The 111,924-nt window shown below is 46.1% G+C and overlaps 1 non-coding gene and 1 pseudogene across 1 annotated transcript; one reads left to right on the forward strand and one right to left on the reverse strand.

Moving 5' to 3' along the window:
- Positions 1–23,270: 23,270 nt before the first annotated feature.
- On the reverse strand, positions 23,271–75,784 carry LOC122891119 (annotated as a pseudogene).
- A 32,323-nt stretch (positions 75,785–108,107) lies between these two features.
- LOC122892716 lies at positions 108,108–108,321 on the forward strand. Its single transcript, XR_006381451.1, has one exon. It is a non-coding gene; the product is annotated as a small nucleolar RNA U3 (small nucleolar RNA).
- Positions 108,322–111,924: the final 3,603 nt, after the last annotated feature.

Raw genomic sequence — 111,924 nt, forward strand, 5'->3', positions numbered from 1 at the left:
AAGTCATGATCTCAGGATCCTGGGATTTGGGCCCTGAGAGGGTTCCGTGCTCAGCAGGGAATCTGCTCAACATGCTTTCTCCCTCTCCCTTCCTACCCTTCTCATGCTCTCTGTCTCTCAAATAAATAAATAAATAAATAAAATATATTTTTTAAAAAAGGAAATCAATTAATTACTCTGCAGAGTAATGGGATTTTTTCATTTGAAAGATGGCTCCAAGATCATGGCGATCCGTAGCGGTAAGGAGTAAGAATTAAATGGCTGAAAATGATGAAGTGGGAAATATGTAGAAAAGCAAGTTAGAAAAGAGGAAAAACTGTTTCATTTTTTCAAAAGGCAACAGGAGGGGAGAGGAAAAGGGAAGAGGGCTGCAACTAAGGGTAAAAATGAAAAGTTGGAACTACTTCTTGAGAAGCTAGCTGGTGCCAGATTGTTAAAAGCCTTCAATTGCACATAAATGAATTGCCTGAGGTAGAGTGAGTCAACAGCACAGTGGGAACCAGACATCGTTCTAGAAAACCACATTGCCTCTATAAAAAAACAGAGTTTTTATCCCAACCACTTTCACTATGAAATGATACCTTGTGATATTAAACAGAGTATACAACTCTTTTGCTAGCATCTGTAATTCTCGTACGCTATCCACCCAATACCTGGGGTAATATGTGTTTTAAATAAGTAATTAAATATTTACTTCCCAAATAGAAAACAGTTTACAGTTCAGTTTCAGAGAAAACTTAGGGGAAAATAGCCAGGCTGGCAGTATCATTGCAAACATTGTAAGAGAAAACAAATACCGTTACATGCTTGGCTACATTTGGTGTTCTGTATGAAACAAGGAATGTTTCTCAAACTTATTGTTATTCCTTTGAATTGTTAAATGCCCATGGTCTCATCCAGCTGACATTTTGATACGGTAACAGGAAAACGTCATATTCTTGTTTTCTGAAAACCAACAAAGCCTGAATTTTGCAAGTTGTTGAGCTCTAACATGCTCCACTTCAGTGATGCTTTGGTTGAGTTGCAGATCTTGAGCGATAATCCACCCCCAAGGAACACAGCCCATAAAGAGATGGAGAATTTGGGAAAGCATTTTCTGTTTGTGACAATGAGCAGTTCTGGCCCCTGCTCGATGCGCCTGGAACGTCTGCAAGCGCCTGGCTTGCAAGGCTTATATGTTAGAAGCGAATTCTTGTGTTGCAGTAACTAAATTGCCGAGTGAGCCCAGTGAAACAGTTTTTCCTTTTTTCTAACTTGCTTTTCTATGGATTTCTCATTCCATCTTTTTCAGTCACTTAACTCTAACTCCTTGCTGCAACAGATCTCCATGATCTTGGAGCCATCTTTCAAAGCTTTGGTCAATCCTTCCTTGGCATCTTTGTTTGTCTAAGGTTTGGGTATGGAGGTTTAATTATTGATTAGAATTCTTCAGCTCTATTAATATCCTACATCCCTGGTTATGGCCTCATGGTGAACCTACTCTATTTCTCTGCTTGAATTTGGGCCTGGCCATGAGATTTGTTTTAGTCAATGGGATGTCAGCAGAAGTGATGCAAGCAGAGGCTTGAAATCTGCATATGTGGTTAGGTTTGCCTTTGGCTACTCATGTCAATGCCATGAGGAGAATGCGTGCCAGCTGGCCCCTCTGGACTGGGGAGAATGAATGGGACAGTCCTGGACCCAACCTGCACTTGATCGGAGTGAAGCCCGATCAAACTCAGCTCCCATCGGCTGATGCCAGGTGGCCTGCACATGTGCATGTGACTGCTGTTTTAAGCCCCTGAGTTTATGGTGTTTTATTTCTCAGCATTGTGCTAAGCTCTGGCTGCTACCATCGGCAATGCCAGGATGTATAGGAGAGGAGGCAAGAGACGATAGCAAGAAAGGACAGACTATCTGCAACATCTGCTCTCTCCCTTCCATTGGCAGGATGTTTTTATCATGAAGTCAGGCAGCGGCTGACTGGTGATTGAACACAGCATTCCACCCATGGTCTAACCACTTATGACTTTGGACTAGAATTTTCTAATCTGGAAAGTGAAGAGAATAGGGAGTATCTCTTCAGACTCATGGGGGCATATAAACAATGTGAAGCTCCTGGGTTCCTCACCATCCTACTCCTCCCTAGCGGCTGTAGCAGCAACAGAAGCAAGAGCAACACAGAAGTCATCTTTGATGGTGTCCTACCTTCCAGCTCTGCCAGCTCTGCCTACCTTCCCTCTGCCAGAGACCCATCTGCCTTTTTCTCATGGGGTGCTTGTAACTTCGGTGGAAGAATACTGTGATCAAGGAAGTTACTCCTGGAATAGTTGTTTGAGATTGTCTCTGAAATTTAAGATTAGTTTTCTTTTATCTTAGTCCTAGCCTATGTTTCTATTTGCCTTGAGGTTAGGTAAAAAAGAAAGATAGGAGAAGCTCTGGCAAGGTTCCTCCTTATCCACAGCGGAGAGATTTGGAATCACATATCCCAGACTAATGAAGGTCTGGCGGGTGGTGAACAAAGTGGGAGAAAATTAATAAAGACAGTGTGGTGTAGTGAGAGAAGGATTTAGATCTGTGTTCACTGACTCTCTGGGGAAATAAGTGGCAATCATATAAGCATACTGTTTAATATGTAATACTATTAATAATACTATAATAATAAAATAATATTACATTATTATATTGTATATGTAATATAAAGTATATATTATATAATGTAAAATAATGAAATAATACTATTACTACTATGATACTATTAATATAATACTGATATAATCATAAAACCATACTGTTTATCTTTAAAAGTATAGGGAAACATTGTCTTTCCTTGTTTCCCCAATATTAGTAGTGGTAAAAAGTCAAGGGAAAGCTCCTCCAGAGTTGAGGGGCTGAGGGAGTATGTGGTTTCTGTGGTGAGTGCACAGCACACTGCCCAGGACTGGGGCTTCTCCTGGACTAGGTAATATCTGCATGGTAGGAGGTATGACTCCTTTTCTCTACTTCTCTTCTACCCTCCTTTTTCACCAAGGAGCTTGGCCCAGACCTTAACAGCACTCACCAAGGAATTAGAATATGAGAGATTGTAGTCACTTCTTCTGACACTGTTTCACTTGGGAAAGAATTTGGTTTCTAAACTACAAACTTAGAGGCTTCTTACTTATCTTTACCACAATTCTTTGAAAATGGGGAGCTGTCAAGTACTTAGAGGGAGTTTGGCTTGGAAAGGCCAAGAAAAAGCTGCAGGCTGTCCTTCTATCAAGGGAAAATCTTCCCTCTTGTATAAAGCTATGTTCACCAGGAGTTGGGTTCAGACATGTGAGGTCTGTCTAGAAAAATATTTTTCTTTCTCTCTTTCTTTTTTTTGAGGAACTAAAAAACACCCTAGGAGTGAATTTACCCCTTAGTACCTCTAGCTTGGCCTAGAAAGGCAGAAGTGAACGGTATTTCCAAACACTTTGTTTTTCCTCAGCTCGTCCTTAGCCCAATCCTTATAGACTGAGTGGGATACAGTGATGATATTATGTCATCAGTAAAATCTGAAAGAGCTATTTTATAAAAAGTCTGCCAGACCCTAGGGGACCAGAATCAATGTCTTGGTACTTCATATCATTTTCCCAAATCAGCTTTAGCACCGAAGGGGTTCCCCTGTGACACTGGTGGGGGATAGTGCCTAGAGGCTCTGGCAGCCGTAGCTGGTGGGAGACTGTGGTACCTGGAGGACACTAGGAGGTGACGGGGTAGGTTGTCAGGGGGTTACAGCAGGGGGAGAAACTGGGCAATTTCAGGGCAGCCAAGTGGCCAGTGCACTCCATTTGTTTGTGGCAGGATGGATTCTTTGAGAGGCTGGAGTCCCCCATGGGGAGGCAGGAAAAGAGCAAGTAAAAATTTAATACATTCGAGAGCCACGCACTTTAGATTATGTCATTTCATCCTCACAGCCTTATGAATTGCATTCTAATTTGTCCCCATTTTCCAGATAAGACTCTCTTTCTTTCTCTTTTTAAAAGATTTTATTTATTTATTTGTCAGAGAGAGAGAATCAGTGCACAAGCAGGGGGAGCAGCAGGCAGAGGGAGAGGGAGAAGCAGGCTCCCCACTGAGCAGGGGGCTGGATGTGGGACTCTATCCCAGGACCCTGAAATCATGACCTGAACCAAAGGCGGATGCTTCACCAACTGAGCCACCCAGGTGTCCCCCAGGTAAGACTGTTGAGGAAGATGTAATTTCAGTACATTGTCCAAGGTCACTTGGCCAGCAAGTGAAGAATGGAGGTTTGAAACTCCAGCATTCAGACTCTAGAGCCCTTGCTTTTCAAGTCATCCTCTCAGCTGTGCCCTCGTAGTTGCGAGGACTGGAAGAACTCAGGGCAATACTCTGTTAACACCGTCTGCTTGCTCTGATACAGCTTCCAAGACTGGAAGTCTCCAGTTTCACATTAGAGCTCTGAGGTGGAATCAAGAATGCTTCCAGCAAAATGCACACATGTTTTAGTAGTAACTACCACTGACAGTATTATAATTATATAACATATAATTATAAATATCCTGTGGTGTTTATCCTACTTTTGTAAGGTGGTGCCATCTACCTTAAGAAGGCTGAAACAGAAATATGACCTATTAAACTTAATTTATATATTCTCTTTCTTCTGAAGAATTAAAAATGGCTTCATAGATTTCTCATCATCACATATTGTTTTGAAATATAGCTATCCCTTCATTTCCATTTTTAGTCAGTAAACATTTTTGAATGCCCATGTTATGTTGAGAGTCACTGGCTAATTAGAAGTCAAAATACACCATCACTGACACCTGGCACAGGGTATAATTGATGTACAGTCATCTCTAGGGATGAGGACATGAGTATGTAAGGAGGAAGAAAGTGGTGCTTAAGGATGGAACTCCTTTTTTGAATGCTGCAGGGTTCACAAAGTTAGCCAAGCAAAGGAGAGGTGTGGGAGTCAGTAGTCCTTCGAGGCACAGCCCATGGAGACCACTGAAGCAAAGGGGGAGGCGATGGGGGTGGGGGTTGAGGGATGGGTTGTGGCCGGGCATCAGCCTCCGACTTTTCAGGCCGCTGGGGCGCTGAAAGTTGGGGATGGCCTCAGTGGGGGTACGAAGGTTTCTCTCGCTCTGAGGCTTTTCTGCAGCTCTAAAAGTCACCGTTTCCACCTGGTGGCAGGTGGACTCGTGGTGTGGGACTCAGTGTTCCCCAATTGGAGGGCTGGAGGGACAGGACCCTGGAAAAGGAAGATTGAAAAACCAGGTGAGGGTTAGGACCCAGGCCTAGGGGCATGGCAGGCCCCATCTGCCAGCGCCAGGGAGGGTTCCCTCAGAGGTTGAGGAGCAGGAGGCATTGGCCTCACCTGCACCTGACTCATGGAGGGCTTTCTGGCAGTGTTAGAGCAGCGACAACTTGGGATCCTGGGCCAGGCCCAGGGGGCGGCCCTACAGACATGCGGTGCATGAAGCAAGTTCGCTGGGGGTTTTCTGGCCGATTCTCACGAGCTTTCTGCCCAAATCAGTATTGATACTGATTTGGGCAGAAAGCTCGTGAGAATCGGCGGGTGTTGGGCGGCCCTTTGGACTGCCCTGTCCCCTGTGGCCTAGAGCACTAAACGCACCAAGAGGACATGGCCCACTCAGGGGCCCCAGCGCAGGGGAGCTTTCCCAGAGCAGAGTTGAGGGAGGGGTTGTGGCCAGGCATCAGCCTCCGACTGTTTGGCCCGATGTAGCGCCAAATGTTGAGGAGGCCTCAGTTTGGGTATGAATGTTTCTGTTACTCTGAGGGTTTTGCACAGTTCCGAAAGGCACCATAGGGTTAGGGTTAGGGCCTAGGGGCACGACAGACCCAATCTGCTGGTGCTGAGGTGGGTTGCCTTATGGGCTGTCGATAATGGGGGAATCAAGCGGCACTTCAAGCTCTGGGTTTTGTTGTTGTGTGGGCCATCTGTGGTGAGGGTGGCCTCAGGAATGCATGCGAGTCTATTGTGGTCTGAGGGTTCTGGGCAGCTCTGAACCGAAGAGTTTCCTCCTAGATGGTAGGCAGAGTCCTTAGGAGTGGCCAAGGGGTTCCCAATCTGGAGGGCTTGTTGGCCAGATCTCTAGGTACAGAAGCCTGAAAACACAAACTAGGGTTTGGGTTACGGCTTAGGAGTATCCAGGCCCGATCTGCTGGCGTTGAGGCGAGAACCCTGGGGGCTGAGTCAAGCACAGGGGTCAGGAAGCACGTCAGGCTGTGAGTTTGTGACTGGGGGGTGTCCATTGAGGTTGGGGTGTCCTCAGGGAGGCATTCAAGTTGTTCCATTTCTAGGTTTCTACATAGCTTCAAATGGCACGGTTTCCTCCTGGGTGGCAGGCGGACTCGTGGGGTGTGGCCTAGAGGTCCCAATCTGAAGGGACAGTGCCAGTGTGGCTGCAGACCTGTGGAGGGTTTGGGAGCTGCATTAGGAGTCTGTGGAAGGCCCGGCAGTGCCAATTCACGCCACTGGAGGGCGTGGTGAGTTGTGGTGAGAGAGAGCATGGTAGGGGTGGCAATGCAGCTTGCCACCACTGGAGGCAGTGGCGAGCTGCAGTGGGAAACACACCAGCCAAGGAGTCAGTGCAGCCTGCTGGCTCTGAGGGCAGTGAGGAGGTGCTGGGTGAGAGACCCTGAAACGTGAGGGACTGCAGCTTGTTTTTACAGGACGGAGTGTTGAGCTGAAGACTCTCTGTTTCCCCAGGCTCAAGAGTGGTGATAACAACTGCTGGAGCCAAGCCCCCACTCAGCACTGTGCCCCGTTGCCCCAGGTTTGATGGGAATGTGCTGTCAGGATGGTTCAGGAGGGTCCTCCTGGTGGGGGTCTGGGGCCGGGGGACCCAAACTCGACCCATGGTGCCTTTGGAACCGAGAAGTTGAGTGTTTGTTTGGAAGAGTCTATTTGCTTCTCCAAAAAGGACAAGGGCATTGGCCGGCTTGAGAAGGAAGTGAATGACCACTTCAGAAACAAGCATGAGTCTCTCCTTCACCCAGGAATCAGAGCAGGTGTGCAGGCTTTAGGTGGGAGCTGCCTGCTTATGCCCACATGACAACCCTTCTTCGCTCTGGCTCCACGAGACCTGAAGTTTGGAAATCAGCGTCTGAGTCCATCATGCAGCTTGTCCCAGGACGTCAGCATTCAGAGAAAACAGCAGACCCGTGGGGCACAGTGGCACATCCATACCAGCATGGGAGGTAAAACTTCTCTTTCACCCCAAACATCCTGGCTTTTCTCTCTTCTCCAGTGGAGACCCAAAATCACACGGATGCAGCTGTCAGCAATGGAGAGGGGGTGCTAGAGTTCCCGAGTTCCCCTGCAGGGGGCACCTGGCAGAAGATCTCATTTTCTCTGTTTATTTCTGGCTCACAAAGGTATTGGAACATCTCTTTCCTAGGTAATCCCTGGGATTTGCAAGGGAAGATGAGATGGACTCAGTGTGTGTTTGGAAACTAGAATGTGTTCCTTCATCTAACAGTGTTTATTCCATAGGTTCTAGGCTGTGGTGGAATGGCTGGCCTCTAGAGCTAGGTGGCTGTTTATGGTCAGATAGAGGCTTGGATGATGGCTTCTCCTTTGTCCAAGGTGATGTATCCGAATGGATTCATCTTTTTTATCCAAAGAGTCCGATGAGGGCAGAGGGAACATTCAAAATGATTCCAAGGAGCCTTGGACAATTGAAAAGGGAAGCTTGACTTTGTAGTTTCACGCAGTGGACCATCTAGAGAGTTGGACATGTCAGCCTTTCTCTGCAGTTTCATGGGTGGTGAAGTCAGAAGGAGAGTCTTTGGGAATTCCCCTGGATAGAGGCATTCTGATGGCTTCCCAGGGCATGGGGTCAGAAATCCTGGGGTGAATTTCTGGGGCTGCTTGCTGGATGCTGGGTGAGTCATGTTATCCCCAGGTTTTCTGTTTCCTCCTTAGGAAATTGCTGGCAGGGAATGTTCTGCTTCCAGCTGGAACACTTCCAGCGGAGCACTGTTGGTGGGCAAGCGGGTTGTAGCAGCCACTCTGGAAAAGCATGGTGGGTCCTCCAAAAGCTAAGAACTGAACAACCCTAGGATCCAGCAGTTGCCCTCCTAAGTATTTCCCTCAAGGGCACAAAAGTGCACATTCAATGGGGTACAAGCACTGTGATATTGACACCAGCATTATCAACCATAGTGAAATGATGGAGGGAGCCCCAATGTCCATTTGCTGATGAGTGATATATATATATATATATATATATATATATATATATGAATGTAGATATCTAATCTCCCACATATTCTTAAGGACTAGGAGCCATGTACAGAACAAATGAAATCTTATCATTTGCAAGGATGTGGATGGATCTAGAGTGGTTTTAGGTAAGCAAAATCAGTAAGAAAAGACCAATAGCCTATAATTTGACTTCGATGGAATTTCAGAAAGAAAACATGAACATAGCAAGGGCAGAAAGTTAGGTTAATGAGGAAAGACTCAAACTTAGATCACCAACAGAGGGTGGCTAGAGAGCAGGGGTGTGGAGGGGAAGAATTTAATGGGTGACGGCTCTTAGAGAGGGTACTAGTGAAGAGCTCTGGGTGTTTTATGCAGGCGAGGATTCATGAAATCCTACCCCTGAAGCAAAGGAATGAATACTGCATGGAAACAAATTGGAATCGAAGTCAAGGAAGGAAAGAAGACCATGTTCTACTTCATGAAGAGTGAGGTAAAAATGGAGTGATTTTCACTCTCCTGTTCTGTTGATGATCATTTTCAAACACACTGTGGTAGGATACACTAGTTTCTGTTTGCATAAGGAGCCCTCAGAAAGCTGCCAGGAAAGATTCTGATGTCAGAGCATGTCCATGGTCCACTGGTATGTTCCTTCCAGTTTGCCCCAGTACAAAGGTAAGTGGAGAGAAATAGGGCAGAAGAGAAAAGGAGGTGTTCTGCATTCAGGAGGTAGCCTTCCCCCTTTCACATGAAAGCCTTGGGCTAATGTAAATTGAGAAGAAGGAGAGGGGATTCCAGAGTTTTGCGGCAGGCAGGGCATTTCAAGGTCTGCCTAGAGCTTATAGGGGCCCCTGTAAGGAGAGATGAGCTAGGGGTGTGGCAGCCCCAAACTGTTGGTCCGGAGGTGGGTTCCCCGAGGAGCAGAGTTGAGGATGGGTGTCAGGCAGCACACCAGGGTCTGGGTGGCTGCAGAACATGGAGGAGTATTCATGGGGACAAGCAGATTTCTCTGGCTCTGACGGCTTCGTGCAGCTCCAAATAGACTAATTTCCTGTGGGGTGGCAGGTGGATTCCTATGGTGTGACTCTAGGGTTCCCAAGCCAGAGGGCTTGCGAGCCAGGCCCCTGTAGCATGAAGCCGAAAAACACAATGTAGGGCTGGGTTATGGCCTTGGGGTATGGCAGCACCAATCTGCTGCCGCTGATGCGGGCTCCCATTGGGGTTGGGTTGAGGGAATGCGTCCTGCAATGGGGCAGAATCAAGGTTTATGGCCAGGAGGAAATCTGATGACGGGGATGGTTTAGAAGGGTGCGCAGCTTTCTTCCTCTTTAAAATTGATACCGATTTGGGCAGAAAGCTCCTGAGAATTGGCCGACATTGGGCGGCTCTTCCACTGACCTGACACCGTGGCCCAGACAGCTTTCTTGCTTGAGGCATGTCAAGGCCACCCAGAAAAAGCGCCAAGACGACAAGGACCACCTGGGGACTTGGCGAAGGGAAGCATTCCCGGAGCAGAGTTGAGGGATGGGTGGCAGCCGGGCGTCCGCCTCCAACTTTTCTGGCTGCTGAGGTGCCCAAGGACAGGGGTGACCTCCGTGGAGCACGCAGGTTTCTCTCGCTCTGAGGCTCATCCGAAGCGCCAAAAGGCACCGTTGGTGTCGAAATGGGAGGGGGAGGCGTGGCGCGGGACTCACGGTTCCCCATTGGTGGCCCCCAAGGGAAAGGACCCTGAACGAAGAAGGCTGGGGAAGCAGGCGAGGGTTCCAGCCCAGGCCTCGGGGCGGGCCTGGACCCATGGGAGAGCGCCAGGGAGGGGACCCCCGCAGGCCGAGGAGCAGGAGGCGTCAGCCTCGCCGCAGCCTGCATCGCAAAGGGCTCCCTACAGGGTTCGTGCACGAGAGTTCTCCATGCCGGGCCAGGCCGGGGTGGGGGGGGGGGTGGGGGGGGGGTGGGGGGGGGTGGTGGTTGGGGGCGCGTCTATGTAGATGTGCTGCGCCCGAAGCGAGTTCACCCGGCCTTTTCCGGACAATTCTCACCAGCGTTCTGCCCAAACCGGAATCGGTTTGGGCAGAACGGCTGGTGAGAATTGGCCGGCGTTGGGCTGACCTGCGGACCGCCCTGCTCCCCGTGGTCCAGGGCTCTTTCTCGCCTGGGGCATGGGGCGGCCGCCTGGAAAACGCGCGGAGACAACGGGGCCCACCCGGGGGCCCGGCGCAGGGGAGCGCTCCCGGAGCAGAGCTGAGGGCCGGGTGGCAGCCGGGCGTGCGCCTCCGAATTTTCCGGCGGCTGGGGCGCCCAATGATGGGGCTGACCTCCGTTGGGGCACGCAGGTTTCTGTCGCTCCGAGGCTTCTCCGAAACGCCAAAAGGCACCGTGGGCGCCGGGGTGGGACGGGGAGGCGTGGCCGCGGGACTCAGGGTTCCCCAGATAGAGGCCCCGAGGGACGTGACCCCGAAAACGGTAGTCTGGGGAGGCAGGCGAGGGTTCGAACTCAGGCCTCGGGACAGGCCCGGCCTCATGGGACAGCGCCTGGGAGGGGACCCACGCAGGCCGAGGAGCAGGAGGCGTCGGCCTCACTGCAGCCTGCCTCGCGGAGGGCTTTCTGGCAGGGTTCGTGCGCGAGAGCTCGCGATGTCGGGCCAGGTGCTGGGGCGCGGCCGTGCAGATGTGCGGCGCCCGAAGCGAGTTCGCCCCGCGTTTTCCCGCCAATTCTCTTCTGCCCAAACCGGGATCGGTTTGGGAAAAACGTTCGTGAGAATGGCCGGCGTCGGGCAGACCTGCGGATCGTCCTGCTCCCCGTGGCCCAGGGCCCTTTCTCGCCCGGGGCATGGGGCGGCCACACGGAGAACGCGCCGAGACGACACGGCGGACCCGGGAGCCCCGGCGCAGGGGAGCATTCCGGAGCAGAGATGAGGGAAGGGTGGCGGCCGGGGGCGTGCGCCTCCCACTTTTCGGGCGGCTGGGGCGCCCAAGAATGGAGCTGACCGCGGTTGGGGCACGCAGGTTTCTGTCGCTCCGAGGCTACTCCGAAGCGACAAAAGGCACCGTGGGCGTCGGGGTGGGACGGGGAGGCGTGCCCACGGGACTCAGGGTTCCCCTGATGGAGGCCCCGAGAGACAGGACCCCGGAAGCGGAAGGCTGGAGAAGCAAGGGACCCGGTCCCATGGGACAGCGCAAGGAAGGGGACCCCGGGAGGCTGAGGAGCAGGAGGCTTGGGCCTTGCTGGAGCCTGCCTCCTGAAGCGTTTTCTGGTGGGTTCGAACGCGAGCGCTGACGATGCCGGGCAGGCCCACGGGGCAACCCTTCCTAATTATATCATGTTCTTCATTGCTTGAAACACTTCTTGCCTTAGTCTGTTTTATCTGATATTAGTATAGCCAACCCTGTCTTTTGGTTACTAATTGCATTGAATATCTTTTTCTATCTTTTTACTTCCAAATGCATGTTTGTGTCCTTACATCTAAAATGAATATGTTTTAGATGGAATAAAGTTGGATCCTGGGTTTTTTGTTTTGTTTTGTTTATTTGTTTTAGTTTTTTTGATATCATTTCACCAATACAGGCCTTTTGATTGGGAAACATAATTCACTTACATTTAACGTGGTTACTGGTAGGATGGCCTATTATTGACAGTTTGTTATTTGTTGTCTTTATGTCTTAAATGTTTTGATCCTCCTTTATTGTTTTCTTTTATATTTAATTTTTTAACTCATTTTGGTTTATACATTTTGATTTAACTTTCTTTCCTTTTCTTTAAATTCTATAAATATTATCCTTGTGATTTCTATGGGGATTGCATATAATATCTAAAAGTCATAATAATCATTTTTTAAGTTTTTTTTAAAAGATTTTATTTATTTATTTGAGAGGGAGAGACAGTGAGAGAGAGCATGAGCGAGGAGAAGGTCAGAGAGAGAAGTAGACTCCCCATGGAGCTGGGATCCCGATGGGGGACTCCATCCCAGGACTCCAGGATCCCGACCTGAGTGGAAGGCAGTTGTCCAACCAACTGAGCCACCCAGGCGTCCCTATAATAATCTGTTTTTACCTGATATTTACTTTATTGCATACAAACTCCCTTCTTTTAGATCTTCTACCCACACCTTATTATTTATGTATTTATTTATTCACCCAAACTTTACCTTATTGATGTCACAAATTACTTCATTATATATTTTGTACTTAGTAACATAGATTTTTAATTATTATATATATTTAAATATATATTCATGGCTATTTGTTGTGAATCTTGTAGAAGAATAAAAAGTGGAGTTATGTATGTCAGTAATTTCTCAATAAAAGTGGAAAGGAGTAACAATTAAAAATTACATTAATACTTTGTTAGTTTTTTATATTTGTCCATATACTTGTCTCTCCTGTAGAATCTGATATCTTCATATGGCTTGAGTTGCCATCTAGCATCATTAATTCCAACTCGATAGACTCTCTTTAGCATTTCTTAAATGCCAGGTCTAGTGGTAATGGACATTCTCAGTTTCTGTTGTTGGTCTCAGAATGTCTTTCTTTCTCCCTCATTTTTGCAGGACATTTGCCTAATGTTGAATTCTCCCTGACCTGCCTTTTTGCCTGAGGAACCCAGTGATAGTTTTATAGAGGCTGCCCTGTATGTGATGAGTCACTCTTCTTTTGGTGTGGGTCTGTTTATTTTTATCCTACTTGCCATTTGTTAAGCTTATATTGCTATATCCATGACACTTTTCAGACTTGTGAAATGTGTGGCCTTTATTTCTCACAGTAACTTCTCTGCCTTTTTCTCTGTCATTTCTCCCCTGCATGCCCCATAATGTCTATATTGGTCAGCTTGATATTTTCCCTTCATAAGTCTCTCAGGCTCTGTTCAGTGTTCTTCCTTTTTTTTTTTTTTTAAAGATTTTATTTATTTATTCGACAGAGAGAAATCACAAGTAGACGGAGAGGCAGGCAGAGAGAGAGAGAGGGAAGCAGGCTCCCCGCTGAGCAGAGAGCCCGATGCGGGACTTGATCCCAGGACCCTGAGATCATGACCTGAGCCGAAGGCAGCGGCTTAACCCACTGAGCCACCCAGGCGCCCCAGTGTTCTTCCTTTAATTCTCATTTTACTCTTCAGTCTCCATAGTTTCCAAGGACCTGTATTCAAGTTTGCTGCGCCTTTATTTCTGTTTGCCTCTGCTATTGAACCCTTCAAATGATTGTTTTTTCCAATTCAGTTTTGTATTTTTCATCTCCAAAATTTCCATTTTATTGTTTCTTTTTTTTAAAGATTTTATTTATTTGACAGACTGAGATCACAAGTAGGCAGAAAGACAGGCGGGGGTGGGGGGGGAAGCAGGCTCCCTGCTGAGCAGAGAGCCTGATGCATGGCTCGATTCCAGGACCCTGGGATCATGACCTGATCTGAAGGCAGAAGCATTAACCCACTGAGCCACCCAGGCACCTCTCCAATTGATTGTTTCTAATAATTCCAAATTCTTTGTAGATATTCTCATTTTGCTCATATATTTTCTTGATTTCCTTTATTTCTTTTGTCTATGTCTTCCTTTAGCCTTTAGAGCATATTTAAGCAATTGTTTTCAAGCCTTTCTCTAGTAGGTGCAAAGCCAATGTTTCTTTAGGGATGGTTTCTGGAGATGTATTTTCTTCCTTTGAATGAGCCACATTTTACTTCTTCTTTGTATGGCTTGTGATGTTTTATTGAAAACTGGATATAAAACAGCTCCATCTGCCAAGCTTTGCATGCTGGCTTCATGCAGGGGAGACCCTTTCTAATCAGCCTGGCATGCACTTTTCTCATGCATGTGTTGTCCTTACATCTGTGCACGTGCTCTCTTCCCAGGTCCACCATTGGTATGGCTGCTTTTAATGTCTTCCTCTCTGTAAGGCTCACACCCTTGCTCATTTTAGGGATGTTAGCTGTTCTATTGTATTCCTCAATCAGCAATCACTTGTCCCAGATGTCTGTGTCTGTATTTACCTTTAGGATGGTTTTCACAAGTCGTAGCTGCTGCTTCCAGTGATTTCCCCCCTTCTGAGCTGTGAGCCACTTTTGGTTGTCTGAACTCTGTCCTGGGTATCCCAAGACCAGTCCCTCAGGTATCTGCTAGACAGGTTAGAAACCAAAGGGTCACAGATTAGTCCCCTCTGCTCTCTCTGGTTTGCAAAGGGAACTAGCTTGTGGTGATTACTCTGCTCAAGCAGTTCTGCCCAGCACGGTCATGGGATTTCCTGCCCTGCCACATGTGGCTCATTCTTGACTGGGCACTCACTTGGTTGCTGTCACTTTTTTGCTGTTCCCACAGTTCCCATATGTTATTTTAGTCAGTCTCTAGTTGTGTATTTGGTGTTTCTGTGGAGGGAACAGGCCTGAAGTTTTCTTGTGTGTCATCTTGCTGACATCACTCTCCTGAATTTTTAAGCAAGTTTTTAAAATATTCAGTCTATTTCAAAATGTGCTGGTGCATAAATGTTCGTGTTCTGTTATTCTCGTCTCCCAGTTTCCATATTTTTAAAATGAAAACAGTGTGAGTGGGTTCCAGTCACTGCTGGAAGAAGTCTTTACCCTGCCAGCCTGATATGTGTGATGCCTAAGAGGACCTTTAAACCGAGTGACTGTGTGTGAGTAAAGAGGCTCCTCCTTGCACACAGATGTGCTTCCTGCACTGAGGGCTGGTATCCATCTCTCCAGATGCTGCTGGAAACACCACGTGTCTGGACACTCATGGCATGAAAGGGCACTGCCAAGGCTCCCGGGTACCAGGGACCATCCCACTGGTGCTCAGGCCATGATAGTGACTGTAATAACACGCCGGTGACCAAAACAGCCTTCTCTCCTGAGGGGAGGTTTGTGGGCAGACTATGACACTGACAGAGAGCTGGAACCCACATCTGGGACGCTCCTCACCTCTTCCTGTGTGCCTCTGTCGCTGGCTCTGCAAAACCCCTCCGCCTTTCCCTCCTCCAGCCCATTCTCAGGCATCCGCACTTCACATTTCCTTTCAGATGTTTCCTGAGGGCCAGCTGGATGTAACAGTCACCCGGGGAAAGCAGTGCCATCTCCAGGACTCAATAATTGACCACTTCTGTAAGGCACATCATCACAGCCCAGGGACCTCAACAAGCGCAGCAGGGAGGCAACTGACAAAGAAGGGATAGGTCCGCAGGCCCCCTTTCAGGGCCCTCTCCAGGGCACCCCCTCCAGAGGAAGGAGGGACAGTCCTCTCTCTGACCTCAGGCTGTGGAGGCTCGAGGACTCGGGATCCACGCAAGTCTCTCAGGGTCCTGGCCCTCCTCCTTGGGAGCCCTGGGTGAGCCGCATCCACATGCGAAGATGGGGACCCTGCTTCCTGTGGCCCCCACCCAGGCCCAGCTAGTCACTGGAACTCTGTCGGTCACTGACTTCACTGCAGGTGTTGGAAAAGAAGGGAAACCCAATCACAACAAAAGCCAGGCTGGGCACCAGGAGGCAAACCACCTTGCAACTTTCCAAGAACTGGTCTCACTGCATTTTATTCAGTCCTGATCACTAATTAGCTCCATTTCAGATAGTCTGTAAAGATAGATTCCCAGCCCAGGTTCGCAGCAGCCCCCCTCGCCTCCCCCACTCCAGGCCCTGCAGGGTTGTCCCACTGGAGCAGGTGCGGATCTGCACCCCGAAGCCTCCCTGGGTGCCTCTTACCTGGGGACCACGTCACCCTTCCTGGCTTGGTCACTCAGGACTCCTCACAGTGTGGCATCCTGAACCAGTTTGCAGGCTTGTCCCCTGGCCAGCCCGTGTGCTAAACGTCCTCCCGTGTCCTGGGGGAGGCCTGCCAGCACTCCCCATGGCCTCCTTCCAGCTTGGTTTCTTCCCTGCAGGTGTGCCCTGCCCCAGACGTCCCTGCTCTGGTGGCCTCTGCCTAAACTCCATGCTATGAAAACCCCGCATCCACTGCCTCCTCCTCCTCCAGGGAGCACCCCCTGACTTCTGGATGAACACACCTACTGCATTTCACCATGGACCCTGGGCTCTGTGGCTACCAATCTGGTGGTGCTGGCTCCTGGCCTGTAGTCCCAGCCTGTGCAATCCTGAGAGCCTGGCTGTGACCCATTGCACTCAGTGTCCGGTGTGTTTTCTCACCCGTCATTCATTGCAATCTTGTAAGGAAAGTTTTTACAGTATTTTCAGGTGAAAGCAGCTGTCATATCATAGAAAATAATCTCTTTACATGATTCTCTGTATATAGAGCATATCATAGTTCTGTCACTGGTGGATGGGCAGGGCTGATGTAAAATATTTTACAGGATTCCTAGTGCCCAATCACCAGAGTGATGATAAAGGGCAAGGACAGCTATGACAGCTTCTACAGAATAATTTTGAATTCACAAAACCCATTCATTGTAAGACTGAAAAGTCATGTATGACATAAGCCTATGGTGACAACATCCACAAACACATTGTTCCGGGTCCCCTGCCCTTAGATTCTCTCTGCATGGGTTAGACTTTCAGCTGCATTCAGGACTTTTGACTTGCTCATGTTACAATATCCCATAGCTTTATGGCTCATCTCATTTAGTAAAATGAGGCTTAAAAATCACACTTGAATAAATACTGAGCAAAGGTCAAACTAACTCTTTTCGTAATCATAAAAAGATAATATCAGGAACTCTGATTGTCCTTTCTGTAAAGCATTCTAATATTATATACGTTGAATTACGTTTACTTAGCACACACTGTCTTCTTAAAATCAGTAATAGATTGTGAGTGATCTGAGGGACTGGCCTGCTCAGACGGAGCTGCATAGCCTCCTATGCTAAACGTCCTGACATCTTCTGATTCATGTTTTAAGAAGTTTTGTAGTGCTTTAAGAGATTGTGGTAGAAGTATGACTTCTTCTGTCTCAATCATTTGTCATGCAAGGTCCTCCTTCAGTGTATTTTACACAATTGGATTTGACTAGTCATAAGCCATGGCTGATGCTCATGAGAACAGGGTCAGTCATGAGCAGAGAAGCAAGGATTTAGGGAGGAGAGGAACTGAGCTGTTGTGATCCACTGTGCAGGAAAAGGGCACTCTGAGTTCATCAGGCATCTAGGATGCAGCACACCTTCTACAAGTCTGGTTTAGTAAGTCACTTAGCTTTCCCGAACCACATGCATTTGTAATGAAGATTCTGTTTTCTGCCAATACCACTGTGTTGTGAGTGGGGGAGGTTGGTCCCCCTTGTGGGGTCTTTAAGGAACATTCCAGATTGGTTGTGGAAGACACGCACGTGCACGAAAGCTAAGAAATGACCAGATTTGTTATGCTCACGGGTGCTAGGGCGGGAGGCACAACCGGCTCTCCTTGCTGGTGGCAGCACAGCACACGGGCCCAGGAAGTGACCGTATCCAGTAAGTGCAGACCTGAACCACTGAGAATCCCTGGGCAGATCTCTATATTTCGGGTTGGGATGGCCACAAAGCCTTGAGAGGATTTCACTGTTACGTTTGGAGTCCCTGGGTCACAGACAGTGGAGGGCGAGATGGGGACCTTGTGACAGGAGCCAGCGTGACCACCCTGGTGGGCCCAGGAGGGCGCTCACAGCCTCTGCCTGGTGATGTTGACTCGTCAGGGAGAGAGGAGGTGCTAACAATTTACGATCCATCTTCACCCTTTATTCTCATTTTCAAACTTATTTTCCTTCTCAGGTAAGAGAACCAAGACTCTGGTACAGCCCGGGACAGTTCCAAAATATATAAACAGTCTTTCATCACCCAACGGACAGGAAACATTTCTGTTCACTAATGGTGATGTGGAACTGAGATTTGTGCATTCTGATGAGGCTCAGGGGTCCATGGTGTCCGCAGGGCCCTGGACCTCAGCTCCCGGCCACCTTTCAGACTCCTCAGTGCATCTGTTACTGTCTGAAAGAAAAGGACACTGCGCCTTTTGTTCCTTCTTTTACTTCTTTCTTCCTACCTGGCCTGGTTCTAGAAATCATCAGCCATGGGATTCCTGTGCTTTCTCTCAGTCTATAAATCATAAGCACCTCTTCCCTCCTCCATGGTGGGGGCTAGCCAGGGCATCACTGTACCCTCAATTTTGCATGGAAAGAGTGGAAGTCCATGAAGAGTCAAAGACTTATGCACAGATGCTGCAGGACAGTCAGGAACTCTGCATTAGAGCTACTTAACAGATACTGTTTTATTCTCTGGTCCGTCACTGCCTTACTAAGATTACATGTATGTCACATGTGGGCAGAAGGCTCTTATTACCCTAGTTTGTAGCAGCCACCACTGTGTCCTGGGAGTGGGTAGCCAGGAGCTGAGGTGGAGTGCTGCCTCCAGCGAGAGGGGCAGGGAGCCCAGGGGAAGCAGTGCTAAGCATTCTCACTGCCCTTGATCTTCCCTGTTACTACCCTGGGCTGTGGTAGGGCTCTGTGGGCAGATCATGTGGTCTCCAGGGTTCTCCCAGTGGATCCAGCTGAGAAGTCAGGATCCCAGGACACAGACCCCCAGTAGTCCTGTAAACTGTTGGCCGCACAGAGCGGGGCAGATAAGCCCAGTGATGGGAAAGGCAGAGCCCGCACAGAAGCAGCAGAACATGTCAGTGGCTCCTCTGGGCTGAAGTGAACCTTCGAGAAACAGGCATCGAATGGAAAACACCACCCTTGTATCAGGACACCCAGCACACTTAGGTCACTTTCAATGTACAGCGTTCTCAAAAACACAAACTAAAAGGCTTCAAGGCACGAGAACAGAATGGGAAAATTATATCTTTAATATTTCCATAATATTTGAAGTGGGTTTGTAGAGTGAAAAAAAGTAGTCAAAATATTTTTTTTTTCTAAATCACTGCTTAAGCAGCTGTAAACATTAAGAAAAATAGCCCAGGATGGAAATATAATAGAAACTGCAGGGGCGCCTGGGTGGCTCAGTGGGTTAAGCCACTGCCTTCGGCTCAGGTCATGATCTCAGGGTCCTGGGATCGAGCCCCGCATCGGGCTCTCTGCTCAGTAGGGAGCCTGCTTCCCTCTCTCTCTCTCTGCCTGTCTCTCCATCTACTTGTGATTTCTCTCTGTCAAATTAAAAAAAAAAAAAAATCTTAAAAAAAAAAAAAAAAAGAAACTGCACACATTCATGAATCTGTCTGACCCCTAACAAGCTTAGCTTGGGAAGCATGGAGCATTTCTTACGTTAGAAGCAGAATTATAAATCGCTAAAATGCACACTTGATCACAGTACACAACATTTTTGTGGCTTCACTTGAATGCTGACTTAAGAATTTTCTCTGAAGTGTACTCAGAACAGAGACAGTTAAACAATAAAAGTGAGGTATTGTAAGACCATAATACTAACTTAGGAATAGTGGGGTAGAAACCACTTCCTCTGGCTCAGTCTTTCCTCATGTTTTGTTTGTTTTTCGGGTGGCAAGTTTTGAATGAAGGAAGGATGGTCTTTCCATGCTTACAAGAAAGAGTGCCAGAATTTTCTGCCTTTCTTTCCATGCAAAGCAGGCCTGTGAGGGGCTAAACTGTACCTTTCTCCTCCAGATGTCCCTGGCTTCTTCTGATGGGGAATCTTGACTCTCTCTGCTCTCCTTTAAACTCCTGGGCATTGGTGAAATCTTGTCATGGGATCTTTCATTTAGTCAGAGTTTGTAGGGCTTTGAGCCCATCCAGCTGAACCCTCCGAGTGCTGATGGGGTAGTTGAAGGCATGAGACAGATGAAGGATTGACTAAAGACAGTCACTCAGCACCCTAGTCTCAATGTTTCTTTCTTGGCGTGTCCCCTGAGAATTCCTACGCAGTGTTTCCATCACTCAGCAGTCCTATTTGGTAGGAAAATCGAGGAGTATGTGTAGATAAAACCTCCCATTAGTAAGTGGATTCCTCCCAGCGTGTGCCCTAGTGTGGGGGACATTATTCCAGAAACCTCCCACGCTCAGTCTCAGGGGCAGGCCTCTCGGGAGGTGACCCCTGACCAAACAACTTTCCTGACCCCAACCTCTGTTTTTCTTTCTTTCCATAAAAAGCAGCCTAATTAACCTTAATACACAGGGTCATGGCATGGATTTATTGAGATTCTGCTTATGAAAAACATCACGTTTAGTGTCCTGGAAACAGATCTCAGCCCAGAAAAGCCCCTTTTCTTCAGATGTCTGTCTGTCTGGTTCAAGTCAGCATAGAGGCTGATGGGGGTGTCCTCTTCCAGGCTCCATGCCAAGCCTAGCTGTTCGACAAATACTTTTGGATGAACAAATGAAGGAGAGAAAGTGACTTAAAAGAATGACACAAAGGGGTAGTTCCATTTCAGAAAGGGACTTCTCCAGATTGAAAAGCTTTTATGACTCATGGTAAATCAAAAGTTTGAGGCCTCAATGGCCCCTTGGATTCTGTGGGAAAGAATAGGAGGGATTTCTTGACAGTGACCACTTCTAGGATTTTTCAAATCCCACATCATAGTTTGCCCTATGATTGCAAAGTCATCGTTACTCATGTGTATCATCCTTCTCTATAGTTGATCTGCTGCAGGTCTCTGCTGGTCTGCTTAAGCCTCAGGGGTGAGGTTTCAATCACTAATTCACTATCTTGCTTTCTTAGTATTTACATGAATGAGATAAATCTTTGCTTTTATTCATTTGTAGAAAATATTATGTACTACATTGGCATTTCTGAAATGTTTGTAGGAAATGTTTGTGATAAAATGTGGGAGGATCCAATCTCCTGATGAGGGAGAACTTTCTTCTAAAGCGTTGTCTAATGTCTGAAATAATCCAGAAGAGAAGTGGCAAAAATCAACCTTGCTTTACAAAGCAGACAGCAGCAACAAACTTTCCTGCCCTTCATCACTTACATGGATTGATTCCTGTGTGTGTGGGAGCTGTCAGGGGGGCAGTTAGGGGAGTGGTTAGAGAAGGGGTTAGAGGAGGGTTTAGGGAGAGGTTAGGGTTGTGAGCAAGGTGCTCTAAGCCAAGGTCCTGATTTAGGGCTTCATGCAGAGGAAACCCTCCACAAGCACAGAACATCACCGTCATTACCATTTTGTTAATACTTCAGTTTTTTTTTTATTTTCTTCTCTCTTGCGTACTTCGAAAGTTAGTTAAAAAATGTCAGGGGCACCGGCTGGCTCAGTCGATTAAGGCATTTCCTCTCGGTTTCAATTCAGGTCATGATCTCAGGTCCTGAGATCCAGCAGTCTGGGCTCACCACTCAGTGGGGAGTCTTGCTTGTCCTTCTCCTTTCTTGCATCCCTTCTCCTTTCCTCCTTTGCTCCTCCCCCTCTGTCCCTACCCTCCAATAGATAGAGTCTAAGAAAGAAAATTTTTAGTTAACGTAAATTCCATGAAATTTTAGAAACCGATGTTCAGTTACATAAGTGACCAAACACCATCAGAAATGGATTGCGAGGATGCATAGCAAAGCTCCTCTGTCAGAGGGGGAAGCGTGGTCCATAGTGATGTGCAAACAAGCTTCTGGAGGAGATCCTCCTCGTAGGAATCAGCAGTGCAGGATGCCTGCCCTCAGGGCGCCCTCCCCACTCCCCATTCACACCGTGGCGCTCATGGCCCCTGCCATGGTGTTTATCACAGCCCAACAGCAACAGCTGCCGGGCATCTCTCAGTATGGGATGGGCTTGGTCTCCGAGTGTTTCTGAGAAAGCCTTGCTATCTACAAAGTGGATGATAATAAGTAATGGTAACATGATCTCCGTGTAGGGTCGTGCTGAGGGGTCTCTGTGGAGTCTCTGTGTACATCTCTGTAGAGGTCTCTGTGCACCGTCTCTGTGTGGGTCTCTGTCAGATGTCTCTGCATATGGTCTCTGTCAACGGTCGCTGTGTGGGGTCTCTGCATGAGTCTCCATCAGAGCAATGTCCCTGGAGAATGATGTTGGGCTGGCAGCGGGGCATGCAGCGGAACGGCCCTCCTAGACTCCACCCTCCTTCTGGACATGTCCCTTCCAGCCAGGGGTGGGACAAGCCCCATCCGTGGGCCCTCTGCCCCTCCAGACTCTGGGGTAACCAAAACCGGAAGCCAGGCCAGTCCCATGGCCTCTGAGTCCCCACCAGTCCCCTGGGAGGGTCCTTGGGCCATATGTGTACGTAAAGAGCACAAACCACAAGTCCGTCCCGGGCCCTCAGTCCTACAAGTTTATCAAATTGTGTAGAAGTTAACTTCTCTGCCTGAAGGCCTTGCTGCCTCTGGGCAACTGACCATCCATGTGGGAGCTCAGGTGGCTTCTGTACAACGCCCCCCCCCCACTCCCGCCACCTCCCCACCCCTGGGCTTGGCACCCGGAGTGGGGCTGAGACCCTGTGGGGACAGGCCTAGGGCCTCTAATGTCTCCCCTCTGGGCCCTTGGGTGGCAGTGGAACACCAAGGGTCCTTGGTCATCACACCAGGCATGGGCACACCCTGTCACTTGGCCTCCTTCCTGGACTCCCACCCTAAGCGCAGGGTCCCCACGTCCACAGCCACACCCCCTGCGTTCCCCAGAAGGGGAAGGGACCTGCTGGTGAGCAGGCCCCTTTACTGCCCTGGGGCTGGGCAGGATGGTCCCTGGTGGGTCTCTGTGGCACACCACACACACCCTTAAAGTCAGGTGTGAGGTGGTCCCTTGCTGCTCCGAGTGTGAGAAGACGGGCTGCATTGAGCTAAGATGGGATTCCCTGGGGAGAGAAGGCTCCTGGGGTAGCTGTCTTGTAGTCCCCGCAGGAGCGGGGGCAGGATTTCTCACCTCTCCCGCAAGGCCAGCCTTCTGCCTCCCAGCTGCGGACCCCACTCTGACCTAGGTCTCCGTCTTCCTGGAGACTGAGCAGGATTTCTGCCTTGGCAGACCCTCCCTGTTACAGCCACACAAATCCCAGGTGGAGGGAAAGCAGGAGGATGGGCAGAGCAAGGTCCTGGTCTGGGTCTTGTTCACCTTGTTGTGGAAAGCAAAGGAGAGCGAGGAAGGGGCAGATGTGGACCCCTAGGTCACCCATCCTCCAAGGCCCCCTTTATTCTGGAAGCCAAAGCAGGGGAGAGCAGACTCGGATCCTTCCCTCCCACTCCAGCAGGGCACACACAGAGACCAGCAACCTCAGGAGGAAAAACAACAACAACACACACACACACATTTTACGGAAGCAAAATAATTGTGTCATGGAGAAGCCATTAGCCCATAGAGAATGTGCTGTGAGAAAAAAAGAGTTTTTCTTTGCATCGTTTGCATTTTTCTTTGGAGAAAAGTTGTCCTCCCAAGAAAGGTGTGAGAAGCACACACTGGCTGGCCAGATGAGATGTATCTTTGAAGGAGGCAGTGCCTGGGCAGTGGGAGTGCTGGGTACAGCCTGAAGGGCTCAGCAGCAGGGACCTGTACTGGCAGGGACTGCCTGGGCACTCCAGCACACTGGTGGGGAAGGGCCACCCGATTCACTTGGTCTTGTTGGCATAGCTGCGGCTCCTGGGGATGCCCTGTGTCCTGGCTGTCTCCCTCATCACTCTTCTCTTCTATTGGTAGGAGAGGACCCTGTGGTAGCAGACATTGGGGTCTGCCAAAGCCTGGAGATCGTTTTTGCACCAGCTGAATACTGGGGCCCTGAGACCCTGGTGAGGCACCATTTTCTCCTCTAGGATGGGCCCCACAGCGGTCACAACCACGAGTCTCAGCAGATGTCTATGGCTGACCTGCACAGGACTTGTCCCTGGCCCTGGGATGATGAAGCCTTGCCCTTTTGAAGGGAATCTTCCAGTCTTTTCCTCTACTGAGAAAGAACCACTGTAGCAAGTGTTTCATCCTTCTCCTGAAGTAGTTTTCTGGAGGAGCCTCCTCCTTCTTCAGCAAGATCTCACAGACCTTGCTTCCTGAGGCCTCTGCTGACTCCTTGCTCTGGATGCGTTGTCTCACCTCACTGATCTGGAGGACCATCAGTTCTGACAACTCTTTTGCAGGCTCTCTCAAGGGGGACCTCCTGGAACTAACTCTCTCCTCTCTGGGCGGGGGGGATGCATGACCTGCTCAGGCTCTTACACTGGTGCCGCAGTCCCAGGGGTCCTGGCTGCCTGTGGGGGCTCTGGCCATAGGATCTTTGGCCATGCAGCACCTGGGAAATAGATGTGTTTTCATTGGACCCGCTCTGGAAGCCAGACAGATTCCTGAGAAGCCAAGACGTTGGCAGCAAGGAACACGTTGGACTGATAGTCTTGAAGGAGACTCTCAGTGGCAGAGTCCTGAAGAAGGACCTCAGTTTCAGTCTTGAAGGAGCACATGGTGAGGGTGGCATCACGAGGCCAATTCTCTGACCCCATCAACTTCCAGGGCTCCAATCCCCTATGCCGTGCCTCAAGCAGTAGCTCTTCTGGGTCTCGGGTGAACAACTCTATAAGCTGCAGGGGGTTGTCGCTTTTCCCTGAAGACCCTGATCTCAGCTCACCATGGAGGCCTTGGTTGTTGGCCACCACACAGGGTTATAAGGTGACTCCCCAGGCAGGGGTCTCCTCAACCTCCCCAGCCTCCCAGGCTCTTTGGCACTCAAATCCTGGGACGTTAAGTTGAGCTCTAGCACTGTCATGTCCCATGAGACCCGACCCCTGTTAACTCTCCCTGACTCCTTCGTCAGGACTTGGACTTGACGCCAAGGTGCTGTTTGTAAGAGTCCTCGAGGCAGTCTCACTGTGCCAGATTCTGCCCACAAAGCTGTATGTGAAAGTTCAAGAAGGTGGTCTGCCCCCCTGTCCAGTTGGAGGGCTACCACCAGGTGAGTTCCCTGCCAGAGCCTGATGGATTTCCTCACACGTAGGCTGGGAGCATCAAGGGGAGCCCCCCTGCCAAGTGGGATAAGACTCTTCATCACCCCTCCTTGATAGAAAGGAGGATTTCCCCCAAACTTAGGCCCAAAGTCGGCATTGGATACACAGATGGCTGAGCAGGGAGGGGAGGACCGGGAGAGGAAGAAGCCCTTCTTCAACTTGAAGAGGTTTATAGGCTTGAGAACCTTGAGGAGGAGGCCCCGCCAATGCTTCACCCCAAGCCTTATGATATGTGCTTCTAGCATCCACTGAGTGTATGGGCTGAGGATGGAAAAATCGTGGGAGGTGGTCATGCAGGGTTCCCAACCCTTGGAAAGTGCTGGCTTTCCAGGTTTCCGGGAAGGTACAAGAAGTGGTGGGCAGTGAGCTGGGAAGGATGAACATCCAAAGGGATCCAACCCTCTCTGAACTGCCCCAACTTCCTGAAATGAACTCTCAGATCCCTCTCTAGGCGATTCTCATCTGCGCTGCTTGTGGAGGGCTTCAGGTCTGTGTCTGACTTCTCAGGATTTATTCCTGGAGACTTCCCTGGAGAGATCATTGTGCCCGGGTAGATCTTTCCGGATCCTCCCTGCACGGGATCTTAAATCCTTGCCCAGGCTTTTTCCTGGCATGATCCTTGAACCCAGTCTTCTGTGTGGCCTGGCAGCTTCCATCCATAGACTCAGACTCAGACGTGGGACTGTGCCAGCCGTGTGCCTGAGGCACCTTCTGGAACTTGTGGTGAGGCTGTGTCTTCAGGGATAGCTGGATCCTGTGAGGCAGGCCCCTTTCTTGCTTCATGAACCTCTTCCAAAGGTGCCACTCCAGTTGCTCCCAGAGTGCAGAATCCATCAAGTCCCCAGGAGGCACAGAGACGGACCCTTGGCCTTCAGGGGCGTGGCCACCCTGGGGAAGGTCTGGAGGACCTGGGCTAAAGACCTCCTGAGATTCTTTTCACCAGAGCAGGCACCTTGCTGCTTTCTGGTTTCTTCTTTAGAAAGTGACATTCCAGGTTTTGAATGGCAGTTGACATGTAAAGACTGTATCTTCTGGGCTACAGGGCAAGACACCTCACAAGTTCCCATCTCCAGTGGCAGAGAAGGCTACAGAGACAGAGGATGCAAGGCGAGCCTGGGAAGGGACTGAGCTAGAGGCCAGAGCTGGGCCTGGTCCAGAGGGAGTGGCCGGGGCTGATGGGGGAGGGGGCGGGCAGGGGCTGGGGCCTAGCCAGACACAGGGACTGGGACAGGGACAAGCTCAGAGTCAAGGATTGGGGTGGGGCCGAAGTGTCAGGTATGTCTTGGGTCAGTGAGAGGCGGGGAACCACAATGGCCTGAATCTGGAGCAGCAAAGCATGAGAGAGCTCACTGAATATGATGGACAGGAACTCCAATTGAGTATCAGTTACCCTGACAGTAGCCACCAGAGACTCGCTGTGCAGAAAGGGGAGACCCCAGAAGAGCTGGCTGCATTTCTGCTCCAAATTGTCCCCTGGAATCTTGGGATGTGGGGGTTTCTCAGGACCAAGCAGCTGTTTTGCTTTGTCCCTCATGCTCCAGAAGGATGGCAAACCATGGTGCCCTGCCTGTCACCTGGGGACTTCCAACATTCTCCCAAAAGAGGTCAGCTGGTAGTTTGACCTTTCCTTCTTTTCCTTCTCCTTCCAAAACTTCAGTTGTGTTCTCTTGGCATAAGTATCTCCAAATACTTCTGGAAGTCTGGGCTGATGGGGGTGGGTGGGAATCTAGTCTCTCCCTGAGTCTCCCTAGCCCAGAAGACACAGTCTTACATGTAAACTACCATTCAAAACCTGTGTGTGTCTGTGTGGGGTCTCCCCAGAACAAGGCCTCTGGTGGGCCATGGGACAGAGGCGCTTGATGGGACTCCAAGCGTGTTGAGGTGCACAGGCTCCAGGCTTTCGCAGCCACTTGCCACCAGGACAGGGACAAGATGGGGCAGTGTGAGCGGCCCAGACCCAAGATGGCTGGAACAGGAGAAGCTGTCCTGTCAGCTGGCCAAGGCGTGTGCGGAGCCAAGCTCTGTGGGATACGGCACGGAGGGGCTGCCCTTGAGTCACACTGAGGGAGAGTCAAAGGAGAGTCCGGCTGCTCTGGGACCAAGGAGGCTGTCAGAGGCCAAGGGGAGGCCTCCGAAGAACGGAGACATGGCGGGGAAGGGGTAAGACCAAGTGGCTGGTGTGAAAGCCATCCAGGCGGAGGAAAGGCTCTGCTAGCCTGGAATTACTCAGGGAGGAGTGTAAACCAACAGAAATTGAGGTCATTGGTCCTGCTGGCAGGATGGAGGCAGGAGGCCAAGAGGGCCCCATCGGTGGAGCATGGGCAGGTGATGTGGCCATGGCGGGAGAAGCATCTTCCACAGGCTTCCTGCATGGCTGACGGGCTCCAACTGACAGTCCTCAGCACACCTGTCCAGGGGCTGCTTGCCATAAGAACTGAAGCCCCTGGGTCAGAGAGCCTTGCCAGGTGGCTGCAAGAGACAGGATGTGAGCTGCTACTGCAGCAGCCAGGGCCAGGAGCGGTCCCCACAATCCTACACCCCCCCAACCCCACACCTACGTCACAATGCTCCTGCTGTCCCTCAGCCCAGGGCTTTGGTTACAGTCTGTTGCCACAGCTCCTCCCAGCCCCCATGAACAGCCCCAGAGGTCATTCCCTTGCTGCCCAGGGGTCACACCATAGACTCTGGGGACTCTACCCAGGGGAGAAGGGGACAGATTCTTTACCTTTGCAGAAGGGAGAACAGGTCATGAACCTCTTCCAAATCTTGCAGGAACTCTCTGAAAACTGGAAACAGGAGACCAGGTCACAGCGGAAGGCAGGGCCCAGGTGTCTTACAGGAGGCTGGGTACAATGTCCCTTTAGGGGAGACTTTAGGGGATTGGACTCAGTAGCCCCAAACAGCACTGTCCAAGGCCACGTGCCCACACGGTGATTACAGGATTCATGGTGGGAATCACTTTGTCTTTTCCAAAGTACCTCCTCGTTCAGGACATTGCTGGGCAAGGAAGGACCACGTGGCCTCAGAGAGGAAGGTGAGCAGAGTTGAACAGCTTGTCCACAATGGGAGCAGGAGGTCCCACCCCAAGTCCAGGCCTTGGGGCCCCTGCTGGGCGACACCCATTTCCAGCCCCTCTGGGCTTTGTTGTGGCCCAGAATCTGGGAAGCCTCCAGGTTCCCCTCTTCCTCCTGGGAGACCCCCACCTCCCACGCAGTGCTGTTTTCTGAGGGAGGAGCTCAGGTCCTCATGTCCTAGAGAGAGTGGGGTTGAGCCCTAGGAGTGGGAGTTCAGTGTAACTGGGCACACAGGGGTGAGTGGCAGATGCTCACCTTCCAGAGTCTGGTTTTTCTTCCTTTTCTTGTTCCTTCTCCGTAGCTTCCCTTGGTACTGAGATAAGAGAACACAGGGAGGCTGGGACCCCCGCCCCCATAGCAGGAGACCCAGTGCTCAGGGGCCTGACCACCACTAGAGGGGCAGCTCTTAACCTCCAGTCCTCGGCCACCGGTCACTGTGTTTGGGATGCTGTCCTGGACCCCTCCACCACACCTGGACTCAGGCCTAAGATCTTCAGGGAGAAATCCTCATGTCCTTATAACCCCTCCCTGGTCTGGCTTGTCCTGGATAGATGGTGGTCTACTCACTCCTGAGAATACACGTTCTATTCTTTCCCACCTCAGAAGTCTCTCCATTGACTCAGAAAAGTGGAAATAATAATAGAAAAGAAGATAGAATCACACTCTGCTAGGTCTGGACCAAGGGTTTCTTATCTTCCTGCTCCTCCTGTATTTCTTGCATGGTGGTGAGGACATATCAGGCTGCAAATAGGGAAGTAATAGAAGAAGCGCCCCAGTCCACATATGAAGGCAAGAATGGCTTTAATTGGGCACCTGGGTGGCTCAGTGGGTTAAACTGCTGCCTTTGGCTTGGGTCATGATCTCGGGGTCCCGGGATCGAGTCCCGCATCAGGCTCTCTGCTCAGCAGGGAGCCTGTTTCCTCCTATCTCTCTCTCTGCCTGCCTCTCTGCCTATTTGTGATCTCTGTAAAATAAATAAATAAAATCTTTAAAAAAAACAATTAAAAAAAAAGAAAAAAAAAGAATGGCTTTAATTTGCCCAGGAAGTGGGACTGGAGCTCAGCCAACCATCTGTAAATAATTTCTGAGGAAAGAGATAACTCTCCATCTCTTTCCTCTGTAAAGCATCAGTGTAGGATCGCACTGCTGCCCTCAGGCAACTGAGCCCTGGGTGTGGAGGTGCAGACACAAGCCCCATGCCCACATCACAGAGCTGTGATGAAGTCACAAAGGGCCCTTGAGGGCAGGTAAGGGACACAAGTAGATGGACCACATCCCCTCTCCACCACCAGCCCTGTAGCTCCGTCATCCCTCCACCCTCCCAGGCCCAACATTCCTACCTGCTCACCCTGCATAGACAGTGCTTTGTCAATTGGCCTTTCATCCTGCGTGGAGATCAGAGAATATCTGTTCCCCTTGAGATCTCCAGTTGTGCTCCATGAGCTTCATAGGTTTTAAACATCTGGAGTTGTCCTTGGAATTTTGGTTAATTCCCAGGAACTTTTGTCCTCTGTCTGCAGCTCCAGTCTCTCCAGATACTATGTTCTTGCCTTGCATCACCCTAGTACAAAGGAAGCTCAAGTTTCTTTTGTGCTTCTTTACCCATATGCATTTTGAAAACATCTTAAGATGTTTTATTTCAATTAATCTTCACTAACTTCAGCTAGAGAGACTTAGAAAATTAATGATTATTCAGAATTTACCAAGCTAAGGAAGTACAAAACAAAGTGAAATAATTAATCCTCCCACGTATGTTTCTCAGCCCTTTGTAGTGTTTTTCCTCCTGAGATGAGCAGAGAGTAAACTGCAGAAACACTTTCATGACATTCTGTATAGGCACACATGCACATGCTCATGAAAATTCCTTAACAAATCCAGCATTTTCAAATCTTGAAATCATGTTTTTATTTTGTTTTGATTTTGCTTTTTTTCGGTTCAAAGCTTTCCTTTAGTAATTCTTGTTAAGTTTGTGTATCTGGGAATATGTTTATTTTGCCTTCATTTTTGAAAGACAGATTTGCTAGGTATGGAATTCTGGGTTGACAATTTTTTAAAAAAGATTTACTTATTTGAGAGAGAGAGAGAGAGTGTGTGTGTGCATGATCAGGGGGAGGAGTAGAGGGATAGGGAAGGAGACCCCCCCCACTGAGCAGGGCGCTTGACATGGGGCTTGATCCCAGGACCCTGAGATCATGACCTGAGCTGAAATGAAGAGTCAGATGCCCAACAGAATGAGCCACCCAGACACCTGGACAAGTTTTTCTCTTTCAGCTTTTTTACTAGTGTCATTTCAGGGCCTTTCCCCCACTGGTTCTGATTGGAAGTCGGTGGTTAATCTAATGTGGTCCTCTGTATATGAAGGGATGTTTTTGTCTTGCAATTTCAAAATTTCTCCCTTGTTTTTCCATGGTGTGACTGTAATGTATGTAAGAGCAGATTTGCTTGTTTTTATTTTACTGCAGGTAAATACTGATTCTATAATTAAGGGTTTCCATCAAATTTGATAAGATTTCAGCCATTATTTCTACAAATATTCTGTCTTCCTCCCCATTTCTCCTTTCTTTCTGATAACACTTCTTTAAATAGGTAAGAACTTCCAAATGAGTTCACATTTCTCCCAGGCTTGCAGCGAACTGCTACCCGAGAGCCCAAGTTTCTCAACATTCACATCAGTGTCTAGAAAGTAGCTTCAGTTGTGCGAATGTCTTGGATATGGGGTGTTTTGCTGACATCATGGAAAGCTGCCTGTGTGATAATGTCATGCCTGTGCCCATGGGCTCTGACTGTGGCGGGGCTGTGAGTTAGAGCCATTGCATTGGAAAATGCTTCACCATGACCTGGTCTAGGCTGAAGAGAGCAGGCCTTTACAAAGAGTGACTCTGCTGCTATAGCTAGAGAAAACCTGCCATTTTGTAGAAATAAAAAACGGGGACCAACCCAGTCCCATCGAGTGGAAGGTATGTGCTCTGCAGTATCATGCTCAAGTTACAGTGAACTATAGCAAAACACTGTAAGTGTAAACTACGTAGACATGCTACTGAGGAAGAAATAAAAGCGACTTGCAGAAAAATTGTGCAGGATGGTTGTGTTTGTTCCAGTTTCAAAACTATACAAAATCAAATATGATTTAGTGATGCATTTACTTCGGTAAAAATATAAAGAAAACACAGAGAATAGCGAACAAGACCGATGGACAGGGAGAGGGATGTACACATGACTCCAAAGATGTAGATGATACCGCATTTCTTAGAAAGGTTGGGATGTGTATGGGTTTCTTTTCCTTATTCCTTACATCTTCTATATAATTCGTGTCAGCTTGTAGCTTTTAAAAACTAAGATACACGAAAATGTAAAGAACCACTTTGGTGGTTCATAGATAGCAAAAATAAAACAGCCAACAGGAAGGGAGAAGAAAAACCAATTGTAAGATGCTTTGTGCCCCGCAGGGATCTTTGTTGCCAAGACTGTAAAAATCCCAGTGTGACTTTCAGTTTTGAAACCTCCCCACTGCCCTGTTTATGACAGCTGAGTCCAACTAAGATCACTTTCTGATGGTTCCCAAACCTAAAAGAACAAAATGCAGACCTGTGATTCTTAGCGGATGGCACTTGTTTCCTCCTGGCTGGAGGTTTTCAGCAGTAAATGAAGGTATTGGGCTGTGGCTGTTAGCAGGCTGCATTCTGACTGTGCCAGGCAGCAGGACCTGAGTCTGGTTGGCCCACGTGGAGCAAGGTGACCGTGACTCCACAGAAAACAGATCAGACCAGGCCTCACACTTGTGGATGGATTTTATTAAAGCAAAGAAGAGGTGGTGAAAATGTATTTGAATTTAGGCCAGGGACCTGCAGGCTATCAAGCCCTGAGCTTGCCAAGTGACGGAGAAAAAGGAGCTTTTCATAAATAAAACATGGGGAAAAGTAAACATTTGAGATATATAGCGGCTTTTGAAGAAATTTAGATGGAGCTTTCAGGTTTGGTGCATTTTGCTTGTTTAGTTATAAACACTGATCTACATATTTATGTGTAATATGTATCTTTTTGAAAGAAAAGCACAATGTTTCCATGTATTTATGCTGGGCAGACATCTGAAGTGCACTATTACATGCCTGTAATGACACTGATGCTCACAGAGATGGATTGCACTCCTGTTTTCCTCTTCCTTGTGCTTCATCTGATACATTATAAAATCTCCAATGATAGAACACAGGGTGTACCACCCTGCCTTTTCTGTAATGAATGCCAAGGTTTGAGAAACGTTTTACTTGGGAGTGCTCACCAACAGCCCAGATTGTAGCACTAAGCACATTTGTGCCTCTGTGTCATTTATTCAAATCCAGGAAGGTCAGCTGAGGACCTGCCCAAACTCTGGACAGGACAGACACAAGCCCCAGATTATAGAACATTCCCTGAAATGGGTAAGAACTTCCAAATGGTTCTGTATTTCTCCCAGGCTTACAGTGAAACCTTCTTAATATTTATGTTAGTATCTAGAGAAGGAGTTTAAGTTCCAATATAAATATTTTGGTAAATAAAGCCAGTTCAGTGAGACCTGAAGGATTTTTGTGGTCCCTTTCACTACACAGAGGATACTTCTGCTGCATATGATCTCTAGCCTTTTAGCTTGCTAGGATTAGTTAAGTTGCAATCACTTTGCTGACTACCTGAGTCTTCCAGCGACAGAGCAAACTGAACACACTGGAGGATATGAAAATGCATTTCAATCATCAGATTGGCTAAGCTAAAAAATGATGCTGGGGAAGGAGCAGGATTACAGGTGCTCTCATATGGGCTGGTGAGGTGTGAGTGGTGGTCATCCACTCCAGAATATTCCAGGAGGAGCTACTGAATTTTAAAAATGGGCTTACATGCATGTTCTCAGAGCACTGAAAAGTATGGTGCACAGAAAAGGAAACCATCAACATGATGAAGACAACCTACCAAATTATCCCAGAATCAAAGTGGGATATGCACAAAAGTTTCAACAATTTGGGTTATTGTCGTCTTTAATTGACAAAGAAGTGACAGTCCCTCCCTAGATATGATGTTGGGAGATTTTTTTTTAAGATTTTATTTATTCAGATTCTGATAGATTTCTGTCTCACGTTGAGGTCTTTTATCCATTTTGAGTTGATCTTTGTGTACGGTGTAAGAGAATGGTCGAGTTTCATTCTTCTACATATAGCTGTCCAGTTTTCCCAGCACCATTTATTGAAGAGACTGTCTTTTTTCCACTGTATATTTTTTCCTGTTTTGTCGAAGATTAATTGACCATAGAGTTGAGGGTCCATATCAGGGCTCTCTACTCTGTTCCACTGGTCTATGTGTCTGTTTTTATGCCAGTACCATGCTGTCTTGGTGATCACAGCTTTGTAATAAAGCTTGAAATCAGGTAAGGTGATGCTGCCAGCTTTATTTTTGTTTTTCAACATTTCCTTAGCGATTCGGGGTCTCTTCTGATTCCATACAAATTTTAGGATTATTTGCTCCAGCTCTTTGAAGAATGCCGGTGGAATTTTGATCGGAATGGCATTAAAAGTATAGATTGCTCTAGGCAGTATAGACATTTTAACAATGTTTATTCTTCCGATCCAAGAGCATGGAATGGTCTTCCATCTTTTTGTGTCTTCTTCAATTTCTTTCATGAGTGTTCTATAGTTCCTCAAGTATAGATCCTTTACCTCTTTAGTTAGGTTTATTCCCAGGTATCTTATGGTTCTTGGTGCTATAGTAAATGGAATCGATTCTCTAATTTCCCTTTCTGTATTTTCATTGTTAGTGTATAAGAAAGCCACTGATTTCTGCACATTGACTTTGTATCCTGCCACGCTACTGAATTGCTGTATGAGTTCTAGTAGTTTGGGGGTGGAGTCTTTTGGGTTTTCCATATAAAGAATCATGTCATCTGCGAAGAGAGAGAGTTTGACTTCTTCATTACCAATTTGGATACCTTTTATTTCTCTCTGTTGTCTGATTGCTGTTGCTAGGACTTCTAATACTATGTTGAACAAGAGTGGTGAAAGTGGGCATCCTTGTCTTGTTCCTGATCTCAATCTATCAGAATCTTAGAGGAGAACATAGGCAGTAATCTCTTTGATATCAGCCACAGCAACTTCTTTCAAGATACGTCTCCAAAGGCAAAGGAAACAAAAGCGAAAATAAACTTCTGGGACTTCATCAAAATCAAAAGCTTCTGCACAGCAAAGGAAACAGTCAAAAAAACAAAGAGGCAACCCACGGAATGGGAGAAGATATTTGCAAATGACAGTACAGACAAAAGGTTGATATCCAGGATCTATAATGAACTCCTCAAACTCAACCCACACGAAACAGACAAACACATCAAAAAATGGGCAGAAGATATGAACAGACACTTCTCCAATCAAGACATACAAATGGCTATCAGACACATGAAAAAATGCTCATCATCATTAGCCCTCAGGGAGATTCAAATTAAAACCACATTGAGATATCACCTTACACCAGTTAGAATGGCCAAAATTAACAAAACAGGAAACAACATGTGTTGGAGAGGATGTGGAGAAAGGGGAACCCTCTTACACTGTTGGTGGGAATGCAAGTTGGTGCAGCCTCTTTGGAGAACAGTGTGGAGATTCCTCAAGAAATTAAAAATAGAGCTTCCCTATGACCCTGCAATTGCACTCCTGGGTATTTACCCCAAAGATACAGATGTCGTGAAAAGAAGGGCCATCTGTACCCCAATGTTTATAGCAGCAATGGCCACAGTCGCCAAACTATGGAAAGAACCAAGATGCCCTTCAACGGATGAATGGATAAGGAAGATGTGGTCCATATACACCACTATGGAGTATTATGCCTCCATCAGAAAGGACGAATACCCAACTTTTGTAGCAACATGGACGGGACTGGAAGAGATTATGCTGAGTGAAATAAGTCAAGCAGAGAGAGTCAATTATCATATGGTTTCACTCATTTGTGGAGCATAACCAATAGCATGGAGGACAAGGGGCGTTAGAGAGGAGTAGGGAATTTGGGTAAATTGGAAGGGGAGGTGAACCATGAGAGACTATGGACTCTGAAAAACAGTCTGAGGGGTTTGAAGTGGCGGGGGGGTGGGAGGTTGAGGTACCAGGTGGTGGGTATTATAGAGGGCACAGCGTGCATGGAGCACTGGGTGTGGTGAAAAAATAATGAATACTGTTTTTCTGAAAATAAATAAATTGGGAAAAAAAGATTTTATTTATTCAATTGAGAGAGAGAGAGAGACAGAGAGAGAGAGTACAAACGGGGGGGACAGGTGGGGGGGACAGGTAGATGGGGAGGGAGAAACAGACTTCCCACTGAGCTGGGATCCCAACACAGGGCTGGGTTGGGATCTGAAGATCAGACAGAGGCAGACACTTAACCACCTGAGCCCTGACCCCCCATTAGGGAATTTTTATGAAATGGTACTAATTAGCTTCTTGGATCCTCAGAAATCCAAGCAAGTTCAAGTGAACCTGAAGTAGGCTTTACTAGGACATTGGATCATGGTCAATGTCAAGCTGGTAAGACCTGTTCTATTACCCCAAGGCAGTTGTAGATTCTGATTCTGCCATTTACGAGAAAACAAATGATGCATGGCTCTTCTTGACAGTGAGACAGTCACTGGTATTTGTAGGGGGCAGGAGTAGAAAGTCGCCAGGGCTCCTCCCTCTGCTGATGTTTATACCTCATTACAGCAAGTTTCCTTTAAAATGCACTTCCGTGGGCAGACTTGACTAACTCCCTGGTCCCAGTGACCCCAGCTACAGTCACTTGCCCGACTGGCTGGCCACGTGTGTTTCCACCTGCGCCATTTGTTACATGGAAGTATGGGAATGCTGTGTGGTCACGCTTTGTGGATCACAGTGGTGCCCGTCCTTCTCTGGAGAACACAGAATGCAGAGTGTGAGTTTTCCCAGGGCTGGTGTGGAAATGGATAAATCCGTGCTGTGGCTACATTGCCTCTACCCCTTTTTAAAAATGGGAAATGTGAGCCAGAAAGGGACTGAAACTGGTTCCTAATATAGTTTCACTTAAAAAATTATTTTGAGCAAATGTGTGCTTCACTGTAGCTCCTAGAGGTTCTTGCAGCTTTATTCAACAGCATAAACCCATGGGTCACCCTGAGGTTTCCCACGATGCTAAGTGCTGACTGTCCCTTCAGGTGGTACATAACATCCGAAATGGAAAATAGTATTTAAACTCTTCAAAAATTATTGCTTTAATAAAAATGTACAATTTACTTAACAATTCTGAGCTCTCGCCCTCTCTCTAAACAGACCCAGGAAGATAAGCCATAGTCCATGTCTTGGCCCCTGAATCGTGTCCATTAGTAGACAGCACCCCACAGACACCATCACGGTCACAGCCAAATTGACATCTAGCCCTGTTGCCCAGAAATCCTGAAGCACCAGACATTGCCTTACCAACACATTCTCTGATGCCAGGTTCATTCCTCCTGCCTGTTATCATGTTCATGCTCTATGTAACAGCATTCACTCCATACCCGTGCCATAAATATTCAGAAGAAACCCAATGAGTGGGTAAGAGAAGATGTCCTTGGAAATACTTTCCAAGGGAACATTTTTTAAAGGCGACAGATTCCCCTCCCCACCCCGAGTTTGGCATATTTTGGAGAATGAGTTGTTCTCCACATTCTTCATTATCATTTTGAAATCTGAGATGTCATGATGACTCACTGGTCTTTCACTTTGCTTAACTCTGAAGCCTCTCATCATTATTTTTTAAAAAAAATTATATATTTATTTGGGAGACTGATAGAAAGCACAAGAGGGGGGAGGAGCAGAGAGAGAGAGAGAGAGAGAGAATCTGCAGCCAACTCCCTGCTAAGTGCTGGTTAGCCCAGCTAACCCTGAGATCCTGACCTGAGCTGAAATCAGGAGTCAGGCCCTTAACCCACTGAGCCATCCAGGTTGAGTATCAGGCAGCCACGAGTGTCCATGTTTATTTCTTTGTTATGCATCTCCACCCTGCTCAATCTGACCCACTTCTTACGCTGATCAGGGAGCTAGTCAGATCTCCCAATCCGTCCCAGGAACAGCTGACCCCAGAGCCATGTGCCCTGGAGCCGGTGTGAATTCCAACGTGAGTCGCCTGGCTTCTGAGCTTCCTAATCAGGCTCTTCTCCGAGAGATACTGCGCTAGCTTGGGGGTGAGAGTCATTCTTAAGAATCATAATTGTGGCTGACGCTGCTCTTCTTTATGCTCAGGCTTATGCTGAGTGTGTGACAGATGATCTATCAGCAACTCCCCGAAAGAAAGAAAACCATGGCTGAGCTCTTTGGCGGGTAGCTCTCTGCTGGAAGACCAAACCCAGACGGGCTTGCTCAGAGTTTGGAGAAACTGGCTCCACTGCCACCAGGAGAAGCAAATCCTATGCTCATGTTTTGTTGATGTCTGGTTATATATCCCTTCTTAGTTGCAGTTGTGTATGTTTCTTATTTGATTAATTTTATTCTTATGATCACTTTGCCTACTACTTCATGCAGGTACTGGATTTTCATTTTTTTCCCCCTGGGTTTTGGTATATAGCCTAGTGCTTTTCTATACTTTCTTTGAAGGGGCTTGTTGAGAATTTACTAGAGACTTCTGTTAGAATTTTTATAATTAATAACCAAGGCACATGCCAATAATTTGAGTAAAAAAATTTCTTCCATTCTTTATTCATCATTTTCTTAATTACAAATGTGAAGTACTTTCTGTAGTAGGGTTCTAGAATGTGTGTTTACTGAGAGAGAAAAAGAGAGAGACAGAGACAAAGAAAGAGAGATTTATTTAAAAGAAATTTGCTGTGAAAGCTGGCATGTGTGAATTCTGCAGATTGGTGGCAGACCAAGCTGATGTGGCAATTTAAGTCTGAATCCTGCCTGGAGGCAGAACTCCTTCACACTTGCAGGACCTCAGTCTTTTCTTTTAAGATTTAAGGCCTTCAACTGATTAGATGAGGCCCACCCACATTATGGAGCATAATCTTTTTTCAAAATTTAAGTGAAAATCACATATAAAAAAATACCTTTGCTGTTACATCCAGACATGTATTTGATCAACTCTCTGGGTCCTCTGGCCTACACAATTTGTCACATATAATTAACCATCACAATTAACTCTTCTCAATTTAGGACCTGTACACGTCTCTTTAAGTCACGCTTAATCTCCAAAAAGCACAATAACAAGGTTATACTTCTGTCTATCATGACACAATTATCTTACATACAACTTAGAATGCACTAATACATTCCCTAGCAGAGGATACAAAGTCCTTGGAGATGTTCCTTCTTCTCCCTGATAACCTGTAACTTCAATACTATGGTGCAAACTCCATATGTCATATGTTCTCTGATAAGAGACCAAGAGAAGAAAGAAAACAGATGGACCAACACAAAAATACTCATAACAAAATAAGGAAGAAATACTCATAAGAATTAGAGTCCTGGAATGCCCGGGTGGCTAAGTTGGTCTTGCATCCGACTCTTGGTTTTGGCCCGGTCATGATGTCAGGGTCATGGGATTGAGCCCCACATGGGGCTCTGTGCTCAGCATGGAATCCGCTGGAGATTCTCTCTCTCCCTCTGCCTCTGTCCCACCCCCCACTTGCACTCTGAACAAAGAAACGAACAAAATCTTATGAAAAAAAGAATTAAGAGTCCTTATTTCTATAACGGTCACATAGTCATAGCTGGTTTTCTAACTGCTACTTTGGCTGCTCATGTTATATTACATTTGCTGTGAACAAGCACCTCAGCTGGTCATGATTCTTTTTCTGGTGGAGGGACCCAACCCTTCATTCCTGAGTTTTCTGGACTACCAGTAGACCTGCCTGGACTGGGCAGTTGTTTTTCATTGACTTTCGTCCCAGGGCTTAGTGGTTCTAAGGAATCTCTTGTATTGCAGACATGCCCTCCATTTCCTCCACGGTGGATTAACAGTCTCATCTTTCTGCATAGTCAGGATCATTAAACACCTTACCTCTCATCTTTATGTGTTTATTCAAAGGCATGAGGAGCCCAAGGTAGCCGAGTAGCCATCTTAAGTTCCACTTTAATGGAACCACAGTATGTCTCCTGGTGGTAGCATTCTTCCCTTTGAATGAGGGTCTCTAGATCTGCAGGGCATGAGGTCACAGAAACAAGGAGCAAAGATTTCCTAGTGACGTCACTAGGGTAATACAGGTGTCCCTCCACTTCTAGCCCTAGCTTCCTGGACCTGTGAATCCTGACTATGGGAGAAAGAGCATCACATATGGACACATTGATTCAGAGCATACCCAGCCTCCTAAAGAATGTTGCCCCAGGACAAATTTTGCCTGCAAGTGATTGCCACCCAGCCAGCTCTGTAACTGAGTCTTCAAAAGGCCATTCTGTTGTTCTAGCAAGCCAGTTGCTTTGGATTGTGGAAAGCAAGGTATGACCATGAATTCTACCATCATGGGTTCATTACTGCCCTTCATCTGCTATGAAACACATTCCTTGACCAGGGGCAACACGGTGTGGGACACCATGCCAATGGGTAAAGCATTCCATAAGTCCAAAGAGAGTAGATTTAGCGAAGGCACTGTTTGCAGGGAAGGAAACTACGTATCCAAAGCAGGTGTCTATTACTGACATGGAACTGAGATTTGTGCGTTCTAGTGAGGCTCAGGGGTCCACGGTGTCCGCTGGGCCCTGGACCCCAGCTCCTGGCCACCTTTCAGACTCCTCAATACATGTGTTACTATCTGAAAGAAAAGGACACCTCACCTTTCTGTTTTCATTCCTTCTTTTACTTCTTTCTTCCTACCTGGCCTGGTTCCACAAATCATCAGCCTTGGGATTTCTGTGCTTTCAGTCTATAAATCACAAGCACCCCTTCCCTCCTCCATGGTGGGGGCTAGCCAGAGCATCACTGTACCCTCAATTTTGCATGGAAAGAGTGGAAGTCCATGAAGAGTTAAAGATTTACGCACAGACACTGCAGGACAGTCAGGAACTCTGCATTAGAGCTACTTAACAGATACTGTTTTCTTCCCTGGTCCATCACTGCCTCACTAAGATTACATGTATGTCACATGTGGGCAGAAGGCTCTTATAACCCTAGTTTGTAGCAGCCACCACTGTGTCCTGGGAGTGGGTAGCCAGGAGCTGAGGTGGGGTGCTGCCTCCAGCGAGGGGGGCAGGGAGCCCAGGGGAAGCAGTGCTAAGCGTTCTCACTGCCCTTAATCTTCCCTGTTACTACCCTGGGCCGTGGCAGGACTCTATGGCCACATCATGTGGTCTCCAGGGCTCTCCCAGTGGGACCAGTTGAGCAGCCAGGATCCCAGAAGACAGATCCCCAGTGGTCCCGTAAACTGTTGGCCACACAGAGGGGGGCAGGTAAGCCCAGTGATGGGACAGGCAGAGCCTGCACAGAAGCAGCAGAACATGTCAGTAGCTCCTCTGGACTAAAGTGAACCTTTGAGAAACAGGCATTGAATGGAAAACACCACCCTTGTATCAGGACGCCCAGCAAACGTAGGTCACTTTCAATGCATAGCATTCTCAAAAACACAAACTTGAAAGGCTTCGAGGCACAAGAATGGAACGAGAAAATTACACCTTTTAATATTTCCACAATATTTGAAATGGGTTTGTAGATTGAAAATAAGTAGTCAAAGTATTTTTATAGTTGTATATTTATCTGTAGGTTTTCTTATTATTCATGTTACTTTTTTGTTAACACAGCGCGAGGCTGAACACATGAATGCTTGCATCCAGCTTTCTCCCCTCTCCAATGTTGACCTGATTTACCCCGAAAATCTATGAATGTGATCAGTTTTCACGAATGAATTAAAGTATAGTAATTATCAACCACTAAAATTTCAGTAGATTTTTATTAACAATAGATAAGCTAATCTGGGGAAAAGTCTATCTTTTCAATACTGTTTCCATCCATTAATATGTATGGAACATTTTATGAGTGAGAAATTTTCTGAAAATCATGTTTTAGAAAGTTTTTAATAGTATTATGACAATAAAGGTGCACAAATACACAGACCAGTGAAACAAAACAGAAATCCCAAAGTCAAACCCTAATCTGTATCCTGTCATCTTTACATACTCAGTGCTAATATGTATCTGACCTGTCCCTTACACTCTGTATTTCGTTTCACGGCTTTGTTGCATTATCTGTCCATTGGTACTGCTCTCCCACTGCTGCAGTGCTAACCACACAATGCTGCTATCTTTTGGCCACTGTCACCCCGATATGCTTCTATCAGCCTTTGGCGTGAAAACAGGAAAAGGAAAACGGATACATCTCTTCCAGGATATTTAAAGATGTATTTAGATTTCCTCAAGAAACAGTGAAAAACTTTAAAAACAAGATATGAAACCCTTATTCTGAATCCCCATTCAACTGACGGACTCAGATTCCAGTTTCACTGGCTGAATGCAAACACAGTAGGATAATCTCTACTCTGTTAATAGGATGAAGGAAAACCACATGTTCAACTCATCAACTGATGCAGAAAAAGCACCTGAAAGAATCCAAACCTATCATGGTATAAACACACAACACATTAGGACGAGGGGGAACTTCCTCAACCTGATAAAGGGCACTTCTGGAAAACACGCAGCTAATATCATACTCAGTGAACGTAGCCTGAAAAGCTTCCCCTCTCGCCACTCCTAGTCAACACTGTGTGGGAGGTTCCAGCCGGGACAGTCAGGCAAGAGAAATAAAATAAAAGACATCCAAAATGGAAAGGAAAAGGTAACACTATCTCTACTTATAGATTACAGGAGCTTACCTACAAAATATTCCATGATACAAGATCGAAACACAAAATCCAGGGGTGCCTGGCTGGCTCAGTTGGCAGAATCCAACTGTTGTGAGTTTGAGACCCATGCTGGGTATAGTGAATACATTAAAAATAAAAAATACATTAAAAATTAAAAAAATAATAACAATGAAATAAAAAATAAAAAACCCTATGAAATCAGTTATATTTCTATAAACTAGCAGTTAATAATCCCTAAAACAAGTCAATTTATAACAGCATCAAAATGAATAAAATACTTAGGAATAAATTTAACCAAAGAGATGTCAGACCTGATAGTAAAAAAAACAAAACACTACTGGAAGAAACTAAAGAAGATCTAAATAAATGAAAATATTTCTGTGTTCATGGATTCAAGGACTTAATATCATTAAGATGGAAATACCTCCTAAAGCAATCCACAGATTTAATACAATCCTGATTCAGTACAATCCCTATCCAAATTTCAATGGCACTTTCTTTTTTTACAGAACTGGAAAAGCTGATCCTAAACTTCAAAAGGAATCTTCAGGGACTGCAAATAACCAAAAACAATCTCGAAGTTGGAGAACTCACATGCCTTGATTTCAAAATTTACTATAAAGCAAAGGAATTGAGATGCTGTGATACTAGCAAAAGGCTAGACATACAGACAACGGAACATACAGGAGAGTCCTGAAAGCTAGAGAGCTCGTCTCTCTACGGCCAAAAGACCAGGACTACCCAATGGAAGACAACAGTTCCTTCAGCAGATGGTCCAGGGACAACTGGAAACTACATGCAGAAGAACGAAACTGGACACACACAAAAATTAAGTCCAAATGGATCAGACGGGGCGCCTGTGGTGCTCAGTCGGTTACACGTCTGCCTTTGGCTCAGGTCATGATCCCAGGGTTCTGGGATCAAGCCCTGCATTGGGCTCCCTGCTTGTGGGAAGTCGGCTTCTGCCTCTCCCTCTGGGCTCTCTTTCTCTTTCTCTCAAATAAATAAATAAAATCTATAAAAACAAAAACAAACAAAAAACCAAGATGGATCAGGGAGGGCCCTACAACAAAGCTAGAACTACAAAACTCTCAGAAGAAAACACAGGGGTATATCTTCATACTCTGGATTTGACAACAAATTTCTCAGCTAGGAGACCAGAAGCACAAGCAACAAAAAACCAGACAAACTGGCCTTCATCAAAATTAAAGACTTCAGCGCATCAAAGGACACAAATCAAAGAAATGACAAGACAACCTACAGAACTGTGGGGAAAATACTTGCAAGTCATGTATCTGGTAAGGGTCTAGTACCCAGAACATAGAAAGAACTCTTATAACTTCACAATAAAAAGACAAACAACCCAATTTGAAAATGGGCAAAAGACTTCTAAAGTCTCTTCCCCAAATACACAAATAGCCAAAAAAAACAAGAAAAGAGGCTCAACATCATTGGTCTTCCGGGAAATGCAAATCAAAACCACGTGTTCACACCTACCGGTGTGGCAAAATTGAAAACAACTGAGTGTTGGTGAGGCTGTGGGGAAACCGGCACCCTGCCCCACTGCTGGCGGGGCAGGGGGTGTCAAATGGTGCAGTCACTGGGGAAAACCGTCTGGCAGGTGCTCAGTAAGTTAAGCATAGAATCACCATTTGATCCAGCAACTATACGGACAAGAATACACACAAAGGACTGAAAACAGGGATTCAAACAAGTGCTTGTACACGAGCTCATGGCCGCCCTCCCAGCAGTCGGAGAGCAGCAGCGATCCGCCCCCATCAGCACTGGAGCCATGCAGCACGTCTACACAATGGGCTGCGACTCGGCGCTACGAGGGAAGGAAGGAGTGGTGCATGCTGCAAACCAGAGGAACTACGGAAACAGGGAAGTGGAGGAAGTCAGACACAAAAGGTCATAGATGGTATGATACCGTTTATCAGAAATCTCCAGAATGGGTGAATCCACAGAGACAGAAAGCGGACTGGTGGTTGCTAGGGGCTACAGGCAGGGGAAAATGGGGAGTGACTGCTTAGTGGCAGGGGCCTACTGGGAGAAAACTAGACAGCTGATGGTCAGGTAACACATTGCCTATGCCAAACGCCAGGACTGTACTCTCTAAAACAGCTAATTTTATCTTGTGTAAGCTTCACCTCAGTGAATGAGAAATCTCAGCAGTAATGCTTTCTAAAAAAGAGTATATTGCTTTTCCTGTTAAGGAGCTGTTTTGAGGCACCTGGGTGGCTTGGTTGGTTAAGCATCTGCCTTCAGTTCAGGTCATGATCTTGGGGTCCTTGAACTGAGCCCCACGTTGGGCTCCCTACTTCACCCTCCCTCTCTGACCCTCCCCACAGCTTGTGCTTTCTTTTGTTCTCAAAATAAAGTAAATAAAAGTCTTTAAACAAAAAAACTGTATGCTTATAAGTCAATTACACCTCAATACAGTAGATATTAAAAAGCTGAGTCTTGATTATTGCCTAAAGACCAGGGTGGGCACATAATGCTCATCTGCTTCCTGGGTATGTTAGAGCCTGTTATGCAAGCAGGGCAGGCATTAGACATGAGAAGTGCACATAAACAAACCGCCTCCGTCCGAGTACTGCAATGCTTGGTGAGCATGGTGGCTTACCAGTTCTGGGAGAGGACAGAGAGCCCCAGTTTTCATATATAGCTCTTCCATGACGATGAAACGTCGGGTGACCCGAGCCTTGCAAGGATTCTTTAAAAGGAAGAAAAAAAAAAGACATTTTAAATCTCAGTAACTCCAAATGCAAAATCTGTTAGATGCTTCCTAGCACTCCACCTGACAAAATCTATTCATCTGAATAAGTAAACCAATAGACAGTCTGGGTGAGTTTCAAGTTCAAGGTTTTATACCCTGTTATTTTGAGACAACAGTGCTGTCTTTTCTCATGTTTTCCAGTTCATTCAATCCATGAGGTGATTGCACACATGCATGCACACAAGCAATTTAGTGCTCTGAGAATGCCAAAGCACAAATAAAACTCCCCAAACCCAGAATGACCGAGATAGCCCAAGGAAAATTTCTGGGGAGATGGGCACATTTTAAGTCACAACGGGGCCATGATACCTGGATTATTCACTGGTCAAAATGTATGGCCAGGATTTGTTCACTTCAACATCTACCAGGTTTGCCTAAAACAGAGCTACAATGATGATGGCAATCATCACAGATGGGGCAGGAGTTTGACAGAGGCTCTGATGACACAAGAAGGGCAGAATGTTGATAGGAGAAGGGCACGAGGTTTTTTATACTACTGTATTTCCTTTGAATATGCCCGAGATTTTCCATAATAAAAAGTTGAACAGACAAACCCTGTTCTCCTTCATCTACCAAATAGTAGATAAAATCCTTCCTAACCACCAGTTCAAGTAAAACTCAACCATGACCTCATCCAGGCACGTCTGAGGCTGTAGCGGAGGCTACTTCAGACAACACAGAACCTTCCTGCACCCCACTGATGGCAGGTCACTTATAATAAGCCACCCACCCTGGGGAATTTGTAGGTGCTTCAGGTGTGCAAGGTTGAAAAAATACTGAGATCCTTGGGTAGAACTGAGAACATCTTCCTGTGCAAAGGTTTCTTGCCTCTAAGCTTCTAACGAGGGATATGCCAGAACCCATGGCTATAACACTCAGAGCATGCGGAATACACACCCCTGAGTTGGCTCAACCACATTCACTCCACTCTTGACTCAGACCCGAACGCCATGGGTTTGCTGGGAGTCACGGGGGAGGACAGGAAGAGAGGCGAGCCTCCCCCACCTTTCCAAAACGAAGTATTTTTATTACGACTTAAAAAATACTCAATGTAGGAATCTTGGGAAATGAGAAAGTGCACAAAATTTTTAACAGATCAGGTAGTTACAAGACCCATTGATAGTGACTGTCCTTCTTATAAACTCTGTTCAAATCAGAATTTTACTGCCATAGTGTTAGAACCTGAGTTTAAAAAAATTATTTTAATTAATAATTACTGAAAACATGATTTCAATGGAGATACACTACTCTGCTGTGGATACATCATATAGTAACTATTGCACCAGTGCTGGGTGTAGGTGGTTTCCCTTCTCTTGCTTTTACACATCACACTGTGACCATCTCTGAATCTCTAAACCACGTCTGATTCTCTTCTGAAGACAGCACCCCAGATACAGGTATAAGCACTAGTGCGTTCTGGCTTTATTTCTGTAAACTGGGGAGTACACTCCCGCTCCCCAACAAGCATGCTACCCTCCTCTTCTAGAAAGCTGCCCGCGTTATCTTCCCCTAAAGCTGCCGTAAGTAATTATGGCGACGATGAGGCAATTACAGTCAGACCTGCCTCTGCAACACAGAGTGCGTTTAATAAGCAGGAATGCCCTCATTTCATACCCAAAAGTGATCCACAGGCAAGTTTTCATGACAAATTATCATTTCATATATAATTTAGCTGGTTAGCAAGCACAAAGAACTGTATAATTTTCTTCAAAAGAATCATAGCTTTTGATCTTCCATCTCTTGTTCCTTCAGCAGGTACCCCAGGTCGGCCATGTCATTATGCTTAAATAACTTACTGTCACTCCATGATGCCTGCAATCCTTTCTGGATGGCAAAGCAGGCAGCTCTGTCTCTGCAAGGAAGAGAGACCCTGGGGTTTTAAAACCCACAAATTGGGGTTTTAAAAGGTCTTGTCAACATTCTCGGAAAAGGAATGCTTGCTTTCTGTAGCTGCTCAACGAACACGCACTTGTTAACACGCAGATCAGTAAGAACATCTAATGGCTTACACGCCACTGTTTGCCTCACTCTGCACGTCTTTTTCAGAGTGACCACACTCACTCCTCTGCACGGAGCACACCCCTGCCTCATTTTACTCTCTCAGAAGTCAGTGTGCACATCTGTTCACCCACAGCAATTTTTTCTTTCTAAGAAACACACACGACGCTGGTGATCTCACCCTCGGTGGCATCTCGGTTTTGACCGGCACAGACTCTGCCCTTATTTTGCTATGAGAAGTGATACCAACTGCTGACTGGTTTTGCAGCTGAAACTCCAGTAAGATTTTCTAAACTGAGTTAGTTAGGGAGGGAGGGTGTCTCTGACATTAAGCTGCATTATTTTAAAGTATATGCAAGGCTTCTGCCACAAAGATGGAATAGTCCTATTTTCCCTGTTTTTCTAAGTACAAGCCCAAACCCCAGACACTACATATAAAACAAACATAAAAAGACTCTGAAGAGTGCAGAAAAATGACAGGCCAGCTGAAGACCTATGAAACGACGTCTTGTGGGCTTCCCTGACTTGGAGCTGACAAAGCTGACCAACTCCAAGTGCCAAGGGGCATGGGCAAAAAAGCTCACAGAAGCCTGCCCTCTGTGGCCAAAGGGACAGGAAAGGGGCAGTTCAGCAAGCAGAAATGACTCGACTGCAGCCAAACCACAGAAAAACCTGGGCTCATCCACACCAGCGAGGGCTGAGGGGCCCAGATTTGGACCACTGCAAAGCTAAGAGGCACACCAACAGCCGCCCAAGTGGCCTCAGAGAAGGGAGTCAGGACTGGACCCTGCAAGCCAGTAACAAGGGCCCTCACAGTGGCATCAGTGAAGACCACATGGAGAGCCCCAGCCTGTGTTCCCCTGCAGGGAGGGACAGCCTCCTCTTCTTGGCTTGGGCTGTGCCAGAGGAGGCTCAGGGGAGAGTCGACTCTCATTAACACTGACGGAAATGAAAACACCCCCACCCAGGTGTCAGTGGAGGTGGAAGGGGGACCCTGGCCTTGTACCTCCACCTGGTAGTAATGAGGCAGTAGTGAATGCCCCCCACCCCTAATGGAAGAGTGACAGAGAAAGCCGACTAAAACCCAAGGTTTAAATAAAAGCATAAACTCTGGTAGCAGAATATGAAAATGTCCCGATTTTGAATATCACTTGTCATATCAAGAATCAAAAGATATCAAAGAGAATGAAAGAAAATAATCAATAAATACCAATGTTGAGTTGACAGATGTCCAGATTATCTGAGAGTCCTTTTAGAGCAGTGACGATAAAATACTTCAGTGAGCACTTATGAACATGCTTGGAACAAGGGAAAAACAGAAAGTCCCAGGAAGGAAATAGAAGACAAAGAATCCCATGGGGAAGCTAGAACTGAAAAATACAATGGCCAAAAGGGCGAAAAAAAAAAAAAAAAGAAAGAAAAAAAGAAAAAGTACAGTGGATGGGCTCAGCAGCAGGCTGGGTGGGATAGAGAAAAGAATGGGAGAAGCAACAGACCTAACAGAAGCTAGGCAATGGAAACCAGAGAAAATCAAAGAACAGAGCCTTAGGGACCTGCGGAACTACAGCGAAAGCTGCCACACTGGCCTCAGTGGAGTGCTGGAGGACGGAGAGATAGCAGGGCTGAAAAGTACTCGAAGAAATAAGGATGGAAGATGCCTCCAGTTTGGTAAGAGGCGGAGCGAAATTCATACAAGTAAACCCAAACAAATAAATGCCAAAATCATAGTAAAGCTTCTGAAAACTAATGATGATGAGGAAATCTTGAAAGCAGCCCTAAAATGACACCTTACACAGAAGAGAAAAATAATTTGAGAGACCAATCAGAAACCATGGAGATCAGGAAAAAGTGTTATATCCCAAATACATGGAAGAAAAGAACTCTCAAACAAGAATTCTATAACAAGCAGAAAGATCCTTTAGGGACAGGGGAAATGAAGGCAAATGAAGGAAAACCAAGAGAAGATGACCCCAGCAGACCTGGGGAAAGGAATGGCTAAAGGAAGCTCTCCACATAGAAAAAAATAAGTAAAGAAAACGAAAGAATCTCAGATTATCAGAGAGGAAGAAAGAACATAGTAAGTAAAATTATGAACAAACACACTAGGCTTTTCTTACCTTCCCAAGCTTTCTAAATTATTTTGGATGATTTAAGTAAAAATTGTGACACTGCCTGATGTGGTTTTCAATGTATGTGCAAGAAGTACTGAAAACAATTATAAACAAGGAGAGTAGAGAAGTGTAAGGAAGGTAAAGGTTTCTCTACTTGAAATGGTAAAATGACGAGACCAGCAGAAGGTGATAACTTACGTGTATACGTAATGTCATACTGAAAGCAATGACTAAAAACAAAAACAGAATTATGCAATGAGAAACACTCAAAAACAGCATGGATAAGTAAAAATAGAATCCCAAAACATGTTCACTTAACCCCCCAAAAGGCAGGAAAAAGAAAACAGAAAAACAAAAAGAGATAACAAATATGAAACAAAAAATAAAGGGCCCTCACATGTCCAGTAATTACTTTAAATGTAAATGGCCAAAATACACAATTTAAAGACAAAGACTGGCAGAATGGATCAAACAATATCCTGCCTATGAGAAAATATACAACAAGGTATATAATAACGTGGTAGTGGCTGTGTGTATGATACACACAGAAAATACAGCATGCAAACATTCATCAGGAGAAAGCAGAATACCTACGCTGTTATCTGATGAAGTAGACTTTGGAGCAAAGAAAATTACCAGAGACAGAGAAGAACATTATACAGTGATAACTAGGATCAATTAACCAAGAAAACATGCACCAAACGACAGAGCTACAAAAGGCTGAGAAGAAAAACTGAGGTAAGAGAAAGGAACACAGACAAATCACAACTATAGTAACTGTAGAACTACCAGATGGAAAATCAGCAAGGCCAGACCAGACCTCAACACCATCATAAACTAAGAAGATCTAAGTGTCACCTATGAAACACATCCCTGAGCAATGGCCAAATACTCTTCTTTAATTGACCAGAGAACATATTCTCACATAGACTACATCATGAACCATGACACAAACTGCAACAAATTTAAAATCTCCCAACACTTGGAAATTAAACACACTTCTAAGTAATTTGTGGGTCAAAGAGAGTCTAAACGAAAATAAAATATACCAAACTAAATGAAAAGAAACAGACCAAGGTGTATGGGACAAGGCTAGAGGAGCACATAAGTAGTGCACAGCACTAACACATTAGAAAAAAGGAAAAGTCTCAAATCAATAATCAAAACTCCCAACTAAAGAATCTAGAAAAAGAAAAGCAAAAAGAAGCCAAAAAAGAGCAGAAGGCAAAAAACAATAGCAGAAAACGATAGAATTGGAAACAAAAATACAATGGAGAACAATCATTGAAACAAACAGCTGATTCTTTGCAAAGATAAATAAAATTAACAACTGGAGCAAAACTGACTAGAAAGAGAGGAGACAGAATACCAGACAGGAATGAAATGTGTTATCACCTCAGGCTCTGCAAATATTTAGAAGAAAAAGGAAATATTAAAAAGAACACAACCTAAGTTTGACAACTGAGAAGAACGAATTCCTTGAAAAACATAAACCATCTTAATTCATCAATAGGACACTGATAATCTGACCGGCCTTCTAAGTACTAAGGAAATTGAATTCAGAATTAAAATTCTTTCAAAAAATAAATCTCCAGGCCTGGTTGGCTTTACTGGAGAAAACTACCAAACATTTAAGGAGTTAACATTAATTTTATACTATTTCTTCAGAAAACTCAAGAAGGAATCCCAGGGGATTTTATGGACTAGTCGACTGATGTCAAGACCAAAGTCCAAAAAATGCAAACATCATTAGCCATCAGGGGAATATAAATTAGAATTACAATAAAATCTCTCTATACACTTATCAGAATGGCTAAAATTAAAAAAAAAATGACAATACCAACTGCTTCTGAGGATGTTGAGAAACTGTATTACTTAAATACTATTTATGGGAATGCAAAATGGTACAGCCGCTCTGGAAAACAGGCAATTTCTTAAACAACTATGCAATGCTATGTAACCCAGCAGCTGCACCCCTTGGCCTACACCTACAGATATGAAAACCTAGCTTTAGAGAAAACCTGTGCATAAATGCTCACAGCAGCCTTCTTTGTTCTAGCCCCAGTCAGGAAAGAGCTCAGACATCCTCTGTCAGTGAGTGGTTCAACCAACTGTATTGCCTCCGGACCGTGAAGTACGACTCAGTAATCACGAGGAATGAATTCGCAATCCATACAACACAGGTGTACCTGCAGAGAATTAATGCCGAGGGAAAAAGCGACGCCCCAAACACTATTTAGTGTACGACCACACTTGTATTAACAATCTTGAAATGACAACATTACAAAAAGGGAGACTTGAGGTGGCTGCCAGGGGATAAGGAGTAGGCAGGGTGGGAGGACCGCGGGTACGGCAACGTGAGGGATCCTTGTGGTGCAACGTGAGGGATCCTCGTGGCGACGGAAATGTTCTGGATCTTGACTTCATCCATGTCCATATCCCAGCTATGAAGCAAGCACTGGTGGAGACAGGGCAAAGGGCCCACAGAATCTCCATACTATTTGTTGTGAACAGGGGCAGACCTAGCACGTGAGCAAGCACTCCACCGAGATTACTGCTGGCAAAGCTCTCCCACCATTTACTGAAAGTCAGAGACTAAGCCCTGCACATAACTGTCCAGGCCTAATGAATTCATCCAATAATTTACTGAACCCCAGCATCACCTCTAGTGCTCCCACCTCCGGATGAGTTCTGGGAGGAATGTTTAAAGTGATGTGTCAGAGCACAGCAAGTGGGAGCGAGCGCAGCCCAGGCCTCCCGGCCGGTACCACAGAAAACACAATCCTGCACTCGGGACCTGATGAGGATGCACACGAGCTCTGCGCAGCCATATGCTGGCGCTCCGGGCTGCTGGGGGCTAGAGGAGCAGGACGGGATGCACACCCCCAGCCCTGGCCCCACGAAGCCCAATGGGGCCAGTGCTATGGCGTGTGACCAAGCTTGCCGCGCTGGCAGGAGCCCACCGGGGAGAAGCGAGAGGCTGGTGTGGGGGCCATGGGAAGCTGGGCTCTGAGTCTTGGCACTTGGACCCCTCTTCTAAGTGCCAGTCTCTGTTCATTTATCGACCGAGCTGGTGTTTTCTGAGCACAACTGAGAGGAAATGCGCTCCCAGGCAATGAACTAGTAAGAACTGACGGAAGTGCCGCAGAAGCAGAGCCCAGTGAGCGTGAGACGGGACGAGCAGGGGACAGGGGCCGTGTGCGTGTGTGCGCCCATGCACATGTGGGAGGCCTGACAGGCAGGGGACTGTGACAGGCAGTGTGAGCACCTGTGTGATCTTGGATTCCCAAGGAGACCAAACCCCTCTGGCTGTGAGACTTTCCCCACATGTGGCAGGGGTCTCAGCTTGGTCCGTGAGGTGAGGGAGGGTGGCCCTGTAGAAGCACTACCGTGTGGGGTGAGCAGCACGAGCCAGCATCAAAGAGGGGTGAAGACTATTCTAGGCACAGGGACTGGTGTGTTCAAAGGGCCAAAAGTGAGAGGAAACTAGCATATAGTGCCAATGAGTCTATAGCATGAGTACCTGAAGGAAAAGGGGGCAAAATGAGCCTGGAAAGGTAGTCTGGAATGCAGAAGATTGTAGTAAGAACTTGGATCTTTATTTCAGGAACGATGGAAGCTCTTAAGCATGACATAATCAGATGAGCATTTTTAAAAAAGATTATTCTGGCTATGGTGTTAAAAGGAAAAGAGGAAACAAAAGTAAATCTGAGACCTAAAACTCAAAGTCACTTAATGATCCACTCAAAGGAGAGCAGAGGCTTGGGCCAGAGGGTGGTGCCCGCAGTGGGAACAGCTGGCTGCCTAGCTGGGCCAGCCCCAGCCCACGGCTCTCCGCTCTTCCTCTTCACAAAAGAGGAGACGCCACACAGCCAGGGCACGTGTGCTCGAGTACGCAGATTTGCTCGTGGCTTCTATGATCCTAGCAAGCCATGAAGCAAGGTCAGCAGAGAGCAGGACTCGGGGCAGGGTGGTGGGCAATGGAGGACTCCATTGAGCGACTGCATGGGTGGCGACCATGGACCTTCAAGGGCACTACACTGCCACAGAGCTACAGAGGGAAGTAAGTTTGGCTTTCCCGACATCAATAAATAAAACCAATCAATTAAAAAAAAATGCTTTCGGCATCCTTCTAGTGATGGTCTCATCAATGCTGCACCAATTACTTCATGGAAATTCCTCTTTAAACAGAAAAAGTCATTATTACCTAAGGCAGATAACCTCTAACAAAGGAGTTCTCCAGGAAGATCACCATTATCTCCAGAGGAACTCTGACTGGCAACACAGGTCAAGTTACTCACACAAACATAATGTCGCCTCTCTTGGAGTAAGTGGGATTGCACTGGCTATGGTGGCAAACCCGTGGGAGCAGATGATGGCTTCTTCTGTCTTCATGAATTTTGCCAGGCGGTCTTCCAAATCCAAGTGCACATCTACAATAAGATGTTAAGTGGTTAAAACATCTTCTAATTCTTTTTCTTAAAGTACAGAATAAAGAAAATAATGTAAGCAGTTTGGTTAGCAATACTATCACTTTATGACCAAAATGAAACCGTTGTAAATTATATGAGATCTACTGAGATGACTCTCAGCCGAAACGATTCCCCAAGCCCGTGAACGACATCAGCTACTCCTCTGCCCCTACAAGGTATTAGTAGGGCCACTCCAATTCTGGCTCTTGCTTCGCTACCAAACTAGCTCAACGGCATAAGGCCCAGCGACTTCACCCGCTTTGACTTCCCTCAACCAACCATATGGAGGCTTTACTAACGTGTGACACGGTATTAAAGCCTTTTCCCATTTAGCAGAAGGTACCACACCAGACATGAAGACAGCTGGAAACCAACTTTAAAAGGACAAGAAAAGATGAATAGAAGAGCCCGCGCCCTGCAGATGACAGCGGCGCCAGCACGCAGCATGCACCTGCTCCCGCTCCGCAGCAACTGCTCTCCCGTCCCACTCTCCACGTAAGCGTACAGGGACTTCGGATGTGTGGTACAAAGAGAAATACAGTAATTTACAAAAGCTGCTCATGAAGAACACTGGTGTAACAGCAGGAACGGACTGTGTCCATTAACCTGGGACCACCTATCGTGGCCGCTCACTGCCGCTCACCTTCCCAGTCTCAGGCACCGGGCTACACTCCCCAGCAGGCAGGCTACACGCCCCTCCCGTGACTAGAATAAACAGTGCATGGACCAGCTTTGAACCTGAAAACTTCAAAGTGGTCCTAAAACGAGACACTACCCAGGAGAGAAGAGGACTTTAAAAATTCCTCTAGCTCTTTTCACTATAGTAGGACCCACACTCGGACAACCATCAGAGTTCTGCCACACTCCGTCAAGGGTCAGGGAAGCAGACGCCTGAAGCGAGCTCTAGCTTACTTGCTAGCTTGCCAAGCTCTAGCTTACTTGCTAGCTGCTCAGTTTTCGTGCTCCTCACTGCAGGTCTCTTGCCATCAAACTGGGGTTTAGCTCAGGGCACCTGCCTACTGCTGTCTGCCACTCGGCAGCGAGTTCCCACCTGCGCCCTCCGTTCACCTGCAAGAGCGCTCAGTCTCCGGTCAGGAGACACGGTGCACGTATCTGAGAGCAGAGGGACCGAGGTGCTTCAGGCAGGTAGGCCGCAGGCGTGACCTGGCCCCTTGTCTCTTCCTACAGGCTTGGAGTTTTGGAGTTTTCCTATGCCAGCTGCTTCCTGCCTTTCAGTCATGCCCCTCTGTCAGGTGGCACAAACCCAGTCCCCCTCCCTGACCCTATGCTTACCAGACTACCTGGCTTTACCTGAAAGCCACTGCACGTCTGATTAACAAATGAACTCAGAACATTACTGGACTTCCCTCATCTAAACACTTTTTAAAATATATTTTTAAAAAGTCCATTCTTTTATTATAACCTGATTGGAATGGGATAAATAGTTCATCTTCACAATTCCTCCAAGACATGCGTACGCGAAAGACCAAACATGCCTCTTCCTGTTGGCAGTTAAAATGTACACCAACATAGCCTATTACGAAAAGCACATGAAGTGCCATTTGATTTCCATTCCCGAGAGGTCACGGTCACTGCACAGATGACATCAACATTAGCTAAGTGTGGGACTTCATAGTAACAAAGTTAATGACTGTATCCCATGTGATCCAAATGGTATCAAACAGGTGCTTAGGTCTTGAGCATCAGACCTGTGACATCACCAACACAGAGAACATGACCCTGACCCTGATGGCCCGTCCTCTGCCACTTGCCAGTGAAAGTTTTCAGGGAAAAACGGACGAGAACAAGGGAAGCAGCCACATGCTAGAGTACCGGGCATCCCCCACACTGAGCAAGAAGCTCCTGCCTCCTCCTCAGAGTGCTCTCTACACGATGCCTACAGGCAAGCCCTCATCACCCCCACTTCTGATCAGAATGAGGGCAAGTCCCCCTCTGCACATGACAATGTGGCCTCTAAAATCAGGACTATCTACCCCAAATCTCCATGATTTAGTTAGCAGATGAGCCCCAGAACTGCTCTCATCCAGTATCTCCATTTTCAAAAACAAAACACCTGCTATGGACACAAACTATTTTTGCTAAATACAATGAAGATTTTAAATCATTCTGTAGACTCTGCTTTACATGACTCATTTTTTTCATTGATGAGCGATGAGAAAGCCAAACAACTTGGCTTAATTTCAGGGCTTTAGCATTAGCTACGCAGTGGACAAAAACTACATGTTAGAAACGTTCCCACCGTCATAAATACTCGTAACTGCTTTTACATCACTTCCAAAAAGTGGTTAAGAAGAATCTACAGTAAGTCAATGACTTACTGATTCTTGCCTTTCCCAAAAGTCTAACAAAGACTGGCCTCTTTCTCCTCATACCTGAAGACACTGGGCTTTAGCTGACGGCAGCCTTGCAGAGCAGGTTTTGTGACAGGCGGGTGCAGAGTGCTGCATGACTTCTGATGTGTGACAGCTACTCTGTGCAATGAATACACTTTCAGCCCAAGGGAGGGGGAGGCAGCAAGCAGGGAAAGCGCCAGGCTGTGCTCTCCTGCTTTTGATTTCGGTCTTCTGTGCAGACAAACTGTTCGACCAACTGTTCCACGGATTTGCACAGAATGCAGGTAGAGCACTACACCCTCAGATTCACCACTAGGAACACACACTGTAGGACAGAGGCCACAGAGGGAGGTGCCCAGAAAGCTGTGTCCCTCCCAGCACTCACTGCCTTTCTTGTACCTGTTCCCTAACTAGAACCTAACAAAAGGGATTTGAGGCCTGTACAGGATGTCTGGCACCCAAGGCAGGGCCTGGCCACGGCAGTCATCTCAGGGGGTTCCAGATCTGGCCCCCCGCCTCACCAGATGTGGACCAGGGCAGGCCTGAAACAGCTCCGTGCCTCTCAGGTCCTTCCTCTGTCAAAGAGGTAACAGTCAGACCCACCTCAAAGGACTGTTACCAGAACCATGAGTCAATGCCCATGAAACACACTCACAATAACACCTGGCATGGAAAAACCAATACACCGTTTAAGTGTTTGTACAGGTAAATCAATAATTGTAGGATAAAAGGCTTTCTTTTAAAAGGAAAAAAAAACAGTTACACCATTTTCTAATTAAGTTGTCCAAACCCCACGTATTTAAGAACCTCATATTATAGTTATTTTTCCATTTGCCTTCCCTTTTACTTTTTTTAAATTGTATTTATTTATTTGAGAGAGAGATCACAAGTAGGCAGAGAGGCAGGGGGAAACAGGCTCCCTGTTGAGCAGAGAGCCCGATGGGGCTCGATCCCAGGACCCTGAGATCATGACCCAAGCCGAAGGCAGTGGCTTAACCCACTGAGCCATCCAGGTGCCCCCTGCCTTCCCTTTTATATATCTCCTCTTTTACTCTGCTAAGAGGTATTTCGGCTTTCTTGGTTGTCTTCCAAAGGAAAGACTACAAAATAGTCAACTTCAGAACAGTTTAGAAACAACCAACTACATTTTTTCTTAAGGCTTCTATATTTTGTGTTACATACTGTTTTTTTTTTTTTCCTATCCCTGGAGACAAGGACAACTTTTCTTAAAAGTACAAATAATACACTTATGCACTCATTAGAACATAAATATAGGGCTGAGTGTTTTCCAAAACACTCAGTTTTTCCGTGCAGCATCTTATGTGATTCTTTCCAAAACGTTCTAAGCTGTGCAAACAAGGAGCATCCCCACCTATCCTGCAACAGCAACCCTGTGACCAGTTAGCAGAAAGAAGTGGCAGGTCTAGGAATGTTATGACCAAATGTTCCTCCTAATAAAACACGCAGGCATGACTCAGTTGACTGCTCTGAATTAAAGAAAGAATATATTCTGAAAAATAAACTGAACAATTTAAGTGTTCACTAATGGCTCCTGAACACAATTAAATGCCACTATCCTTCACCATGAAATCCTGTCACTGACTGCATTTTGAGTTAGTTTAAAAACAAAGAGTCAAGCAGGCACTGTGTATGCAAAGCAGATACTGGGAAACCAGTGATAACCTCCAGCAAAAGAGATCTGAATGTATTCAAGGAAAACCGAGAAGCTGAATAAGAGAAATTGTCCAAACGCGCAGCCCAAGCCCTAGAGGAGAGACCTCTCTAGGGCCTGACAAATCCTCTTCATGCCGTTCTCAAACACATGCTCTGACAATAAAATAAGAAGCTGGAAAACTCCTAATCACATGGTCCTGATGAGAGGACCAGAGATATTGAGTTCTACTTGCCAAAGGCAGAACATTCAGCCCAAGAAACTAGACGAATTTTTAACTTAACCGTCATTTGACTTTTTTTCCTGTATTAATCATCTAATGTCATCTAATACATTACTATGAAATAATAAAAAGGAAAACATTTTAATAAAGAAATTGATTTTTACTAGTGATTTACATTCATTTTTGAAAAGCTGAAAAAAGAGCTAAACAAAGAAGTCTCTTCATCTTTGAAAGTGGATGCCTGAATATGTTACTCCCAGGGGAAAAAATAAAGAAGACATTAAAAAAATAACTTGGGGGGGGGCCTGCGTGGCTCAGTTGGTTGAATATCCAACTTCTGATTTTGGCTCAGGTCATGAACTCAGGGTTGAGACTGAGTCTCGTGTCAGGGTCTGCGCTTAGCAGACTGCTTAGGACCCCTAAAAATTCAAACCCAATTTAAATTTCAAACTCACTCCAACAGCAAGGTACAGAATACACGCAGGCTATGCTGCCATTTTTGTAAAAATAGCGTGAAAACGTATGAACAGGAAGTAGTTTGCATTTGTTAAAAAATGTCCCTGGAGGAATTAATAAGGAACTACTCGTAGTAGTAGTTTCTTAGTAGCTGCCTTTTGTGGGGGTGGGGGGTGCTGGCTGCGATAACGGTAGGAGAGGGGACAACTTTCACTCTCTGTGAACCTTCTGAAGCTCACATCATGGGCTGAATTATTCAATCAAATATACTTAGAAATCATGAACTTGGGGCACCTGTGTGGCTCAGTCATTAAGTGTCTGCCTTCGGTTCAGGTCATGATCCCAGAGTCTTGGGACTGAGCCCCTCATTGGGCTCCCTGCTCGGCGGGAAGTCTGCTTCTCCCTCTCCCACTCCCCCTGCTTGTGTTCCCCCTCTTGCTATCTCTCACTGTCAAAGGAATAAATAAAAATCTTAAAAAAAATGAAAGAAAAGAAAAGAAAACAAACCATGAGCTAAACATCCTGCATCTGGAAGTACATGACAAGCCGCTACTGCATACTTCAATCCGGGGGAGCCACACACAAAGCTGACTGGGCTATTTTACCAACTCTGGGAAAACTGGTTTCGAAGAGTTGAAACCTTTCTTTTTCATGACTTGATTCAGCAATAAATCTATTTTCTCAAATTAACTCCCAATCAGAAGCCAAGGCCACACACGCAAATAAAATTCCCTAGAAAGAAATGCTTTCAAGAAAGTAATTTTTTTAACCCCAACAAGCAAATTATAGAAATTCTTCTTGATCAGATTACAACAAACAACCCAAAAAAATGTCTTGCCTAGCTAATACTACTTATCTAGGAAATAATTCCTTACCAGTAACAACCAAGCAGACAACCCGTGTCTGCACTAGACTAAAGAGGGGAAATGACCGGCACTCTGTAAGTCTTTGGTCCTGCCATCAAGAGTACTTGGCTCCTCCTTATAAGGCTGAAATTAATGAGCTGTGTGACTGTGAAGAAGTCACATAACCTCTCTCAACTTTCTACACCACTTCTGAAGGACTGGGATGCTGGAACACAAGATATTTCAGACCCACTCTAACTTAAAATATTGGGACACCTACTCTGTTGTCTGTTTCCAATACCAATAATTTAATACTAAGCTAGCTACAGAATAAAGAAAGGTTATCCCTTCAATAAAAACACCTTCACTATTTAAGACAGACAGACAGACACACACACACACACACACACACACACAGGCTTAGACATGGAAACTCGGACAGAAGACAGAAGAGATTTCCCAGGCTCTATTTTCCCCACATGCTGCCATGTGGAGGCCAGAATGTTACGTCCCCTACAATATTCACGTGAACAATCATTTAACAACATTTCCCCTGAGGACTCTGAGTTGGGGACTATGAGTTGGGAACCACACTCATCCTAAGACACAGCTGGTCATCAATGACCCTCTTCATTCCAGAAAGAGCCACATCATCAATCCTTCACCACCTCCCACCCCATCTGTCCTGTCTCCCTTCCTGTAGGAGGTGGCTGCCCAGCTGGAGCCATCCCCCAGCCCACTCACAGCAAGGCTCGAGCCAGGTTCTGGGCTCCCCAGCAGAAGGTGGGCAGAGCCATGTGCAACATCCCGTGCCTGCTTCAAGGGTTACTGCAGCAGCACAGCCTGCTCCTCCACACCGGCCCTCAGCTGCACCCTCGCGGACAAGCACAAGGATGGTAGGCTCGACACTGGAGGAAGGGGACAGGGAAGAAGTTGGTTCCTGCATGACTGTGAAGAGCAGGGCCATCTGCAGCAGGACCCGTCCCCCTCCAACAGGCAAGCACAACAGAAACAAACCAGGTCTCCTCGTGCCACGGTCCTTGGGGCACCTACAAGAGCAGCTCAGGCTCTGCTGGGCTGACGAGCTGGCCCTGGGCAGCAGGTCCTTTCCTCCACGAGGACCAGGGCCCCTCACGCACACAGATTCAACCACTCAACGCCACAGTTAATCACGGATCTCTTTTCCGAGGAGTTCTGAAATGAAACTGAGTCTGTCGTTAGACACAGGTGAGTAGTATGAAGGAGACAGCGGTACATACCAAACGTGCCATAGAATCCTCTAGGTCCGCTAGTCCCCACGCCATACTTTAGAGATGCCAAAGCTGCCACCTTTGTGGGAGAAAAGTCAGGTCTTAATGCTTTATCTTCAGGGTTCAAAACCGACGTTTCCTACTCTTTAGCCCTCCTCCCAGGGCGCCCCGTTGCCAACTACGTTCCTTTCTTTCTTAGAAGTGTGGCAATTCTGACTGGACATGAAGAGGAGATACATGCAAACACGTAAGGACAGAACTTAAAACATGGAAAAGCGGTGTTAGTCTGATAATCCAAACATGGTTAACTCAAGACCTTTATGATTTTTGGCATTTCTGGGCAGAAGTCTTTCCTCCAAACGGCTCACTGTCCTCCCAGGACACAGAGCCATTTCCGAGGCACAACTCCGACTGTGACCTGGGGGCTGGCTCACAGGGCTCCCTGAATGTCACGGCCCCCAAGCCACACCACACACCCTGACTGCCCACCCTCTCTCGAACCCAGGTCACAACACAGCTCTACCAAAAAAGAGCGATGGCCAATGGCCAGCAGAGGGGGCCCCTTCCCATGTTCTACGTTGGTCTCCTCTCCTGCCCAGTTTTCTAAGTAACCTGTGATTATGCACAAGATCTACTTACCTTGACCCGAGCGTTATCCAACAATCCCAGGAAATTAAAGGAGGCAAAGTTGACACATTTCTTTCCATTCACCACATGTTGTGGCTGGGGGTCTGAGGAAAGAGAGGACAGAAGCAGATTTGAGCAGATATTCACATTCCAGGGCACGTGCTGTCACAACACTCTGGGGCCATATGAGACACAGAACTGATGTCACTCAACTACCCTGGCTGCACACCAGTCTCCTAGCTCTCTGCTCAAACTAACTGATTTCAGATTTATTGATTTCTAGAGAGAGTGTGAGTACACATACGGGAACGGGGGAGAGGCAGAGGGAGAGAGAGAATCCCAAGCAGACTCAGAGCTGAGTGTGGAACTTAATGCAGAGCTTGATCTCATGACCCTAAAACCATGACCTGAGCCTTAATCAAGAGTCAGCTGCTTCACTGACAGTTCCACCCAGGTGCCTTCTTCTTATTATTTTTGAAGTGTAAAATTAGGAAGTGGTATTTATGAATCAGCCACTAGTTTTATTATCAGGCTAATTTGTAGTACTTAAAAAAACAACAACAACAAAGTGGGCTATAATTCCAACACAGATAAATGGCAAACCTTTATTTGATTTTAAAACTCATTAAGAAAGAAGTAGCTAGGGGCTCCTGGGTGGCTCAGTGGGTTAAAGCCTCTGCTTTCGGATCAGGTCGTGATCCCAGGATCCTGGGATCAAGCCCCGCGTCGGGCTCTCTGCTCAGCAGGGAGCCTGCTTTCCTTCCTCTCTCTCTGCCTGACTTGTGATCTCTGTCTGTCAAATAAATTTAAAAAAAAAAAAAAAGAAAGAAGTAGCTAAATGAAATGAAGTACCTTGGGAGAAAATTTGGAATAAGACAAAAATGAAGGAAATATAAAAACATCAAAATCAAAAGCAAGAATGGGCAGAAAAGGTTTGGCTTTATAGTTAAATAGTTTGAAAATACACGTTAACTACAGAAAGAGACAACAGCAGTCAGTGGGCTAGGTTTCCCAGTTCTACAGTTAGTGCTAGAATAATGTGTAAGAAGGATCCTGCCCCAGCCCCGGGGAGAAATAAAGCAACAGGGTGTCCAGTAGCCTGGGAGCCCAGGTCTCAGCTAGGCTGGGACCGCCGACAGGCTCTTGAGATGACCACAAGTGCTCTGCTAATGATACTTTCACAGGAAGACCAGAAAACCCTGCTCTCGGGCTAGATTCAAAGAACTGGTTTTCGAGGAGAGAAACAGACGATTCTGGGCAACCTGGGAAGGAAGAGAATGACCACCAGAAGCAAGTGGACCTGTACAGAAGGCAGGAGGCCTCTGGGAAAAGAACATGGGGCGCACCTGCATTCCAGCTCCTCCTGGCTTCTGAAGCTCGGGGAAGCTTCCTAGACCAGTGAGTCTCTGCTCCTTCATCCATGAAGTCGGGAGAAAACCCACCTCTCCGGAGTACAGCTCTAAGTGCTTGGTCCATAAGAGGTGCTCTCTAAATATTCCTTCCTTCTTCCCTACGGCCTCAAGGGCTTCTCCTTCCAACCACCTGCTCTGACTCTGAACCCACCATGTCATTCAGTGGCCTTCTTAGGTTTCCCGCGTCTGCTGGCATGGAGTCGCTGGCGCTCGGAAAGAGAAAAGATGGAGCCACTATGGAGACAAGTCTGTAGTAAAGGCTGCTGCTGGGAAAGTCAAGGCTGTTCTACAAAAACTAATAAGCAAAAACAAAACAAAATGAAACAAAACCACTAACAGAGAAATCAAACCATCCAGGAAAAGTACACCCCAAACCGCTGAGCACAGCTGATAAGCTGTCAGGAGGCAGCATGATGTAGGAATCCGGGACCTAGTTCCTGTCGGCACCTGGAGCAGGGAAAGGGCAGCTGCGGGCAGAAATGGAAGGATCCCACCCGTGCTCTGCGCAGCTTTGCAGGGATGTCACACTCGGCCTTTACCACGGAACACCAGAGAACGGGACCCTTCAGGATCTCTCGCAGATGCAAATACAGCCAAGCTAGAAAGACAGTTTCACAATGAAGGCATCAGAGGACAGAAGGTGGGAAAATAAAACCCTTCCCAACCAAAAGCCACAACCTCACTATTAGTGAGAGTCAGTAATTAGAAAGTGAACTTAAGTGTTTTAACAGAAGGAGACTAGGATTCCAGAACTGCACGAACAATGGGTTGGGTAGCAGTGTGAGAGCAGCTCCCTAGAGCAACGAAAGACTCCAGAGTCCAAGAGAACTGTGTGCATACAAACACCTGGCAAATAACGGCTGATGCACCACAAACTGCCAAATCGCACACATTTCTTTTTCTATGGAGCAAAATAAAGTTGGATAAACATGCACAAAGGTGAATTCTAGGCATATTAAAAACCGAGAAGATATTTTGGAAGAGGTAACAAAAGAAAATGTGGAGGAATGTCCTCGCGACGCTGGGGAGTATGGGAGGATTTCTGCACAAGTCCTCCCACACACTAAGAGTGAGACCAAAATGGATGAATCAGAGTCAAAATTAAGAATTTAATTGGGGATCCTGGGGGGCTCAGTCAGTTAGGCATCCAACCCTTGATCTCAGCTAAGATCTTGGTCTCAGAGTCGTGAGTTTAGGCCCTGAGTTGGGCTCTGCTGTGCATGGAGCCTACTTTAAAAAAAAGAGAGAGGGAGAGAATTTGGTTCAGTGATGACACCACAGACAAAGCTCACAGATGGGCAACACTTACCGAATACTTCACCAAACCGAAGATGCTATGGCCATTTTTAAAGGAAGGAAAACTGTGATGAAAACAGGAGGATGTTTTCTTGTGATCTTACAATTTTTGAGTTTACACCGAATGAGAAGTTCTATTAGGTATCTCAGACACAGCTTTCTGTCACACTACGTCTGCACAACTAAGCGAGAAAACATAACAGAAATCCATCAACACATCCCTAACAGCTCCACTGGAGCCCCGGCTGTTTGCTCCACGCCTCCAAGTCACAGACCGCATGGGTGCACTGACAAGACCCCTCTCTGCTGTCAGGAGCACCTCGTGTTGTGCAGGGTGCTCCCTCATCATCGCCAAGCTTGCCCAACAGGTTAGCGTCTCCCACACCTCAAATTCTGATGCTGAACTCTCTCCCTGGACTGAATTCATCTTTCCCCCAGTGGAATTGCATTTCTAAAAGCCAGCTGCAACCACCCACAGGCAGGAATCTGATGGAGGGAGGCTCAAGCTTCAGTCACTGCAGCCTCTGCTCACTGGCTGGGAGGAGTCTGGACCTCTCCCCGACCAGCCGCTGGTTTCCCTGCCAGCAGCGCTCACAGCTCTATGGAGGAGTCAGCGGTAAGTGCAGCCAGGACCAGTTTACAGTGACAGAGACAAGGATGTCCCTGCTGACAACAACTCTCAGGGCCCCTAAGATTCATCCCAGTTCAGAGATCTGACGATAGGAAGAACATGAATGTGTGTCTTGAAACTGACATACAGAGTACTACACTGAAAACGGACCACAGAAGAAAAGTCTACAAGGCACATGGGATTCGGGCTAATCAAGACACGCACTAGGAATGCAGTGAGACGAGGTGAAGACATGAAAAGGCATTCACAGAATGGGAAAACCCCAGCAGCTCCTAAGCAGATGAAATGATACTCAAAGGCCCAAATAATCAGAAAATTACAAAATAAAACAATGTTGCCCAGCAGGGCTGTGGGAAGCTGGGCCTCCATATCCCAACTCAGGGGAGCAGAGATGGATGCATCACCAGGTAGGGAAGCCCCACAGAGAAATGAGACAGGCGTGTGTCAGGACCTACTGCTGGCTCCAGAGACTCACACAGATGCACAAGGGACCAGTAATCACCAGATTTTGTGTGGCAGCGGGGAGTGGGCGCAGCTGAGGGACCCAACATGAGCAAAGCGGCTAAGTACACAATGGAGGCCTACACAGCAGGAGGAAGGAAAGAGCGAGAAGCACATCCAGCCCTCCCCATCCAGTCTGCGCTGAGTGAAATCTCTTCACTATCCCTTAACGCCAGCTAACGTTCTATTTCACTGTTGGTTTGTCTGCCCCAGAAGACCTACAATTTTGATTCACTGTATGTGCTCAGCACATTCCTGGGACACAATGAGCACCCAAACATATGTTAAAAAAAATGAGTGTGAATAAATAAGAATCAGAAAGAAGTTGGAGCACAAAATTAAAAACATACTTCATAAAACATTAAGAGGTATTCCAAAGGTAGTGTGACAATGAACACTGGGAAACTGCATGAAGCAGACTTGGGGTGCTGGAGGGGAGGTTGCGGGGAAGGCTGGAGGGGAAGCTGAGGGGAAGCCTGGAGGGGGAGCAGCATGGTTCAGTGCCAGTCACAAGAAGAACTAGGGATTCCAGGCCCCTCCCAGAGGAAGCAATCTTCAACTACAGCCCCTAAACGGGAGAGAGGGGCACAGCATCTCCTATAAGAGACCCACCAGCCCTGCAGCTCAGCCAGCGAGAAGCCCTCATGGGCCTGGACTCTAGCTTGCCTCCAATAAACTTTCATTAAAACAACCCCTCTCGGGGTGCCTGGGTGGCTCAGTGGGTTAAAGTCTCTGCCTTCGGCTCAGGTCATGATCCCAGGTCCTGGGATTAAGCCCCGCATTGGGCTCTCTGCTCAGTGGGAAGCCTGCTTCCTCCTCTCTCTCTGCCTGCCTTTCTGCCTATTGTGATCTCTGTCTGTCAAATAAACAGATAAAATCTTAAAAAACAACAACAACAAAAAAACCCTCTCAACAGCCTCCTCCCTCAGAAAATGACATTCCTCTCCCTTGTTTGTTGGACTTACCCATGGTTTAGCCCTAACTTGCTGGTCCCAAATTGTCATTTTTATTCCCAAATGAATCCATTTTTATTGGTAAAAATAACTATTTTTAAGGTTAACAATACATGCATAATAAAAATAAAATGCATCATTTTAGTAATTCAGACATATAGGACATCAAGTGATGACTGAAAGTTCAGTGGAAGTATTTCAGGGGGCGGTCAAGTGGGGGCCTGGGGAGAGGACGAAAGGAGACAAGGTGTAAAACAACAGCGCTGCCCGGTGCGGGCGCCGACCAGAGTGGAACGGAGGACAGGGTCAGCACTTGTGTCCTCAAGGCCCCACGTGGAGAAACTAAGACGGAGCATCCACCGAGACAGAAGACAAGACTTTGGTAGAACTGAGTGAGAAGCGGGACCCAAGCAAACACTGCCTGCGGGGGAAACACAACCCCACACGTGCACCATCATACACGTCTGTACTAAAGGCATTTGGTCCACGCTACCCGAGAAACTGCTTCAGGCCAATTCACTCAGAAACGGTAAGAAGAAATGAACAATTACTAACGAACAATAACCAAAACTCACTCAGTTTGAAGAACTCACTGAAGACAGGGAGTTTGGGACTAAAAATCTAGGCTCAACACAACAAACAGTGCGACGAATGCAGACATGTTAGAGGGAGGTGGAGGGTCAGTAACGCGTCCTCCAGCTGAGCAGCCCCTCCACGACTGAAAGCTGAAGCCGGCCCCCATCGTGCCGACAGAGCTGTGGGGTAACTTAACAATGGGGAATTGAGGTAGGCAGGCAAGCAGGGCAGTGAGCATGAAGCCGCTCTGTGCCCAGTCCAGGCGAGCCTTGCCCTGGCTCTTCGGTAGCACAGGGCATGGGGGCACAGTCACAGGGTAGTCATCTAAACTGGGGTCTTCTGCAGGCCAGTGATCCTGACCAGTTACCTACGGTGTCTTCTTTAGGGAAGATCGGAACAAGCCCCCGCCCTTCTGGTCAGGGCATACGTTAACCTCCATGGGGCCCAGACCACAGAGCCCTGGCGAGGTCACTGCATGGGCATGAAATTGGAGGGCCAGAGATGGAGTCAGTGTTGTCAGCATGCCTACCACACAATTACTAAGAGGAAGGCAAGGCCGATTATATCTGATACCTGAACTGGACCAGCAACAGGAAGGGAAAAGAAGAAACAAAACTCATATTTCAACATGCAGGTCAAGAATCCCAAACATTAACAAAACAAACTAGCAACGTATTAAAAACTAATCAAACAGCCTTATTCCAGGTATTTAAGAATTATTTATGAATAGGAAGACCTACCAGTGGCCTCTGGTAAAATGAACAAAACCCATCAGCCTGCGGTCCCTTCTAATGGAACATAAGATGCCTCCAAGGTCTAACTATCTGATGCTACTAAGACCAGGATGCAGGGAGGGACAACTCCTGGCAAATGGACAGGTTGTATATGAGAAGTCAGAGACCAGAAAGAAAGCTGCACATGAGCCAGCAGTGAGCAGCTCAGCCGCTGCTCCTGGAAAATGACCCCCTCCCACCCCGTGGAACAGTTCCCTGTGAGCACGAGGGCAGCTGGAAATCTGGTAAGCAGCAGCCACTCGCTCAGATCCCCTTCCTACTCTGCAGAAATACAGCAGAACTTCCTCCCTGGAAAAGCCTGAGTATAACTTTAAGTCCTACAGACAGCTGCGGGATGGCACTGTGCTAAAAACAGGAATCGAGTACAAACCCACATGATGAAAAATGGGACGCCGAGCCCTCCTCCTGGAAACAAAGAAGGAAACCTGCATAATCTCAAATCAGGGAAGGATTGTAAAACCAATAAAAAAGCACAAGCAACAAAAGAACAAAAAAGAACTCTAGACTTCATTAAAATTAGAAACATTTGTGCTTCAAAGCACACTGTCAGAGAAGCAACAAACCCACAGAATGGGGGAAAATATCTGCATGTCGTATTTTTTTTTTTAAAGATTTTATTTATTTATTTGACAGATAGAGATCACAAGTAGGCAGAGAGGCAGACAGAGAGAGAGAGGAGGAAGCAGGCTCCCTGCCGGGCAGAGAGTCCGATGCGGGACTCGATCCCAGGACCCTGAGATCATGACCTGAGCCGAAGGCAGCGGCTTAACCCACTGAGCCACCCAGGCGCCCCTGCATGTCGTATTTTTGATAAGGAACTAGTATCCAAAATATACAAAGTGTTCTTATAACTCAATGATAAAAAGACAAATAACCCAATTAGAAAATGGGCAAATGACTTAAGTAGGTTATTCTCCAGAAAAGACGCTCAGCATGAAAAGATGCTCAGCGTCATTAATCATTGGGAAATGTAAATCCCAACCATGGAGGGTACCACTCCCCACCTAGCAGGATGGTCACAATGAAAGACAGCGTTGGCCAAGACAGGGAGAAATGACAACTCTCACGCATTGCTGGGGAGAATGGAAAATGATTCAGCCACTTTGGAAAACAGACTGGTGGGTCCTCAAAGCAAGTTCCCACAAACCTCAACAATTTCATTCTCAGGTGTATATTCAGGAGAAATAAAAACATATGTCAGCAGAGGAAATGTGTACATGGAGGCGCCAGGGTGGCTCAGTCGGTTAACTGTCTGCTTTTGGCTCAGGTCTTGATCCCGGGGTCCTGGGACTAAGCGCCTGCAGCTAAGCTTCCTGCTCAGTGTGGAGCTGCTTTTCTGCCTCCCTCTGCCCCTCCCCTGCTTGTGCATGCACACTCTCTAATAAAATCTTAAAAAAAAGTGAAATTAAAAAAAAAGTACACAAATATTCATGGGAGTTTATGCACACATATAATTTTTCTCCTTTCATATACTACAGTGGAAACAACCCTTAATGCCCATCAACTGAAGAATGTACAAAGTATGATATATTCAGAGTGAAATACTGTATTATTCAGACACAAACCTGACACAAGCTACTTTGACATGGACAAACCTTGGAAATGTGATGCTAAATGAAAGAAATCAGACACAAAGAGCCACATACTGCATGATTCCTTTAAAGTCCAAAACAGGCCAACACACAGAATAAGTAGGTTAGTACGTGTCACGGGAAAGTAGATGGGGAATGGGGGGCACGGGGGGTGAGTGTGTGTGGGTGTGCAATTTCTTTCTGGGGTGATAAAAATATTCTGTGGGTGCCTGGGTGGCTCAGTGGGTTAAGCCTCTGCCTTCGGCTTAGTTCATGATCTCAAGGTCCTGGGATGGAGCCCCACATCGGGCTCTCTGCTCAGCGGGGAGCCTGCTTCCTCCTCTCTCTCTGCCTGCCTCTCTGCCTACTTGTGATCTCTGTCTGTCAAATAAATAAATAAAATCTTTAAAAAAAATTCTGAAATGAGACAGTGGCAATGGTTGCACAAGTCTGTGAACATACTAAAACCCACTCAATTGTGGTGAAATAAAAGACTGAATTTCATGGTCTGAGGATTATGTCAATAAGGCTATTATTGAAAGAAAAAAACTCTCCAAGTTAAGTAAATTCACTTACTCTTGTGTTAACCCAGTACTGAATGAACAGCACTAGTGCGTTCACTGAAAAGTAGCTACATTTTTTTCCTACAGATTTTATTTATTTATTTGATGGACAGAGATCACAAATAGGCAGAGAAGCAGGCAGAGAGAGAGGGGGAAGCAGGCTCTCCGCTGAGCAGAGAGCCGAATATAGAACTCGATCCCAGGACCGTGAGATCATGACCTGAGCCAAAGGCAGAGGCTTTGACCCACTGAGCCACCCAGGCGCCCCAAGACAAGCAGTCTTTATGAAGAAAATTACATAGCTTTACTGTAGGACATGAAAGACCAGAGTGACACACCAGGCACATGGTAGTTTTCCCATGAATCCACATCAGCACACTGCCAGTCACAACCCGACCTCATTTGTTGGTCAAATGTGTAAGTTAAACAAGCTCACACTGAGGAACAGAACTGCAAAGAGCCACGCAGTTCGGAAGGACAAGGAGGTGAAGGGCTTGCTCTAGTCAAGGCCTATTCTTACACTGTGCTATTTATGTGAAGTTCTGGCACCAGGAGAGACAGACATGCCGGCAGAGGAGAAACAAAGCCAAAAACAGAGCTGTCAGAAGGGCAGGCACTATACAGAAAAATGGAAACTTCTACTCAGTAGGTAAACAATGGACAAGTCAATGCAAGCTGGGACAGCTGATCACCGTACTGACACAGGCACATTTGACCTCGGGGGGCAGGGAAGGACTTCTTAACCACGGCACTGATGATGAGTAAGTCCGAGTTCAGAACGCATAAAAATTCTGGATGACCACAGCAACACACGGAGTGAAGAATGCAAACCTCCCTTCCATCAGTGCAGGAGATGAAGGACACACTCAAGAGAAATATGCTGCATCACATTTTTAGACAAAATACTCAATAATTTCATAGCGTCAAGGATACGTGTTAAAAGTATAAATAGAGGAACACCTGGCTGGCTCAGTTGGTCAGGTGTCCGACTCTTGACTTTGGCTCCTGATCACTGGGTCTTGAGTTCAAGTCCTACATCACACTGTGTGCTCAGCGTGGAACCCGTTGAAGGTTCTGTCTCCCTCTGTCCCTCTCTGTTCTTGGGCACGCTCTCTCTCTCTCTCTCTCTCTCCCTCTCTAAACTAAAGAAATAAAATCTTTTTTAAAAAGGTTTAAATGTTAAGTGAAAGACATCCACCAACTTCATGAAAATGGTTGTTCTTTGTGGGTGAGAAGAGTAAGTGGTAAATTGGAAGGTGTTTCTTAGCTATAACCGGAACGTTTTATTTCTTTCTTAAGGTAGATTTGAAATAAAGATAGCAAAATGTTAATGCCTATTTATCCTGCATGGTGGCTTTACATGGGTCAGATATTTCCTACAAACTTAAAATACTTCTTAATTTAAGAAAGCATACATGGTAAAGTAAAGACAAGCAACAGAAGAACTAAACACAAAGACAGATCACACCTTGCAACAAGCAGGGAGAGAGGCAGCACAAGGAAGGTCAAGTTTCAGAACTCGAACTGTCAAAGTCAAATGCTGCTGTCTATAGCTACCTCACTAAGCAGAAGTGTGAGCACACTATTCATATCTGGTTATGAAGGTAACCTACAACAGATCTAAAATCAGAAACAATGAAGCTGAGAAAAAGCAGGAGCACTGCTTTTCATTTCAAGTCTGTCTCACTATTTTTTTCCCCCAATTTATTTATTTTCAGAAAAACAGTATTCATTATTTTTTCACCACACCCAGTGCTCCATGCAAGCTGTGCCCTCTATAATACCCACCACCTGGTACCCCAACCTCCCACCCCCCCGCTATTTGAAGTATTACCAGGAGCATGTATAATTTCACAAAACAAGGTTTTTGTTTTTTGTTTTTTTTTATGGAAGAAAGGGACAAACTGCAATGCCCAAACTAGAGACCATAAAACTGTCCATACATCCTTAACAGAGTCATATATTCGGCACTAAAAAACAGTTTCTGAGCTTCCGAGATTTCTCACTGTTTGATTTCTGCTAGAAATACTACATAAGCCTCTGTATGCTTTGGCAAGTATACCTACAGGAGAGCAAATACACATCCTTCGAGAAGCAAACCACTTTACCCTGAAACGACGTTGTAGTTGAGAGCAGGATGGTCTTTCGAGATGGGAGGAACAAGAGGTTCTGGCTGCCACTCTTCAATCAATTCTTCCTTTTCCTACGGGAGAGAAGGAAACAAAATACAGCAGGGTGCTGGTCACTGTTTTGTTCCCACACTTCTGTTAAAAGCAACCAGTAGGTTCCTTATCTGTTCCTGAACAGCAGCCCGCGAGGCCACGTCACGCACACTGCCCACCTGTGACCTGGGGCCAGATGTCAGAAGCATCTCAGGATCCCCTTGTATTCAAGAGACTGCAGATCTGTAAAACCAAAGGACACCGCATCTATGTTGCCAGAAATAAAACTTTAAAAACAGGTTTTTTTTCTTCCACAGGTTTTAGGGTAAGGTGTCCACGATTACTAAATCTTGCTAAGTTCAGCTTTCAGAGGACAACTCTGAAGTTATGTCTAATCATTCTCTTAAAAAATATAGGTATGTGTGGACTGCCAGCTTTATAAACAAAAATTCAAAATACCAGGAATGACGAACCTCTTACAAAGCTGAGCTAGAAACCAGCCACCTGATCATTCATAAGGAGTTCTGAAATGCCAAGAGAAAAAGATGAGACAGGACCTTTGCCCCAGATGGCCCAATCTTACTGCAATACTATCCAGAGTGTTCCACGACATGCTAATCTCACAAGGCAGTCAGAACAAAACGGTGGAGAAGAATCTGTGGCCAAGGTGAGGGCATCTCTCCAAACAGAGGTTCAACTATCCACTAGCCTAGTAAAGCCTACGTGAAATCATATGATAAGACATGCCCTACTCTGCATTAAGCAGATTTCCCAAATATATTTGCCCTAAGAACCGTATGCTTCATGTCCTTTGGGGGACACTGCCTGACTGTCCTACAAGGAATATGAACGATCAGGACGGCGGCAGCCAGTCAGCACAGCATGGGAAGTGATCACCACGCTGCTGCCTTAATTCTGCCCCATCTCCATGTTTCACCCAGTGCCGCCTTGTGAACCAGAGGTGTAGAGATTTTCATGGAAAAACCTTTCTCACAGTCATGGGTCTCCCTTAACATCCTGGCCCAATGATACAGGGGCTGGACAGGGAAAGGGCCCGAGGGACGGAAACCACGGTGTGGTCAGAACTGCTCTTCCCTCCTGCACTGGAGTGCCATTCCTAGGTGCTCCCACTGAAGTGAGAGGACAAGCTTCTTTTCCACAAGCCTCCCCAACCTTCAGGTGAACGGGACGCCACGTGGGCAGTGCCACAGTCCCCTAGACACTTCTTCTTCCTAAGGTTTGCCTGGCTTGGGCTTGGGCTGGGTCCCTTACCACAGAGAAATTCAGTTTGGGGTGGGGAGGTGGGAGAATTGTTTCCTACTCGGAATTTCCTTCATGAAGAACCCAGGGAAATTTTTGTTTAGGTTTCAGAACCAGTGGTGTTCTTCCTGAGCAGCTCACATCACTCTGCACGTAGATCATCGAAATCCTGTCACTGTCCAGGCTTTCCTCCTACCATCTGTCCCTAACTCTGCTGCTTCCCTAACACAGTGCAGCGTTCTGTGGCAGGGTGCCCCTCTGGGTGGCTACTTTACCCCTGGCTTCTCCACGTTCTGCTTCCCTGATATTTCCTTTCCCTTGATTGTTTACGTGACAGAAAATATTTTAACATATATAGATGAGCCACCACAAGTACTTTTTGGAAGGGTGTACGAACTGCAATCATACAGTGAGTAATAAAAGATTTAATTTCTAACCTTGACTATAAGATCAGATCGTTCTTGTAATCTGTACATTTTAGAGAACAGAAGTCTGATTATCCAGAGAATTAGAATGCCTTCCAAAATAAGGCAGTAAGCAGGAGCCTAAGAATGAATCAAAAACCAAAAAAGAAATGAAGTAAACACTTATAAAATCTGCACATAAATTGTGATGCACTCATATATTGCCTCCCATTACCTTAAAGCTATTGCTTCTAAAGATTTATTTTCAAAACTCCTTTTATTTCTACTAATTCCTCTCACCATTTCTAACAGTCAGCAATTTCTCCTTCACACAAAAAATCTGATAGCACAGCTTTAAAACCTCCATAGGAAAGAAATTTAATTCTTAAAATAAAATCGGATGTAGAAGCCCAAGACGTGGAACAATATCAACTATCAGATCAGTTGGATAATGTACGTTTCTACTGGTGGGAAAGGACAGCAACCAACACATCACAGCTTTGCTAGCCTTCTTCCACCCCAGTGAACCATGGATGAGTTAGGAGAGTTATCTGAAATTCAGTTTCCACAGTTCTTGGCGTTTTGCACATCTTACTCTATTTTCCATATCCCTGATAAGGCTCTTTAAATCCTTCTTGGAGGGCGCCTGGGTGGCTCAGTAGGTTAAGCCTCTGCCTTCGGCTCAGGTCACGATCCCGGGGTCCTGGGATCGAGTCCCGCATTGGGCTCTCTGTTCAGCAGGGGGGCCTGCTTCCTCCTCTCTCTCTGCCTGCCTCTCTGCCTACTTTTGATCGCTGTCTGTCAAATAAATAAATAAAATCTTTAAAAAAAATAAAATAAATCCTTCTTGGAACACAGCTGAGAGAAAAAGATTTTATAAATGCCTAAAGGAATGGCAGAGTTTTTTTTTTTTTTTTTTACAGCAGTTCCCCAAAAGTACACAGTGTGTTCCACGTCAACAGGCATAAAGACACCTCACTGAAATTATCCATGCCAGGTCTTCTTTCCACTGTACATTTCTAAGATAAGGGCTGGGGTGACTTCTGTCTTTTGTACAACTAGATACACTAAGTGCGTGTTGAAGATTCCACACAGTGACTAAACCCCAGTCAGCTATAGAGTGATCTACTCCAATAAGCTGTCAGGGAAAGCCATTTAAAAGAGGTATTTAGAAATGTAAACACAAGTTATGTGCAAACATTAGACAAAAAGAAAGTGAAGATGATTCACCGCAGTTAAAAACAAAAACCCAGAATGCGGAGACAGGAAAACTGCAGACAAACTGATAGGTTAACTTTTATTTTTTTTCTTTTTCAGTTAAAAAGTTTTATTATGGAACATTTCAAACATATGATAGGTTAACTTTTAAGTCGATAGACAATTTTCTAACTACACACATATGTTACATCCACACACTATTATTTCTCTTTTGGGTGTAAGACCCCTCAAATTCTATACACTAACTGTAACAAAACTGGGAGCAAGAATGGAAATCTCTGTTTAAGAAGATTTTTAAATATACTGATTTCCCTTGAATACAATTCATTTAAGAATAAGGACTCCAGTCTAAATATTCTTTTGGTTTTCTTGGAACATATGGGTGGCTCAGTCACTTGGGCGTCTCCTTTTGGCTTGGGGTCATGATCCCAGGGTCTTGGGATCCGGTCCTGTGTGTGTGTGTGTTGGGGGGGGGTGGTCCTTGCCCAGTGGGGAGCCTGCTTCTCCCTCTGATGCTCCCCCTGTTTGTGCTTGCTCTCTCACAAGTAAATAAATAAAATCTTTAAGAAAAAAAACCCATTCTTTTGGTTTTTCTCAGCACTTGTACTCTAGTAGGCAAGCAACTCGCTCTACAAAGAAACCGTAAGAAAAACGGAAATACCGATTGTCTACTGGATTAATCAAAATCACAAATGCGGCTTCTTTTCCTGGAAATGTTCCATCCAAGAGAATGCCTCACTCCTGATCAACTGTGCAGTCCTCACAAAGGAAGCAGCAGCACAGAACAGGAAATTGTTCATTTTTTTAAAACGTCCACGACAGTGGCTTTTATCTCTGTTACTAAAATGCGGATCGTACTGGCCATCGCGTACATCACATCTGTTCTGTCAACAGTTTTTCAATAGTTCTGAGAAGTCTCGCAGGGAAGACAGCTGTCTCCCCTGCCAGCAAGCAGATACGTCAGCTTTTACAGACCTGTCCGAGGAAACCCGGGATTCCGGGCACTGGCACGGGAATTCCCACCTTTCGTTCCCGGCGCCCTCCCCCGCACCGACGCCGCGCCGTCACGCCGCACAGCCACCCCGCGCATGAGGCTGTGTAAACACAATCCCAAGTTACGGGCCCTTCACTTCTAGCCGCGTGGCTGGCGGGCGGCCACCGCACCGACCCCGCGGGGACAGAACGTCTGGAAAGTCCTCCTGGCCCGGGCGGCGGAGCTCCGCGGACGCCGGTGGGGCGAACGCTCGCTCTCAGACAGCGGTTCTGCTGCCGAGCCGCCCGACGCACCTGAAGCGGCCGGCCGTTCGGGAACGCGAGCGCTCCGCGTCCAGGGACACGCAGGAAGGGCACGTTTACCGGACAGAAAGTGGACACACGGGGGAGAACGGCGACGACTTCATATTGCCCTCCCCTCGGCTTCCGGGACACCTCGCGCCGACAGGAGCAAACTCCCGCACTCGGTTCCATCCTCCCGTCTGCTCCGCCTCCCGAGCACCCCAGTTTCCTGAGGCCGACGGACCGAGGTCTCCCACCGCAGCTTCGCCACCCCGATTCGCCACCCGTCCCCGCTCGGGAGCGTCAAGAGCACCCTCGCCCCTGCGCCCCGCGCCTGTTTCCCTCCCAGCGCCGAAGGAGACCCTCGGTTCCCGCTCCGCCCGAGTCTCCCCGCGAGCCCCTCCAGCCGGAAACGCCGGGGTCGGGGCACTACGCAACCAGCCTCGCCCAGGACCCGTCGCACCCCGTAAGGCCCGGTGTGGTCGCGAGCCGCTGGAGCGCTCAAGCTCACCTTGTAAAGCGCCTGCACCATCTCCACCAGAACCCACTACTCCGCAACGGTCGCCATGGACACCACTGGCGCTGTCTTCAGTGGGGGGGGGGCGCAGCTACGTCACGCGGCGCGGCGCGCCGCGCAGCCCAGTGGCTTAAGGCCTGGGGCGGGGCTGGCGAGCGGGGGGCACCGCCTCCCAGCGCCTGCGCGCTGGAGGAAAGCGAGCGGCTTGCTTCACAGAGGCGGTGGGTGTGGGCCTTGGGGTCTTCCCTGTATCCGGGAGAAGCGGGAGCAGATGTTCTAAGGCCGTGCGGTCGCAGGACCGCTTCCGGGCCTCCGGGAGGGAGGCTGACAGTAAATGCCTGCCCTGCACTCGCAGGCCTGCTCTTCCCTTCTCCATGACAGAAGGAACCCACGAAGGCACTTTCCTAAGTAAAAATTATAGAAATGCCCAGAAACGTGGCCTCTCCTGTAGCACTTGCAGGTTTCTTTCTTTCTTTCTTTCTTTTTTTTTTTAAAAAGATTTTATTTATTTATTTGACGGAAAGAGATCACAAGTAGGCGGAGAGGCAGGCAGAGAGAGAGAGGGAAGCAGGCTCCCCGCCAAGCAGAGAGCCCGATGCGGGACTCGATCCCAGGACCCCGAGATCATGAACCGAGCAGAAGGCAGCGGCTTAACCACTGAGCCACCCAGGTGCCCCCACTTGCAGGTTTCTGCTCGGACCAACGCTGGTGGGGCGAGGTTCTCCAGCAGTGCAGCATGCGGCTTCCGCTACCTCCGCGGGCTCCTGCCAACGCGGTACAGCTTCTGGAACTTTCTTGGGCTAGTGCGGACGCGGTGCGCGGGCGCTGGCAGCCGATGCTTCAAGCCAGCGGGCCGGGGTCTGCGGCCGCACGTGTCCGTGATTGTCCCGCAGCCTTCCTGCTTCGGCCTCTCAGCCCCGCGTGTCTTATCCCGGGCAGGCCTTGCCTCGGAGCGCCGCGTCCCACATTCGTTCCGTTCAGGTGCACGGACTCGACCACGCACACACCTGGCTGTCCGCCGCGGCCCCCCGGACCGCAGAGGCATGTGGGGCTCCTGCCCTCACACTGACCTCCGCCTCCACACACCGTGCTCCTGGGCCAGTAGGGCTGGCGGCCCCGGGGCGTTGCGGCCCTTCACGCCGCGGGAAGCACAGCCAGGCTCTGGCTCACCGACGGGTATACTCCATCTTTCTGGAACTTTCCCCAGCTTGATGGCGTTTAAAGGACATCTCACTGACTTCTTTCTTGATGCTTCTGGTTGTCCGTGACATTTAACGACTTCTCTTGGCATGTGCAGCAGTTCCAGGAATCACCAATTTGCATTCTTTGCCCATTTTTCTTTTGGTGACTTTCATCTTCTTACGGATTTACAGGAGCTCTTTCTACATGCTGGGTATCTCATATTTTTCCCGTTTCATAGGTGACATTTTTGCCTGGTTTCTTTCTGGCTGTTTACGTTGTCTCTGTCACACCTACCTTTTGGACTTCATGTCATGTGTTACACTGTCCCTGACTGCCTCTGGATTCAGATCCTGCTTGCGAAGGGGATCTCCGCGGGATCTGTGCTATCCTCCCGAACTTGCGTCAGCCTGTTGCTGTGCACACTTAGCTCTTTAACTACTCTGTTACATGTCCTTTCCTGGCTCTGCGGAGGTATTTGAGTGGACCCTTCAGTCTCCTGCTCAGATCTTCAGCAAAACGTTGTCCAGCCACATCCTGGGCCCTCTCTCTGTCTGTCTGTCGCGGGTACCCCCTCAACAGTGAAACTACTCATTTTTCGTCCCTTGCCATATGGATAAGCCAAGATTCTCCTGAGTCATCAGGCTGATTTTGGTTTTGCTTAACCATACCTGCTTCACCTTAACCTCTTTCTTCTCCCATTTCAATACAATCAGCAGGAAGGGACCTGCCTTACCTTACATGCTTTGCTTAGAAACTTCAGCTGATTATTCAAGTTCATCACCGACAGGTTCTACTTTCCCCAGGACTGCGGGACACAATTCAGCCAAGTTCTTTGCCGGCACAGTGCAAGCATCACCTTACCTCCAGTCCCCAATAACACGTTCCTCATCTCCTTCCGAGCCCTCAACACACGTCTGTTACATCCATATTGAATAACATGCTGGTTTTGACGAGCTGTGCATTCTGAGAGGACAACCTCCTCTCCCATGCTCTTCATTTCCTTCTGAGCCCTTACCAGGCTGCCTTTAAAGTACATATTTTTACTAATAGTCTCTTCAGAAAGAGACTATTTAGGTTTTATCTCTCGTGAAGCTCAAAATTCTCCCTACTTCCACCCAATCACCTAATTCAAAAGCCAGTTCCACAGAGGGGGACATTTGGTACAGCAGCACTCGGCTTCCCAGGACCAAAATCTGTAGGCGTTTCCTAGGGTGGCTGTAACAAATTATCGTACCTTGCGTTGCTTAAAACAAGAGAATTTAGTCTTTTAGAGTTCTGCAAGTCAGAAGTTCAAAATCCAGAGGTCCGCAGGGCTGCATTCCTTCTGAAGACTCCAGGAGAGAGACTTCCCTTGCTCCCCCTTCTAGTTCTGATGGCTCCATGGGTCCCTTGGCTTGGGGCTCTATCATTCCTGTCTCTGCCTTCACCTGCACAGGGTCTTCTCCTCTTTCTCTAAGTGTTTCTCCTCTGTGTTTCCTATAAGGACACTTATCATCAGATTTAGGCCCCTGAAGATAGTCCAGGATGATCTAATCTTGGGATCCTAAATTACATGACAACCTCCCTCTCTTCCTGATTTGACCACTCAACTAATCTTGCATAATATTATATAGTTATTGTATAACACTATATAGAATACTGTATAATATATCACATAGCCAATATTATATACATATGTACAATATAGGTTGTACATACTACAACATGAGTGCCTAACATTCAGCCTCAGATTGCAGAAGCATCCATTTCAAAAGTCATCCATCCCGAATAATCATACCTCCAGCTGTATCACACAGTGACTAGCCACACAAGCAGGAATTAGGCTGTCCTCATGGGTTAGGGTTAGGGCTTCTCAGAAAGCCCTGGAGACACCTGACCACTTGGGTGACCCCGCTTCTCCCTCTCCACACCCACATTCCCTAATATTTGCAAACTGTGTATCTGATGAGAGCTTAATATCCAGAATACATGAAGAACCGCAACTCAGTAACAAAACCGAAACAACCCAAGTAAATAATGGGCAAAGGACTGGAACAGACATTTTTCAAAACAAATAATGCAAATAGTCACTAAGCATATGAAAGGGTGATTAATGTTCCTGAATCATACACTTGAAAGTGGTTAAAGAAGTAAGTTCTGTCAGGTAAGTGTTTTACCACAGTAAAAAGCAAAAACAAAACCCCTACTATTTCTTTATATGAATATATTTATCTTTATGTAAATTAACTTTTTTTTTCAAAATTTCCAACTTTTGTCCTTTTGTGCTTCATCGTGGTAAAATTTCTATTGTCAGCATTTCAGCCCACTAATTCTATCTTGTATCCATGCAGCCTGTCGGATCAGTGGTTTCAACTTGAGTTTCAGTGATCGTTTCTAGGAATGTTAATTAGAATTCATGTCATGCATTCATCAACAGGTATTTCCTGAGCACTTCCTTCAGCACTGGAGTCACAGGACACCGGACAGGTGACGTCCCAACCTCCTGGAGGTTACAGGGTCATGGGAAGACAGACCCTAAATGTATACAACTAAAGATGTGGCTTAAGGTCATGAAATGCTATGTGGGAAAGGACAGTATGGATGGAGATAAGGAATTGTAGAGAGTGGACAGGACAGACCTCTCCAAAGACATACTATTTGGACAGAACACTAAAGTGAGGGAAGGAGAGCCATGAGTGTTTTGTGAGGGAGTGATGCAGGCAGAGGGAAATAATGGGGAAATGGTCAGAAGGTTCACAAAGCCCCAGAGTGTGGCTGGCGTGGGATGAGCATGGCTCTTGCTCAGGCCCCGGCAGCAGGGGTGGGTGAGGTGGGGGGGTTCTCATGCCTGACACAGTTTGAAGGTGGAGCTGATAGGATTTGCTGCTGTGAGGTGGGAGAGAAAGGGGATCACGGATGCCCCACTATCTCCCGCCTGAACTACACTGTGTGACTGCTGTCCCTGCTTCTAAGAAGGGGAAGATGGGAGGAGAGCAGCTTTGGGAGTGGGCACTGGACCCCCATGTGGATGCGTGCCAGGGGCAGCTGGGTGTTCAGTTTTGCAGCCAGAGGAGAGGTCAGGAATCGAACGGTACAGGCTGATGGTCTAGTGGCTGGAAGAGATTCTGAAGCTCCAGGGAATGAGTGCAGACATGGGAGAGAAGAGGCAAGGGCTTCTGCCTTGGGGTGCCCCTGATCTACTGAGGTGGGCTTTCTCAAGACGCTGCTGCCAAATGAGAGCAGACAAGCAAGAAGTCAGTGTGGGACAGCTCATTCAGAAAAGAAGGGGAGGAGATCGCCCCCAGCAGCCGGGGGCAGGCCTCCCCACCACGTGACCATGTCAAACTGGATGAAGGGGAATGGACTTGGGCGGGTCTGTCACGCAGCAAATTGAGGGGGAAAAGACAATTATGCTTGCCCAGAAGAAAAACGTTACAGAAATCAATCACTGTTTGGTTTAGCAATGAGCCACAGTTTGAGTCATGTAATCATGAAAACATGCAGAATGACCTTTTAAAAAATGGGTCCAAACGACACTGAGAAGATGGGAGCTGGTGCAGTGTGTGCACGGAGTGAGTCGAGACCCCGGGATCCTTGCCTTTGGCAGTGAGGGGTGGCGGGTGATAGTGAACTGAAAGCTTTGCAGATGGCAGGTAGCATGCTGATGAAACCTGGGAGGTCTGTGCAAGAAGTAACTAGAAGAAATGGTTGGCTTTTGGATTGAGAATCTGGGGTGGGGAAAGGGGGACCAGGACTGATTTTTTTGGTTATGAACTTTGTGCTTTTAGTTGAGTTCTTAAGCTATAATGTCTGTACTACTTGGGGAAAATAAAAATTAAACCAAAGTGTATTTTTCATTGTCCTTTATAATTCCTCACCTAACCTGGTTCGTGCTGTGTGTCAGTCACTGTTACTATTGATTTATGTGTAGGAACCAGTGAATTACCATGGAGAGATTTCAGTTTAGATCTACAATCAAAAAGATTTGTTGGCATAATAAAATTAACTAAAATCCCTTAATCTTCCCATAACCCAACAACATGTCAGACATGTAGTTTTGTATACACAGTTTTTTTTAAGCTTCTATTTATTTATCTGAGAGAGAGCAAAATGAGAGAGATCAGAGGCAGAGGGAGGCACAGACACACCGCTGAGCAGGGTTCCTGATGCAGGACTCCATCCCAGGACCCTGAGATCATAACCTGAGCCCAAGGCAGATGCCCAGCTGAGCCCCCCAAATGCTCCTGCATACACACTCTTGAGTCCATTCCTGCAACTCTTCCTTTAGATAGTTTCTCAAGGGCTTTCAACTCATTACTGCTGTATCGTGGCTCTAAGTCAAGTCATGCAGACCGCTAAGTTTACAGACCACTTGTAATCCATCCCTCTGTTCATTTCTCCCTCTTTGCCCCAGGTCCCCACTTCCACTCCCATCCCTTAACCTTCTGGGTACCTGCTTTCACGTCTTTAAGTATATTTGCAGCCTTGCGCAATTTATGGAGTGATGCTCTTCATTCAAATAATTTGTGAACAATTTTTAAAGTGCGGTTCAGGTTGTCCCTGGAACGCTCAGGTTCTGTGGATCAACAAAGCCACTGGAGATCGGTTCTTCTGAGAACTTTGCTCCATCACCCACAATATTCCCTTCTTTTAAGTCCAACAGCAAGATCGTCTGAAGAAAACTACTCGGCTCCTTACTGGGCACAAGACCTCAGTCAATGGTAATCAGTTCTGAATGATCCCATGTTCATGTCTGGGTGAAGAGAGATGGGTTTCCTGGTATTTTTTCTTAACAGCAAGGAACCAGCTTTCTTGGGATCCTGAGAGCTCTGCCCAAGTCTTCCTGGCCCACAGGGACTTAGGTCTTCCCATTCCTGACTCAGTCAGTGTAGAGCAGAGAAGGGATGACTCACGGCTATACAACAGAGGGACAGAATGGATATTGGGAGCTAATCATGATACTATAAATCCAGCTTGCTTGTCCTCCATTTTATCCTTATTTGGGTTTTCCTCCAACCCAGTCAACACAGCAATCATCTGACCATGGCACCCATCACTTCAAATGCTGTGATGGTGCAGTGTCTCATCTTCAGAGATGGCCACTGCACGGAATTACACCTCCTGCTAGTCTCACCTTGAGTTTGGCTTTTCTGTCGTTTGCTTTTGACCAACGATGCTGTGTGACTTCTGAAAGTACCTCATAAAAACTTTGCTATTTATGCCTGCGCCTCTAGGAATACTCCTTTTTAGAGTACTCACTCCAGGAAACCAGCCACCATACTGTGAGACACTGAAGACACTCAGGAGGCCAAGTGTGGGCACGACAGCGGATCGCGCTGGCTCAGATCCCGCCAGCAGCCTGCCAGTGAGCCGCCTTAGGTATCCAGCCCAGGTGAGCCTTCGGGACATAGCAGCCCCAGTTTCCCTTTGACTGCAACATTCTGCAAGATGGGCAGTCAACCCACCAAACCATGAGAGAGAACAGCACGCAGGTGTTCATGTCATTAAGCTCTAGGATGGGTTGTGACTTCAGAGCACATCCCCAAGATGAATGCCTTCCCATGTAAATCAGTTTAAGTTGCATTCAGTTGTGAGGAAGAGTGTACCTGGCTGTCAATGACTCCCACGAAGGCGGGTGATGACTCCGCAATACAGGGAGCCTGGGGGGAGGCAGTTCCAGGATTTGATCAGTGACCCAGACTCTCTTTCCCATTGAGCCATCTGCAGCAAGGTGGCTTTGTGTTGTTACAGTTGTCACCAATTCTAGATGGCCTTGGTGCCATGCAGTCACAAGCAATCAGGATGAGAGAGGCCAAAGTCCTCTTCTCTTGAGCACTGAGGTTTCATCTGGAAACCGGATTTTCCCAGGAATTCTCTAGCATTCTTCCCTTTATACTTTATTGGGGTTAGAACTAGCCAACCAATCATGACTCATCTTCTGGGTCTATGGTCTGTCCTCACTGAGATCAAGGGGTCTCTGCCCACTGCCTCAATCAGCTGGGATTCTGTTTTGTGGAGAGGGGGGTGGGACGGGATGTGCCATAGTGTCTGCCACTCCATTAGACCAAGCCCAATCCTTAGCCAGGCCTGTGTTCTGAGCCCCATTCCCCCTGGCTGTTCCCTTCCTCCCCTCTGTGCATCTTGGCTCCTGCACCTGGGAGGTATGCTCTGTCCCTGGAATGCTCCTTCTTCCAGCCAACGTCTGGGATTTGTATGCTTCAGATGGCGGCTCAGACACCACTTTCTCAGGGAGCTGCCCGCTGGGTTCCATGCTTTCTTTGAACTCTGCATAAATAAAATAATAAATAAATAAAATAATAAAACCGAATTACAGAGGTGTGTGTGTCTGGATGAATGTCTGTCTTCATGTCTCCAAAGATGTGAGCTGTGGCGTTCCTCTTGCTATGCTCACAAGTAACCACAACTCAGTGAATAGCTAGTAACTGTCTGAACAACAGGGATTCCTCTTCACCTCCTCCCACGCTGCCTTACGCAGGTGCTGTGTCAGTACTGAAGATGTTATTAAGAAGTTGTTTTGGATCCTAAATCCTGAAAAACTTAAGTGGGGTGCTCTTAAATTGTGCATATGGTGAGTTCCATTTTGCTCACACAGGAGTTTACTTTATGCTTGGTGCACTTTGTAAGTCTCAGTTCAGGATACCACAAATAAACAATGTGTAAGGATACGAACAGAATCCTATCCATCTTTTGAGTTTTGGATAATTCTCCTTATGGATGTCCTCCTCCTACATGGACTGGCTGTGTGACCTTGTGTGAGTTGCTTAACATCTCTGTGCCCCAGTTTCCTCAGTGGTTAAAGGGGAATATGCTGTTGTGAGAATTAGACCAGGTGGCACCTGCAGAGTGCTGATAAGAGTGGCCAGGGCCCAGCAGTTGCTGTCCCACCGTGGCTGGTGCTCCAGCGTCTAGCACAGCCCGTCGGCTCTTGGCACAGAGTCGCCTGGAGCATGGGGTTCAAGGCTGGAGCCACACTCCCCTTGCCCAGCTCTAGGCCCCGCCTCTAAACCTCTGTACTCTCATCTGAGTAATGGGGGCATTAGTATCTACCTTGGGAAATGGGGTTAAATGAGATCACAGGTGGCTCTAAGCACTTAGCACACGGAACTGTCCCCACCTGTTCCCTGCGCCGGCAGGCCAGCGCCCTCGAGATGGCAGGGCACAAAGGGCCTTTGAGTTCAAGTTCAGTCATTTTTCCAATGAAACTCCTGAGCACCAGAAGGAGAGGGATAGAAGGACTTGCTGAACATCTCCCAGCCGGTTAGGAGAGCAGGATAACCCGACTTATGAAAGAGGAGACCCTGGGTTTTAGGAGAATATGCTTTGTTTCGTTATGTTTACCTTGTGCTCTGATGCGGTAGCCTTTTCTATTAGCAGGTCTTTCCCAAGGTCCTGCTGTGACCCAGCGAGGCACAGAGAAGCAGGAAGAAACTGGTCCCATGAGCCAGAACCCCTAACCCATCCCTGGCCTTTGGGGGCCGGGTCACAGACAGTGAGTCTTCTCTGGTCCTCTGCGGAGAAGCTGCTGTGTGATGGACAGGCCAGTCTGGGGGCCTGAGGCAGAGGCTACCTCAGTCTGATGCCCTGTGTGGCCCCAGGGCCAGAAGTCCCAGATCCTCAACAAATCTCTCTGTTCCCTCTCTGTTCCCATTGGTCAAATGACTGCACTGGTTTTTAGTTGAGTCTTTATCGGTGACCTTTAATGTCACTATTGTGAGCCTAGGGTAAGTTATTTACAAAGGGCCCCAGGGTGGTTTCAAAGAAGCATCTGGAGAATGCTCGGAGGGCCTAAGGTCTCCTGAAGGTTCTCTGAGCCATGTGAGATTCCTAAGGAGCCCTGTGTGGCCTGGGAATGTGCTGGTGGGGCCACAGGGCATAGCGCTGGGCCGACAGGGGCCTCACCGAGGTGGCGGTCCTGGGATTTTCCTCCTCTGCATGAAGTGCTGCCTGGGGCGGGCTGCTCCTGAATCGGGCCAGACATGGGCCTGGCACCCGCCCCAACTTCCCTCCCCCTCCTGAGAACTGTACCTGCTTCTCCAGGGTGGACCCTCTCTATTCTTCCAAAGGGAACAAAATGTAATTGAGATAGAATTTCCAAAACGAAACAATACTGGAAAAAAAAAAACCAATATGGAATCTGATTTCCTAAAAAGTTAAAAATGAGAATAGAGCACAGGGGGTTAGAGGAGTCAAATGGAACAATCAATTAGAACTGCTAGAAGTGTAAACATGAGAGAGTACGTGTGTGTGGTGAGCCAAGGGTCTGTCCTTGTGCTGGGCTATTGCAGGGAGCCCTGGGAGCGCTTCAGGGACACAGACGGTACAGTGAGCTGGAAATGATCACTGGCCTCGGGCCTAGGGCAGAGACAGTGATGTTTAAATGGGGACCCTCCTTACCCTCCAAGATGTGGGCGTCATGTCAGGGACAGCAGAGGCATGGAGTGGCTAACGGGGATGGGGTCCAGCCCCAAGTGCCCCTGTGCTGCTGTGTGAACTCGGGCTAGTTGCCAAAGCCAAAACCCTGTGCCTGCTTTCCTCATCTGTCGGGCAGTCACCTCCTGGTGTGACTATGTCCGGAAAAACCTGGTGTTTGAAATGAAAAATTTCTACCCCAAACCTTACATTTTCCTTTTATTTGGCTTCACGTTCTATGTTATTTTCAAAACCCAGTCTGACTGCTCATTTCTGAGCACCCAGCATGCTTTAGACACGGCGCCGGGAGCTTTTTCTCAGAGCCACTCAGAACCACCTCAGCAGCCACAGCAGAGGGTCCACGCCGGGTCGTGCAAGGGTTTCAGACGAGGAAAGTGGAATTGAGCTTGCGCTGCTGGGAGCACCTCCTGGAAGAGACGTGAGCTGGACCGCTGATGGGGGCAGAGGTGGCGGAGGAAGCAAGGGAGGCAGTTCGGGGTCGGGAGTGGGGCTCTCAGGGAAGGAAAGAGCATGGGCCGAAGGATGGGCGCTGTCCTCCTGGCACATGCGGTCACCGTCCCTTGTGACAGGGAAGAAGAGAAGGCAGAGCTGCTCAGATCCCACCAGGAGGTCTCTGGGTGGCCCTGCGGCAGCCAGGCCCATGCTGCCAACCGAGATGGGTGACTGGCAGGTTTCCTTCAGGAAGCAGCTTTGGAAACGGAGCATGGCCATCTGTCTCAAAACGACTCATGACCTGGGCGTGTGCTTGCTCTGAGCAGTGCAGGGTGCTGTGTGGAAGTGCTGAGTCACGAGATCGAACCCCTGAAACTAGCGTCACCCTGTGTTAGCTAACTGGAATGCAAACTGGCCTGATCTGTAGATCTGTCGGTGCTGGGGAGGAGCCCCGAGAAGTGGTGATGGAACCAGGGAAGTGCTGCGGGCAGCCTGAGGGGGCCTCTGAGCTCCTCGTAGTCCCTATCAGTTCCCCTCCCCATGCCCCACATTTTCTTCATTTGGAAAGCCAGCTCCTTCTCCATCTTGTACAAACGGCCTTACAAAGGCAAGGCCTGGACCCTCTCAGACGGGAGCCTTGAAGTCGATCCTTCATCGCAAATCCAGACTGAGTTGGGTTCAATTAATGTGAAACTCGACTATGTTTTCTGCAAACTCAAGCTGTCAAACAGACTGTCACAGACTGAAGGAAATTAAGAACCTCTCTTTCTTCGTTCCAAGCATGTGTGCCAGGGTGTGGCAATGCCATCTCGAGCCCAGAGTGCATCTTGTTTGGGTGGGAAAGGGTGAGGAGCCAAGGAGGTGGGAGTGTCCCATGCCTTCCTGGATATCTCAATGAGAATTAAGTGCAGGGTTTCTGGAGTCAAACAATCTGAATCCACAAGGAGCAGGACAAGTTTGACAACATCACGTCCTCCTCTGCTGGACTCTTCTGGACTGGCTTTCTCAACAGCAGGTTTGCACAACAGCACTGATGATGCCCACACGGCTGCCTGTTTTAACACTCGGTTCCCTGTTCACTCCTCTGATTAAATGTGGATCTGAATCCTGGAACTGCATTTCTAGGGGCGGTAAGAGGTTTTCCCAGTCCAGACCATGCTTGTTGACACACAAGTTCTGACAGCTTTTAGAATCCCTGAGGAAACTGGAAGGTGGTTAGGAATGTACTGACTAACTTACCTAAAACACGTGCTCCTCACTCCTGATAGGGAAAACCAACCAAGAAATCACCACAGAGATGACTGCTCATGTCTGTGTTCCCTGTGGTTATGTTTTCTTTAAATTAATGAACTATTTTGGGGGAGCCGTTTTAGGTTCACCGTGAATACCGAGAAGAACGTACAGGTATTTCCCAGATGCCCCTGTGTTCCCCCACCATAAACATCCCCACCAGAGTGGTACGGTCATCACATTTGGGGAACCTACAGTGACACGTCATAGTCACCCCACATCCACAGTCCTTCTGTGGCTTCAGACCAATGTGCGGTGACAGGTTCTACCTCTGCAGTAGCAATGCCAGGCAGAATAGTTTCACTGCCCTAAAAATTCTCTGGGCTCTGCCTATCGTGCCCCCGTCCCCTCCTGGCAACCACTGATCTGTTTACTGTCTCCACAGTTTTCCAGAATGTCATAGGGTTGGAATCATACAGTACGTCCCCATTTCAGACTGGCTTCCTTCGCTTGGTGATACACATATAAGTTTCCTGTTTGTCTTTTAGTAGCTTGACGGTACTTTTCTTTTTAGCGCTGAATAACACTGCATTGTCTGGATGCAACAGAGCTTATCTATCCATTCACCTACTTGGTCGATTCCAAGGTTTGGTAATTATGAATAAAGCTGCTATGAACATCCATAGGTAGGTTTTGGTGTCACAAATTTTCAAATAATTTGAGTAAATACCAAGGAGTGTGATTCTTGGGTTGTATGGTCAGATATTTCTACTATATGCCCCTCCATAAACATCCATAAATACAGAGTCAAATACATAGTGGCTGTTATTATTTTGAGCAAATACTATCTGTTACATCAATTAAGAATCAGAAAAGCAGGGGTGCCTGGGTGGCTTAGTCGTTTAGTGTGTGCCTTCGGCTTAGGTCATGATCCCGGGGTCCTGGGGTGGAGCCCTGTGTCTGGCTTTCTGCTGGGCAGGGAGTCCGCTTCTCCCTCTGCCTGCTGCTTCCCCTGCTTGTGTTCTCTCTCCCTCTCTGCCAAATAAATAAAATACTTAAAAAAGGAATAAGAAGAATTATAGTTTTTACTTTACCTTCACTTACTCCTTTTTTGATGCTCTTCTTTTCTTTATGTAGATCTGAGGTTCTGACCTATTTCATTTTCCTTCTCCCTGAAAAACTTCCTTAACGTCTCTCATGCAGCATGGCTGCTTGCAACATGTTCCCTCCGTTTCCATTTGTTTGAGAAAGTCTTTATTTCCTCCCCATTCTCATACGTGTTAAGTGTCGTTGTTCTGGACATTTACCTACTTGTTTTCCCAGCTTCCTGATCTGTGCTTCAGAGCCTGATGATAATCTGGGGAGTGTTTCCATCATGATGACCTCAGATTTTGCTGTTGTTCCCTTGTCTCTTCCTCCTCCTTCTGATGTCTCCATTACACGCGTGTCACAGCTCTGTGGCTGTCCCACGGTCCTTGCATATTCTTTTGTATTTTTTTTCCAGTCTTTTCTACCTTTGATTTTCAGTTTTGGAGTTGCTATGGTCACATTCCCAACTCAGAGAGAGATTCTTTCCTCGGCCGTGTCCAGTCTACAACGAGCCCATCAAAAGCACAAAAGCAAGCCCCAGTTCTGTCAAAATGTTTTTAATCTCTGGCTTTTCTTTTTAAACTTTCTTAGAATTTCCACATCTCTGCTTACACTGCCCATGTATGTTCTTGCATACTGTCTACCTTTTCTATTAAAGTATATTATCAGAGTTGTTTTAAATTTCCCCGTCTGATCATTCCAACAGCCCTGCCATACCTGAGTCCAGTTCTGAGGCCTCTCTGTCTCTTCAAACTGTGTGTATTGACTTTTTGTAAGGCTTGTGATTTTTTCTAGATAGCCAGGCATGATGCGCTGGATAGAAGGAACTCCCGGAAACAGGCTTTACTAATGTGGTCGTGAGGTGTCGGGGAGAGGGGAGGTGTTCTCTAGCCCTGGGATTAGGTCCCAGGCTTTTGGTGAGTCTGTGTCCTGGGACAATGAACTTCACCAGCTTTTATAATTGCCCATACATTGACTTTATTGAAATCTTTACTTCTCTACGTGGCTTTGAGTTACTGGTTGACTCTTCACTGCACCTTGCAGGACTCTGCTGACCTTTTCTTTTGTAGGGAAGGTCCAGTCATAACCCCCTAGCTGTTGTTTCTTTTTCTTTTTTTTTTTTTTTAAAAGATTTTATTTATTTATTTGACAGAGAGAGATCACAAGTAGACAGAGAGGCAGGCAGAGAGAGAGAGGGAAACAGGCTCCCTTCTGAGCAGAGAGCCTGATGCGGGACTCGATCCCAGGACCCTGAGATCATGACTTGAGCCGAAGGCAGCGGCTTAACCCACTGAGCCACCCAGGTTGTTGTTTCTTTCAGAATGTCTTGATTTCTCCCTCACTTACAAGGAACACTTGAGCCGGATACAGGATTTCTTGATGATGGTTTTCCTGTTCTCATGTTGAGTATCAACCCACGGTTTCCTGGCCTTCCAGGTTTCTGATGAGAAATCTGCTTGCAGCCTTGAGGACCCCTTGCCCTGTGTTGACTTTTTGTTGGCAGCTCTTAAAAGTTTGATTATAATGTGTCTTGTTTGGGGTTTCTCTCCGTTCATCTTACTAGGAAGTTCACTGAGCTTCTTTGATGTTTATATGTATGTGTTTCTTCAAATTTTGAATTTTTCAGCCATGATTTCTTCGAGTATTCTCTCTGCCTCTTTCTCTTTTCTCTCCTGTTTCTGAGATTTCCAAGACACGTGTCAGTCCTTTTGAAGGTGTCAAATTTCTTCCAGGTTCTGCTTGCTTTTCTTCCATCTTTTCTCCTTTGTTTCTCAGCCTTCCTAATGTCGAGTGTCATCTTCAAGTTCACAGACTCTTTTCCTGCTGGCCTGACACTGTCTCCCAAAGCTTCTCCTGTGTTTTCCATCTCAGTTACTATACTTTTCAGCTCCGCTGTTTCTTTCTTGTTTCTCTGTATGTTTTCTGTCTCTGCCTCGATGCTTCCATTTCATCCACACGTAGCTTCCTTGACTTTATGCAAGTCTTCTTTTAGCTTCTTGAGCAACCTTATGAGCTGTAAAGCATGATTTTTGAAGTCCTTGTCTAATGGGTACTACTTTTCAGGAACAGACTCTGCTGACTTACTTTTTCCCTTGGAATGGGGAATACTTTCTTGGTTTTTGTACGTCTGCTATGTTTTATTGTTTTTGAGCACCAGACATTTGAATTTAACAATGTGGTAAGTCTAGAAATTAGAGTTTTATCTTTCCTCAGGGTTTGCCATTTTTGATTTAAAAAAATTTTTTTAATTATAGCCTCTCTGTGCCAAGGATCAGCTTGCAGCATAAACATAACATCTTCTTGGGTCTTCTTTGAGCCTCTCCTTGGGCAGACACTGTCTTGTTCTACTTTTCCCTGTATGTGTATTTCTTTTAGAATGTCCTAGTCTTTCATATCTGGCTCCTGAGGGGGAAAAGCAAAAAAATGAAGGGAGAATAAAATGGAACTGGTCCTTGAAATCTTCTGGAGGTCTCTTGAGCCCAAGGGGAGAGGGATTGCAACACTGGGGGAAGAAAAACAAGAGTTCTTTGCACTTCAGTAAGGAGAAGCAGCATCAGTGGTCACAGCACAGATCCCCAGTATTTGGAGGACAGAGCCCCTTCTGCTAGCTCTATGTCGCCCAGACTGTGTGCTGCTTCAGGAATACATGCACAGCTGCTCGCCACATGCCTGGGGGTAGGGAATGGGTAGTTGCTACTGTGTTAAGAGCCGAAATTGCTCAAAATTGAATGCAATTTACTACCCAAGCCTTCTCCTGGAAGTTGAAAGCCTTCAATAGACACCAGATTTCCAAATGGGTTACACCGGACAGATTCTGCCAGTGCAACTATCATCTAGGTTGGGAGACAGACTCCTGGGGCCTCCTACTCCATGATCTTCCCCAAGAGCTCTCCTGCCAGGCCATCTTCTACAGCAACTGTTGTCTGGTGTGTTCCCACCAGCAGTGTACGAGTGTCCCAATTTCTCCATGTTCTTGTCAACATTTGTTATTACCTTTCTCAATAAGTGTTCTTTCATCGATGAGCAGGTGAGTAGCAGGGACCAGAGGAACAGAAAAGAACTATTTAGAAGAGAAAGGAAGGACAGAAACCTCTGTGGAAAGGAAACAGGGGGTATAGGGAGGAGTGGCAGGGACTGGAGGGCGTGAACAGGGACAAACAAAATGGAAGGGGACAAACATAAGCAAATAGGTAGGGTGGGACAGGGCCACAGAGGATGAGAGCCTGGACAGATGTGTCAGGGCCTGTGGGGTTGCTGAGGACTGGAGGCCAGAGGCCAGGTCTGTAGCCGAGTGTGGCTGCAGCTCCCCTGACAATGGTCTGGGATTCTGTTAAGGAGACTCAAGCCTGCCTGGTGTGCAGCACACTGTTGGAAAACACCACTTTTCAGGACAGGCCTTCTGGCCATTTGTCCTGTAACCAGGACAAACTGTCCTTTGTCATGGAAGAGGTAGATCTGATTAGCTGTCACTCGGGGAGACCACAAGGCTGGACTATTCTCCTCCCAGGAGACAGTTTATACGAGTTACAAGGGAGGGAATGGAAGTCTGGTGATGTCTGCGGTCTGCTTTTTGATGCAAGAGTTTTCCAGGGGTTCCTGTATGGTGATGTTTCTCCTGTAGGTAGCCCACCTCTCTGCTTCCCGAGTGGGAAAGGAAGAGATGGATCTGGATGCCATCACTCTTGGTCATCTTAGACCCGAATGTGGGCGGCAGGGGCTCAGGCTCCAGGTCAGGCATGTGGACACTTGCCTCCTGTGCGCTTGTCTCAGGAGGGCTGGGGGTTGGCTCTTCCTGAGAAACCACTCACAGAGAGAACTCTCACCAGCAGAGTATCCATTACCACCTCGTTTATCATAATAATGTCGTGATTTTTCTTGTAAACGTTCCATTGTTTCACATTTCACATTTGGATTCCCCATCTGCATGGATTTTAGAATTGACTGACCATGTGGGACCTCGAAGCCCTAACCCTGTCTGGCCCCTGCGCTGCCATTCATTTCATGCCACGCGCGACATAAAGCCCATGCTGGTTTTCCCATTTCCTTAGTGTTTACTCAGATTCACCCACTGTAACTGTCCTGCTGTTCTTCCTTCCTGCATCCATTATTGTACTGCCATCTGTAGTTCCCTCCCTTGTGACTCAAAACTTCCCTGTGGCATTACTTTCAGTGTGGGTCTGTGGAAGGACATCCTACGGTTTTGTCTGCGTGGGGGATATTTTAACCTCCTGGTTCCCAGTCTTACTGAGGTGGCCCCAATGAAGAGCACCGTCCAAGCCTCTGGCATTCAGCAGGAGGGCTTTCCGGGGAGGGGACGATGGCGGCCACCGTCAGTTAGCACCCGTCACCTCACACAGACGGAAGATGTCTCTTCCTTGTGGTGTGAGGTCTTGGAACCTGCTCCCTTCAGCACGTCCACGTCCCCCGCCCCCAAGCAGAGCTGGCCGCGGTCGTCCCGCTCAACAGGGAGCCGGCAGGTCCACCTCGGTGCTGGAAGTCTTTCCCGAACTGGCTGTAGGATTGCCAGCTGACAGCTATTTTCATGAAGCGCTTCAAAGATGCTGTTCCATTATGCATTTTCTTAGTTTTGTAATTTTTGTGAAAAAAAGTCTGCTATTCCTTTGAAGGTAAAATGTCATTTCCCCCTCTCTGTCAATGGTGTAATTTAATCAATGGTGTGTCAATACTGAATTTCCAGGTTTTTATCCTGGTACAGTGGTTATGCAGGTGGTGCTCTGACTTTTTTTTTTTTAAGATTATTAATTTTAGAGACAGGGAGCACCTGAGTGAGCAGCAGTGGGGGGCAGAGGGTGAGGGAGAGAGAATCCTGAAGCAGACTCCCCTTGAGCAGCAAGCCCAACATGGGGCTTGATCCCGTGACCCTGAGATCATGGCCTGAGCCGAAACCAAAGAGTCAGGTGCTTAACCAACTGAGCCAGCCAGGCGCCCCAGCAGCGTCCTTATTCTGATATTTAGTGTCTGCACCTTATTTTCAAATGATTCGAAAAAGACTTGTCCATATTACATATGCAGAGAGAAAGAGAAATAAAGAAAATGGGGCAAAATGTTTAAAATGGTTAAATTTGTTAAAGAATTGCATGGAGCACTGGGTGTGGTGCAAAAAACAATGACTACTGTTATGCTGAAAATAAATTAAAAAAAAAAAGGAAAACAAAAGAATTTATAGGCGCTCTTTGCCTACTCTTATATTTTTCTGCAAGTTTGAAATCATGTCAGCATTAAAGGTTACCAAAGAAAATCTCACAGTAAAACAAAACTTATAAAAGAACTTGCGATTCCTATTATCCTTTATATACACACATGTTCATATATACACATCTTCACATGTATGGCCATCTGTCTGGATAGACAGCTTCATATACATACATATCTTAACATTCATAATTCAGAGGCTTGTCAAACAGTCCAGGATCACAATGTCATCTCCTGAGTGCCCTCCTAATTTCTCCCACCCTACCCCCCCCAGGGAAGGATGAGTTCCTTCCCCCCCAGGCTGAACCATTACACATGGGTGTCCGTCTGGTCTGCACAGCTGAGCCATCACCGGTAACTGCCACAGGGGCAGGAGCCAGCCTCGGAACCCCCAGGGAGAGCAGTTGGCCTGCCAGCAGTGGTTCCTTTGGGCAGCCGGAGGGCCAGGAACCAGGCTTTCAGGACTCCCTTGTCTGGCAAGATCTCCAGGAGGGGAAACCCTGGGCATGTTCACATCACTATGAACAAAGAGAGAACTCCCTCCTTCTGCAGGATGAAAGGTGAGAGGCCCCTGTGGGATGCCTCAAGCAGGTGCATGGGCCGACTGTCCTAGCTCTTGCCCTGTCAAGTCGCCAGCTGTAAGCTCAGCACACCTTCCTAGACATCTAATAAACAGTGTCTGTACTCAGCTGAGAATCAGGGCTTCTGCTTTACAATGTCTGATTCTCTTTTTACGATCCATTTCTATTTGCTTCTCTTAGAAATTGCACTAGGAAAAGGTGCTTGGAAATGCAGGTAACCTGAGGTTTAAAGTACCTCATGAAATTAACAAATTTGGAAATTAACTGAATCTATAATTCCTAAACATTCTTCAGGTCACTTTCCCCAGTCCTTAACTCTTCAGAAATTAATTATAATTTCTGTAAGCCAACTCTTTTTTGGGTGAATTTAATAATATGCAGTAAAAACTGTGTGCCCACCATCTTCAGGCATCAGAAGCTCAGAAGACATACAGAAACGTCTACATTTTGGATGTTTCTAATAACAATGCCCATCATATGCACGTTAATATCTCATTTCATGCTTTCAGTTCAGAGACATTTTGTACCACGTCTAGACTCTTAAGTCCTTGGAGCCAGACCCAGTGGGTGCTCAGGGCCATGCTGCCTAAGGTCTTATGATTTTTGCTGCTATGTTTCTTCCCTGCACAGATCCTGGTTTGTGTCTGAATCATCTAACCTCTTTCAGCTGTGATTTGTTCAAGGGCACTTCTTTCCTTTTACTTCCCATAAAAATTTGGTCATGTGTTGTGCCCGGCTTGCTTCTCTGATTATTTACACACAGGAGAGAAATATTTTTTCTCCTAAAAGGCTTTCATATCACGTGTCCCATGTAAGAATATTTGAGATGCAGCCAGATCCCACAAGTTCCAGTACAGTTACCTGTAATATAAGGGCTTCATAGTTGACCCAACAAAGTCTCTACAGATCGGATCTGAAGAAATAAACTCTCCAGGCACATCAAGCTCAGTGACACGAGCAGCTCTGACAGTTCCTCTATGGTAAGGATACAAGATGCTTTTGCTCTCATTAGCAAGAAAAATATTCTACATTGTGCGGCTGGTTTCTGTAGAGCACAGCTTCTTCTAGGGCCTCGAGGGACGGCGCCTATGTTCCGGTGCCTATGTCCTGGGATCCAGCAGCAGCAGCAGGAATCCGTGGGGACTTCGGTGTCCGGAAATCACGGGGCCGTGGGAGATGCTGAGAGGGCTGCACTCTGCCTGTGTTTGCTCAAGAGCTCTGACACGTCTGCTCCAGTCCTAGCGCTGAACTACCTGGGGCGTCGGAGGCAGATAATTCCTCACGGACAGCATTGTAGACTTAACAGGAAGTGACTGGCTGGGCCACTCTTCTTGGGTTCTTTGTTTCCTACTTTCCTGAAGTCAGAGTTTGCTTTGCACCAGAGAGCAGCCTGGAGGAATTTCAGAACAGTCTATGCATGGTAAATCCCTCTGCCTGTACAAACGCCTTTCGTTTCTTTCACACCTGGACTGTCCTGTGCCAGCCTCAGCTGCTGCGGGATGGGCCTGTCCAGTGACGGGTGCTCCTTCTGGAATGGAGGCCTAACGCTGTGACAACACTGAGTCATATGCACTGTACATACCGCTGGGTGGGCGGCTACTCCACGGATGGGCAGACTAGAATTTCAGTGCCTGTGTCAATATCTAAGTTAATCTCTAAGAATAAAATGTTTGGAATAGTGCCCTTTCTTAATCAGGTCCGTAAATCTGTCTTCCGCTTGAGAGAAGAAACGGTTCCTCCAACCAGACATGCACTCTGAGTGCGTGAAGTAGGTTGCTCCTGCCCAGTGTGTGTTAAGTTGAGGCGGCCACCGCACTTGCTAGGAGCTTTGTCAAGATCTAGGGCTCTGTGTTTGCACTAGTACCACCTCGAGGTCTTTACTCCTGTGTTTGCACTGGTACCATCTTGAGGCTTTTACTCTTTTTTGCTGGTAGTTGAAAAAAATGTTCTTTAGGCCTCCTTCAGTAGTCTCATGTTGTGACCTACTGTCATGTACCTTGGCTTCTACCCTTATTTACATTGATTTACTTTTTCCATGTTAGCATTTCCTATCTTTTACTTTCTACATTCTAGCATCAGGGACGAAAGGGATACTCAGGGCTTGACCTTAGAAATAACCAAAGGAGTGAAGTCTTCAAGAAGTTCCCACTTAGCTCCAGGACCAAGGGTGGGCGTCACTCATGGTCCAGCAAGGCGCACAGGGTGGAAAAGACAGACACTGGAGACCATGATGATGAAGTTGCTGAACTATGTCAATATATATGGGTCTCAACCTACAAAAATCCTCTTCCTAAGAAATCGGCCCTGTTCTTTGCCAGTGGCAGCAGTGGTGGGGGGAGGGGGGACAGCTATCACGTTGATGTATATACAAATGAGGCTGTTCTTAGGAATCTTTAATACTATGCCCAACTTAGTAAAAAGTAACTTTCCTATTTACTGTTCAAGACAAGTAACAGTCCTGAGCACCTCCTAAATTTTTCTGGATGGGATTTAAAACATCCTAAATAGAAGACAAATGAAAGCGTACTTAACTGATTTTGTAGAAAACTCCAGGGCGGTGGAGCGGTTTGAGACACTGGGCCAGTCGGCCATGCTCCAGCTGGAGGCAGCTCTGGACAGAGAGCGAGCTTCCTGACAGGTGCTCCCCGAGGCTGCTCCCTGCTCTCCAGACTGGTAAGCCCCACTGCACCATTCTCAGAATGACGTGAAGTCTGGTCGCAAAGTACTCGCTGTGCGCTGCCATGTTCAGTCTCTTCCTATGACATACAGTTCAGTTAAAAAAAAAAAGATTTCTTCTATGAAATGGAAAGCTAAGAAAAATTTGAAAGTATTTAGGTACTTTCAACAGGCTCTCATTGATTCGGGCATCTCCACAAAATGCTGTCAATGCTTCTGGAAACATACATCTGTGGTTCTGTTGTTTTTTCCTTCTTATTTGTAAAAGTTATACAGAGGTTTCTGTATACAAAGGTTTCTGTTGTTTTTTCCTTCTTATTTGTAAAAGTTCCTGATTCACAAGCACCTAAATCCTCTTGTAAGCAATACCTGTCTATGCAGAAAAACACCTGTTAATGAGGATAGAATGAGGGAAGCTAAAAATTCCTGCCTATTTCCCACAGATCCTTAATTTCTGAAGGGTCCACTGATGCTGGTTTCCACATATCTTTAACTGTAGCTTATAATTTGGCTTGTGTACTCCAATACGTGTATGTTTTAAAAGATGCCTCTCCCCATTCCGGCTAGTGGAGAATTCTGTTCCCTTCTTAACACAAACATAGGGCGAATTAAACCCCAACAAGGTGAATGACCATCGTAACAATCATACAAACAGACAAGAGTCGTAGCTCACAATACATCAGTGTAGGTGAGATGGTGGAACAGTGCAGTGTAAAAGGGGATAAAACCCAAATTCAAGCCAGTGTAAAAATACACATATGACCTCTGTTTCCTACATAAACTTGCTCTGATAGAGTCACTGGGTGAGGGGAAGGAGAGACATGATTCCGAGGGCCACCCTGTGCCTAAAGCCTTCTGCACGTGACTGTGTGCATCACGTCTGGGTCAGGTTCAGGGCGAGGAAGTGAGTCACTGAGAGCTAAAAGTTTCACACGCTACAAGCAATTCGGTTAGAAGACCAGTATCCTTTACTTAAAGGTGAAAGGAAGAAGACAGGTCTTGGTATGAGAAGGAGATGGCTCAGAACTGTCAATACCATCTGTTACTGCTATTTCTTTGTTTCAGAATAAACATGGTATTTCAACTCATGCCCAGGGAGTCTCAGTTCATACCTCTGTTCAAAAGCAGGCATGGGAGTCAGATGGAAAGTAGTGTAGACAGATATATGTGCATATACGTGTATGTGTGTGATGGAAAGTAGTGTACACAGGTATATGCATATACACATGAATGTGTGTGATGGAAAGTAGTGTGTACACAGATATATGTACATACACATGTATGTGCATGATGGAAAGTAGTGTACACAGATACATGTATACACAAGTGTATGTGTGTGATGGAAAGCAGTGTGTACAAATAAATGCATTTACATGTGTATGTGTGTGATGGAAAGTAGTGCGTACAGGTATATAAAGTAGTGTATACAGATATATACATACACGTGTATGTGTGTGTGTGTGTGTGTCCATTACTCATTATTTGCTCCATTATTTTGGTACCCTATTAAACAACCCTGATGCAATTGTCAAATCTCTTTTATCTGAAATGTTTCAAGCACAAAATTGGGCTTGACTGAGGATTCTACCTGAATTAGCCCCACCCCCCAGATCTATAGGATCCAATTGTAAGTTGTCTCTAGCACTTAGTGCTTAATGTCATCTTTCTTTCTTTCTGCCTTTTTTAGTAAAGTGAAAGCCAAAGAGAAGTACCAGTCCAACGTGTGGTTAGAAATTGAACAGCTGACTAAGGATGAGGAGCTCAGATCTACAAGGGTATGGGGCTAGTTGTTGCCTAGCTCAGGACCTGCTGCCGCCCACTCCTGTGGGTCCACGTGGCCAGCTTCCTGTGAGAGCCAGCTTTCTGCTCAGGTGGGAGAACAGCAGCCTGAACTCCCAGGTCAGTGTGTGTGTGTGTGTGTGTGTGTGCACTCTTGATAAAATGTTGAAAGAGCCATTTTATTTGGTCTAATTTAATACAATTTGGAGATTTTTCTATCATTGTAAAAGTTTGAAGTGGAACTACCTTTTTTCAATACCATGAAATAGTTCATAAGAATGTTTTTGTCATTGATACAACTTTCTTATGTTGCACCAGTCTCTGCCTGATTTTGGAATACTGCCATCTGTCACAGAGTGAGGCGAGGGCACTCTGGCTGTCTTGAGTCTGCTACAGGTCAGGCTGGGTAGGGCTGGGTCATCACATGTCTGCATGCTCCGAGCTGTCTGTGGTGGTGTGGGGAGACAGTGCACAGCTGGGGGGATACCAGGGAGACACCCTGACTCACCTGGGATGCTAGTGACTGTCCTCCATTACTGTTTTTTGGAGCACCTGCTTTCAGCCATTTCCAACAATATTATTAAGTCCTTTCCCCTGCCTCTCATTAAGATTTCCTAGACATTTTTCCATGAATCAGGAAGCTAAGAATTGTCACACTCCTTAATAAATGAATTCCTTAAATATTCTTCCACTACAACAGTATTACTGATATGAGAATTTAATAAAAATAAGCAGTGAATGTTACCTTTAAATGAGGGGATAGTCTGTGTTCTTAACCGAGGCCATTTCTCGTACAAGTCAGTTAGAGGGCCTTCTGTGTGTCTGAGCTCTCCTTTCTGTTCACTGCACGGTTCTGTGGCTCACACTGGACTGGGTCATGGAGAGGCTTGCTCCAGTGGACGAATATTCTAGAGGGTAGGGAGCAGGCTAATAAGGAATTCCAGGCAAACTCTGGAAAGCAGAGTGGCTCTTGAAGAAATATGTATGGACTGACTTTTTTGTGGACAGTAGATGAAACAATTAAAGAGAACATGAGTGCCCTTGTGAAGGTGAGAACCAGGATGGGTTCTAATTCAAGAGACATAAGGAGGCACTGAACATGCGAGAAGAGACATGGAGCATTTGGGTGGAGCCTGGCCTGGTGTGGCTGCTCTAAAGTCAAGGCCACGGTCCTCCCTGCTGCAGAACATCACTAAATGGGTATGTCAGGGGCCAAAACACTGATTGGTGGGAGTCCTGAGGAGCTTGACATTTTTAAGAAGGAATCTAAAAAAAAAAAGGCCATATATTATCACCACGCTTTATGAAGTTAACATTTTAACCTTGAGTTTTATTTTTACCATTATTTTGTCTCTGAATGCTGTGGAGCAATAGAATCCTTGTTCAGTGTTCTGTGACATTTCTGAACACAGTTCCTTATCTGACTATTAAGCGACTGTGTCAAGGGTTTATAGGAGAAAAACCCACTGATAGCTCTGTCACTTGCTGAAAGCATGCCTGTTAGTCTCAGTCTGTGCTTTTCCATCTCTGATATTTAAGTGGAATTATAATCATACTTCAAGACTTCATTTATTTATTTAATTTTTAAAATTTATTTTTAGTATAACAGTATTCATTGTTTTTGCACCACACCCAGTGCTCCATGCAATCCGTGCCCTCTCTAATACCCACCACCTGGTTCCCCCAACCTCCCACCCCCTGCTTCTTCAAAACCCTCAAATTGTTTTTCAGAGTCCATAGTCTCTCATGGTTCACCTCCCCTCCCAATTTCCCTCAACTCCCTTCTCTTCTCCATCTCCCCTTGTCCTCCATAATATTTGTTATGCTCCACAAATAAGTGAAACCATATGATAATTGACTCTCTCTGCTTGACTTATTTCACTCAGCATAATCTCTTCCAGTCCCGTCCATGTTGTTACAAAAGTTGGGTATTCATCCTTTCTGATGGAGGCATAATACTCCATAGTGTACATGGACCACATCTTCCTTATCCATTCATCCGTTGAAGGGCATCTTGGTTCTTTCCATAGTTTGGCAACCGTGGCCATTGCTGCTATAAACATTGGGGTACAGATGGCTTTTCTTTTCACTACACCTGTATCTTTGGGGTAAATACCCAGGAGCGCAATTGCAGGGTTATAGAGAAGCTCTGTTTTTAATTTCTTGAGGAATCTCCACACTGTTCTCCAAAGAGGCTGCACCAACTTGCATTCCCACCAACAGTGTAAGAGGGTTCCCCTTTCTCCACATCCCCTCCAACACATGTTGTTTCATGTCTTGCTAATTTTGGCCATTCTAACTGGTGTAAGGTGATATCTCAATGTGGTTTTAATTTGAATCTCCCTGAGGGCTAGTGACGATGAACATTTTTTCATGTGTCTGATAGTCATTTGTATGTCTTCATTGGAGAAGTGTCTGTTCATATCTTCTGCCCATTTTTTGATATGATTGTCTGTTTTGTGTGTGACTTCATTTTGAATATATTGTATTTAAAATTGGTACAATTGGTAGACGATAAAGTATGGAATTTCTTTAAAATTTCTTTGCAGAGGGGACGCCTGGCTGGCTCAATAGGTAGACCATGTGACTCTGATCTCAGGGTTGTGAGTTCAAGCCTCACGCTGGGTGTAGAGCCTCTTTTAAACAAAAAACAAAAACAAAAAAAAACTTTGAGAAAAAAACCTCATAGTTGGATACTGTATTCAGTCTAAAAAAATAATATCTGGATACTATGATAGAAGTTTTAAGTATAACTAATTGTTCTGTACCTGCGTATGTTCTTAACACAGATAACACAGGTTAAGAAGTGCGCACTAGGTTCACTGGGGGGTGGGGTGCAATGTGACATCGATTCCCGAAGAGGGGACAAGCTGACACAGAAAAAGCAGCCATCATTTGCATGACCATGTTTTTGAAATCCCCTTGGATCTTTAAAAAATGTGTTACATTTCATTTAAATGTAACACTTAAGGGAAAAAGAAAGCAAAGGTATGACACAGGGGAATTAAATTCATGAAAACTTAGATAATTTATTTCTGTACTTTCCTCATAATTTGCTAAAAATAGTTTCATTTGAGATGCAGAGTTCTAAGATATAGCAAATGTGTTTAATTCAGATGAATAAATAGAAACATTCTGATTTAAATATGAATACGTGAGAAATCAGACCATCTCTGAAAAATATAGGCTGAGAAGAATTTTAAATAGATTAAGACCAAAAAAGGCATGGACGTTAGTTTTAGTTTGCTAGCGTAAAGCACGTTTGCCACTATTTTCCAGGGATTTTGTGAGAGGACGCGGGGTCATCCTCTGTGGCCTTCGGTGCCATGCCCACGGACGCTGTGGCTCCACTCCAGGTAAGCCCGAAGCCCCTGGAGTGGCTCTGTGGCCTCCTAGAATTTCCTGACATTCTCCGAATCACACTGTGCTCCCACCCTGAAATCGCTGTGGCACCTGCCAAGTGAGAGCGCTTGCCGCAAGGGCTTGCCGCAAGCGCACAGAAAAGACCCGGGTGAGGTGGGAAACAAGGCTGTAAGTTCATGTAGGACGAAAAGTAATTTTCATCATTGGAGTAAAATAACCAACAGAACATTTTGCGTGGTGAACTGTGCCACACGTACAGAGAAGGGCACCAGACAGCTGTGTGACCCGCGCCTGGGTGCATGTGGGGACTTGGCTGACAGCCCCGGGGATGCTGGCTGCTGGGTGGCAAGCCCTCCCTACCCGTGGGGCTGTCCTGCTGTTCCAGGAACCGACTTCCTCACCTCCTGCGACAGCTTCACAGCCCGTGTAGGGTTCTCCTTCAGAACTCAGGTTCTGGGAACTTGCTGTGGGCCTCAGAGCTGGTTTGTGAGTGTCACCCACACGGAGCACAGTGTGTCCAGCTGTCTTTCCGCTCAGTGGTCCATTACAAATATGGTGGAGCTTGTGTCCCCGTTCCACTGTGCAGAAAACTCTGGGCATGTGTCTGGCTCCAGTCAGGAAATCAGGAGCTGTATCTGTTGTTTTGTTTTATTTTATTTTATTTTATTTTAAGGATTTATTAAAGAGAGAGAAAGAAAGCAAGCACATGTGCACAGGCGGTGGGGAGGGCAGAGGCAGAGGGAGACAGAGAACCTTAAGCAGACTCCATGCCCCATGTGGAGCCACACACTGGGCTCAATGTCACGACCCTGGGATCATGACCTGAGCCAAAGTCAAGAGTTGGACATTTAACCAACTGAGCCAGCTGGGCACACTATGTACCAGTTATTTCAACAGACACTTTATTAATTTATCTTAAATAGCCTGATTTAAGTGTAATTGATTGATATACCATGGATGCACTTATTTAATGTATTTGATCTGACACACATGACTAGGAAGCCACGCCAATGTAACAGAAGGTACCCTTCACCTCCAGAAGCTTCCTGATGCCTCTCTTTTGTTGTTGTGGTAAAAACAGTAACATGAGAAGCCCTCTTCAAAATATTTAGGTGCACAATACAGTATCATTAACTACAGGCAAGGTGCTATGCGGCAAATCTCTAGAACTTACTCATTTTGCAAAACTGAAGCTTTATGCCATTGACTGACATCTCCCCATTTGTCTTCCCCCGCCGAGCTCTGACGACCATATCCCACTGCACCCTTCTGCAAGTGTGACCGTTGCAGATTCCTCATCTAAGTGGAATCATGCAGTATTTGTTCTTATGTGATGGGCTTATTCTACTCCGCATGTCCTCTGGGTTCATCCATGTGGTAAAGTCATTTTACAACAGAGACTTGATTAAACAGGCATCAGAAGACTAAGGCAAAAAGCAAACAGCGAGGCAACACCGAGGTAGAAACTGCAAGGAGAAGTTACCACCTCTGGGGCTTGTAAGAGAAATGAACAGGGATGGGGTTCAGAACCCAGAAGCCTGGAAGCCAGGCTGGTTCACAGTCACCAACTGCAGAAGGGAGCTGCAGACTCGGCCAGTGGCCCTGGGAGGCAGAGCTCTGCGGGGAATTGTAGAATCGTTGTGCCCCCGGCAGAGCAAACACCTAAAGTTAGAGATTGTTGATGCTAATTCCTGGGGACCACTCTGGTCCCCCCACCATGGTAGTCAGCACAGAGCTGGGGCACACACCGTGGGCAAGTGACATTTTGGCCTGGGACTGTCTCTCAGTAGACCCAGTGATCCCTGCGTCTAACCTGTGGTGAGGTCCACTGTCACTGAGTGCATGATGGGAATAAACACACTCAAAAACTGTATAAGCCATGCATGACCCCCATGGCTTGGGGCAGCTCCTTGTAGGAAAGTCTCATAGGTGGGATTCTAAGAGATCCTGAAGATCTCTGCCACCTGCTGCACAAACGCTAGAAAATCCCCTCCCCTGAGTCTGGCTCAGGGAAAGAGAGGGACCATCAGCTCCCTTGGCTAAGTCATTAATCAGCTGACTCTGAGTGAATGAGAAGGGAGACTGCCCTCAATGGACCTGACCTAATCAAGCAAACCCTTTCCAAGAAGTTCGTGTCAGAGAGACATTCCCCTTGACCTTGAAGATGCAGCCCCTGTGAGTTTGACAGCTGCAAGGAAAGGAATTCTTCTATATATAACTGGAAGTTTTTATTTTTTTAATTTTTCTTAACTTAAATTCAATTAGCCAACATCTAGTACATCATTAGTTTCTGATGTAGTTAGTGTTCAATAATTCATTAGTTGTATATAACCGGGAGTTTGTATTTCTTGGTCCCCTTCACCCATTTCATCCATCCCACCACACATCTCCCTTCTGGCAACCACCAGTTTTTTCTCTGTATTTATTCAGATATATATATTCACATCTTCTTTATTCCTTCATTTATTGGTGGACATTTGTGTTGCTTCCATGTCCTGGCTATCGTAAATAATGTTGCAATAAACAGAGGAGTGCAGATACCTTTTCAAATCAGTATTTTCATTTTCTTTGGGTAAATACCCGGCAGTGGAATAACCGGATCATATGGTACCTCCATTTTTAAATTTTGGAGAAGGCTCCATATTGCTTTACATAGTGGCTGCACCAGTCTGCATTCCAACCCACAGTGGATCCAGGTTCCTTTCTCTCCATATCCTTGTCCACACTTATTTCTTGCCTTTTTGATAATAACCATTCTGACAGGTGTGAGGTGGGAGCTCACTGTGATTTTGACCTCTATTTTCCTGATGATGAGAGATGTTGAGCATTTTTCATGTGTCTGTTGGCTATCAGTGTGTCTTCTTTGGAAAAAACATGTCTATTCAGGTCCTCTGCCCATTTTAAAGTCAGATTATTTGGATTTTTGGTGTTGAGTTGTATGAGTTCTTTATATATTTTGGATATTAACCTTTACTGGATATAATATTTGCAAGTATCTTCTCCCATTCAGTATGTTGTCTTTTCATTTTGTTGATAGTTTGCCTTTGTTGTGCAAGTTTTTAAAAATTTTGGTGTATTCCCAATAGTTTATGCTTGTTTTGTTTCTCTTCCCTGAGGAGACACGTCCATAAATATGTTGCAGAGGTGATGTCCAAGAGATTACTGCCTATATTTTCTTAGGGTTTTTAGGTTTCAGGCTTCACATTTAGGTCTTTAACCCATCTTGAGTTTATTTCTGTGTATGGTCTAAGAAAGTGGTCCAGTTTCATTCTTTTGCACGTAGCCGTCCAGTTTTCCCCATCCCATCTGTACCGTCCTTTTCTTACTGAATGGTCTTGGCACCTTGTTGAAAATCAGTTGATCGTATAAGTGAGGGTTAATTTTTGGGCATTCCACTGGTATATATAACTGTCTGTATGTCAGTACCACATTTAGCTTTCTAAGTGTAAGACACTCCCCTCCCCCACCAAACTGTTCTTCTTTTCAATACTGTTTGGGCCATTTGGATCCCTTGAGAGTCCATATGCATTTTGGGATAAATTTTCCTATTTCTACAGAAGTGTCTCTGAGATTTTTTAAAAATTTATTTATTTATTTTCAGAAAAACAATATTCATTATTTTTTCACCACACCCAGTGCTCCATGCAATCTGTGCCCTCTATAATACCCACCACCTGGTACCCCAACCTCCCACCCCCCGTCACTTCAAACCCCTCAGATTGTTTTTCAGAGTCCATAGTCTCTCATGGTTCACCTCCCCTTCCAATTTACCCCAACTCCCTTCTCCTCTCTAACTCCCCTTGTCCTCCATGATATTTGTTATGCTCCACAAATAAGTGAAACCATATGATAATTGACTCTCTCTGCTTGACTTATTTCACTCAGCATAATCTCTTCCAGTCCCGTCCATGTTGTTACAAAAGTTGGGTATTCATCCTTTCTGATGGAGGCATAATACTCCATAGTGTATATGGACCACATCTTCCTTATCCATTCGTCCATTGAAGGGCATCTTGGTTCTTTCCATAGTTTGGTGACTGTGGTCATTGCTGCTATAAACATTGGGGTACAGATGGCCCTTCTTTTCACGACATCTGTATCTTTGGGGTAAATTCCAGGAGTGCAATTGCAGGGTCATATGGAAGTTCTATTTTTAATTTCTTTTTTTTTAAAATATTTATTTATTTATTTATTTGACAGAGAGAGATTACAAGTAGGCAGAGAGGCAGGCAGAGAGAGAGGAGGAAGCTGGCTCCCCGCTGAGCAGAGAGCCTGATGCGGGACTCGATCCCAGGACCCTGAGATCATGACCTGAGCCGAAGGCAGCGGCTTAACCCACTGAGCCACCCAGGCGCCCCCTATTTTTAATTTCTTGAGGAATCTCCACACTGTTCTCCAAAGAGGCTGCACCAACTTGCATTCCCACCAACAGTGTAAGAGGGTTCCCCTTTCTCCACATCCCCTCCAACACATGTTGTTTCATGTCTTGCTAATTTTGGCCATTCTAACTGGTGTAAGGTGATATCTCAATGTGGTTTTAATTTGAATCTCCCTGAGGGCTAGTGATGATGAACATTTTTTCATGTGTCTGATAGTCATTTGTATGTCTTCATTGGAGAAGTGTCTGTTCATATCTTCTGCCCATTTTTTGATATGTTTGCCTGTTTCATCTCTGAGATTTTGATAAGAACTGCACTGAACCTGTGGCTCGTTTTGGGTAATATGGACATCTTAACAATATTAATTCTTCTAATATATGAATATGATGCTATTCCATTTATTGGTATCCTCTGGGTTTCCTTCTCCAATGTTCTGTAGCTTACAGTGTACAAATTATTTGTCTCCATGGTTAAGTTTATTGCTAAGCATTTTTTTCCTTTTCCATGCTATTACAAATGGGGCCTTCTTCATGTATGATCATGTCATCTGTGAATAAATATCCACATGTCCTCTTCCCATATAAATTTTAGAATAATATTGTTTATATCTGTAACAAAGCTAGTACTATAAGTACTAGCATTTTGAGAGAAGCAGCATTAAACCTGTATTTAATCTAGAGAGAACTGGCATTGTTCTTATGTTGAGTCTGTCCATTCATGGGCTCAGTATGCCTCTCCTCTTACTCAGATATTCTTGGACTTCTCTCAACAACATTTTGTTGTTTTGAGCACATAAGTCTTGGACATGATTTGTAAGATTTGTAGCTAAGTTTTGTTGTTGTTGTTGTTTTAGCAATTGTAGATGGTACTATACTTTTAGCTTCAATTTACATGTATTTGTCTTTAGTATTGTCGAAGTATAGTTGATTTTTGTATGTTGATCTTATAACTTGAGAACTTGCAAAGCTCATTAATTTCTAAGACATTTTTGTTTGTGTGTATAGATTTCTTGGAATTTTCTATGATCATTTCATCTGAAAATTGGTACAGTTTTATTTCTTCCTTCCCAATCTGTATGGCTTTTGTTTCCTTTTCTTGCCCTTCTGCCCTGCCTAGAACTTCCACTGCTATCACAGAAGAATGGACATTTCTTATACTCACATTAAGGGAAAACAACTCAATCTTTCACCACTAATTATGATGGTAGATGTAGGATTTTTGTAGATGCTCTTTATCAATTTGAGGAAGTTTCTTCCTTCCTAGGTTGCAGAGAGTTTTTATCACAAATAAATTGAAATTTTTGGAATGTTACTTCTGTATTAATGTATTATATGATGAATTTTTGTTCATTAGCCTGTTAACATGATAATAGCATTGACTGATTTTCAAATACTGGATTAGCTTTTCTTCCCTGGAATAAACACAATACTCATAAAGTATATGCTTTGTATACACCGTGGGATTCTATTTGCTAATACACTGCTAAGACTTTTGTATCCACCTTAACCCAGAGTGTTTGTCCGCAGTGTTTTCGTGTGTGTGCTGTGCTTGTCTGATTTTCCCATCATAGTAATACAGGCTTCATAGAATGTGTTGTAGAGTATTCTCTTTTATTTAATGAAAAAATTATAGGAGATTACTGATAATTATTTTTTAAGCATTTGCTATACTTTTCAAATAAAGCTAATCTAGAAATTTCTTTTTGGGAGTTTTTAAGTTAAAAATTTGATTTCTTTATAGTTTTCAGGTTATTCAAATTACTTATCTCCGATTGGGTGAATTGTGGTAGTTTGTACTTGTGGAGAAATTGGTCCATTTTATTTAAGAGATTTCATTATGGATATATAATTTACTACTCTATTGTGTCAACATTTTATCTGATCAAAAAAAGTGTGGCAACTTCACCTCCCTTTACATCATTTTACTCTTCCTCATTTGTAATAGAATTGTGTTACATCTCTCTCCCTATGCACCGAGGGATATTAGACAGTGTTACAATGTTTGCTTCAACCAGCTAACATAATTTAGAAAATCTATCAAGACCATATTTTCAGGGATCATTTCTACAGTCTGTTACTAGAAAAGTTTCTCTCCATGTGTAGAATGCCCAAAACCACAAGGAGGAGATGCAGTGTCCCTTCCTGAGCATGAAGCCAGGTCTGGGTGTTGCTTCCCTAGCTTCCCTTTGCCACTGATGATTATTTTTCTCCTCCTCTGGGAGAGTAAAAGGGAAGGGACATCCTTTGAGAGGCTTCTAAAAAAAATCTGTCCTATTTACCCATATTTTCACTCTTGCCATGTTCTTCCTTCCTTTTGGTTCCTTCATTTCCCTTCTGTGGAGAGAACTTACTGTAGCCATCCCAGGTATATTGCAGACAAGTACTCTCCAAGTTTTTGAGACTGTTTTGATTTAAAAATCACTTAAAAATACCAGGTGGTGGGTATTATAGAGGGCACAGCTGGCATGGAGCACTGGGTGTGGTGAAAAAATAATGAATACTGTTTTTCTGAAAATAAATAAATTGGAGAGAAAAAAAATCACTTAAAAATGTAGTGGGCTTTAGAGACACCTTGTTGACCCAGTCTGTAGATCAAGCAACTCTTGGTCTCAGGATTTTAAGTTTGAGCTGCACATTGGGTGTAGAGATTACTTAAAAATAAAATCTTTTCTTTTTTCAGGAATATTTTATTTATTTATTTGACAGAGAAAAAGTGAGAGGGAACATGCAGGAGGGGAGGAGAGAAGAAGGAGAGAGAAGGAAACTCCCCACTGAGTAAGGGGACCAATGCAGGGCTCCTGGGGCTCGATCCTAGGACCCTGGGATCATGACCTGAGCCAAAGGCAGATGCTTAACTGACTGAGCCACCCAGGCATCCCAAAGAACCTCTTAAAAAAATAAAATCTTCGGAAAAATTTAATGGACTTTATTTGTGGCTAGTTTTACATTCATAGAAAAATTTAGTGGCAAATACAATTTCTTACTTACCTGTCTCACCACCACCCACCCACCCCCATCCCAGTTATTTCCATATTAACAACTGGCATTAGATTGGTACATTTGTTACAGTTATGAACCATTATTATTATTAACTGAAGCCTATCTTTAAGGCTCATGTTTTGGATTACACACTTTATGGCTGTACAAATGGATAAATGACAAACGGATGACAGAGAGGGATCAATCGCTATGGTATCAGAAACTTGCAGCGTCACTGTTTTAACAACGCCTGTTCCCCCCCTATTCTTCCTTCCCTCCCTTTACCACCTCAAATCCTGGAAACCACCAGCCTTTCCACTGTCTTCCCAGCTTTGCTCTTTCCACTGTCATATAGCTGGAATCATTCAGCTTTTTCAGATTGGCTTCTTTCATTTAGCAATGTGCATTTAATAAATTTTTTCCCTCTGGCTGCTTTCATCATTATTATTATTTTATTTAACTTTTTGCCTTTAGTTTCCAGAAGTTTTACTACATTGTGTCTTGAATGTTTCTTTGGGTTTATCCTATTCAGAATTCAGTCAGCTTCTTGAATCTATTGTCTATATCTTTAGCCAAACTCAGGAAAATTTCAGACATTATTTTTCTGAGGACTTTCTCAACCTCACCCTTTATACTCTCCTTCTGGGACTCTGATGTTAGATCTTTTGTAATAGTCCTCTTTTTCCTGTCTATTTTGTCTATGATGTTCATATAAGATAATTTATATCGTTCTATCAAGTTCATGAATTCTTTCCTCTGTTCTGTTCTTCTATTGAGCCATCCACTGAATTTTTAATAGTGATTACTGCATTTTTAAAATTTCTCAAATTCCACTGGTTCTTCATTACAGCTTCTATTTCTTTACTGAGACTTTTTACAAGTTTTTAAAAAATGCTTTTGCCAGAATGTTTATTTGATTCATATAAAAATTAGAATCTCCAAAAAAAAAAAAATTAGAATCTCCTCGTCTAAGCTACAAAAACTCTTTCTGGGATTTTGATTGGTGTTGCGAGAATTAATATACTCACTATATGGCATCTTTCAATTCATGAACATGGTATGTCATTCCATGTATTTAGGGCTTAATTGCTTTCATCAGTGCTTGGTAGTTGTCAGGCAACAGAGCCTGTGCCTGTTTTGTTAGGCTTATTTACATATGTTTGTAAATATATATTTACTTATTTAGTTATATATGTGTGTGTGTATATATATATATATATATATATTTAAATTTTAGAGGTACTGTGAATAGTACTTAAATAGTACTTTAAAATCAGTTTCCTATAGATTCAATGCAATCCCAGTCAAAATTCTGGCAAGTTATCTTGTGAATGTTGACAAACTAATATTACAGTTTATAGACAGAGACAAAAGACCAAAAATAATTAACATAATATCAAAGGGGAAGAACCAAGGTGGAGGACTGATGCTACCCAATGTCGATACTTACTATAATGCTATAGTAACCAAGGAAGCATGGTATTGTTAAAAGAAAAAACAGATAGATTGATGGGACAGAACAGGAAGCCCAGAAATAGACCCACATAAATATCATCAACTGATCCTTGGCATGAGAACAAAAGCAAAACAACGGAGTGAAGGTGGTCTTTTCAACAAATGGTACTGAGACAACAGGACATCTACCTGCAAAAGAATGAATCTGGACTCGGAGCTTACACTCTCCACAAAAATTAACTCAAAATGCACCACAGACCTACATGTAAACTGCAAAATTATAAAATTTACTCATTGAAGAGATGACAGGAGGAAATCTAGATGATCTTGAATTTGGCAATGACTTTTTAGACACAGTATCCAAAGATAAGCTGGGCTCTATTAAAATGAAAAACTCCTTTGTAAAGACAATGTCAAGAGAATGCAAAGACAGTTGACAGATTGAGAGAAAATATTTGCAAAGACAAATTTAAACTGCTATCCAAAATATACAAAGAACTCTTAAAACTCAACAATAAAAAAACGGAACAACTAAAAATGAGCCAAAGACCTAAACAGGTACTTCAGTAAAGAAGATACATGGATTACAAATAAGCATGTGAAAAGAGGCTTCCTATCCGATGTCATCAGAGAAGTGCAAAACTTAAAACAACAACAGACACCACTCCACACCTGTCAGCATGGCCAAAACCTGGAATGCTGACACCACCACATGCCAGTGCGGTAACAGCAACTCCGACCATAGCTGCTCAGAGTGCAAAATGGCGCAGCCATCTGGAAGGCAGTCTGGCAGTTTCTTACAAATCTAAGCATACTTTTACATACTACCTTGCAGCTGCACTCCTTGATCCTTACCTAAATAAAATGAAAACTAATCCCCGTATCGAATTACGTACACGGATGTTTATAGAAGCTTTATTCATAAATGCCACAACTTGGAAGCAACCAAGATGTCCTTCAGCAGTTGACGGATAAATGGTACATCCAGACAATGGGACATTACTCACTATTTAAAGGAAACAAATTATTATTAAGCCATGAAGACATGAAGAGACCTTAAAGTATTAACATGTAGAAGAGCTAATCTGAAAAGGCTACATACTGTACTCTTCCAACCATATGACATTTGAAAAAGGCAAAACCACGGGTATAGTGAAGCGATTGGAGCTTGCCCTGGTTCAGGGGAGATGGGGTGAACAGGTGAAGCACAGAGGATTTTCAAGGCTGTGACAATACTCCGTATGATACCATATTGGTGGACATATGTCTACACATTTGTCCAAATCCACAGAATGTACAACACCAAGAGTGAACCCTAACACAAACTATGGACTTTGAGGGATTATGATGTGTCAGTATTTCATTGATTCTAATTCTGGTGGGAGATGTTGATAACTCGGGAGGCTGTGCATGTGTGGGGGC

The sequence above is a fragment of the Neovison vison genome, chromosome 12, assembly GCF_020171115.1.
Source record: "Neovison vison isolate M4711 chromosome 12, ASM_NN_V1, whole genome shotgun sequence".
NCBI lineage: Eukaryota > Metazoa > Chordata > Mammalia > Carnivora > Mustelidae > Neogale > Neogale vison.